General features: G+C 32.8%; 2 protein-coding genes across 11 annotated transcripts in view; both read left to right on the forward strand.

Annotated features, from left to right (window-relative positions):
- Positions 1-4715: 4715 nt before the first annotated feature.
- LOC142323170 (G patch domain-containing protein 4) lies at positions 4716-62885 on the forward strand. Of its 6 annotated transcripts, XM_075362455.1 has the most exons (7): positions 4716-4949; positions 12736-12909; positions 39915-40075; positions 44592-44657; positions 49290-49384; positions 58434-58480; positions 62642-62885. In XM_075362455.1, the coding sequence occupies exons 1-7, from the start codon at positions 4820-4822 to the stop codon at positions 62647-62649; spliced, it is 681 nt and encodes a 226-aa protein (XP_075218570.1). In that variant the 5' UTR covers positions 4716-4819; the 3' UTR covers positions 62650-62885. The 6 variants fall into 6 exon arrangements, with proteins under 6 accessions (XP_075218570.1, XP_075218571.1, XP_075218575.1 ...); XM_075362457.1 differs by lacking the exon at positions 58434-58480 and having other exon boundaries at positions 4720-4949; XM_075362461.1 differs by lacking the exons at positions 4716-4949; positions 12736-12909 and adding an exon at positions 36799-36973.
- A 27459-nt stretch (positions 62886-90344) lies between these two features.
- Positions 90345-144179, forward strand: part of LOC142323171 (protein SSUH2 homolog) — a 66957-nt gene continuing 13122 nt past the window's right edge. The window contains exons 1-7 of one of the 5 annotated variants that reach the window (XM_075362462.1): positions 90345-90515; positions 94421-94498; positions 99894-99983; positions 128052-128153; positions 129004-129218; positions 134186-134437; positions 141557-141744. In XM_075362462.1, coding sequence (XP_075218577.1) covers positions 94471-94498; positions 99894-99983; positions 128052-128153; positions 129004-129218; positions 134186-134437; positions 141557-141744 — 875 coding nt within the window. In that variant the 5' untranslated portion in view covers positions 90345-90515; positions 94421-94470. Of the gene's footprint in view, positions 90516-94420; positions 94499-95594; positions 95631-96368; positions 96459-99893; positions 99984-128051; positions 128154-129003; positions 129219-134185; positions 134438-141556; positions 141745-144179 lie in introns of those variants that run through there. The other 4 variants (XM_075362464.1, XM_075362463.1, XM_075362465.1 and 1 more) reach the window with 4 other exon arrangements.

Consider the following 144179-nt stretch of genomic DNA (forward strand, 5'->3'; position numbering starts at 1 on the left):
GCTCCGTATACTCGACAAGACTGTACAAAATTTCATCAAAATCGATTTATCCGGTTAAAAGTTATTAAACTTCAAACACGCCTACACACTTTCATACTGTCGTATGTACGAACATTACCTATCCACTATTTCTGTTTTTTAAAGCCCATTGGTCATCGAAACGTTGAGAAATACGAAAAACCATATACTATTTTTTTACTGATTAACTCTCCTTTTTTATTCATAGCTTTAGAAAAATATACCAGGAAAGTAAAAGAATCTGAATCGTGTGTTTAGTAAAAAAAACAGACGTATAATAATAAATAACAGTTATTATTACGTCATGTACGAAGTAATGTATACACAAAATGATAAGATTAAATATTTCACACTAGTATGGTCGATTTAGTTTCACGAGATAATGATTAGCCGGCACCTTATTTTATAAGGTGAAAAGGTTTACATAAGAGCTATCCAACCTTTTTTCCTCTTTTTTCCATACTGCGAACAGATTCGTGTTCGCGGAGGACGTTGTCGCCCGTATAGCTTTCGGTCTCGGAATCGGAGACAACCAAAGCCACCGACGACGACGGACATGGATCGGCGCCGGTTTCAGGCGCCGATTGAGAGGCGGCAACCTGGCCGACCCTCGACACGGGGATCGCACCATTCACCGCTCCTGGAAGGGAGGACACTTGGCCCCGCCCCTGTGTGGTTTTTTGTGGCCTCTGCGGTTTAGAAGCCACTTCGGTTGCAGGAGGCTTCGGAGCCTCTATAACAGACTCTGTAGCAATCACTTTCTTTTTATCGTGAATGATCTCGCTAAGACGGACTTGACATTCTGGTTTGGCGTCCGTTTTCTTCTCTGCAGTAGCAGCTATCATTTTTACAGATTTATCTTCAGGGGGCTGTACTACTATCTTTGGCTTAACAGCTTCTTTACTACTGAAAGGCTTCATCTTGTTTTCAATGATCCTTTCAATTAAGCTAGCCAAAGTGGGCGCAAGTTTGTTGATAATTTGAGTCTCATCAACAGCAACTGGAGGAGGAGCAGGAACAGCAGCCGCAGCCTGAGCATAGGTTGTTGTTGCTCTAGGTTTGCGGGCGTTAACAATCTTCTTTGCTTCGAGGTAGCTGACTTTTTGCAGGGTTTTTACTTCCTGCACAGCCACCTTGTCTTTGTAGACAGGGCAGTTCCTGGATCTACAAGAATGCGTTCCCTTGCAATTGATACATGTAGGAGGCTCTTTACACGGCTCTCCTTCATGCACCTCATGACCGCACACGCAAATTTGCGGTCTTTCACATCTACGAGCGGTGTGGCCAAAGCGTCAGCACTTAAAGTATCTCATTGGCTGCGGGACAAATGCACATCCAATCGATGAATTCCTGCTCTTACCTTCTCCGGCAAAGTAGGCGGGTTGAAAGTGAGGACACTTATTGTTTGTTGTTTGTTTTTTGCTGGTTGCTGTTGGTTGCTGGTTGCTGGTTGCTGCTAGTGCTGCTGCTGTTGCTGTTGTTGTTGTTGTTATATTTTTTCTCAGCCTCTGGCCTTAGTCACTAACCGTTGTTTTTCTGAATGTCTGTTTGGTTAGAGAAGCATTGATAGAAATAATAATATTGATAACATCTTTAGACTAGATAAATTTTTAGCTACGTTATTCACTTATTTTTTCAGTTTTAGCTATCTTCTTTTCTGTATTAGTCATTTCTGCTCTGCCAGGTCTTTACCACCCAAGGTCAGTGTGTCCTACCTCTTTGTTGAGTTGAGGATGGTCTGGTCTGCTGACTCAGTCTACCTGGGGCTAGGCAATGGGCTATGGTTTTGCCAGCAGGACTAATTCTCTGGTTTTTTCCACAGAAAAAAGGATCTTCCTAAAAGAAAGTAAAAGGCTAAAAGAAGTTCATGGTTTGACCTTGATCAGCCATTTTTAATAAATATCTCCATTTGTTTTTTTGTTGGTCCAGCTATTAGCATCTGTGGCCACAGGTTGAGTTGTTTTCTTACGGATACTAGTGAAACTATATGCCACACAAAGTTTTTAAGTTCAGTTTGTTTCTAAGTATTAATCTAGGGTTAAGTTTTAAATTACTTTAGTGTTTAGTTATAGGTCTGTGTATTATTACTTTGATGAGATGGCTTCATCTAAGACGCTTTGTGGTAGTGTTAATTGTGGCAAACCATTTTATGGCAAGCAGAAGAGATTACCCTGTCAGAGCCCATGTGGTAAAATCTTTCATCCTAAGCATGTCCATGCGACATCTGATAAATTTGATATAATTATGCTAAATGGGCTTAGCTAATGGATGTGTTAAAATCCCTAGAAAGAACAACATACCTGTTGGTAGGTGGTCGATTTGTGATGAAACATCTTCTGGCATTGATGGAATTTTATTGGCTTCAGATTCTGTCTCTTCCATTCCTTGTTCTTCTCTTGCCTCTTCTTTGTGATTTGGAGAGATGTGGTTATGACTGCCAAAAATAGGGAAGTGTGTCAGTGATTGTTATTGTGGATCCTACTTTGATAGATTGCTTGACACAATTAACATTTTGAGTGGCAAAGTTAATGTATCAGTGGACTGTTTCACTATTATAAATTTCAAGATCATTGAGTTGTGAAATGAAAGTAAAGTGTTTGATGATAGATTGAGTGTGGCTCTGATTAGTGAAAATCTTATTTCTCCTGACTCACTTGTTCACCTTGTTCAAAACTGTAGAATACAGTGGAGTAGCCATTCGAAGCCTTCGAAAGTTAGGGTAGTATTTTCTAATTTGATGAACCCTTCTGACCAATGCTCTGAAATTAAGCTTCCCCTGTTAATATTGAACTTGCTCACCTAATTAATAGTAATTCGGTTCCATCTATTTCTATTGAGAGTGACTGGACTATGGTTAAGGGAAGTAGAAAATGGAGGAGGAATTCATAGTACAGCTAAGGTGATCAATAAAAAAAACTGTTTTTGTAACTACTAGTGACAATATCAATCTAATAAGACCCAAAAATTGAGTAGTTTTTGTTATTAGTCTTCTACTTCATCTAATCTCATTAGAAATTTGGTGTGGGAATATATATATATATATATAGGTGTTGTTTGTTGTTTATACTAATTTGAAAACCAAGAAAGAAGGATACAGTTCCTTTCATCTTGTTGTTCAATTCTGTACAGAAGAGTTGAGAGGAAAGTGGAAGAAGTATTAGGAGAAGACCAATTTGGTTTCAGGAAACATGTAGGGACAAGGGAAGCAATTTTAGCGCTCAGATTAATAGTAGAAGGAGGACTAAAGAAAAACAAACCAGCATACTTGGCATTAATAGACCTGGAATAGGTGTTAGATGATGTAGACCGGAATAAAATGTTCAGCATTTTAAAAAAATTAGGGTTCAAATACAGAGATAGAAGAACAATTGTTAACATTTACAGGAACCAAATAGCAACAGTAATAATTGAAGAACATAAGAAAGAAACCATAATAAAAAGGGAGTCTGACAAGGATGTTCCCTATCCCCGTTACTTTTTAGTCTTTACATAGAACTAGCAGCTAATGATGTTAAAGAACAATTTAGATCTGGAGTAACAGTACAAGGTGAAAAGATAAAGTTGTTACAATTTACTGATGATATAGTAATTCTAGCTGAGAGTAAAAAGGATTTAGAAGAAACAATGAATGGCATGGATGAAGTCCTACGCAAGAACTACCACATGAAAATTAAAAAAAAATAAAACGAAAGTAATGAAATCTAGTAGAAATAACGAAGATGGACCACTGAATATAAAAATAGGAGGAGAAAAGATTATGGAGGTAGAAGAATTTTGTTATTTGGAAAGTAGGATTTCTAAAGATGAACGAAGCAGGAGCGATATAAAATGCTGAATAGCACAGGCAAAATGAGCCTTCAATCAGAAATATAATTTGTATACATCAAAAATTAATTTAAACATCAGGAAAAGATTTTTGAAAGTATATGTTTGGAGAGCAGCTTTATATGGAAGTGAAATTTGAACGATCGAAGTACCTGAGAAGAAAAGATTAGAAGCATTTGAAATGCGGTGCTATAGGAGAATGTTAAAAATCAGATGGGTGGATAAAGGGACTAATGAAGAGGTGTTGCATCAAATAAATGAAGAAAGAAGCATTTGGAAAAATATAGTTAAAAGAAGAGACAAACTTATAGGCTACATATTAAGGCATCCTGGAATAATCGCTTTAATACTGGAGGGACAGGCAGAAAGAAAAAATTGTTCATGCAGGCAACGTTTGGAATATATAAAACAAATTGTTAGGGATGTACGATGTAGGGATATACCGAAATGAAACGACTAACACTAGATAGGGAATCTTGGAGAGCTGCATAAAATCCGTGAAATGACTGAAGACAAAAAAAATGTTCACAAAAAACATATAAATTTACAATTACTGTCAAACAGTAATGCCCCATGAATATATTTCCCTTTGGACGTAAATGGAAAATAGGAAATAGGTACATGAGGATGGCGCCAATACCACACGTGTGGCCCTGCATTTGAAAACTTTTCAGCCGGCTCTTCCTGTAAAGCTGCTACAGATAATGATGTTTCATCATATTATAATAAAAATACCAGTATTGGAATAATAAAATGCATATAATAAAATAAGAATATATGAAGTGTGTTACGATTTTTTTTTAAATTATGAATTCTCCTTTTAAGAGCTTTATAAAAACAAATTTCATTTTACTCGATTAGGTTGGTAAAAGTGGATATATCAGACGGTTTACATTGTTATCCATCGGTGTTTATTTTACTGTTGACTTAAGAGGATTAAGTTAGTTGATTTGTTTAAATAACAAGTCTATGAAAAATGGAACGGCTGTATGCGGTCATCCAAATGATTTCCTTGTTTGAAGTGTTTCTATTCAACGTATTTTTAACCATCGCCTTCATGGTCTGGTTCCCCAATGTGGAAGCAGGCGTGTGGACATTTCTTTCCGGTAAGTTAATGCAGATAAGTTTCACTGTAGCAATAGTGTGAATTCTGTTTGTCACAAAATGATTGTTTGACCCTAGATTAATTTGTTTTATTTATTTTGACAAAGCTAAATGCAAGTTCAGCGGAAAAGTACATGCTCCTTGTTATTGTTACAAATCTGAAAATAAATATATAAAATGTGTAAACTAATTTTTTGTGATCGATAGAAATTGTGTGTTAACTTATTTGTATTATTCATGTAAACATAAAGATTAAGAAGTAAAAATCGGAAAGATGTTTTTAGAGAAATTTATGCCTTTATATTTATTTCATTCGTTGTTACAACTTTTCTCGGTTGTATCAAGAGTTAAATGAAAGTTGAAGAAATGTGTACGGTGTATTTTTTCTATTAAATTTCTTATGGTGTCTAAATTTTATTTAGTGGATATTGATAGAGCCACATCAAAATCTTCAATATTTTAGCTGATAATTGATGAAAAGTCGCTTTTGATTATGTAGATGTTTCCATTATTTGATACAGAATTTGAACAGCTAAAACAGTGTCAACTTAAGAGTCAGTAGCCACTTACTAGTATTTTATTTGTAGAATCCATCTTTTGTACTACTATAATTTTTTTTTAACGAGAATATGGGTTCAACTGCTACGGTCATTAGCCCTAATGGAAATTTGTTGTAGTGACTGTTATAATTGAGACTTTGTGTATGATTGGAATTGTATATTTTCCTTTTGTGTTTAAGTTTAACCATTTTGGTTTTGTCTTGGAATTTCTTGCTTGATTTTGTTCAATGCAGACCTGCATATTACACCACAGGTTAGATTTTTAATTCTACTTCTGAAAAATAAAACTATCAATATTTTTTTAAAGTAAAAATTGTTCTTGTCCTCAGTTGCATCAGTCAAAACATTTAAAACGATAAATATCTCTTTGTTTAATTGATAATAACTATCTTTGAAAGGTTCCTTGGAATTCTGTTATATACTTACGTACTTTTATATGTACTTGTTATTTTACTTATTGAAAACATAATCAGTAGATACTTTTAACTTTCTATGGGCAATGTATTTAATAAGGATAGACAATAATGTGGCACCTGCCATCTTGTGTATGCAAGTGAATGAATTTACACTACTGTTAGCCCTAAATGTACAAAAAATTTGAAAATTAGTATAATTTTATAACCCTTCAGGTACAAAAGGTTTATATTATTCATTTGAATACTTATATTGCCATATAATTTTTGGAGGACAAGGTTTTTTTTAAGAAACCCAATCATTGCTTGGAGGAGCTCAAACTACTTCTTCGGGTGGGTTATTTCTCATATCAGATCTCTGTGTTAGTATATCAACCCCATTATCACCATCTGTTTCTTTGTATTCTCTATCATTTCCTCTCACCTTTTTATAGGTTCCTGCTAGACCCTATTGAATCCATATTAAGGATGTATGAATGTTGTTGACATGTTGCGTCCAGGTATTTGTGTCATTTGATGAAGGTTTTCTGCTTATAGACTTGTCCAAGGATATTTTTCTATTTGGTAGCAGTGCAAAACCCAGCCTAGAGCTTAGATTCTTATCATGTAAAGACAGGCTTCCTAATCTTTCTCGAATGAATATAAATATTTTTATAGCTGCAGTAAAAATAAATTTTAATGTGGTTATTACTGTTGCTTAATTGATGTGAAGGTAATTTACATCTTTTGTTACCCTTCAGTGAATAAACCTGCATTTGAAATTTGACCTGTTTGGAAGACTATACTCTGTTAGGAAAATGGCGGTATGGTATTTATAATTTTTTAAATGATTAATGAAATTGAATAAACATATATTTTTTAAAATTTACCTCATTGTCTTTTCAGTCGTTCTTAAAGTTGTCTTCACTGTTTTCTTGTGTGTTATAACAATCCTTTTTTGTCTTCATAAAAAATGCATTAATACTGTTATGTGTAGAGACATAAAAACTATTTTTAAAATAATATTAGTTCCTTTATTCTACTCTGTTTAACTTTGAAAGTTAAACATAAAACCTTCTGTGAGTTACAATCAGCCGAATTAACCCCTTCATAGGCTAATGTAAACCTTTTAAATAAATCATCTGAAAAAAATTGTTACCTGAAATCAAGCTAAAATTTCTTGTAATCTTAATAAAAATCTGACAAAAATTTCTGAGATATTATTCCTTAAACCGGATCGTACATAATTTTTAAGTTAAATAGAATAGGTCTGTGTCAAATCAGCTTAACGATTAAATTTCTTCATAAATTATACATATATTTACTTTCTTTAGTAAAAAAAATTGTTGGCTCTTTTTAACATTATTTTTTCAGCTTTTATTAATAACTTCATTACTTTTTTTTTAATATCCGACTTGATATTGAGAGATTAACAAGTTAACGAGGTTTGAATTTTTGCTAGTAAAAGAGTAAATTGTTTTTGTGAAATATGTAGGATTTAGAGTTACGTCTTAAGTTTAGGGTTTACTGCACGTTTTGTTTGTATCTTTTATGTACATCGTATGTCTCAAGTTGATTCTTTAAATTGTGTTACAGAATTTTTTTTTCCATATGTTTTATAAAATAAAATATTAGGCTACTGAGTGATTAATAAACTTAAGTAATTGTTAATTCATCTGTATGATTCACAGTATTTATTAAAGTACGGAAAATATGCTAAATTAATTACAATGGTTTTTAATTACAATAAGCATTATAATACATTTACGTTTAATTTTTACACAATTAAAAAAACAAAAGTATTCTATTTAAAACATTTGTTTGTATTTTTAGGGTATATAACATTGTTTTTAAGTTTTAATTGTAAAAAAAATAATTTGAGAAACATCAAAACTATTTGTATTTATTGAATTATTCTCCAACTACCTCAGCAATTCAAGTGTTATCGATTTTTTTTTGGGAATGCAATTCTTTACAATTAAAAGAAAAGGTTGCTACCTAATTTGAAACAAATTAAATTTTTTTAAGTTCAACCGAACGTCTTAAGTTTAATTTTTGTTTCTCGACAGCTTTTGTTAAAAAATGCTTCCCTACCAACTAAATTAGAAACTGTTTTATAATATTTATCGTTCTAGTTGCATGATTTTATTGTTTTAATAAGGCGAAATAAATATTGAATTCTTACGTATAACGGGTAACACAACCTTACAGAGACCTGGCTCGGGGTAAATGTCAGCCGTTCCCAAGAATAACAATTGTGAACTTTTGTTGGGCAAAAAATTAAAGCCCATAAATTATAGAACAACATTTATAGGTAACAATTTTATAAATCTTGAATAGTCGATGTACCACTTCTTATAATTTAACTGTTAATGATACTTTCCAAGAATGAATTTTAAGGGACAACTTTCATACATTCTTTCTTTTTTTTGGTACGAGGTTATTCCTCTTTCAGGTAATAAATAAAAGCTGATGAATGGAGTTATGTTGGATTATTTACTAGATCTTTAAACGTTTCTGTTAGTGATTACAGAAAATCAGCTATGATTTACCTAAAATGAGCTAGATTAAATTCGGTGTGTAAAATATATGGAGTCCTTTACCCGATAGGCACTTCAGCTCTGCTAGTTTGGATTTTACCCCCTACCGGTAAAGAAGCATTTCTGAATGTGTGAAAACGTCAATTTTCTTCAGTAAATAATAAGAACATGTCTACAGATGTATTATCTAGAATTCGGTTACGAGCGGTAGGTGGTGTCTGTCATTTTAAAGAACGGTGGAGTATTCCATAAGTTTCTAATATTGTAGAAAAAAATTAAAAATGCTAAAAATTGCGAGGGAATTTCAATTACATCTACGGTCATGATAAATTGCAGCGTCGGCGAGGAAAAACAGAAAAAAAAAGATTTTATCAACTGAAGAATGGGGCTTTGCTCGATATTTAAAAAAGCATTGAAAAATTTACGAGCTCTAATTTTATTTTTATGGAGATTTTGGTAGAATACTAAATTAAGCCAGAAAATTAAGTAAAAAATGTTTCACCGGTAAAGTATATAACGGATTAGGTAGACGTTTTATTTCGAGATTTAATTTTTGTTTATAACTTTTGATGACTGAAATAAGCGAGTGAAGGACAGAGCATCATTTTTCACCGGATGAAAGCAGTACAGTACTTCTGCTTGAGATTTCGTAAAAGTAATTTAGGCATAAGTCGTTTTTAATTATACGAGCATTAACTGATATTACTGTTAAGTTTTTGATAAGAGTGCGAAGTAAGCCAAAAAACGGTCAGATTCTTTCCTAAATTAAAAAACGTATAGGATAAAATGTTGTTGAAAATTGTATTTGCCTTTGACGTAATTAAAATGAGTTGAACAAAAATTCTAACGGTAGGCTGGAGTTCCTCCCGGAGAATTCAACAGTATTTTTGGCTATAAATAATAATATGCATAATAAAATTTTTCGTGTATGTACTTTATGTATATTTTGTAATTTTCTTGGTGGAAAGTAAAATATACAGGGAAGAAATGGATTTGTAGTACTTTATAACTGGCGTACAGAAATTCTGATGACAGAAGTATCTCTTTGAGATAGGATTTTAAAATATAATAAGTTACCTTAAGATCTCTCGCCGTTATACCGTTTCAGTTTTATTAATGTAGTTATATGAACCGTAGGTCTAAAATTAGTTATTAATTTTGTTTTCTACCGTAAATTAAAATCAGTTTAATCGAGTCTCGACAATGTATCGACAGTTGACTTTAAATGTTGTAAGCGCAGAAAAAATGACTGATGTTTGTTTACATTAGAATTACTTAATGATCGCTTAGCGATTTTTTATTGTGTGATAGCTATTTCCGCCGAAATTAAATACCCGTATTGTATATTAGAAGGCTTTTCATATGAATGTATATTTAAAATTGTTATTGTTCATCGAACCCGTACATGCGTACAATGTTTTTTTTTGTCGGTTGATAAAGGATGAAGTAATATTAACGTTTAAATTTAATCTTTCTAATGACTAATCAGTTTCGTATAGAATTATGAGTAATCGACTTTTTTTCTTTTTCCTGTTTAGTCTCCAGTACCTCAAATAATACTTCAGAGGATATGTATGAGTTTAAATGAAATGTAGCCTTTTACAGTCTCAGTTCCGCAATTCCTGTGATGTGTGATTAATTGAAACCCAACTACCAAAGAACACCGGTATCCACGATCTAGTATTCATATCCGTGTTAAAATAACTCACTTTAGTAGGACTTGAACGCTGGAACTCTCGACTTCCAAATCAGCTGATTTGGGAAGATGCGTTCACCATTAGACCAACCCGATGGGTTATGAGTAATCGACTGATATACGAGTAATAATATAACGTCCTTCAGTGGCAGGGTTTACAAAAAAAAGTACCCGAATATCTTTACGTAAAATTTTAAATTTGTCGATCGGAAAACAATTTAACCAAACCTTCCTGACGGAACTGTTCTAGATTAAAGCGAATGAGATTTTATGGAAATTTTTCGATACGTATACTTCCCTGTTAAAGTACATTTTTTATCTGCTCCTTAAGGAAGTGCTTAAATTAAAAATTTTAAAGTAGTAAATTTACATTTCTATTCTGATAATTTTTAGAATTACGTATTAATGCTGTAGCCGAATTAGATGAAGCGGTTTTCGTCACGTAATGGCCGTTTGTTCGGTTACAACACCATGCCGGCCTCCGTGACGCGAATGGTAGCGTCTCCGCCTTTCACCCGGAGGTCTCGGGTTCGAATCCCGGTCAGTCATGGCATTTTCACACACGCTACAAATCATTCATCTCGTCCTCTGAAGCAACATTTACTGTGGACTCGGAGGTTAAAAAAAAAATTAACAACATACGGCTCGGCGATCCACAAACTTTACGATTAAGTTACTTATACATACGACGGATGTAGCCGTTCGTATACTCTGATTCAACAACGTGTTGCATTAGATATCCGGATGGATATCTCTGACATCGTACAAATCCATTTGAAAATTCATCCGTTATTCGTCGGTTGATCGCGGCGCCTGCATCCATTCATCGGTATTTATCTTTAAACTAGTCAGGAAGTTTATCTAACTCACCGGGTTGGTCTAGTGGTGAACGCGTCTTCGCAAATCAGCTGTTTTCGAAGTCGAGACTTCCAAGTTCAAATCCTAGTAAAGGCAGTTACTTTTATACGGATGTGAATACTAGATCTTGGGTACCTGCGTTCTTTGGTGGTTAGGATTCAATTAACCACACATCTCAGAAATTGTCGACCTGAGACTGTACAAGACTACACTTCGCTTACATGCATACATATCATCCTCTGAAGTAATACCTGACGGTGATTCGTGGATGCTAAACAGCTAAAAAAAGGTAGTTTAGTCATAGGTAGTTATCTTTTCCTCGGTTCTATCGTTTTGGATATTTTTTCTTTGTTTCATTTGGATATCTGCAATATTATGATATACATCCAAATGTACATCTAAATGTCATCCATGATATACATCTAAATGTACTGTTTTCCGGTATTTATCGCAAATTTATTGTTAAGTTGTCAGACGAAATAGATTCATTTCAAAGATTGTTTATTTCTTATAAAATTTAAATAAAAAAAGATCCCGATATATTTGTATTTAGTGATTATTATTAATGCTATTCACTTAATTTTAAAAAAAATGTTTATTTAAATCCAAATGAGAACTTAAAATTACTGCGGTTAATTAATGCGTTTGCCTTATGATGACAATAATAATTGAATGCAAACGGTTTTGATATCCGTGATTTACAGTGTTTAAAAATTGAAAAACTTTGAACTCTACTACAGTTCACTTTTTTATTGGAGAAAGTTATAAAATAATTTTACCTTTGAGGTATATTCTGCTCTGTGTTAAACTTCTTCGGTTTTGAACTCATCGGTTAGTATCTCAGAGAAACATTTTGTTCTTGAAGGTGCAACATACGAGCATCGCGTGTCGGATCTTGTGCAAACTTTGCAGTATTCATTACGAAAACTGTATTAGTTAACTACTTCTGTAATGCATCATATAAAAAAACTTGCCTTTGAGAGTTATTTTACAAACCACTTCATATAACAAATTGTACACACACACAAAATAAATAGTCTATAAACATATTTAAAAAAAAGGATTTCTACTGGTTTATTTTCAATATTGTGATTATTTCCCACCCCTTTTAACTACACTGTTACTGTATGTTTATAATTTCAGTTTAATGAAATTCCAAAAAGGTTATGAAGAAATAAAGAATTTCCATTAAAACTGACGTTTATTTTAATTGTATGTTAAAAAGAGTGTATATTACATATTAAAATAGATATTGACAGAATTAAACTTTTGTATTAAAAGAGAAAGGGAAGTTTTGCCTTACGCTAAGGTAGAATATACTGTTACACCGAAGCTACTGATTATTTTATAGATAGCAGTTGAGATTACCAGCAGTTTTGATAGAAGTCCTTTTTTCCTTCACAACCCTTTTCTTTGAAAAGAAAAAAACTTGTTATATTGAAACTGATTTTCAGTAAAAATTTTAAAGTGTTTAATGATCGGTAGAAAAATATGTTTTATATATTTATCGATGTGACAGACAAACAATGAGGACTGTTGTAGATATGCCAAATTACAGCAAGCAATGGATTTAGCCTCTTTAATCTCAATGTGATGTGATTTTAGTTTTATTGTAATCGAATGACTAGTTATTATACAATTTTTAAGTTGCTATTCTTAGTGTAATGAAAATAAAATACTGTGTACCTCGTATACTGTTATCAATCTCATTTTAAATTTGCTTATTTAAAAACTTTTTTTAGCACCATTGAATCTTGGTGTCATTCACTTGCATCATTTGTATTTGAGTGATAAAATTAGCGACTGGCATGATGATCTTACTCTGGGATCTATTATGAAGCTTGGATTCATTTCCTTTGTCATCTCTTGTGGATGTGCATTCTGGCACGTATTCGCATACTGTTATTATGATTCAAGTAAGTGTTAACGATTGTTATCATTAATTTTTGTGTTTTGTAAGTTTTGAAGTATATAGATTTATAAAATATGGTAATATTCTTTTTTTTAAGGTAGTACAATCAGTACAACATATATACTGGCACATTTATTGCATCACAGTTTCCTTAACATCTTGTAATCGATTGTGTTGAAGGTTTTGGTAACGTCAAATTTTAATTTTTAGGGAGTCTAAAGCTTTCAAAACCTCATCTTCAGTGAAATAAGGGAATGAGTTAATTGATTTTTTAGTGAATTTCAAATTCATCATAAATGTTAAGATAGTTTTTCGAATTATTAATAAAGGAGGTGTAAAGCTTGCAAATTTTTATTAAACACCTCTTTAATTTCAGTGAAAGATTGAAGCAGAGTACATTTGAGTCAGGTAAGTACTGCCGATTGTTCAGTTGTTTTTATCTCTCTTTGTATCACACATCTTATTGTTTTAGTTTTATTGTCTGAAGATTAAATATTTTTTTCTGATTTAAATATATGAAATTACTGTATAAGCTTTATTTTATGAGAAATATCATTAATTTTACATTGAATGCAATTGAATTGAATGATAAATCATGTTATGAAAATCCCTTCTAAGATTACATGATTTTTTTAATTCTGGTGATAACAATCTATTTTCTCCATTATTAAACTTCAGATTAACTTTTCGTATTGGGAATGGTAAACTAAAAAAAAGAAATGGGAAAGAAATTTATAAAACACTGAAAGTTATTATTTAATAGAAGCAGAATGTTGGGAATTCTTGTGTACTGGTTAATCGAATGTTGCGGTCCATGAATGCATGATAGATAAAAGCTTATCTTTCAAAATAAAACTTTGTTGTCATCTATATTAAAATGTTTTACTATTAAAATACATGCAGACAAGAGTGGCTATCAGAAGGGCATACAAGATAGAAAAATCATGTAAAGAATCTGTTATTAGAGTTGTCACCTCATCTCTTTTTTAGATCGGATTAAATTAATTCAGTACTTTGGACTGATATGCTAAATTACAGTTTTAAAAGCAACTCCTCCACCTATCATGGATGGTCTTGGGAAGGCCAGGTATATTAACCTTTTCTTCACCCTTCATTATGGCTCAGAAAAACAAAAAAACCTAACTCAGGCAAGTCTCAATTAGTGTTGAGCTAAACCATCAAATTTTCTTGTTAATTTTGGTCTTTGAAGCACAGTGAAATATTTCACTGTGCATTTCAAGTGCAACTAAAAAAAAAACAAAGCGTTTGTGGTCATTTTTCCCAAATCAGCTCCTGAAGTATTTGTATGTGATTATGAATCATTCTGTATATTTTAATTACAAACCAAGCATTAATTACCATAACGTAGTAATTAAATTAAACTTAGTATCTTTATTTAATTATCTTCTAAATAATCCTAAAATTTATTTTCATATATAAGTTTTAATTATTTACTTATGTACTCTACACCTTACTGTCACCTTATAAATAACATTACTAGTAATAAATAATATGGATTAAAAATAGTTATAATACAAAAGTAATTTACGATATCAGTTACATAATTACCGTCTTAAAATGAATAGATTAAGTTACCAAACTTTGTATCAATATAAGTATGTATATGGAGTGGCTGAAAGTAAATTACAATCTTCTAATTTTTCTCCTCTTCACTTTTTTATAATTGAGATAACTGGATGTGGTTTGCAGCGTTCTACCTTTTACCAAGAGGCTACTTCAATGAACATGTATTTCACTTTTTTTTATTTTTGGGGGATGGGGGACAACTAAAAATTTTAAATAGGACCTCTGGTCATTTGATATATCATTTTAAAGAGCTCAATGAGACAAGAAAAATGATGCAATTAAAATTAAATTTCATCACCCGATCTGAAATTGCAGCCTATATTGTTTTTGTTTCAGATAGATTTATGGTTGTATGTCTCCTATAATTTTTTTTGTTATTTGAAGTATCCTGGTTCTTTCTGTGGCAATCTTCTCCAATTACATTCTAATTTAGAATGTACAGCCTTCAATGTTTTGGCTGTCGGAAGGGGTGGGGTGGGGGGCAGGTGCAGCTCAAAAATTTTAAATGAGACACATGATCATGTGATAACTTATTTTAAAATTCTTTGGGATATAAGAAAAACAGTATCAAAAAAATTAAATTCTAACTGTTTAAATCAAAATGGCGACCACAAATGTCATTATGTTAATTAAAAATTGAAAAAAATACATTTTTTCAAATACTTCAAAGAAGTATTTAAAAAGTACTTCATTGGTATCTACTGATTGTTGGTAATATCAGCAATGTATATAATATATAAAAAACTAAGCAATATTATTTGTAGAGAAAGTAAAGATCAGGATCCTTTTACTCACACAGATGAAATAGAAACATTTTTCCATTTATATGGATTTACATGGTATTTGATTGACAGATGAAAGGAAACATTTTTCCATTTCATCTGTGGATCCTGATCTTTTTACTTTCTCTATAAATATTGCTAATTCTTTTCTTATTGCTTGTTATTTAACAAAGTTTTTTTTATTTGAAACTAAAAATGCCAGGGTACTTGCGTATTAACGCCACCGCAAGGTTAATTAGGTTAGGTTAAAACTTATCTCACTTTTCTTTTGAATTTTCTAATCAATAGAAATATAAGAAAAACTTTAAAGAATATTTGTTAAACTACAAGTCATGAAAATATTAATTAAAGTAATTTCACGATAACTTCGGAAAATAATAAAAATAAATAGAAAAATAATAAAAATTTACATAGTGATACAAATAACAGATGAACACAATGAAAATCAGAAAAAATTCTTACATCATAGTGAAACATATTTAAAGATATACACATGAAAATATAATCCTAACCAAACTTAACCTACGCTCGCTTCACTTGCTAACCTTGACCAATCAACAGTAATGTTTTGATTATTTAAGTAATAAATAATTAATTAGGTTAGGTTCAGCTCTTGATGATTGCGGTGGCGTTAATATGTAAGTACCAATGCCAGTTTTAAACTTCTGTTTGTTGAGCTGTATTTTTAAAACAAGATAATACCTGAAAAAGTTTCCAGTTTTTAAATAAAAGCAAAATTTCTCCTAAAATCATTAATTTTGTCCCATTAATCTGCATCAACAGAATGCAACATTATATTTTTAACACTTAAAACCTAAATCTAATAAAAATCTCTGTAACCATAAGTTTAAGATGGAGCGTTTCTTAACTTGTATTACAGATCACAATATGGTCATTTCCTTGTGGAACACATCTTCATGCAAGTTAAATGCTGTGCTATAATATCATTTTGCAAAAGACTGTAAACATTTTGACAAGTTTTGTATTTTTATTGAATCGTTTGTCAAAAGGAAATATTTTGATTTAATGTCAGAATGAATAGGCACAATTATTCTAATGCAAATTTTGTTTGGAACCATAACCCTGTTACATTTTAAGTGTTCATGTTATATTAAGAAAATAATTGACAAAGTAACATAATTCAAAAACCAAGGATATTAGTGTAGTTTATGGGATTTCATTAGTCAATTAATGTAAATTAATTTTTTTTTTAAATGGTTACCTCGGTTTAACAAATGATACAGTTATAGATAATTTGTGTGGTTCTATAAGCCTGCAGTAAACTGGGGTCCTTGTAGGAAAAATTTCCTACAGGCAGTTATATATTTGCCCACTCAACCTGCTTTTCATATTGCCTGATAATTATTGATGTGTGTCAAGAGTTCCAAACTAAGAGTTAGATCTCTACTTTGTATGTAACATCATAGTTTTCATAGTGTTAATAATTTGTTATGAGATTTTGTTTTGATATTTACACATTATGTTTTGAATCGATTGTTTGTATACTTTAGATTTGTGTTTTTTGGACTCGTCGAACGCCATATGTGCTTCATTTGTTACATTGCATGGTTTGTGGAGTATCATATTATATCTGACTGCCGAACATTATGTTAATTATGTTCCCATGTTTCACCCTCATCCTTCCCTTTCTGATATTCTTGAAAATCAACCGATTCCACGCCATGTAGAAGGTTCTGAAGATCTGGATGCGTCTTGTAGTAATACTGATGTTGGTGGCGGTAATCTAATCAATATTGATTTAACCAGTGCAGATGAAACACATGCATCTACAGTTAATGCAAGTACTGAAATTCAAAATGGTCAGCATTGTGAGGGAGAGCCGTCTTACGCTGTACCTGAAGGTAGAGTCTGGAGTGAGCCTATCAATATTGATAAGAGCTCAAATGAATAAGAATGGATAATTAAGTGTTTAAAATAAAGTATTGTCGATAATGTAATAATATTTTTACCGTCGGTTTATATATTTTCAGTTCCTTTGCATTTTATGGAATTATTTGTTGCCATTCCATTGTTTACTTAATTGATTTTTCCTCTTAGTATTTGTTTATTAAGCTAATGGAGTTACTTAAGTTTAGCAATTTTTGTGAGATTCTTGTGTTAAATTAATTTATGAAACCGATTTAAGTGGACTCTAATGACATATGTTCTATTAATTGAATTTTTGTGCTGATAATTGTTTGAGTTTTTCGTTGTACTGAAAAAAAAATTATGTTTATGCACTTATGTATTATTAGTTGAGGCCTGTTAGTTAATCTTGTGTTCATCTTTACTAGTATAAATAATTAATTGTTTGTTTTTATTATTATTATTAAATTCCATGACTTAATTATTCACAGTAATTTTTGTCATAAATGATTTGTTATGAAATCTTACTAGTCAGTCTGTTCTATAGACTTGCTAGTAAATGTTTAAGAAATTAAAATTTAATATTTTTTAGATTCTGACCAAAAGATATGAATAATTTTTTGTAACAATTTTGTTACAGTATATAGTATTATTGTATCTAATAGTGTTATAACATTTTACTACTGTTTGTGATGTGTAGTATTATATTGTTAAATTTTTATAAAAGTTTAATAATTGTTTTTGTGTTTCTTTAACATTTTGATTGTTACAAGTGCCATAGTTACTAGATTTGTTATTGTAATTCAGGGCTGTATCTAAGTCAGAACAGTCTAGCGTTTTGGATCTTATTAGGGTCTTTCATCCTTATAAGATAAGAAATTAGAGAGAAAAGTTTCTATTTAGCTCCTCTGAATCTCAGTATAGCCCTGTAAATTCTTGATTTTGTATTTTCAAGCATTTTGATATGTAATTTTTTTTTTATGTTCAATTATTGGACACCTATTGATTTGACTAAACTTTATTTGTTGTGAATGTAAAATTAGTGCTTCTACTTGTGCTATATTATCACATATATTTTATTCTAATACTCTGGGAGTCATTTGGATAACTATTATCTGTGGATAAATTTTGTAAATGAATTCTGATTTTTTTAAAAAATTTTACTATTTGTAATCAGGCTTATTGAAATTTCAACATTTGGCTGTTGCAAACATAAAAAGAAATGTTAGTCAAGGTGTTAAAAATATTTTTATCTACAGGTTGGACACATGGCTGCATTTGTTTGTAAAAATAAAGCGAATAGTCCTGTTCGTATTAACAATATTCAAACTAATTTAGATAAACCTTGAACATATATATAAACCTTGTTTTTTGATCTGTGACTGTTTCTTCATGTAATTTTTTGCTTATAATTATTTGAATTTGCTGAAAATCTAGGTGAAGCCTATTGCTAATAGTAAAAACTACTTCTCAAAGAAAAATTTCCTGAATTGATTAAAGAAATTAATTTTTCTGAAAGTAAAAGTCTGAAAAAAGTCATATTTTTCTTCTAAATTTTTACATCTAATCCTTTTTGGTAGAAGTGCTAACAAATTTAACTAATATGTATGTATATGTTAATGTTTTAACAAAATTTATTTAAATATTGTATTTATTTTCTAGTCTTTCTAGTAATTTCAGTGGTGCTGCCCTTATGAATAATAATTTTTTAATGTTGTGTAATATATGAAATTATAGATTTATCTATTGAATAGTGTATGTATGAGTGAAGTGTATTCAGATTGTGCTGACGATATGAAAGTAGTTATGACGTTTATCAACCATTTGCTTCGTATGCAGCTATCCTAGAAACGTTAAATAGCTTCCATGAAATTCAGTTAAATAATGTGGATATTACTTTTTAGGGTGTATGTTTAAGTAATGAATCAGGCGGATATTGTTTGATAAGGTAAGGTAAATAAATTTTAAAAATATTTGTAAGTGATTCTAACACTGCCGTAAGTGCATTTTTAATCTTAAGCAGATAAATTAATTTGCTCAGTTTGTGGTGTGCACATGAATTTTTATCTAAAATAATTTTTGCCTTTTTTGGTTACTTTCTTAAATAACAGGATTAAATTTTAAAAATTAAAAATTTTGTAAGTACTCTGTGCAGAGAAGGATGCATTACTGAGCAAATATTGTTTTACTGGCTGTGACATATAAGATCTGGTGCAAAAATGTTACTATGAACAGCTACTGATCACCCTAAAATAAATTACATTATTAATTTGGTATTTTGAATTTGGCAGTACTGTTATTTCTAAATTTTAAATAAATCACAAAGTAACCTCTCTCTGTGATTGTACTTAGTATCTAAACTTATGAATGGAGATAAATTAAAACATTTTAAATTTATCTTGTTAAAAGGAAAATTTAAAATAAAGTAGATAGGTTTGGAAAATCAAAAAAAGATTCTGTATTGTGACGGGATGTTTGATTAATAAAAAGAATATTAAATAAATAAGATGAAAATTATTTTGAAATTTTAGCAATGAATCAAAATAATAATAAATGATTGTTTAAAAAAATAATATGCCAAGGTTTGAAAATACTTATAATAAACCCTCATTTTTTAATGATGACTTATCAACTCTAAAAAATGTATCTGATAAATATTTTTAGCAGTTTGTTCTGCGTTTGGCCAAATTGTTATATGGAGTTGTAACTGTTTTATGTGGTTTTTAGCAAGACCAGCGTGGATTAATAAAAACTTGGGCTGAACATTAATAACATGTTTGTAATCATTAAAATAATAATTCCTTCCATTTCAGTCATATTGTAGTAACAAATAACTTACTAAAAATAAAGTATAGAATCTGCAATTTTTTGCTGTGGAACAGACTACAGTTTATTTTTTTTGTCTTCCTTTCCTTTTTTGCTTGCGACATATCCTCGTTCTGCTGTAAACTTCAAAATCTTTTTCCCATAATTTTCACTTCTTACTTTAGACTTAATATGGTATTTTACAAAGTAATTTTTGTGTTATATAACTTTACATAAATATCATTTATTTTTATGAACTGATTTCTTATTTCTTTGCGATTTCAGATTATATAGAAAACAGGATTTCTGGGGCTTGAATTATTAAAATTTTATCGTGTTATAATAATTGCAGTTGAATAATGTAAATCTGTTTCCAACAGTCTTTTATACGCATCAAACTACTGCTTAAAGATAAATTTAGTGTGCTTATTTTGAAAACCTCATATTTTTCAGTCTTGAGTTTTCTATATGCTGTTAAATTGACAGCAGTCGATTAAAAATTGGTTGAATGAAGTGATGTATGTAATGCAGTTTTTGTTTTTTCCAGTAATTTTTATCCTTTTTTAAAATTCTATGTTTAGCAATTTAAAACGGTGGCAGTTCAATTAGTCCATTTTTTGTACTGTTCTGATTATGTTTGTTTAAGAATGAGTGATTATTTACGTACTTTTTTAAGTTAATGTAGTTATTCAGTGTAAAGGGAATATTTGTATTCTGCTGTAAAAAAATAATTTTGGTTTTGATTAAAGTTTTATATTGTTACACTGTTTTGACACTTAATGACAGTTTGTACTTTTTTAATGTTAACTGTTAGTGAATAAAATTGCCAATACAAATTGTGACATTTATTTTATTGTTTCTACAGGAGATTAAATGGATTTGCATTTTTGACCTTCAGATTAAGTCTTTTTTCATTTGTAATTGTTAAACCGTTTTTACTTCTGAATTCTAATCTTCTAAAATTACAAAAGCTGATGTGGTGACATTACGTGCTTTAATTACAAAAACTAAAAGTGCCATCATTAATATTCTGCCTTTAAGCATTTCAATGCAATAAACTATTTTCACTCTTTTATATCCATTGTGGATGTCTTTCTTTTCAGTCATTATCAGTTTGACTGAATGCATTGTCTTCCTGTCCCTGCCTCTTATTAACTGCAAGTGTCTGTGATATATTTTTTCCCCTACTTATTTTCTGTTTCATATATTTACCATATAAGGATTCTCCTAAACCCTTCATTCTTGGTTTTTTACTTACCAGTTCTTTCTTAATTTTTCTGTTTTTCTCTTTACCTTCATTTTGAGTTCTTTTAAAAATTTTCATATGATATTGAAATTCATAATTTAATACAAAATATTTCATGGATTATTTCTTTAATTTTTTATTCTCTAGACTGCTGTACACCCTTTCATTTATTGTATATTGTTGTTGTTATTTTCTTCTTGTTTCCATGTTCTCATTTGTTTAATATTTCAAATATATATTGTACATACTTCATTATTATTTTTATATTTTTTTTTAGCATCTTTTTCCTGTAAGTTCAATAAGTTCAGTCTTTTTACTATTCATATTATCATCATAAAAAAAGGCCATCTTTGGTTTAGGCTGAATATTATCAGTTGTTCCTGCTGATCTCCCTAGAACCACAGTATGTTGCTGTAAATCTTACGTGCTTCATAAATATTCCTTCAATGGAGATCTTATTGAATTTATTTTCATTATTTTATCTGAATATGTATAATAGTAGTGTAAAGAAAGGTCAACCATCTTCCATTACCCATTTTCCTACAAAAAAATTATTAAATTTCCATCTGTTTCAGGTTTACATGTATTCTTTATTTTCTGATCCATTTAATCCATATTCATACATTGTTGTGTAATTTCATTATTTTTAATGGAAATAATTATAATAGAATTACAATTTTTTTTACAATCTTGGATGATTTTTTAATATTATTTTAATGTATTGATGTGTATATAAAACAAAAATATTCTTCATATTTGATGGAGCGTTTAGCTATAAAGTTTAAAATTATATAAAGTTAATTAATTAAAAACTTTTATACAAACAAGATAATCTACATTACATAAAAAATGTGTACACATATACGTATTTTTAAATTCTTTTTTTTTAGTGTAAGTTTTGTTAAAAATAATCAGACACAAATGGTGCTGAGTGGAAAATAAACTGTTCAGAAATATATTTTATGCAGTGTTCCTACTTTATAAATTATGATCTCCTCAAAGAATTATTTGATAAGGCCTATTAAAAGTGTTACACAGTAGTACATTCACAAACTACGTTTAATACATGGTATTTTAGCAGTAATCATGTTAATTATTAAGATATGATTTGATGGATATTACAGTTAATTGTTATAAGAAAAATGTATTTTTGAAGTCATCAAATTTTTTTAAGACAATTGTATTATCCATTAAAGATTTATTTGACTGCTTCATTTAGCAATGTGAAAATGTACAGTCAAAAGTAAGTGTATATTTTGTTCTACCAGAATAATAACATCAAAATCTTTTATTTGACATATCTTTTTGGTTACATTTTATTTTTTATTATTGACCGTGTATTTTCATCATAAATTCTGTAATGACTGTGTAGTGAAAGTATACAATGTACTTTTTTCAGTTGTCTAGTGCTATAAGAAATGTTTATTTTATTTTCACATGATTGGATTTGTAGCTTGAGGATTGTAAATAGAATGTGCTATTTATAAGTGATTAATTCCTTTTGTTTTTCGTAATGTTTTTTATCAGTTTAATGTCAGTATTCTCTTTAATGAATGTATTAAAAATTATCAGTTAAACATTAATTTTATTTCTTAACATAACGTAGTAAAGTATAATTTCACTGTTGCAATCAGTCAAATTTAATATAAACCTATTTTACCAGGCATAAAAGAAATATGTTCAAGTTTATTGCAGGGATTTTACTTTTGGTAATTTATGCCATTTAACTGGAATTTATATGGTTAAATACATTTGGTATTTATTTAAATGATTTGTATTTTGAAGGAAGGATGAACTGGTGTTAAATGCAAATTAATACTGCGAAAATTATAAATAATTATTATTTTTACTAAAAATACATCATATTTGTTATTTATTTGTTCAACATTTAAAAAAATTAAGTAATATTTATGATAAAGTAAAAATAATTATATAAATAAATACACATCTACATTATAACTATTTATTATTATATTCAAAAAAGATATTAAAAGTACAATCTTTTGCCTTCTTGTTTTTGTGTCTGTGTCTTAAGCAGTATTCTTCAATAGTGTTTATTCAGTAAGTAGCTTTATTTACATTTTTTTATTTAATTTAAATTTGGTTGTTATGCTTTTATTTATTCTGGTGACAAAGTATCATTTCAAACAAGCAATTCAGAGCTTTAATTTACCAAATGTTTACCAAATATTGTTATATAGAAGTATATTAGACTTATTAGATAAGGTGTAAAAAAAAGTATCGTTTAGTGCCTTTAATGAATTGTTTTATTTTATTGTTTTTTAAATATATAATTAAACAAATTTAGTGTTTTTTGTATGTACTTAATTGTTTTTTTTATTTTTTCATTTCAATTCAGTACTCCCGTCTTAACTACTGCAGTTACATTTGATGTGGAGCATTAATGAAACAGAACTGTCTGTTATACATTGTGTTCTTGTAAATTGTATTATTTTTCTTATTTTTTCCTTTCAGTAATCTATGACAAGGTAGAAGTTTAAATATCTCTAACCAATTTAAACATAAAAAGTGATGTTCTTGTTTTGTGTTCATCAATTTATTTTTATGTAATAATTTATTGGAATAAAATTTTTTTATGAGTTTTCTGAAAAGTGAATTTAGTCAGTAATGCTTTCACAGAAAGTTGAATAAATACATCAAGTACAAGATGCTGGTCCACATGGCAATTGTTTAACACAAAGAACTGGTTAGAAGGGATTGTGCTGAATATGTTTTATTTTTAGTTAACGTGTAATTGGATTGTTAAATATCTGAATGGATTTATTTTATATAAACTATTGTGCATTTTATTTTTGTATAAAATAAGTTTTTCACTTCATTATTGTTTTGTTCCATTTTGATTCATTCTCCACTGTTGATTAAAAAAAAGAAAGAGAAAATACTTAAAAGGCATTTATTTAGACACTAAAAATATGTTATTCATGAATTAAGTAATTTTAAAAATTGAATTATTTTATACTGTACAAACCTTTTGTATTGATGATAAAAGGCCTAATAAATTTCTTATGTTTATAGTAAACGTTTTTATTATTTACATTTACATTTTTTCCAGTTGACTGCCTCCAAGTCCTAAGGTTGTCACAGGATTTTCTGATTCAGCATACACTGTTTTCTCTGAAAAGTATACTGGTTATATATGCACCTCTAAGTTCCTTTAAAATGCCTTTATTAAGTCTCTCCAAGTTTCTTTTTGTGTATATAACATGTTTTTGACAACTAGTTCTCATCATCATGTGTGATTATATTAGTCCATTATTATGACAAATTTGATGATGAAAAAAAAAAATACATATTTATATGAAACAGTCGAAATACACTTAATGCATATGGTTGTACTAGTCGATAGCAGCAGACTTGCAAAAGCACTTTTTAGTGGTGAAGCATAGACAAACTGAGCATAGACCAAATCTTGTTATTCTTATATTTAATCAGACCTAGTAATGTAAAACGTGTTAGATATAAAGAAAGAGGTTGAAAGATATTTTTAAATTTATCTGGAGATACTACTTTTGCATTAAACAGTTAAACAAAGCTGAATTATTCGGGACATAAAATGAATTGCAGTTATTGTCGTACAAACCAGTTTATATGCCCTCTCTTTCATTGGGTTTAGTTTTATCTTCAGCATTTTGAAAAGGCCAATTTCCTTCATGTAATCAATGGTAAGTAATGACTTTTTAAAAATTTTTTCATCTTGCTCTGATATGAAAAGCCATGTGCAGTTTTTATCCATGCTTTGCCTGATTCTTATTTTCTGTAGTCATTTTGCTATCTGTAAACGTATTGTTGATTCTCTTTTACTTACTGTCACTGAATTGTCTAATAAAACTGTGGAGCTGAAGTGTTTGTTTAGTAAAGTTAATTTTTCTACGACAAGCTTTCAGACCAAATGGCACTTAGCTTGATCTGATAAACATCACAATAAAGGTTATTATCTTATACAATGAAAAGTGCTGGTGGGATAATTTTTTGTCACAATTATCATTATTCTTTATTAATCTTTATCAAAATTGATTTTATTAATTTTACAAACCAATTTTAAATCCAAAAATGGTAATATCAGATTACTTTCAATTTCACATTCTTGTTTATTTAAAATTTTTACAACAAAGTTTTCATTGCAGTGTAAAATATCAAAAACATCATTCATCATGCAAGTATTGACTGAATGTGCAAGAAATACTAGAATTCACTCATGGTTTTATTTGTGGGTAACTCTAAAAAAATTACATGTGAATCCTGAGAGAGGGTTAATCATTGTTGTTTCATACTTAACCTGCCAACTTATGTCCTCTTTTTGAATTGAATTAGATTGAGTAATATCTCAAATTCCTATTAATAATTGTAATTAATCACAATACTGGGATACAGTGTAATCATCAAAATAGTGATACAAATTTTGCCGATTTATAACCCTAATTTTTTAAATTAATGATTACTTTTAACGGAAAGAGATGTTGGTTTCTGTAATTTACATTATTGTTTAATAATTGTAAAATCATAACCTTATTGCATGCCATAACAACAAAACTACTTGACATTTGAGAAATACTAAACTTAACTAAGACTACCGATAGGCTAGCCTATTCTTAGATTCCTGGCTAAAATAAGTTAACAACATCAAAAAAACAAATGCTAAGATAGTGATGTGCATGTTTTTCACCCTCTTGAACAATTTATATTCCAGTTTATGGCCCATTGCAGGATGCAAATACTGAAAATCACTTTGATTCCTACTAGACCTACTCATGTAAAACCAGACAACAAAACACACTTTCTAAATATAAGATAATGTACCAACGCCAACATATTTATCGGTAATTCATCACCACCAGCACAAACATGCAGCTTCAACACATAATTTACATCAGCTATACCTATTCACACCGTATTAGCTAGTGACTATAGTGAAGAAATTGACAATTTGTGTTTATTTATGTTTATGTACCCACAAGTTGGAAATACTTAATGCTGATATAAACCAGTAGTCATACAAAACTGCCAACATTTTTGTAAAAGAAAATGACTTTACAGTTTTCAAAATACACACGAACATATGAGACTAACAGCAAACATTTAAAATTAAGAGCATACACGATAATCTTAAGTGGCTGCTCTAAATAAATTCAACTGGATACACATTTAACCACAATTTAAAGAAGACTTACAACTGAATCAATTTTTGAGACACTACATAAACAGGATATACAAAAATATTGCTTTGATATGCAAATCTCCTTTAATGCATAAAAGCCAATGTAAAATTTAAAAACAACATATAAATCTAAATCCTCAGCATTTCAAATTCGGATCGTAAAGACCATTGCTATAGAGGAGCTACATAACCCCACAAAGATGTAGATTAAGAAAGTGAGTAATTTTAATTTTAATTAAAATAACTGGGTGTTTTTTCATAATATTTCTGTATTATTTTAAATAAAAATTTGTTTATCTTCATAAATTTCTTTAATTATTTTTTTTTCTTAAAATGAAATTAAGAATATTTAGTTTATTTCACCTCCTCTATGAATCATGAGACCTTGCCGTTGGTGAGGGGGCTGGAGTGCTCAGTGATATAGATTAGCTGGACCGAAGGTGCAACCATATCGGAGAGGTATCTGTTGAAAGCCAGACTAAGGAATGATTCTTGAAAGAGGACAGCAGCTCTTTCAGTAGTTGTTAAGGGCATAGGTCAGGATGACTTAAACGGCCATATCAACATCACCCAGTCCTCTGAGTACTGCGCAGCTGAAAGCAATGGAAAACTACAGCTGCTTTTTTCCAAGAAAATGTGGCTCTGCATTTTCATATAGCAATGATGGAGGAGGCGCCTTCCTTGGTAAAATATTCCGGAGGTAAACTAGTCCCCCGTTCGGATCTCCGGGTGGGGACTACTAAGGAAGGGGTCACCAGAAAATTAAAAAATAACATTCTACAAGTCGGAGCGTGGAATGTTAGAAGTTTAAAAAAAGGTTGGTAGGCTAGAAAATTTAAAAAGGGAAATGGATAGGATAAATGTGGATGTAGTAGGAATTAGTGAGGTTCGGTGGGAAGAGGAAGGCGACTTTTGGTCAGGTGATTTTAGAATAATTAACTCAGCTTCAAATAATGGGCAGGCAGGAGTAGGTTTCATAATGAACAAGAAGATAGGGAAGAGAGTAGAGTATTTCAAAATGCATAGCGATAGAGTCATTGTAATAAGGATAAAATCAAAACCTAAACTGACAACGATTGTTAACGTCTATATGCCTACAAGCGCCCGTGATGATGATGAGGTAGAGTGTGTATACGAAGAGATTGATGAAGCAATTAAACACATAAAAGGAGATGAAAATTTAATAATAGTGTGAGATTGAAATGCAAGCGTTGGAAAAGGCAAGGAAGGAAATATAGTGGGTGAATACGGGCTGGGCAAAAGGAATGAAAGAGGGGACCGACTTATAGAGTTTTGCACAAAGTATAATTTAGTAATCGCCAACACCCAATTTAAAAATTATAATAGAAGAATATACACTTGGAAAAAGCCAAGCGATACTGCAAGGTATCAGATAGATTATATCATGGTTAAGCAAAGATTTAGCTGGAGCAGACATTGATAGCAACCATAATTTGATGATAATGAAATGTAGATTGAGGTTTAAAAACCTGAAGAAAAGATGTCAGATGAATCGGTAGAATTTAGAGATGCTTGAGGAAGAGGAGGTAAAGAAGATTTTTGAGGAGGACATCGCAAGAGGTCTGAGTAAAAAAGATAAGGTAGCAAATGTAGAAGAAGAATTGCAGCTGATGTATGAACATAGAAAATATAAGAATGCTAGTGATGAAGAAAGTAAAAGGAACTATCAACAATTAAGAAATGCTATAAACAGGAAGTGCAAACTAGCGAAAGAAGAGTGGATTAAAGAAAAGTGTTCAGAAGTGGAAAGAGAAATCAACATTGGTAAAATAGACGGAGCATACAGGAAAGTTAAGGAAAATTTTGGGGTACATAAATTAAAATCTAATAATGTGTTAAACAAAGATGGTACACCAATATATAATACGAAAAGGAAAGTCGATAGATGGGTGGAATATATTGATGAATTATACGGAGGAAATGAATTAGAAAATGATGTTATAGAGGAAGTTGAGGAGGATGAAATGGGAGAAACAATACTGAGATCTGATGTTAAGAGAGCATTAAAAGATTTGAATGGCAGAAAGGCTCCTGGAATAGACGGAATACCTGTAGAATTACTGCGCAGTGCAGGTGAGGAAGCGATTGATAGATTATACAAACTGGTGAGTAATATTTATGAAAAAGGGGAAGTTCCGTCAGACTTCAAAAAGAGTGTTATAGTCATGATACCAAAGAATGCAAGGGCAAATATATGTGAAGAATACAGAACAATTAGTTTAACTAGTCATGCATCAAAAATCTTAACTAGAATTCTATACAGAAGAATTGAGAGGAGAGTGGAAGAAGTGTTAGGAGAAGACCAATTTGGTTTCAGGAAAAGTATAGGGACAAGGGAAGCAATTTTAGGCCTCAGATTAATAGTAGAAGGAAGATTAAAGAAAAACAAACCAACATACTTGGGATTTATAGACCTAGAAAAGGCATTCGATAACGTAGACTGGAATAAAATGTTCAGCATTTAAAAAAAATTAGGGTTCAAATACAGAGATGAAGAACAATTGTTAACATGTACAGGAACCAAATAGCAACAGTAATAATTGAAGAACATAAGAAAGAAGCCGTAATAAGAAAGGGAGACCGACAAGGATGTTCCCTATCTCCGTTACTTTTTAATCTTTACATGGAACTAGCAGTTAATGATGTTAAAGAACAATTTAGATTCGGAGGAACAGTACAAGGTGAAAAGATAAAGATGCTATGATTTGCTTATGATATAGTAATTCTAGCCGAGAGTAAAAAAGATTTAGAAGAAACAATGAATGGCATGGATGAAGTCCTACGCAAACACTATCGCATGAAAATAAACAAGAACAAAACAAAAGTAATGAAATGTAGTAGAAATAACAAAGATGGACCACTGAATGTGAAAATAGGAGGAGAAAAGTTTATGGAGGTAGAAGAATTTTGTTATTTTGGAAGTAGAATTACTGACAATGGACGAAGCAGGAGCGATATAAAATGCTGAATAGCACAAGCAAAACGAGCCTTCAGTCAGAAATATAATTTATTTACATCAAAAATTAATTTAAATGTCAGGAAAAAATTTTTGAAAGTATATGTTTGGAGTGTCGCTTTATATGGAAGTGAAAATTGGACAATCGGAGTATCTGAGAAGAAAAGATTAGAAGCTATTGAAATGTGGTTCTATAGGAAAATGTTAAAAATCAGATGGGTGGATAAAGTGACAAATGAAGAGGTATTGCGGCAAATAGATTAAGAAAGAAGCATTTGGAAAAATATAGTTAAAAGAAGAGACAGACTTATAGGCCAGATATTAAGGCATCCTGGAATAGTCTCTTTAATATTAATAGTCAGGTAGAAGGAAAAAATTGTGCAGGCAGGCCATGTTTGGAATATGTAAAACAAATTGTTAGGGATGTAGGATGTAGAGGATATACTGAAATTAAACGACTAGCACTAGATAGGGAATCTTGGAGAGTTGCATCAAACCAGTCAAATGGCTGAAGACAAGAAAAACAAAAAAGAAGTTTATTTTAAAGACAAAAAAAATTTTTTATTGAAATTTCCAGCACTGCATTCATTGTTTAATGTTTGTGATCATAGAGAGGGACATTTGTTTGAAACTGACTAAAATGGAGTGTTTTTTTATTCATATATGAAGTTTTATTACAAAAATGAAAAGTGCACACATAGTATCTCTAAGTGTGACAAGAATATCCTGAAACTGACTTTTTTTTACAAAAAATGACAAATATTGAGGATTTATCCAGTTACCCATCAAGAAGTTAATTTCTTTATAATATTGTCGCATGTTCGCGGCTCCATCAGGATATTGAGAGATTGACAATTGAAAATGTTTATATAATTACAATTTATTGGTTTAAAAACATACGTAAAACAAGACAAATCAATAATAATGACAATAGTAATAATAAACGACAGTAATAAAACAAATAGTAAAAATAGTAATCACAGTCAGAATAATAATGACAACAGCAAACAATAATAATAATAAACGACATTAATAATCATAGTAATCACAACCACGATAATAATGAATTCAATAATAAACAGTGATTACATACAAAACATAGTTTAAAGTAATCATCAGGAGTTATTCACAGGTAGTTAAATATTGAAAAGCAGAATTCAGTACCATTGACAAAAGACAGCATGACCGCTAGTCTTAACACTTTTAACCACTAGTCTTGTACTTGTATTAACAATAATGCAATAGATAAGACAAGTATAAAGTTCTTATACTGCAAATACCTTTGCTGTTTGCAAATAAAACTGCCCTAACAATTTAAGAATGGAATTTAGTACATTATCTCTTTCACTTATAGTCTAACAGAAACTTACTGAACCACTTCTTGTTTTCAAGTACTGGAATTACTTGTGATGTCACCTTAATCGCGTCAAAAGTAATTCACACTAGAAATTCGCGCCTCCACTGTCCTCCCAGAATACTTTCGCATAATAACTCCTCTGTCGCAGATTAACATCATAGCGTCTTGCTTAAATTGATTTCACAGTACTGATTTCAACTGATCTTCCCAAGAGTATTTTTACTCCTATCCTCTTTACTTGCCAGACCGAACACAACTCGAAGCATGAGAATGATCCTTCGCCCTTATACATTACCATGAAATTCCTACCTTGGTTGGGTAACTCTTCTCATGGAACATCTGTTTAGGTGTGTCAGCGGGCAGTATTACCAGACGATTTTTAAACAGACCAGTTACCATTACTAAATGGATTTCTTTTAGCCCCTTTCTGGATTCCTCCCATTATTATATTTCCACTACTTTCTTAATTGGCAGGAATTGCCCTTATACATTATCATGAAATTCCTACCTTGGTTGGGTAACTCTTCTCATGGAACATCTGTTTAGGTGTGTCAGCGGGCAGTATTACCAGACGATTTTTAAATAGACCTGTTACCATTACTAAATGGATTTCTTTTAGCCCCTTTCTGGATTCCTCCCATTATTATATTTCCACTACTTTCTTAATTGGCAGGAATTTGTTACCCAGGTCCGTTATACCGGTCTTGTTACAATGTTTTTTAATATCTTTTACAATATCTATGTTTTTATTGTCTTTGTGTTATGATTATAATATTGGTAATTAAGTAATGTAAAGAAATATTCAAAGCTATAAACTATACATATTTTTATGTATGTATGTTTATTGTTAATTAGTTATTCATCCTCTCGTTTCACTGCATTGGTATCTTGGTACAATTTGATTAATTATGCTAGTCAACAAAAAATTGGTATCTAACATGTTACACAACTTTTCATGCTGCATTTTGGGTGCTGATTTCTAATAAGCTATCGAAATTGTGTTAGCATGTAAAGGTTTTACGTAAATTTGTAAATCTTTTAATAATAAATTCATTTTGATCAACTACTGGTTTTATAACTAAGAATAGTTTCTGTACTTTTACTTTTAAACGATCAGCATACGTGCTATTAGTATAAAAACCTTGGGTTCAAACACACCTTCACCATGATCCACTGTGCTTGAACCCGATGTTTTTTTTCATGAGAGCGACCCCCTCTTTTTAGTTAAATTTTCACCATGAAAGAGTGTATTTACTACAAAAAGCACAGCAAAACACTACTCTGTCTCCTTCAATAAATCAAACAACAATTAAAGATTATGCTTGAACCTTAGGTTTTTTTCATGAGACCGACCTCCTCTTTTTAGTTAAATTTTCAACATGAAAGAGTGTAGTAAGCACAATTCTGTTTCCTTCATAAAACAATACTCATTACTTATAGAAGATTTAAAAATAACTGACGTCAATGGGGAATCCCCAATCTTTTACATGTCTATAGCATATGATTAGCAAATAACGTCAATTGAGACTCGACTGTGTCATCAGCTGTCGATCATTAATTATAAAAAAAATTAAAATAGATAGATCAAAAATAAACAAATGACCATTAAAGACTTGTAAACATTTTAAAAATTTATAAAATAATCTCTCCTCTTCACTAGAATAAAATAACTTATTTGGTTTATAGTTGTAAGGGAAAGATAACGTTATATTATCACCACAAATAATTGAAGGTTGCAAATATTTAGGGTAACCTTTTTTCGACATTATTTGTTTCTGGGTATCAGAAAATTTAACCTTTTTATGTCGCTTTGAAATTATATTTAGATATTTGTAAGAATTAATGAAAGTTTTACACTTTACAAATTAAAAAAAAAAGTCCCATTATATAGTCCTTTTGATTTTATATAGTAGTATGATATTTGAATTGGAAATAAAAATTATGAAAATAAATATCTAAATAAGATATACGTTTTACTGAAATGACATCATAATTTATTTGTAATTCTTTTTGTTGGTGTTTATAATATTCTAATCTATCGGACCATGATAAATTTTCAAGATTTATTTATTTCAATGCAATCATATCGAATACTATATTGATTTTATCATGTTGATCTTTAAATGTGATCAATATTTCAGTGTGATTTTGTTTAATTGAATAATTTAGTGGGTGTGTAGAAGAATACAAATCAATTATATCTATGTTTGTGGCAGTTGATGAAAAACATGATATATCATTAGGTTTTAAATTGTCATCAGTTTGTATTATTGTTAATTTGGGTGTATATTTTTTATATTTAATACAACAGTAAATGCGTAATATTTCACTCATTAACGATTCATAATCTTTGTCTTTAAGTAAATTTGTAAGTGATAAGCTAACGTTTTGTCTAAATGTATCTGAAAAGGCAAATTTTGAAACTATTTTACATACACCGTCTAATAAATGTCTAACAATAATAGGCTCTACCTTTAATCATTTCATTTTTTTTTTAAATTAATAAATTTTCTAAATCTACATTTAATAAAATATTCAAGTAAAACGCAATCATTATTCTTAATTGTTTTTTTTTTTTTAATTTGTATATTGTTTGTTTTATCTAAAAACCAAGATTTTAAATATTCTTCTTTAATGGATATCAAATCTTGTGAATTACTGTCAACATAATCAATTGATGAAGAATATAAATTTATTAATGCATTTATTTTAACATAAAGTGAATATTTCTTATAAAAAAATATATTAAGATTCTTATACAACGCCAATACCATTTAAATTGAATAATCTCTAGATTTATTTCACGTTAAAAAAGAGTCTTGTTTTAACAATGGGTTTAAATCATTAAAAGGGTTTGTTTTATTGTATACCATTTCTGTTGCAATAGTATGTATTATATTTAAGCCTGCATTTTTATATTGAGAATTTCTTATAGTTTTTTTTTGATAAATTCTCCATACATTCTATGTTGTTTTTTGTTTTATTCTTTTTTAATTTGTAATCAATGACTAACAGTTTCATGTAATTTGTTGTATAATAATTTTAAATATGGGGATAATTCGTAGACAGAATCATCATAATTTTTTAAAATTTCATTTATATTTTTATTCATATTTTATATTCTTTATTAACTGTTAAAAAATAACACTTTTAAGATATTTGTTATATTTTAAAAAGTTTAAAAACTTGTATTTTTTAATTTTGTTATTAATATGGAACATCAATACCACATGTACTCTACATGATGATAATTATTACAATTATTTTAAAATTGTAGTAATGCTTTACAATTTATCTATGTCTGAATAAATGAAAATTTAGTTGATTTAAACGAATTTTAAATGAATACAAATGAATAATATTTTTTTTTTTTTAAATATTGATTTGCCGGGCGATGGTAACGCCAAAGCGTTTTCGCCCACAAAAAAAAATATTGATTTCACAGTGATTATGCATTTGTCGATAAACAAATCGTATTATCTAAAAAGCGTGATGTATTACACAAATTCTGATAACAGTTTTGAATTCAACGCCCCAAAATTAGTTAAAATCACTTTGTACGATTCTGATATGCGAATTGTTTTTTTTTTTTTTGTTGACTAGTGTTATCAGTGTAAGCACTTGTATTTTATTCAACTAGCTGAACGAGTGAAAGATGAAATTACACTACCGAATTCTTGCATCAGATTGTTATTTTACATAAACATAGGAGATGTGTGCTTCCGGCCATTATATAATTTTACGGACTGCATTGCGTTGTCGATGGAAGTATACGAAAAATAAATATACTAAATGTTAGAGCTTACGGCAGGATATCTTCCTCAATGGACTTTCCGAAAAAATTGTGTTAATTTTTTTACTGTCGATCGAAAGTCCTATTTACTGTTAATTTTACGAAATTGAGCTTGAAATTAATAAAAATGCAAGGACGAATTCGAATTATATGCGAGAAGTGTGTACGGCACTATGACAACACAGTGTTCGGCCGCCCCGTATTAATTTAGAAATAGATGAGTTTTCTCACGCTGGAAAAACAACGTTGGGCGACGAGTGCTGTCTCTCAACATTCTGATCTGTCCATGATTGTTTTTTATTAATCGAGGATTTAAAAATCCTCGATTTTAAATCCTGAAAGCATATGGAGATATTTTAAACAACACATTAAAATGAAATTCGGTGTAAGGAGAGGAACTCGTAGACTAGTATCTGATTGAGTTTATGTAGCGGTGCCTAGATCGCGATGATGATCTATTTGAAAAAAAAAATAGCAGACAGAAAAATTTTGGTTTTGGCCCCCCACAGTAAAGGTAGGTAGGTGATAATTTGAATATATATGATAAATTATACGTTATGGAACAAATTAAAAAAAATAATAAGATCTAAGACGTAAAAGTGTGAACAAATTAAAATTACTCATTTCTTAACCGATAAACTGATAAACCCGATATGAATGGTTTTATCGGGAGTTGCATTGCTACATGCATCATTAGTTAAATGATTTCATTTAATTTTTGTAGCGGTGTGATGTAGAATGATTTTCCAATCTGAATTTATGGAGTTACTCTTATAGCTATAGAGTAAACAATGCTATCAGTATTATTAAATGTTATTACATAATTAAATTTTGTCAGTTTTTAAATTTCTACAGAAATTTTATCTCATCCCGTTTTATTTTACTTAAAAGACGATACGAAGACTATTCACATGTTATGAAAAGCTTTTACCAGTGGCAGCTCGCGTATAGACACTGTGGAACTGTAGCATCCCCCATTTCCACTTGGTATTATCGATAACATTTAATATAATGAGTCCTTTTTTCTTTATACTTGTACAATATATAATCCTTAAGCTTAATGTCAGTAGCCATTCCCCAGTTTATAAAAAAAATTCAAAAATCTTTGTATGAAACTGTGTGCTTCACAGTTCCAGCGGCTAAGTGTCTGGCTGTTGTGTACATACGAAGCTGCACTCGAGGCTGCGATGGAGAGGGAGCACTATCGCTCCCGCAGTGTCGACCCTGCCGTGCTGGCGGAAGGTAGTGTTTTTTCACTCTACGTGTGTATGAAATGTTCCTTGTTCGTTCGCTTTTCTAGTTTAGTCGGTGGAAGGAATATGAAAGTGGTTTAGTCGTTTTTTAGTATTGATCAGAAGATGGCGGATAGTAAGGGTTCTTCGATTGCCAAATCTGTCCAAAAACACGCCGGAAGGACGAAAGAGAAGGTAATTAGTAAAAAAAAATTTGTATTTGTTTCATAGAAATTTAAATTAAGCACCGTTGGACTATACTGTTTTTAGCGGACATTTTATTAATTTATCTAAAAATACTAAAAAATATTGTCTGTCTGACATTTTATTATTTATTCAGTTAAACCGAATTAGGTTTTTTAACATCATGTGTTTAAAAAACCGTGTACCGTGTTCTTGAATGTGATAAAACGTAGAATTAGATTATTATCCTGCTTCCAGCTATTCTATTTGATTCATTTTTTGGTTTTTTTAATTTTACTGAAAACTTTAACCGTGGCCTTGAAAAGCACCAGAAAAAAACATTCTGGAATAGCAACCCCACTAAATGTTCCAGGTTTTTTCGGATTTCAAAAGTCTGAATAATTTATTTCTGTGTTTACGTTATCAATTTGTAAAATATTATATAAACTTATCTCTCTGCGGAACAGCTAAGAATAACTTATTATATTCTCTTGAGGTTAAGGATTTTTAAACTTAATTCTGCCTTAAAGATACTTGAATTCTAAACTTCTACCCGGGATACTCAACACATATTTTTTGATTAAAAAGAATTATTACTGCTTTTTATGATGTGCTATGGTAACATTTTTTAAAGCCTCTTCCGAAAATTAGCCAGGCAGGTTAAAGAAGTTCAAGCCGGCCTCCGTGGCGCGTGTGGTAGCATCTTGGCCTTTCATCCGGAGGTCCCGGGTTCGAAACCCGGTCAGGCATGGCATTTTCACACGCTACAAAAATTATCATTCACCTCATCCTCTGAAGCAATATCTAACGGTAGTCCTGGAGGTAAGAAAAAGGTTAAAGTAGTTCAAGTTACTTAATCGTGGTATTCAGTAGTTCTTCTCTACTGATTTTTTGTGAGTTGTTGCATCAACTTAGCTAAACTGGGCTGATGGCAGTTAGTGATTGAGGTTATAATTTGGTTTATTTTTGGCTGTATTAATTTTATCGTGCATCATTCACCATCTCTGTAATGTTGAAGATGGATAAGGCCAAACTTATGATGGAAAAAATGGGCTGGAATTCGGGTAATTGTTTAATCATTTCAGTAATTTATTATAAATTTGCAGCTATGTTGAATGGTTGGAAAATTTACCGGGATCTGGTAATATGTTTTGCAAGCGTGATTATTCGTAATCTGTTAATTAGGAAACAAATCTGCAACTAATTTGTAACATTTGAGTGGGATTCTCAAGCAATGGAAAATGAGTAATATATATGGAAAGGATTTGTTTATGGAGAGATTAATAGTTCGGCATGCGAGAATATAGGGTTTGTTTCGATAACGTTAATCAAGGATAATGAAAGGTTGTACGTTTCATCTCTTCATCTTTGTAACTGATTGTTATGTCTATCTATTTTCTGGTGTTTTCTCATTTAAAAAATTGTGTTTATGCTGTATAAAGAAGAACATTGTATGATACATTCTGCATTTCTCACACCAAATTTAAGCTGCTGCAATAGCAGCTTTATATTAGTGAAGAAGGCAATCGAAGAAACAACTTCCATCCTTGCCTAGTTAGCATGGTATGGGATGATGGTTATTCTTAAACGTGGCATTACTGGTGTCAAGAATGACTTCTGTTTCATATTGGGTTGTGTACAACTTTTGTCTTTTTGTTCCTTGCATATTTGACCTGTAAAACATAGTGATTATTCATTATACGAGTGAATGTAGAATCTTTTTTACTTTAAAGCAGAAGTAGACCTATCAGAAAAAAGTATACATTTAAACAGTTCTGCAAGTTTGATAGTATGTAATTTAAATGTATTTTTTTCAGTTGATAGTTATACCAGTAAACATATAAATAAAAACTGGTCCTTTGTGTCACTATTAGATAAGGGTAATTCTGAGCAGTTACTTGATCAACTTCAATTATATTCATACTTTAATATACCATAGTAGATGTGCTTAGGATCAGGAAAATACAAGATCTAAATGTCGAACTGCAGGTTTGGATAACAAGTGACCCATGCAAGGGCGAAGTCCATGCCACATTATCAGTGCTCTAGTCAATTTGCTATCAGTTTTGTGGGTTACTGAGACCTGTTCAGATCCTAATCCATTCTGTGGCGAGAGGATAGGGTTAAGATTAGACCTTTGTAGAGAGAAGTTAGGGATAAATTATCAAGGTATGGCAATGCTTGACACCATCTTATAGAACAGTTGGGTGAATTTATGTTTAAACAGAAATATATTTTCTACAGAGAGACTACACTACATATTCTGTGCTATTAGTTGTGATAATTACTTTACGAAGAACGTTATCACTAATCTTCAACAACTGACTCTGAGCCTGATTCTGATGATTATTAAGGTTAGTTTATGGTTTATTCATCTCTCCACAAAGTGTCTTAAACATTACTTCATTTTTACAAATGAAGGTATTTAGGTTTTGCATTTTGGTTAATTTTCACTTTTAATACACCTTTGTATTCTGTAATTTTTTTTTAGTTATTTATTACTTTAGATTTTTTATGGATTATAGGGTGTAACAACATGTTTGAAAAAAAGCAGGAAATATAACAGTGCCTGTATTGGCATACAGCTGCTTGTCGTTGAAGTAAGTTTATTTTCGGGTAATTATTATAATGAAGTTATTTACCTTATTATTGTTATTTCTTCTTTTTATATTATACTGGAACGCAAGGGTAGCGGGAGTTTTTAATTATTTTCCTACTAACTGCAGAACCTGGATATATGGCTGCTGTGTCTTTTGCTTATCAGGCGAGTTATTATTTATTTAGTGGCAGTTATAGATATTTTTGTGTTTTATTTATGGATGGAGTTGGTCTTTGCGTTCCGGTCCTTTAGACCAATAAGAAATAATTGACTGGGGCTGATTGTGAGAGACTACGTGCATATGAGCTTCGTACTCCTTGCATGATTCCCTTTCAGTCTGTACCCTGAAGTCCTTTTGGTGCTAGTGCTTATTGACCTAACAGGAATATATCTTTTGGGGGCCATAGTGTTTGGAGGAAACAATGCATTCCCCTTTCCACAGGGAGATGCACGTGCTGACTGTGGCCATTTATATTAGCCTACAGAATGTTAAAAACATTTTTTTTGTATTAAGTCCATTTGATATTTTGTCCATGATGAGTTAGTAATGAGAATAATTTAAAACTGCAAACTTTCTATTATACCATAAACATCAAACTGAATCAACTTTACGAAATGTAATGTTTTTAAAACTTGCATTATAATATTTTCATTGCATTCTTTTTTTTTAAATGTGACTTATTGTGATGTTTGTAAACTGTTAAAAGGTTTTAGTTTTAAATGGTCAAATAATATGTGTTCTAACCATATGGAGAATCATTTGTAAGCTATGAAAGCGTTTCTGTGAACCATCTTCGAACTAATAAAGAAAGTTTTAGGGTTACTCAGTTTGTTATGAATATTGGAATGAAGTGTGCCACCTGTGGAATGAAATATGACGCTCAAAAATATATTCATTTAGAATTTGTCTTCCCATAAATAAATTCATCTCTGGTAGATCGCAAAGCGGTTTAACAGTTTATGGTTGGAGGATTCTGTAGGTGTTGAGTTTGTATCTTGAAATCAATCTGGGAAGCATACTGTGTTAGTAATTAGGCAAATTTACAATTCTTCATGCCTTTTTGTAATACAGTTCTCTGGTCACTAGATACTGAGTGCATGGCGAGTCAGAAGTAGCGAGTGACTTAAAACTAATCGTCAACGTACAAATACCTGACTACATATTGTTGGGAAGAAAAAGGAAAATATTTTTATAATTTTGTAATTATTTTATATTTCTCAATTTAAAACTCATTTAGCCTTTTTATGTAAAATGTTTGTATTATTGCATATTCATGTAATATTGTGGTTTCTTGCAGTGGAATATGAAATAATGTAGTTCTCTGGACTTTTTCATTTTGTTGTCATAATTATGAGTCTAAATTTCATGTAAACTCTGTATGTGTAAATTCAGTTATTTGTTATAGATAAAGGTCTTGGAAAAGATGAGAATGGTATTAAAAAGCCAGTCTGTTTGCCTTATCAAACTACAAAATTAGGTTTTGGTTATAATAAAAAAGAAGATGATTTGTGGTGGGAAAAAATGTTTGATGATGCTGCAAAGAATATTAATATATCAGTGGAAAAGGTGAGATATGGTTTACCTATTATATAATCTTTTTTTTAAGGTTATTAAATACACATTAAAAATGGAAGTGGATAGAAAGTGTAGATGTGGTTTTTCTAGATGTTTAAAAAAAAATATACGTTTGTTTTAACGGGCTGTATTTTTCATGTATTTGAAAAGTACTTATTATTAACTAAAAGTAAAATATTTACTGTAAAAGTAGTTAGTAATTATTATTTTAAAAATTTTTGACTTATAATTTCACAGAATAAAGTAATTTGTGAGAATATACAACTCTTACTGATATAAATTATTTGACTTTGTAATTATTTCCGCATAAAACAGATGAGACTTGTGTATATAATCTGTAATTTAATTATTAGTAGTATGGAAAGAGCTGTATCTGTTTTATTTAGCTGGTCTTATTTTAAGAAATATATTTTAATATATAGAAAACAATTAACAGATGGATATGAAAGTTTTAATTTTTTTTTTTATTTATGCGTTTATCAAGATTTCTTTATAAGATGCCAAAATTTCAACTTTATTGTGTGTTTTAAATCATCTAGCACATTGTTCTCAAAGTGGGCGATAATGCCCCTTGTGGGCGCTGGTGGCCTTCAGGGGAGGGCCAGTAGAAGGCCTACCAAAAATTGGGGGCGTTCAGGCAGTCTAGGAAGGCGATGGCGGATTAAAACAAAAAGGCAAAAATGATGTTTTCCTGATATTTCAAACTAAAATTAAATACCTACTACACTAGTACAATGTAAATCTACTCAGAAAAAGGATATGCCACATTTAAAAACAATAATTGCAATTGCTATTTTTAAGAGCACATCTTAAAAACAGCAATTGCAATTATTATTTTTAACAGATGGTAAGTTTAAAAATTTTTGGGGATGCTAGAAAATCTTTGATTCTCAATGTGAGCAGTGACCGTAAAAGTTTGAGAATCAGTGATCTAGCATCTTTTTTATGTAAGATTTATTTATCTGTTTATTAAAGAATTGTATATTATAACCAGTTAGACTTAAGTGTAGATTATAATATTAAGTATTAATATTACAATAATAAAAGTAATTACGCTGTATATTACAAATTTATACAATAATATATTCACATAATATAACATTTTACCATTCAACTTTCAGTCATTAGTAATATTCAAACAACTGCTAATGTGGCTGAAATATGCTATGAAGAAAATGCAAAATATGTTTCTATGGAATTTAGGTACCTCAAAGGAAAACCAGAGTTGAGGTTACCATTACTTTCATAAGTGTTTCCTCACTCCATACAGGGGGGGTATAAGTAGATTAACAACTTGTTTGTTCTAGAGTAAAGGTCTGTTACTATCACAAGATACTAACTAGTAGCTACACTCAGACAGGAAACTTCATTTAATCCTACTCTAGCACAGCTTTCAGTAAGTAAATTGCCACTCTATATTCTATCAAAAAAAATTTCAACATCAAAAAATTTTAAATCCAGTCCTTAAGACTACGCATGAAATAACCTTCTATTTTCCTTTATATATACCAATAGTTTGCCACATAACTTTGGTGCAAAGTAAGAATAAGTTCTTTTAAACATTTCACTTTTAGGATTAGGTAAAAGACAAAATGATATGCAGATTGTAAATTATAACTGGTTACCCTATTATTACCTTGAATATTTTTTCCGATCCTGATATAAAACTTCTTTTTTTAAACCTTCATACAATCAGTTGTCATAATGGTAAATTTTTGGTGTCCATTTAAATAGTGGTAAAGTGTGTACTAACTTGTGCTTTTTACAGATTAAACGTATAGTCTTTTTCTGGACAGTTTTAATTTTTGTTTAATGTGTTTCACCACCAGCATAAAATTCCACACTGCATTTGCTATCCTATGAATGCATGCATGATACACAGATTTTAAAACTGATTCTGTTAGTAAAAATGTAAAAAATACAAAATTCTTAGATTTTTATTCATTTGAATTTTCAGTTTGTTAGTACGATTGAACCATGATAACCTTTGATCAATTATTAACCCTAAATACTTTATATTTTCAATCTCCTCTGTCACAATACATTTAACACAATTATTTACAACCTTTTCAATTTAATTTGGACATCTATAATATAATGGTTATCAAACTTGGTATCTTTACTTATATTGAAAATCATAAATTTTGTTCTGTCACTAAGCACCATACAGTTAGTGTTAAACCAATATCTTACTTTGTCTAGGTCTCTCAGCATCTTAATTCTAAGCTCTCTTACAGTGTCCGCCTCATAAATAAGAGCAATATCATCTGCAAAGGCTATCAGGGAACCCTCAAAATATGCGATACATAAATTATTTACATATGCCAGAAAGAAGACTGCGTCCAACACAGACTCTTGCAGAATACCACAAATCACGAATTCTGATCTACTGACAGGTGTTTTGTTACATTCAGTCTCATTAGAGTGGCATTGATTTTTTAGAAGACTTGAATTTTTATTATGGTATTTTAATAATTGTTAAAATGCTTTAAGCTTGAGAAGAAGTTATGAAGGAAGCAAAAATTTCATTTTATAAAGGTAAGTAATATGTTTACTGAAATGTAATCTCTGCTAGAATATAGGGTTTGGCTCTAGAATGCAGCTCTGCTGTGGCTTTATTCTCGTAGATTATTGTATCACCCCAAATGTAGCTTTGTATTGAAGTCACCGATTGTTTACTCACATATGTGGACTTTTTTTTTAGAATAAATATAGAACTATAAGATTTCATTTCTGGTGTAACCGAAAATTGAAAAGTAACAATAAATAAATTCAAATAATAAATAACGGTAATAACTGGGTAATTTTGACAATTGCTTGATCAACTTCAATTGTGTTCAAACCTTAATAAGCCATAGTAGATTTTTAAGGTTTTTACTGTCATTTTTTAATGGAGAGGTTAGGGTTAAGGTTAGAATTTTGTGAAGAGAAGTTAGGATAAATTTCCAAGGTATGACAGTAATTTCCAAGTATAACACCATAGAACACTTGACCAAATTTATGTTTAAATAGAAATATAGTTACTACAGAGAGAGACTATACCACATGTTCTGTGCTATTAGTCGTGGGTACAATGGATAATCACCTTACGAAGAGTGCCATCAGTCATCTTCAGTGGCTGATCTCCAAGTCCATCTCTGATGACTATTAAGGTTAGTTTATGATATATTTATCTGCCCACAAAACTCTACCGTTAATCTGAACTCTAATCTTTCACTACAAAATGGATTAGCATCTGAACAGGTTGCCATAACTCACAAAACTGATTGCTAATTGACTAGAGTACTTATAACTTGGTGCAGACTTAGACCTTGCATGGCTGTCCAGACCTGCTTTCTGAGATTTAGAGATTGTGTTTTTCTGATCCTAAGCTTATCTATTATAGCATTAAACAAATTTTATTTGATGAAGTTATTACTCAGAATTACCAATAACTGAATACAAACAGATAAAAATCATCACAGCTTATTTCTTAACTTCAGCAGATGGAGTAAATAACATTGTTTAAAAAAATATTCAAATAATCTGAAAAAAGAAATTTAAAAGAATTTCTTGATCTTACTATGATAAAGAAAACCATTATAGGTCATTGTTATAAATGACTACAAATTTTTTCTTAAAGTTGAGAATTATTTTTTTAAGAATGTACTATGTCCTAAGAATGAGGGCCAAAAGAAGGATGCCCAGCAAACTGAGCCTAAAATAAATTAAGGATGTTTAATAATTATTTATATTCAGTATTGTTTTAGATCTAATCGGACAGAAAACTTCTAAACATATACTTTTAAAGAGTTATTCAAATTTAATTTTCTATTAATTCTAGACTAATCTACAGGTAGAAACAGCGTTTCAATGTAGTTTGGATATTTTTGCATTACATAAAATGACCTTGACCTTTTATATAAAAATCTACGTTAAATATTTTTGTTTGGGTGGGTTGGTTGGTTATATCTTCTGCGCAATTCCATTCAGTTTTATATTTTAAAAAATTTCTTCATGGTCATATTAATAAAATTAAATTTTAAGCTAGAAGAAAGAAAATTATTTCATCAATTATTGAAAAACAGATGTAAAGTGGTTTAAAATAATTAAATTTAGTGAAAAAAGTAGAGACGTAACTGTCAACATTCAAATCCAATAATGCAGTGTATTCTAAAATCTTACTAAAACAGTTTTACAGTTCAAATACAACTGTTTTTAGTGATGCATATGATAATTACTGATATAAAGGTAGTTAAATGTATATTTTGTACTACTTTTCTTGAATAGTGTAGAAACGTAGATTAAGAGGATTGTGAAAAAAAATTGACAGGAAAATTTGTTTAGTTATTTGTTTATTTTAAAAGTTATACTGACTGAAGTGATCCTTCTGCTGATTTTCATCAAGGATAGTTAATCCAGTTTTATCCATATTGCCATCTTTCTTATATATTAAAACACTGACTAGGATTCACAATATTTTATATTTGATTTTATTGATTTATTAGTTCTAAAATATTTGTTTCAGACTTATGTAGAAACTGAAAAAAGTGAAGACAATATGTCTAAAAATCTGAAGAAATGCAGTATTCATGTGAGTTAAGATAATTGTAAAGTATTTTTATTATTAATTGTGTGATGGATGTATATTACTATAGTTAGTTATACTTATTTTTCATCTGGTCTATATCATTGTACATTTGGTTAATACCTGTACTACCAAATTTTTATAGAAAACTTTGTGATCATTTAATCGATGAACTTGCAAATTAAATAGTCTATACGAAAATTTAAGAGACTTCAGGGCTTTGTAATGTCATTTGTGTAATTTATTTTGATAATTAGTTTCATGTGTATGTTGTAAAGTAAATGTAGAAACCTTAATGTTATAATTTTTTTTTTGAAGTCGCCTAACTGAACAATTTTTTATCATTCCATTATTGTCTTCAAAATGTTTTCTTGTTAGTGATTTCAACCATTCATAAATTCATTTTTTATTTCTTCATCGCTTTCAAACCTCTTACAACAGCCATCACTAACAAGCACAGCAACTGAAAGGTAGACAGATTAAAACGCCAGTGATTATATTGAATAATAGACTAGACAGACCAAACCCACCGAGTTGGTCTAGTGGTGAACGCGTATTCCCAAATCAGCTGATTTAGAAGTCGAGAGTTCCACTGTTCAAGTCCTAGTAAAGCCAGTTATTTTTACACGGATTTGAATATAGATCGTAGATACCAGTGTTCTTTGGTGGTTGGGTTTCAATTAACCACACATCTCAGGAATGGTCGAACTGAGAATGTACAAGACTACACTTCATTTACACTCATACATATCATCCTCATTCATCTTCTGAAGTATTATCTGATCGGTAATTACCGGAGGCTAAACAGGAAAAAGAAAGGAAAGACTAGACAGACCAGGTTCACATTTACCTATAGATACAGGAACAGCACACAGCAGAACCAAATTTTGGCTATCATTCTATAGAAACAGAACCCACATAAAAAGACAGTAACTGCAACATGCAAACTTTACATGTAGCACATAAAAATCAAGTTGTCAACACTTGAATGATTCAAAATTTGATGAAAACATTATATTAAGTTAACAAACTCAACATGGTAGATTATATTATTCAGTTAAATACTTAAAGGGTTTCCTAATTAATAACAATGCTTTAAGTAACACTATTGAAGAAGGTGCTACTAATTAGATCTGAAGATTTAATGGAAGAAAAAGTTCCAGTATTTTGTAAGTCATTTGATATTTAATTGTCTTTTATACTTTATAACAAACACATATATTCTTCGTTACATTCTCATTTACTTATTTAATTCTCATTTACTTCAGTAGTGTTAAATTCTAACAACACCAAATATTACTTGCATTTGTAGTTGATAGTTGAGTAGTTGCAGGAGCTACTAACAATTAACAATATACAATTGTAGCCGGTTAAGGACCTGCTCTTCAATTTCAACATGGTCTCCATATCAAAATGTGCAGAAAATGAGTTATACAAATGTAATCTATTTTTCTTCATTTCATCATAGAGTAAGTTCTAGAGCTTACATAGAGCTCAATAACTTTGAGCAATGTTGATCACTGATGCAGTTACCACACTCTATACAATGAAGGAATGAATCTAATAATCTGGAACATTCTGGGATATCTGAAGTTGGTTTATTAAATCAAGACCTATATGTAGCTGTGTCCCTTGTTCTTAAAGTAACTGTACATTTAGCTGTGTTATATCTTAGGTTTTCCAGATCATGATGGATAATTTGTTAGCACTTGTTTACAAATGGTGGTCTGACACAGAATCAAGATTCTGATAGTTGTGATATTTAATATGTATAATTAGACAGTAATTTGCTACACAGAAAGACCAAGTGTGTAACTGTTTTGCCATCTCAGCATACTGCTGCTTGTTTAATATTCACAAATTATGGGTATTATTCCAAAAACTGTCTCAACTTTACATTTGTGGCCTAGGGCCCTTCCTATTCTGTAGTAATTATTCATATTTGCTGATGTTTGCTATGTATACAGTATTAAAACTTGTTACCAACTGTATTAAACTATTACCCAATTTGTGAATGAAAGATAACTGGATTGAATTCATTTTAAAGGAACATTTTTGTTAATGATGTCTGAAACATGTTTACATATTTTCTAAATTTTTATTGATTTCTTCCCCGTGTATTCTTTGATTGATTGTTATTATAGTAGCTTCCCTTGTCACATCTTTGCCCATGCTATATACATATAGAACTTAAAAATTGAAAATAGTTTTTTAGTAATTATGTATGGGCTATTCTCAACTTACCGGGTAAAGTAAAATGTTTTTATAAAGGCTGTGTTCCCAAAATCAAATTTTCAATAAAATTAGGAGGATATTAAAGTTGTTCAAAAACTACTTTGCCTCCAGCACAGCAAAGTCCAGGATTTTCATTATTTCAATTTTTGGCATTGCTATGGTTACATATGATAATTGTGTTTCTATTTGAATATCTGTCTAATTCAGATTTGAAAAATATATTCACAAGCTGATTTGAGAAGTAACATAATTCTCGAAGGTTGAAGTCAATTTTAAGCTGAGTGTACATGTTGCTTTTCAAGTCTTTGGGAATGTTCTAGTGTATATCCATGTTGTCTATGATCATAAATAATAGTAGCCCTAGAAGTTCTTTCTCCTATCTGTGACCTTGTTGATCTAGGCTTTATGAAAATATTAATATCCTATTGAAAGTTGAATCTATGCCAGTTATGTATATGGCTTACCCTGATGGAACTTCTTAGTTCAGGATATAAAACTCTGCAGAATGCTACTTTGCTCAAGTGAAAAATGAGTTCTTGCCGGTTACTGCTAGGTTAGACAATGACATTAAATTTTGTAAAATACATAATAACTGAAGAAGTTGATATCAGTATCAGAATTCAATATTCCTCAAACCATCAAAATTTTGTGTTAAATGTTGTAAATAATCATCATTCCCTTTATCAGATTAATTTGTTTTTACTTATATTACAATAATAATACAAATTGATATTTTGTAGACAATGATAATAAATTTAGTAATTGCATAATAACTTTCTGAAGAAGTCGATATTGACATAGATAACGTCAATATTGACGACATTAAATTTAATGTAAGAAGTTTTTAATTATTTATTTATTTATACATTTTTTTTTATTATTTATGATTTATGTAGTAGTGAGTAATGAGGTTTGAACTGTGGTAAACATTTCGAGGGTCATCAAAGCTTTAGTTAAACATTTGTAATGATTGGTCCAGTATTTTTTGTGGTTATCAGAAATAAAAGAAAAAGATATTCTTTCTTTATTTTGTAATAAGATTTAATAAGTCTCAAGATATACTTAATCGTTGTTGATTGCTTGCTTATAAGCACTGCGGCATCTCCCTTGTTGATGTAGTTGTGCATAAATACGCGTAGTAGATTTGGGTGTATCTGTACCTACATTTTTGATTTCCAAGTCATGCATTATTAATTAGAACCTGTTAACAGAATGGTCCTCAAACGGTTTATCTCACATTTGGGAAGCCAAAAGCACCAACCTTTTATTTCATTCTGATACACAATTTTTATATGTGATTATATCATTCTTTTTTGAGGCTTGAGATATTATTGAAGGAATTGGAATTATGAGACTAATCTTTCTTAACAAAACAATTTGGTTAAAAATATACAGTGCAGAAACCATATATATTTTGCTTATTTAACAGTTTCATTTATAAAATGTATAAAAACAAAAAAAAATTGTTCGTTTATGTTTGTGTGTGTGTGCGCACACACGCGTGTGCGTGCACATACATACAGCTGGATGACCCAGTTTGTTTTGCACTTAGTGTTGATCTTAGGGTAATTTTATGTGTTTTAAAATAAATCAATATTTAATAAATCAAGATGTAGCTCAGTAAATTGTAATGTTAAGGGGCACTCGATATTTCAACTCATGTCTAATATGACAAATTAAGACCATGATAAGCTACAGTCTTATCATTTGGTCTAGTATAATTTCTTCATTTAGTTTAAAGACAAAGGATGATGTTTGATTAGATTTATGTATTATTGCATAAAATTCTGTGTTGTAGCAAATAATACTGGGATAGCTATAAAATAGTGTTAGTTCAAAATAATAAAATTATTGATTGTTTTGAACAAAATTGTAAAATTATGCAGAAGATAAAAATCTCAACTGGATCAGAACTACTGTAAATAAAACTTGAATCTGTTAGAAAATGTACAAATCATTATAACAACATTATTAATATCTTTCTGTTAGCATTTACAGAATAAGTAAAATCTTTTTATTAAGAAATTTATTAACATACTTTTGAAATTAGATTTTTTGGATTGATGAAATATTTTTTGGTAAATGTTAAATAATTTCATATCCATATTACATAGATTTTGTTAAAATTTTTGAAGTTCATACTTTATATTTTCCTTAACAAACATAGCTCTTAGTTTTTCAATTGTGATGTCTATTTTATGAGACACTTAGATGAAAGATATTTAATAATTGCATATAATTTTATTATCAACCCTTAATGACCAACAATTTTTTATTTTGAAATATTTGTATAGTAGATTATTTGAAATATTTAAGTAGAAAATAAGAGCGTACTGTGTTAAGATTATGTTGAAGTAATATAATTTTAGCAAATTACAATTTATTGTTTTGTTTGGATTATAGGGTAAAAATAAAAAAAATTGTGATTGCAGTTGTGAAATATCAACTGAGACTAATAAGAAAGATCTCCGAAGGTCTCTAAAGAAAGATCACCAAAGGTCAGTGACAAGGTTCATTTACAGTAGATAGTTTTATTTGTTGTAGCTTTATCTATGAATATCAAGATGAACACTTCACAATTGTAGGGTATTTCTGAGTAACCGAGTTTCGATTTGGTGTTTGGTTTTCGTAGCTAATATTTCAGCAGATGTAATTTAAACCATTTAGAATGCTATTTTTATTTAGTTTTTGATGAAGAATTTTAAAATAACTGTTTAAAAGTTGAATATTTTTAAGTATTTTTCTTTTTCAAAATTTTTAAACATCGAAAGTCATTCGCTATAGTATGTTCAAAGATAGATTTTTATTGCAATTTTTGAGATTTTGATGTTAATAATCTCATATTCCAACAAATTAATAGAATTTTTGTTGAAAAAAGTTAAAGATATAAAAATAATGCTTTAAAATATATGTTCTTCCATGCTGTACTTAAACTAAAATGATAAAACATATTGGCCAGATTTGCATTAACTCTTGTGATCACATTGGTAGTTTTTCATTGCATCATTTACAGATCATAGAGCTACACGACTTGTGATATACTTTATGTGTTACCGGCTCAGAAGACTTTGGGAGATAGGGCTTCATGTGGTCCTCATAGACACTGCAGCTGCTTCAATTTACCTAATAAACTAAACATTGCCGAACCTTGTTTTGTTGAGTCTCATATTAATAGCACATTTTCTTAAAATGTATGTGCAAAGACAATATTTATTGATAATAAATAATAAAAAATTCAATAAGAAATTGTAGTAATAATGTAAATTGACTATTTGGTTAAATAAATTATATTAAGTAATTCATTATAGCGCTAACATGCTATTACAAAATAAAAGCAGCATGAGCCATTATCGAGTTAATATTATGTTAGTCTAAATAACTTATTTCTTATAGATATAGTAAAATATTATTAAATTTCCTTAAATTCTTTAACCAAACAGAATTACTCATTGATTAAAAGAATAATTAAAGATTTTTTTTTTTTTTAACTCATTTAAAGGTGACTTAGATTTAATTGATGGAGAAATTTATTGTGTAGCCTAATTGCTTCAAAAAATTTTTTGTGAACCAAATATAATTATGTTGACCTATTTCTTTTGAAGTATGTTTAATTTGGTTGTAATGATTAGAATGTATGGAGATTTAACTTCATGAAAAGTAATGTTTTGATATACAGTAAGTATCATTTATAGTGACATTGGATATAGTGACCAAAAACTTGTCTCTTGGTTGGTTTGGTGTGCTGCTAATACATAAATACAGCATGCATATTGTTTATAATTACATCGGTTGTAGTGACATATCAGTTATTATGACATTTTTTCTACTGCAATGCAACATTTTATCACTTATAATGACGGACGGAAGTGACTCGTCAGTAACATAGTATATCATTGTAGCTACAGAAATATTTTGACAGTTAAAATAAGTCACCTTTTCCTTTTTACCTGCATATGTACTGTAGTACTTGTTTTTCTTATCTTCTTCTTGTACCAGATTATTGTAAATTGAAGCAGCCACATTCAGTTATTAATCTTTTGCTGTGAGCGTATCATATCATGCGGATACAGTGTTTTATTTTGCGTACCCTGTGTAATTCATTTAGTAGTGATTTAGTTATGACTTTGTGACAAACATTCATGATAGAGGAAAAGGGGCACATTATCTGGCAGTTAGAGACTGGTGAAACTAATAAGAACATTGCCCAAGAATTAGGTGTAGGTCATTCGACAATGTTGGTGATATGGAAGAACCGTTAAAAAGTAAGAAAAATCTTGAAACAAATTCTATAAAATCAAAAAAATTACAGCCTAATCAATGTAATGATGTAAACCATGCGCTGTTAAAATGTTTTAAATACCAGAGGGCTAGTGATATCCCTATTAGCGGTAAACTAAGGTGAATGATTTTTCTGAAAAATTTGGTAAACCACGTGAAATAATTTCAGCTTGGATACAATGGTTCCTTCAGCGTCACGATATTGTATAGGGGAGAATAAGTGTTGAGGTCATAACAGCAGCTCCAACTGGTGTGTCAGAAAAATGACTAGAAACCATTTGGCAAAAATTTAAGAAGGCTATTTGGATGAAAAAATCTATAATGCTGATGAATCTGGTCGTTTTTTAAACTGACGCTAGAATGAACCCTTCGGTTTAAAGGCAAAACCTGTTTGGCAGGAAAATTATCAAAAGAAAGACTAACAGTACTAATTGCTACAAATATGACTCGAACTGATAAAAAAAAGCTTCTAGTTATAGGGAAAAGTGCTAAACATCGATGTTTTAAAAATTTGAAATCGCTTTCTGTTAGTAACAAGAATGCTTGGATGACAAGTGATATCTTTACATCTTGGTTACAAAAATGGAACTGTGAATTAAAGATTGAAAATGACAAAATACTGCAGCTCAGTGAAAACTGTTCGGCTCATTCACATGTTGAAAATAGTTGTGTATAAAGTTAGTGTTCTTACAACGAAAAAAACAGCAGTCATACATTAAGTCAGTAAAAGTTCACTACAAAAAACACCTAATTTTACAAATTATACAGGATTTGATCAAAAAAAGGAAACACAAATAACTATTCCGGATGCTATAATTATCATAGAATGAGGTTTCTCTGCTGACTGTAAAAAATTGCTTTCGACATGCAGGATTTTTACCACAGGCTGGCAAAGTTACTGATGTTGCATGTGAAGAAGAATCTTTAACGGAGTGGGACAATAGTCTGCAAAATCAATCGTTTTCAAATGTTTTGTTTGAAGATTATCAAGAGCTTGACAAAAATTTAGAAATGCATGAAAATGTAACAGATGATGATGTAGTGGCTTCAGTACTAGCAGAAATTAACGGGGACGTAGTTAATGACAACAAAGGTAACGATAGTGACAACAATGAAGACGTCAACCTGCCAAACTTCCGGAAGTTTTAGCGGCAATGAAAACCATTTGCCGGTTTCTCAGTTTTAGTGATTGGCACAAAATTATGGCCATAATTTTGTGCCAACTTCCACTTTCTTGTGGACACGATAACTGTCATAATTTTGTGCTAATCACTTTCAAATTGATACATAAAATATAATGACCCAAAATCTTAGTCGAGTTTGTAAATAGGCAAAATAGGATCATGTGAGTGGAAATGGGGGTGGGCTTTTTTTAAAAAAGAAAATATCGCTATAACTTTCATATTAAGTAAAACTGTATTACAACACGAAATGTTCCAAATAAAGCAAAATAACAAGACTTTGCAGAAAAAGTAATTTTTACAATTTTTTTATATCTTCTTTTACTGTACTGTATTTGAATTTATTATTGCATATTTTTGTTTTTGTAATTTTATTTTATTACAGAAATAAATTATTATTATTATTATTTTTAGTGATTATTATTTTACTGTATTAAAATACCCATGTAGATGGCATATTAAATTAGTACCACTAAGGTACCTAAACATCGGTTATTGTGACTGTCGTTATAGTGACCTAAAATTGTCGGTTCCTTGGAGGTTACTATAAATGATTATATATGTAAATGCATATTTAAAAAAAAATATTTTCTTTTGGGCTAATAAAATTTAATATTAAACGACATATAAACCACCAAAACACTGTAAATTGATAAGTTAAACTTACAATATTAATACAAAAATTGATTTTCACAGGATCTCGCATCTTCAGTTGTTATTAAATTCTATAATTATATTAAAACTAATTATATTAAATATTTAGATTTGTTAATTTGTTGAAATTGTTTTTTGAAAATTTTGAAATTTATTTTTTGCAATTATTTATTTATATATAGTTACATATATGCCTAATTTAATATTGGTGGGCAAACATGGTAGCAATGATGTGATCTGGCGCACAGTATATGCACGCGCTAATACAAGCATCACTCCCACCGCGCAGTTCTCCCACCATAGTGGCGCTGCAGCCCCACCACTCTCAGGCTCCAATAAAAGTGCGTGCACGAGAGTGAATTTTCAATTCATTGTCAACTACTATCTGGAGAAGACCAAGAAGAAGAAGATGATGATGGAAGAAGACAGAAGAAGTTCCCTAGCCATCTCAATGTGGGACCTCCCAGCAGATGTCAACATCTCTGCTGGAGCAGTAGGCCTGGCCGGCCGAGGGAGCCGCTGGACGCAAACGCTACCTTCCTGCTTCAGCTCGCTGGGCTTCAATCGCTCTGGCCGGCGGACTTAGCAGCAGTAGCCGGCCCAGCGTGGGATCGCTCAGGCAGAATAGCCTTGGCCACACCGGTGAAGGATGATCGACACCGACCTGACACTTTGGGACTCTGGGGGCCACCACTGCCATACTGTAGTGGAGACCCAACTGCTGTTGAGAGAAAGCCTGGTCTGACTTCAATGAACAAGGTGCAACTTCCTAACTTCACCAGAGACCAGCTTGTGAACCCAACAGCTCTTCTCAGAGCTAATGCAAGTCTATGAACCACAATATTATGAATTATGAGCCGTCGAAGCCATTTAACGAGAACAACCCTTCCCAGGATTACCATAAGGTTAGTAATTACAATGAACTGTTGAAGCGAATCGACGACAAAAACAGCCCTTCTCAGGACTACCATAAGGTTAGTAAGTGCCACGTGCCATCAAAGCTATTCGGCGACAATATATATAAACAAGGGGAGGCTAAATTTTATCAATTTTAGATTTAGGTTATTGGAATCAAGTAGGGCTATACAAAGCATGTAATTTTTTTTCAGTTAACAAAATATGGGTTTGATAAAAAAAAAAATATATGGAATTTTAGTTTTTCTCATAAAACTTTTATTTTATATCAATATTGTTTTTGTCATCTTCAAAGTACTCCCCTTCTGATATAATACATTTGTGCCAGTGCTTTTTCGAATCTTCGAAGCATCTCTGGAATGCAATTTTCGGTTTGACATGTAGCTCCTTCAGTGATTCTGACTTTATCTCCTCAAAGTTGACAAAACATCATCCTTTCATGGTTCTTTTCAGCTTGGGGAATAGGAAGAAGTCACAGGAGGCCATGTCTGGCAAATACGGAGGCTAAGGTAGCATAACAGTGTTGTTTTTGGCAGAAAATTCACAAACAAGCAGTGAAATGTGAGTAGGTACAATTGCCATTAATTTTTTCGCCACATATCCAAGCTTTTTTTTCAGACTGCTTCACGCAAAAGGTGTAGAACTTCTAGGTAGTACTCCTTATTGACCGTACAACCTGGTGGCAACAAGTCTTGCTACACTAAGCCATTGAAGAACACAGGGATTAGAACCTTCACATTTGATCAAACATGATGAGCTTTTAGGTAGATTTCATAAGAAAGCAAGCTACCTATTGTAATGGGGTACCATGATTCGACTTCTGGAAAATTTTGATATATCTTTGCGTTTCACATAACCCAGAACCCAAAACCCGTCAGCTCAAAAGTTTATATATATATATATATATATATATTCACTTTCTTGTGGTCATGATAACTGCCATAATTTTGTGCCTATCACTTTCAAATTGATACATAAAATATAATGACCCAAAATCTTAGTCGAGTTTGTAAATGGGCAAAATAGGATCATGTGAGTGGAAATGGGGGTGGGCTTTTTTTAAAAAAGAAAATATCGCAATAACTTTCATATTAAGTAAAATATCAAATTTGTTTAAAGTTCCTACTAGTCTTTTAATAAAGGCGTAAAACGTATCTAAGTAAAGTTTTTTGATGTCGCCAACCATTGACCCAGGGGGTGGAAAAAATGGGGTTTCGAAGACAAAAAATCATACCTCCCTTAAGAGGCACAGTATCGAATCGGTTTAAAGTGCTCGTTAGTCCTCTAAACATTACCTAAAACTTTTGTCTGAAACAATTTTTGGTATGACCAACCCTTACGGCAAGGGATGACCAAAATGTTGCTGGAATTGTTGTAAGAAATTGTAAGAAGATGCTAAACATGTGAAACTTTTTTTCACATGCAACCATTGTCGTATTGAGTAAATTTTTTTCTTAACTTTAAGGTGGAAATAGTTTTTATCCCCTACTTAGCACTGGTGAAATTTACTTTTGCCTTCCAGCATGCTGAAAGGAATTTTTTTCAGTCTTGGCCAGGAAGCTTCCATTGGGATGATTCAGCCTTAGTTTCAATATCATACCCATACATCCATGTTTCATCACCAGTTATGACCCATTTGAGTAATTCTGGGTTGTCATTCACTTCATTCAGGAACTCCTGACCAATGTTCATTCGGCACTGCATTTCATTGAAATTAAACTATTTTGGAACAAATTTTGCTTTCACGTGTTTCATGTTTAAATCATTTGAAAAAATTGCTTGGCATGAGCCAAACGATATGCCAACATTAGTGATTACCTAATCACCTATTAGTGATTACCTGTATTAGTGATATACCTCTCTGATAGTGATTCGGTGATTGTCCATAATTATTTTCTTCACTTTCTCAAGGTTGTCATTGGTTGTTGATTTGCTGGGATGTCCAGGGCACTCATCATCTTCGTCTTCACGGCCCTCTTGGAAATGTTTGTACCACTTTTAAGCGTTTGTTTTATTCATAGAAGAATCACCAAAAGCAACATTCAACATTTTCAATGCACTGCTGCACTTTATTCCATTCTTAAAGCAAAATTTAATGCAATTTCTTTGTTCCATTTTTTCTACAAGTTAAAAATTGCCGACCAAACAAAAACACATGTAGCCTTTTCAAAAGTGAACAATAAACTAAGTATCCAATGCAGCTACCAATATAAATATATGTTAAAGACAGGTGCACCAATACAAAAAAATGTGACAATTGAACTTATACATCATGGTGAATTTAAAAATTCTGTGTATTTTTTTTATCATACCTCATATACTGACATCAATAAACATGACTTTAAGACGACTACACTTACAGAGGATTATTTAGAAATGTCAAATAAGTATTGTCCTAAAAAAAACAGACTTGTGGTATTGCTTTATTTGGCAATCAATAACTGTTTACTGCTTGAATAACAGTAACTTCAATAACAGTTTTTTCTGCGTGATGGCAGTTTGTTGAATAAGAATATAACATTTCATATGCTGATCTTGTTATTCTGTAGTACTCATTCTTCTAAATTAGGGGTTTGATCATTGCAGTCAAACTCTTTCATGAGATTAAAAAAAAATACTGGAAACAGTCCAACCTCTTAACAGTAGAAGTTGTATCAGAGTTGTAAAATAGTATGAACTGCATTTATATGTACATTATATTGGGATTATAAATGAAATGTCTGTATAATTTAAGGTAAATATCAATTAAGGCTATTTTAATTAATCCAAATGTTCACTACAGAATTGGCATTTTCAAAAATAATGTTGTATGATCAATCATTCAGTTTCACATTTATTAGTTGGAGAGACCATTCCGCTTTCTGTCAACAACTGCATTGGGCAATAGATGTGACAGCAATATGATCCATTTATTTATCCTTCATCATTTAGTGTTTATATATTTCTGTACGATTGAAATTCCTTGAAAAATTTGAATGCAGATTTTGATTTTGTATCACGTGGCTTAGTAGATAGCAAGGAGGGATTTTGGAGATATAAACGATGGATTTAGTTCGCTCATTAATTTTGTGTAACTTGAATTCAAAATTTTTATAAAAACTTCTTGGGTCAAATCTAAAGGTTTTTTTTATAGTTATATAACATTATATGCACCACTTGGTAAGTTAACACCATCCTGCTGTCATTTTTTTTATTAAATTTTGCTAGTTTTTAAGTTTATACTTTAAGGATTTATGTTACATGAATTGTGGATTGTTAATTATTATTTGAACCTATTCTTTAAGGGAAAATTAACTCGACTTTCCATGTTTATTCTATATATTGTTACTATTACTGTTGCTTAGGTTTTACGCATAGTTATGTATTATTTTATAGTTCATTAAAATTGAAAATTATGTAGTTAATTTACTAATGGCTTGTCCTTATGGATGGTAATCAGTCATATGACTAATACTTTACCAAATCTGTCAAAATGTATGGGATCAAGGACACAAACACCACACAATCTTACATATTTATATATGCTCAGTCTAATGAGTAATCTCAATTTAATCTGACATTTATCAATCGTGAAAACTATCAGTCACACTAATGACTACCTGTTGTCATAAGTGAGTAGCACATCAGTAGGCTGAAGATTTCCTGTAATTATCGTATGATAACTTTTTATTAAAGTGTAAGTATGCTTCAAATGGTAGACAAGTTACTTGCATTTAGTAATAGGGATTGTTTGAAGAGAATGCTTCTTTAGTAAATGAATGTGAACAGAAAGTCAGCTAACTTGTTATGGCTGTAAAGTGAATAAAGATTCCTTAGTTTAATAAAAAGGAAAGTTGAATGTCGGGTTATCAACGATATGCATGCACATGGTGCATGTATGACCGTACTATTTTGTTATCAAATAAATTGGTGTCCTCACTCCTCATGACCTGTGTTTGTCATTTCTCCTCCTTAAAAGGTTGTCAGATTATCTAAATAGCTACAGTGTAAGTTGGGGAAGACATTGAATGTCAGGCTATAGGTTGTAGTGCAGTCCATCAGACCATTTACAGTAACAGGTGATATTTGTTTTTATTTTCTTTGGCTTATATTCCATTTAAGAATTTTCTTTTTTTTGTTAGTCTTTATATGCTGTTAATATAATAAACAACTGTAATTTTTTTATATTAGTTAGATTTTATTACAAATGTGACAGACTCCTTGTTTTTCAGAGTTTAATATTGTATTTTTGGATTTAAATACATTTAAAATATTTGGTGAAAACATTATGTGGAAAAAATTATATTGACTTTTGATAGGAAATATTAAAAATAATCAAAAATTTCCTTCTGAGATCGTCTAGACATTGGAACTGATTGGATTATCACTTGATAATTGTATTTTACAATATCCTCTCAAAAGAGCAAAGTACTACTACCTCGTATATTAACATGTAATACGTATAATTAAAATATAAGTATATTTTATTTCCTCTTTTTCTTGTACTTAATGGTTACTATAATAATGCGATTTTGCCTAGGGAAAATGCTGTTATCGATGTATTCTCTATTTGCATTATTCACTCAGGTAATTACATTATGCACTCAGAGTGCAGATTTTATCTGTATGCAAATATTAATTGTAGTTATTCTTTTATTACTTAACCTATTTAAGTTTGTGGCTGTGGTAATTTATTTATTTTATCCGTCATGTAAATGCCAGTAATAATGTCTTTAGTTTCTCAAGATTGAACCTGCTTTTCTTGTAATTTCTTTCTATCAGCATTTCTGATCCTTGCAATCTCATATTTACTTTATCCATGTTAAAAGTGAGATTGGTAATCTACCATGATCAGTAGATCAGGGTAGTTTGCAGTCTTGTCTAGGACCATTGTGATGGTTATTGAAAGGCTTCTGATCGTAACACATGCCTTCTCACAAATGTAAACTACATTATTTACGAGGGCTATTTTTTAAGTAAGATCTGTTTTTTAATACAATCAAAACTAGTAAAGATGTTGTCAAAAACCTTTTTTTTATTTCACTCTTTACACTTTATGTTACTTTTCTACATAGTTACCTTGTTTGATTAAACATTTATTATAGAGTTTTACTGAATTGTTAATGCCCACATCAGAGAAAGAAGCCACTTGTGAAGACAACCAGTCTTCAACCGTTGTTTTCACTTCTTCATTGGTGTCAAACTACTGACTGCTGAGAAACTCCTTTAGGTAGTGGAACAGGTGGTAATCGCACGGTATGGGCTGTTTGGTGGGTGGTCCATTTGCTCCCATCCAAAAGATCTGATTAACGAGAGTTTGAGCAGCAGAATGAGGTCGTGCATTGTCATGCAGCAACAAAACTCCAGATGACAGTACAAGTTGCTTATTCTGTGTGGTACGCCAAAGCACAAAATGGTAATTGTGAATCGCTGGTCTTCACGATTTTTTGTGTCAACTTTGCACATCAAATCGTTTTTGTAATTACAGAAGGTTAGCCTGATTGTAGTTCATCATGGACGCTGTCCTGCTCGCCCTTGAACAGTCTTACCCATTTACACACTTTACTGTCACACATTGAATTAAGCCTGTAAACCTCACATAACTGGTGATGAATGTCTGCTGCTGACACGTTCCTTGCGATCAAAAATTGAATCGTAGACTGTATTTCAGAATCGGTGGGCTCTTTAATTTTTTTAAACATTTCAACTCTACAATATAAACCATACACAGTCATGCTACAACTGAAAATGGTGTCTGCATTTGTGCAAGGCATGCTGGGAGCTGGGGTGTGTGCATGTTTAAACGCCTGAACAAAATTTACATAGCCACAGCCAATCGGGCCTTAATTAAAAAATAAGTAGTATATTCTTGACATTGAGCTTAACAAATTTTTTTTTACTTTGGCCAAATATTCTCAGTTAGGATTCAGTTTGAATGATTCAGTGGTGATCTTTGTATATTGAATGTTATAAAAAATTTACTGTTTTTGATTTTCTTCATATAATATTGATTTAAGTAATCATGGAGAATAACAAAATACTGTTGACATGCACAAAGTTACTCAGATTGGTTAAAGTATAAATTAAAAACTTTATTAAAACAATGTAGCTTGAGAGAACATTTATTGTTGCCCTTTGTTGCTGACAATTTTAATGATTTTCAAATTTCACTTAAATTAGATTCGTGAATTTGGAGATTGTTTTTTAACTCAAATTATTGCAGAAACTGTTTTTTATTTATATTATTTCCTTAAACAAAACAGTTGCAAGTGGCAACATCACAGAAACAAATTAGAGTAGGATTAATAAAACTTATACTGTATAAAACAAAAAAGTTACCTCCATTTTCAATATATATAAATTTGTCAGTAGTCTGCCTGGAATGGACTAATTTATTTTCTTATTCTTCTTTAATTTGTCACTTTTTTTGTAACTATGCAGATTTGAGCATTTAGTTTATGTCTTGTGACCCATACTATGAGGACAAGTCAAAAATTATATACACTTTCCGCCATATCACACCTTCAAGGTTATCATACTGCCTTCTATGCATGCGTGCTTACAGTTGGTTCAACTGCTGTTATGTGTGCGAAATTTGATCCTAATTCATTCTTTTCTCTTCCAACTATTACAGTGTCTTCTGTAAACAAGTCTGCTTTGCTAGCAGTTAGCACCAATGACAAACAACAAGCAGTGATCTTATTTCTCTGGTCAGAGGGTGTGAAAGGTGCTGAAATTCATCATAGACTTTTATCACAATATAGGGACAATGCTTTATTCTGTAAAATAGTTTTTTGTGGGTCAAGAAATTAAAAGTAGCTGGACAATTGTGATGCATGAAGTGGGAGCAGAATGATGCATGCCCTTCAATCTTCATCACAGATGACAAGATTCAGGAAGTTCAAGGATTGGTTCTGGTGAATAGGCAAGTTACCATTGATGAGATAGTGTCTTTGAACATTGTTCATGGTTCTGCCCATAAAATCATCTACAATGAGCTTTGCTTCCATAAAGTCTGTGTGTGATGGGTACCAAGACAGCTTACTGCAGAACACAAGTTCAATTGTGTTGACATCTGTCAATGCTTACTTGATCGCTTTAACAAGGAAGATGACACATTTTTGAGCACAATAGTCACTGGTGATGTAATATGAATTAACCACCAACAGCCAGAATTGAAATACCAGAGTATGGAAGGGAAGAAACACCTGGATCTCCAACAAATAAAAAATTGATAACAGCTGTCGGCCAGAAAAGTTATGCTAACTATTTTTTGGGATGTGAAGGAGCTTATACTGAAAGATTTCATGGAAAAGGGGACTATGAGCAACAGATACAGTGAAATGTTAGAAAAAAGCTGAAGCCAACTTGGCCTTGGAACAAATGCCAAGGCCTATTGTTGAAGAAAGTGTTGTTGCATGGCAACGCCCACCATTTTATTATCATCAATAAAGGGTCAGTCCATTTCAAGTTTTACAATAAAAATAATTGTGGTTGGTGAATATTTTTTATTATTGTAATATGAAGGTGATCCAGAAAGTAACTTATGTTTGTGTCTAGCGTGGAGATGGGTGGGGATAGAGCTGCCATCTTGGCATCAAAACATTTCTATACTCAGTACGCATCAAGCTGTCATTGTATGTGGGCTGTGATTTTTCTATTTTGTTAGCTGTGAGTTATTGAAATATGCGCTTCAATAGAAAAAACCCACGAGTTGTGAGGTGTGTTCAGTGATTAGGTTTTTACTGGCAAAAAAGCTCAAACCAATTGAAATTCATCAGCAACTTTGTGAGGAATACAGAGATGGAATAATGAGTGAAGGTGGAGTGAGGCAATGGTGCATTTAGTTTAAAAATGGCTGCACCAGTGTTCATGATGAGGACCATAGTGGTCGACCTAGCCTTGTGACTGATAAACTGACAATGAAAATCAATGTTAAAATTAGTGAAAATCGCCGCATTAGAGTTACAGAACTCTCGCTTCATTTCCCCCAAATTTCATGAAGTTTGCTGCATGAAATTGTGTCAGGGAAGCTTGGTTATTACAAGTTTTTGTGCATGATGGGTGCAAAAAATCTAAGGTGGCAGATTTCTACAGAGAACGAATTGAAAAGCTTGTGCATCTTTATGGTAAGTGCCTCAATTTAAATGGCAACTATGTAGAAAAATAGTTTAAGATTTTCCCTTTCGTATAAATATATAATAAAATTTTTTTTTTTATTTGGTTGGTTTTTTATTTCAAAGCATATGTTACTTTCTGGACAGCCCTCATATTTTTACCAGGGGTTTATGAATGCAAGACTATAATTGACATTTTTTTAGAGATTCTTTTTATTTCGGCAGCCACCTCAGGAATGATCTACCTGAGACTGTACAAGATTACACTTCATTTACATTCAATACATAATCAATAAATATTATCCTCATTCATCCTCTGAAGTAATACCTTACATGGATCCGGAGGATAAACATAAAAAGAAAAAGAAAGTTTATTTAAACAAATATATTTGTTTAAAATTATTAAGGAAAACAAGAGTAGCAGTTTGCAAAGTATAAAGGAGTGATCCTTAACACCATTTAGGGATATTCTTTTACTATGTTATATGATAAAAGTTTTGTGCAAGATGGGTGCAAAAAATCTAAGGTGGCAGATTTTGTCTGATAAAAGTTCCATTGTAATTTTTCAGTTTTTTGTTTACTTAGTTTAAAAATCCAAAAGAAAACATCTTTTTTTTAATTTTGATTTCAGGAAAGTAAACCATTGAAGGAAGTACTCAGTGAAAGTAACTCAGCGGAAAAAAGTGTTAAATGCCAAGGAAAAAAAGAAAAATGCGCTAAAGTAATGAAAGTATTACCTTTGTAAAAATATGCAAAACATGAATGTGATAAATTTTATGTATTAGGAATATGTAGGGGTTAAACAATTTTTGTTAACAAATTTTCAAAACTGTATTTAGCTCCATGAAAATATAATAGATGTTTTTCCTTTTGAACTTCTTTTTTTTTTATTCTGGATTCACTTGTGATAGAATTTTATTCCTATCTGCCTGTTTACTTTGATATCCAACAGTCATATCAAATGTTCTTGTGTCAACAGTTAAATATTCTACTGGGGAGAGCTCTGACAACCGATCACGTGATCACCCTGTATTAAAATGAGGAAGAATATGAAAATTATTTTTTAATCATGATTATCATTAAAACAAATTTCATGTTTATCTTAGGATCATTAAAATCAAGTATTTTATTCTGCAAAAGGCTTTCAGATGGCTTGACCATCTAACATCTTGCTCATCTGATAGAAAATACTTTTTTTTGTCTTCCGTCATTTGACTGGTTATTTGCAGCTCTTCAAGATTACCTATTTAATGCCAGTCATTTCATTTCAGTATACCCGCTACATCCTATATCCGTAACAGTTTGTTTTACATATTTCAAATATTGCCTGCCTGCTCAATTTTTCCCAGCTATCTGTCCTGCCAATATCAAAGCAATTATTCCAGGATGCCTTAATATGTGGCCTATAAGTCTGTCTCTTCTTTTAACTATTTTTCCAAATGCTTCTTTTCATCGATTTACTACAATACCTCTTCGTCACTTTATCCACCCATATGATTTTTAACATTCTCCTATAGCATCGCATTTCAAAAGCTTCTAATCTTTTCTTCTCAGGTACTTTGATTGTCCAAGTTTCATTTCCATATAACGCTGCACTCCAAACTTTTACTTTCAAAAATGTTTTCCTGATGTTTAAATTAATTTTTGAGAAGAAAGAACGATATTTAAAATAAAGTAAAATTATAATGTATAAATAATTTTCCTATACATTTTCTACGGCATGGATAAAGAATTTTTCTTTTTTTTTGGAATGGTATGGATGAAGTCCTACAAAAAAACTACCGCATGAAAATAAACAAGAACAAAATGCAAGTAATGAAATGCAGTAGAAATAAAAGTCAATGGACCATTGAATATAAAAATAGTAAGAGAAAAGATTATGGAGGTAGAAGAATTCTGTTATTTGGGAGGTAGAATTACTAAAGATGAACAAAGCAAGAGCAATATAAAATTCCAAACAGCACAAGCAAAATGAGCTTTCAGTCAGAAATATAATTTTCCAAAACAATACACATAGAAGCCACAAGTAGTTACTAAAGAATAATTTTTAATGTTGAATGAATCCATCCTGATTTTCAATAATATAATTGGCAATCATTTTCAGACAGAGCTCTGTCATTTTCAGATACAGCCCTGTGAAACAATTTGTGAACCTTGGTGACTGCTTATGAATACATTTGTGGAGAATGCTACGTGCTTGATTGTACTGGATGATTTTTTCTACTCTGTTTCATTATATTGTAACCTAAAAAGGGTACATCAATATGGGTGTGATATAAGAAAAATTTTCTGTATACACACACACACACACACGTGTGTGCACACACAGGGTGTATTAAAAATTCTTTTCAACTTTGATCGATTATAATCTATTATACTACTATAATTATGATTCTTTCACTGTAAGTTTAAAAAGTTTTTTTATGTATTCCAATGTTAGCACATACAATGTCTAGACTGCAATCTAGTTCTTGCCAAGGATGATGCAGCATATTAGCATCAGTGTTAGTAAATGTTTTGATGGTTCTCAATATCAAATCTTCCATGTCAGCAGTTCAATAGTTATAGACGCAATCCTTGATTAAACACTATATACAGATATTGCAAAGCCTTCCAGTGGCCAGGCAGTTAGACCATCATGATCAATTAAGAAATCCATTGTTCAGAAATTCTCAGATGGAATAGCCCAGTGTAGCAGGGTGTCATCTTGCCAGAAGATTATGTTAGATTGTAAAAATGTAGTTGAAGATAGGCAGAATTTTGCCACATATCTAGGTAAATATTGCCAGTGCCAGTTTATTTATAAAATAAAAATGGGCCGATCACTCTCTTTTCTCATATAATGCTATACATTAACCTTCAGACGTTCTGTAATACGCTCAGCATTTCAATGGGGCTTTTTTGAGTCCCAGATTCTGACTTTTGTTTATTTATCATCCCTGATAAATGAAAAGTAGCGTAATTTAAAAAAGCAATTTTATTATGTAATTTTCCAAATAATCAAGCATGGTAACAGCAAAATTCTTAGGAGCAATTCTGTCTTCTGTGTGATAACCTGTAGTAATTGTGGTATGTAGATGCATTTTTAAAAATATTTCCTTAACACATAAATATTTGAATGAGCAAGAACAGTTTAATTCATATGTTGCTTGCTGTGTTGACCTGTGTAGATTGAAAATAAAGGCCTGTTATGTTCATTCAACATTTTCATCAGATACACTTGACTATCCATAATTTTTCTTTTGTTTAACTCCTCCCGTGCAGGCTTGGACGTTTTTCATATGATGAAGTAATACTAGGCCATGGCAATGTTGATCTGTTGCATCGCATTCTAAACTTATTTTGAATCACGGTATCTGATTTTGTTTTATGAACAACTCAGCACCTTTGCTTTCTGTTGAACATTCATGGCTATTAATGAGTGAAATAAGTTTGACTTCTGTTTTGGCTACAACACGATGCTACATGCTACTTCCACCATGATCAAGAATGTCATCTGTGTAATTTATGCAATATGGCTTTTATTAAATAAAAAAATTTGTAACAGCCACAATCTATATTATAACACACGCACACCTCTTTATATAACCTGATTGTTATTTCCTGTGTATTGGAACCTTTACAATGCACATATTTTTCTAAAAAATTACTTAAAAATTAATTAACATTAAATTTAGTTTCTAAAACACTAAATTTAGTTTCTTAAAACTAAATTTACAATGTAAATATGATTTTTTTAAATTAAATTAACATATGTGTTGCTTAATCTGGCTATGTTATTATACAATGACAACATCGTAAATGTGAAAGCAGAAAAAATAATAAAAAATATCGTTATAAATGCATCAAAAACAAAAAAAATCATACAGCATAATAGCGATAAAATCACAATACTTATGGTGATAAAAGTTATAAAACAGTTATTATGGACAATAAAGATTATTCAACAAAAGTGGAAAGTATGTTAAATAACAAAACCACATTTAGAGAAATAAAAAGGGATCCAACCAATAAATTACAGCTAGAAAATAATAAAATAGCCAAAAAGTTTTCTTTACATGGGTATATAACAAAAGAAGAAACAAAACTAATCAGTATCAAAGATTCATAGGAATTCTACACATTAATAATAAGTCAAATAATACCCTTACACCGCAAATTAGTTTCGTTGGATGTTATTTCATTATATAACAGCATTCTGAAGAATTTAGTAATTGAAGCGATATAAAGCAAATTGAGTGAAATTGAAAAAATATCTAAAGTAAAAAAAAAAAACAGAAATTTTAGAATGTGTAAATATTTGCATAGATAATATGTATTTTAATTTAAAAAATATATTATATGAATAATGCCATGGTTTAGCGATGTGGTCACCAATCTCAGCCTGTTTAGCAAATCTAACTATGGAATATTTAGAAAATAAAGTGTTAGAGAGATTAAATAGTAAGGTCTCATTCTTTAAAAGATATGATGACATTCTAGTATGTGCACATGAACAGGATATTGATTTAATATTAAAAGAATTTAACCTATTTAATAAACATATACAATTTACAAAGGAAGTTGAAGTTAACAATAATATAAACTTTTTAGATTTAACAATAACTCATTTCGAAAAGAAAATATCAACAAAGTAGTATATAAAAACAACATCTTCAGGCAGATACCTAAATTTCCTATCTACACAACCAATATCGCATAAAAAATCAGTATTCAAGAGTCTTGCAGAGTAATAAGATTTACAAACCCCGAAGATAGACCAGAATATATAAAAAAAAAGCAAAAGATTTGTTAATAAATAATAATTATTCAGAAAAAATCATAAATAAAATATTTAAAAATACAATTAATAAACACTATAATAATATATCAGCCAACCAACCTAATAAAAATAATAAAAGTGAGAATTATTTTGCATTACTATATATCGCAGATCTGTCAGAAAAGATTAAAAAATTGCCACAAAAGAATTTTGCAATAGCCCATCAAAATTACAACAATCTGAATAGTATGTTTTCTAAATTAAAATCGCTGATAAAAAAAAATCAACAAGCCCACGTAGTATATAGCATTCCATGTAAAGATTGTAATGCGTTGTACATTGGACAAATATCTGTGTCTTAAAAAAGAATAGAAGCCCATAAATATAGAAAAAATGAAGTGACAGCACTCGCAAATCACACAATAGAACATGAGCATTTATTCAACTTCAACAGCATCAAAATATTAGACAAAGAACAAAATACATATAAAAGGACCACTCTAGAAATGATATACATCAAGAAAAATATGATCGCTGCCAACAATAGAATGGACATAGCTGGATTAAGCAACATATATGTTAATTTAATTTAAAAAATCATATTTATATTGTAAATTTAGTTTTAAGGAAAATGATGTTTAATGTTTGTAATTTTTGAGAAAAATTTTGCATTGTAAAGGTTTCAATACACAGGAAATATAGCAATTAGGTTATATAAAGAGATTATTATCTAAATATAAGATGAGTCAGGTATGAATAGGGGGATCTATTACAAGGGTGGGATAAAATATTGTTATCTAGGATGGGTAGACCAGTTAATTTCTTAGTATGTAAGAGAATTTTGTATGATATGTGCATGAATGAGTACTGTCATCTGAGAAAGCGTAGAGAATTCTAAGTGAAACGTTGTGTATTTAATTTATAAGTTTGTATAGTTGATTGGTTAACCCAGGAAATTAATAAAGGTAATATTTTAAAGTAAAATATGTTTTCTTATTATATTTAATTATATCCAATCAAGAAGAAAATAAACTTGAATAAATTAGATTTAAGTTAATATTTATATATATATATAAATATATTACTGAAATGAATCTGTTTAAGATTCATGTTATGCCTCTGTACTGTTAAATTGCATTTAAATTCTATTCTGTACTACCTAGTATAGAATATTGAGATAAAACATATCTTACCTTGAAAGTAAGCATATGTATGACACATTCAGGAATTTTAATATGAATTTTATTTCAGCTTCTAGTTGATGCATGAAAGTATTTGATGGTTTTGGAAAACCTTTCATAGATTCATTAGATTTAGTGTGTTGGAAGTGCATTCATTAAAAATAAAGATTGTTCCAAAAATTACCAAAATTAAATTTTTTAAATGCACCACTATTTTTGTAATTTGAAATTGTCCTCATTACAATGGTCTTCTTGATTATAATAGTTATTTTTTTATTTTAAGTAAAAACTGACTTATAGGGACTTATTCAGAGGGTAGGATCTGTAATATAGTTCAGAGAGAACAAAAAAATGTTAAAACCCTCTTTTTCACAATTTTCTTGGATACACTATTCTGGTTCTTAGCCCTCAAAGAAACTTTGAAGTCAAGAATTGTTAGTACCTAAAATTTGAGGGGAAAATGAGTATATTATAGGCTGCTTGTTGAATCTCTTTAAACATTAAGGACTAAGTTTTACAAGAGAAATAAAAAAAAAGTATAATAATGGGTAAATAGAAAAATGAACAAATTATTAATTTAACGACCTATTTCTAAAAAAGCTATTTATTTAAAAAAAACAAAAGTTAGTTTTAATACAAAAAGATATCACTTTTTATAGTTTGTTGAACATTCTGTACATGAAGAGTTCCTATTAAAAGCTTAAATAAATTATTTTTTAAATTCTAATAAAGTGAATTAACATGAAACAAAATGGTGCAATAGCCCCATGAATTCAAAAAATTTATCTACCTATAAATCAGTTTTCAATTAAAATAAAAAATACTTATAATCGAAAAGACTGTTGTAATAAATATTTGAAATTTCAAAATTAGTGGTATGCTTTACATTTAAAAAATTCTAATATTCGACATTTTGTTAATTTTTTTGAACATTTTACATTTTCTACACATCAAGTACAACACTAACGAAAGGACACAAACAACAAACCAAAAATAAAAGCTTACTAAATAAAGCTTACATACAAGGTTATACAATACTACGAGGGCTTTTCAAAAAGTAATGGTAGTCGTGACCCTGAGGGAAAATGTCTTGCGAAGGGCGGTAATACTGCATACCATCATGTATCCCATTCTTTTAGCCATCTATAACGATCAGTTTCAAGTCGATTGTGAGTGGACTTATGTGACGATTCACGTAACATGTGTTAGATATTCGCCTGTCATGTCCAGCATGGATAAAAAGTTAGAGCAATGTTGTAATGTGAAAGTTTTGGTGAAACTCGGGAAGAACCGAAAAGATGCGTATGAATTATTAACTACGGCGGTGGTGAAGATGTTATGAACCAGGTGACCTACAAGTGGTATAAAGCGTTCGAGGAGAGGGTAGAGAGAGCAAGAGCATCGCTGACAAGCCGCGCTAGCGGCAGCCTTCAACGTCTCACACCGAGGTTGTAAAAAATTCAGCTGCCACTCTCGTCCGCGTTGAACGACGATTTACCGTTAGGGAGCTCGCCGCATGTCTAGACATTTCAGTCGGCAGCGCATTTTCGATGAGTAATTGGTCGAGGTAGGTACTAGTTTTGCAGGCTAGGGGATATAAATACTGCCAGGGGCCGACGGAGAGTCAGTAGTTCTGCGAGGCCATGTTACTAAAGCCTAGTCGTGATTACAAGAGATTACAGAGTTGTTTTGCAAGCCCGAGTTCAGTGCGGTTGCGGTGATGGCAATATCAGTAAGCATGCGGTAACAACAAGCGAGGAGTATATCTCAAGTATTCCAGCACGGACAACGGGTGAATGAAGGAAGTTTGTCGGTGAGTTATTGCTGAACAGTATTGAAAGCGACAGTATTCTATTCGTTCATAAAGGTTATATTGTAAACAATAAAAGTAATAATATTTGCAGAAAATTGAGTTGTGGGAACTGTAGACGTTTTTAGAATTATGTTGTTAATGCAATATCAGGCTCTACCAGTTATTATGATGTTTTTAGTAAATTAGACTATTCTGGTTTTTATAATTTAACTGTCTTTAAACAAATCTTGTCCTTACTCGAATAACTATTTTGTATGTTATGTATATGTATTGGTATTATTATTTTTATTGTTGTTGTTATTATTCTTTTTATTATTTATTTTTTCTATGTATCTTTAAAGTAATAAGTTGTATTTATAAGAAATTTTTAGTTCGTTAGTCTCTTGATATCCTGGTCGAACCACGAACATGAGATAATTTTATATATATAATTGAACCACAATCAAACCACCAACATGCTACAGTCGTATATATATATATATATATGAAAGTATTTTTATTTTCAATGTTAAGCCATTACATTAGTCATTTCAATTGATGTGTTTGTTCATAATATGGATTTTCATCAGATTTAGTGTATTTATAAATTTCATATTGTTTAAGTGTGTTGGGATCTTTTTTTTCTTTTATAGACGAGTCTGAGAAATGTCATTTACGCACCCTCCATAAATGGGGGCGTGTCGGACTCGCACGGGTTCGGCTAGATATTATTAAGAGCCTTTGTGTATCCGCATCCTACGGACTAAAACTTCTATCTCACTGTTTCCCCTCCTCCGGGGTCGGTTCTACAGTTTAAGCATTGCGCGGGCCCAGGAGGTGCCTTTAGGGTCCAGGGGCCTGTCTCCGTGCTTTATCACCGTCGCCAATCCGCACAAGTGCAGACGTACGACGGCTCCACAGGGGACTGTCCTTCGTCCCTTCACCTTCAAGTAACTTTCTTCGCCTGAGTCTCAGGTCTTTTGTATGGAACTCTGATTCCTTGCTTGGTGATCTTCAGTCCTCTTACTGATGCGGGTCCTAAATCAGGCGCTATCCCGTTCTCTAGCTTCTCTCGTTTTAGTTTTCAGGATACTTGTTGCTAGGTGTACTACCTTGTCTCATTCCGCTCTTCCTATCAACATGTATGGAACTGTTTCTTCCGGAGAAAGCCGGCTTAACCCGACATCTTGTCTGACCACATCCCACCGCTGGCGTTGGTAGATGATGTGCTCAACGGTATCTTCAAGATCGCAGTATCTGCATAGAGGAGCGCTCTCCTGCCAAATCGATGGAGGTAGGTTTCAATCTCGCCATGTCCAGAAAGGAGCTGCGTTATATAGAAACCTACCTCACCCAGTCTTCTCTGCACCCATACATCTATTTTCGGAATTAATTTACGCGTCCATACACCAGTAGGCGAGGTGTTCCAGGCCTCCTGCTACTCGGCCAGAAGTAAATCCTTAGCCTCGGTTTTAGTCATATCAAGATAAACCCGCCGGAGCATCAATGCACGCAGCCGTACCGGGGGAATCCCGGAGATGACCTCAATAGCGTTTCGCGAAACCGTGCGGTATGCGGCCGCAATGTTCAACGCAGCACGTCTTTGAAGCGATGATATTTTATCTACATTCCTTTCCTTTTCAAGGGCCTCTACCCACGCAGGGACGGCATAAAATATGATAGAAGAAGCCACCGTCAGTATTATACGTCATCTAGAAGCACGAGGACCTCTGTGTTTACGCATGAGCTTACCGAGATTGTGTTGGGATCTTGGTTTTTCTGTACTATATCTCAAAATTATAACTATGTCCTGTTTATATGAAGTGATTTACAAAAGTTAATTCTATTATATGAAGTGCTTGTACGGTATTGTGTTTTTTGTAACCTGTTCATACACGTAATACATTTATTTAATCTGTTTGAACCGTTCATATTACCTGGTCGCTTAAATGGTGAGGTCTACTGGCACTCTAAAAAGAATTGCTGCTGTAGCTGTTTGAAGATGTTCCTCTAGCGCTGAGACGCAAAATATACTTGCAGCACGATGGCTCGCCTCCTCACTTCTCTTGTAAGGGAAGTGAGGAGGCGCTTAAATATTTTTTCCACTCGCTTAAATCATTGTTTTCCTGAGAAATACATCGGTCGTGGAGGTCCACACTTCTGGCCACCGATATCGTCTGATCTAACACCTTTAGGTTTTTGTGTCGGGATGGATGAAAAAAAAATGTATAAAAAACAAAAATACATTCTCGTGTTGATTATCCGTTGTCCGCATTATGGATGCGGCTGAGGTACTTAAGTACAGCCCTGAAGAACTAAAAGGAGCAACAAAAGCAGTACAGAAGCGTGCCAAGAAATGTGTTAAAGATGGCCGGCGCATGTTTGAATATATTTATTATAAACTTGTATGTATAATGCTTTTTGGTTTAGTATACTGTTTCTAAATAAAATACGAATTTTTCTAACTTTTCATTATTTTATTCAACGTATCTATCTCCATTTTGTCCAGACTTAAATTATCTTTAAGTAATTTTTAATGTTTTATATATTTGTTACCCATTTAACAAAGTTATTGTACTCGTACATAAAAACAAAGTTTTTTACCTCAATTTATTGGTTTTCACTAGATTTCTCAATAACTACTGCAGATACGGTTTTGGGATCTATTTTATTCGATTTTTCAGATCAATAATCGTAGAGAAACACTAATTCTGCCCTTTGATTAACGTCTTATAAATTTCAGTACGACCTCATTTCACTAAGGTAGCTGAAATCCGAGCGAAATCTTTCACCAGCTGTAACTCGCAAACGAAGCATTTTGGAACATATGTTTACGGGAACTTTGTCCATTATTTTCACGAGTAGAATAGGTTATGAAAATCCAGGGAGAACTTCGTGATATACCTGTGTATCACGTGTATATATACTCACACACATTTCTTGCACTCAATTTTTATTTTTATTTTTTTTTGCCCAAAAGAAGTTCCGGATCACCCAAAAATGTTTTTTATTTTTTGTAATCAACTACTTTTAAGAACTTTCATTTTTTACGATCACAATATTTTGAGATAATATTTGTAGTTTTGCCAAAAAGTGGCCAGAAATCCAGATTAGAAATTTTTCTTCGATGGAATTAGTTTCTTTGTTATGTGATCTCCAGTTTAGCGACGCTTAAGTCGCAGATGACTAAGCGACTGTTGTAATATTAAGATCGAGTGGTTTTTTTATTAACTCGTGTCTCTGTATTGTGTCAAAATGTCATTGTTCTTCTAGAATTAGAATAATGCTTTTAAGTATTGTTTGTTATTTACGTTGGATTTGACTACGGGTCGACTTAATGCTACGAAACAAATGTCGACCATCGAGTGCTGAAATATTCTCTAATAACTTGCCGTTCGTGTAATAATTCAATTTTAAATCTTATTAAAAATAAACTTTCGCGATCGAGTATTTGTTAATTATATTTATAACAGCTGTGTCTGTCTGAATGATTTTTCTCTTAACTCTTTGTCTTAACTGTCTCATACGTAACCTCTACTCGCGCGCGCGTGTGTGTGTGTGTGTGAATTAATGAAAATTTAGGTACTTATTTAGTTACGTATTTTTTAATCTTGAAATAAATAAGATCACATGCATCACCTAGGTCGTATATTTAATCTATATTACGTTAAGATTACGGTACAGCAAGTCATATGTGTTCTTTTAGAGGTAACACCTATCCTTGTTAATATTACGCCTGTCGAAGTCTTGCGCTGCAGTCTATCTGTCAGCAGTTTGTTTTACTTTTTTTTATTTTCTTCATAGACTACAGGTTATAAATTATTCTTAGCGAGTTATATTTATACAAACATATGCTGTATAGGAATTACGTTTTCTAACTTGCGACCGCACACACTCACTCGAACAGTTCACATGTGTGTTTAAACGTTTAGATATTTTATTAAATGAAATAATTTATTAAAACAGAACCGACCGACTTTATTGGTTGTTTACTATTGTTGATAAGGGCTAATTAAGAGAAAATTAGTTTTTACAAAATGTCGAAACGTTTCTATGACCGTCTTCAAATCTCATTTTTTTATCCATATGTTGGTATGACCTTTGATAATATTTAAGCGGCCGAAACTATTTGGATAAAGATGTACAGGATCGGGCCTCAAATCTAGGAAGAAAGTTGGTCATGGAAAAAAATCAGTCTACCTACTGTCTGAAAATAGACCGATTCGTACCACTTTACTCGCAATCAAATTCTCTAAAAGTTTTCTTTAAAACCTTTATATTTATTATCAATTTTACAAAATTATTGTTCGCCAAACATAAAATAATATGTTTTTCGACCCGATGTTTTGCCTTTTACCCAAAATTTCTCGAAAACTACTAAAAAACAATTCTGCGAACTATTTTATTAATTTTTTCAGATCAGATGTCATATAAAACCACTAAATTTACCCCTAAATTTGGGCCCCCCAGAATTACAGTCCGGCTTAGTTTTACTGAAGTCGAAGAAATCGGGGAGAAATCTTTCGCCAGCCGACACTCGCTAACGGACGGTTTCCAAATCTGTTTATATGAACTTTCTTCTTTATTTTCATCAGTAGAACATGTTCTGAATGAAAGTTTATTACATTAGTCGTAAAGCACTCTATGTATATATATATATATATATATATATATATATATATATATATATATACACACACACAAAGTTGGTCCGAGGTAATATCTAGAAATACTGAACCGAAATGAAAAATTCCTATATTGTCTTAAAACTACTACTTCTCGAGTGTATAGACTATATTGTAATTGCATTACATCGTATATCCCCTAGGAAAAAAAAATTCAAATAAAATACATCTTTTAGTAAAAATTAAGAAGTGCAATAGTTCCGAGAGGTTCACAACCTTTTATTTCCAAGGGGGTTCTCCCATTTAGTCCTCCTAAATCAATAAGAATTGAAATATTATGATATTAAAACAGTTCTTATCCAACATTTCTCAGTTTTTAAGAAAATTAGGAAACATAAAGGTTTCTAAGAGGTTGAGACTGCTTTGACTTCCAAGAGCCTCTACAACCTATCTTCAGTTACAAAAAATTTAAGATATTTTAACGGCTTTTAAATGTTGTAACTTCAGAAAAAAAAAATACAGAATGAATAGTGTGTAATATGTTCAGATCCCCTTAATTCCAAGGGTCTCTATCCTCTACCCGTTCGATTAACGACGATTTAAATATTGTGAATATTTAAATAGTGTGAAATTCTACATAATCTGATCGTTGAAAATCCAATATTTCAACAGGGTTTGAAGGTCGCCGTCTTACGCCTAATGATGAAAAGCATTTTTCCGTAGCCTTCCTTTTTCTTGTTTAGCACCGTCAAGTATTACATCAGAGGATGATATGTACGAGTGGAAGTAAAATGTACCCTTGTACAGTCTCAGGTCGACCAGATGTGTGGTTAATTGAAACCCAACCACCAAAGAACACCGACCAAAGTACACCACAATTTAGATTTCGACTTCGAAATCAGCTGATTTGCGAAGACGCGTTCACCACTAGACCAACCCGGTGGGTTATTTTGCCGTAGCCGGTCTCAGATCTCGGCACGTAGCCAGCCTTGAAGCCAATCGTAATGCCGTATGATATATTTACGGGAAGCTGTACGGCTCATCTAATAATTTTCAAAATGATTCCTTCTCGGCGTAAGAAAGGTTAATAAAAATCGTATCTTTTTTACTTCCTTGCACGATGTAAAAGAAGTATTTAATCGCGAAAAATTTCGGTTTTCAGATTTTCAATGGAAATATCCATTTTGACCATCCCAGAATCCATTTTGACTACTTTCGGCGCGACGTCTGTACGTACGTACGTATGTATCTCGCATAATTCAAAAACTATTAGCCGTGGAATGTTGAAATTTTGTATTTAGGACTGTTTTAACATCTAGTTCTGCACCTCTCCTTTTGATTGCAATCGACTGGGAAAAAATTTGTATGCAGGAGTTTTCAATTTTGAAAATTTTGGATTTTTTACTTTTTCTCAACTGCAGTAATAAGCCCTCGTTGAGAAATTTTCAACGATATATCAAAAGCGGTACTTATTTTCATCGGTTCCAGAGTTACAGCCGAATAAAATTTTAATTAACGAAATATTTGGATTTTACAAGGGGAAGGCACATCGGTTCGCATCCGACTTCATATACATATATTTTTTTAAACTTTTTCTTTAATTGAAATATATTGATTTATTAATAATTATTAATCTCCGATTGTAAAAAAAAAACTTTTAATTATAAATAATAATTCAATAATAACTTTACGAAAAAAATCAGTAATTATTAGTGAAATAAAATTTGATGTACTTTACAGCCATTATCTCAGGAAAAACTTCCCACAGCGGCGCTATAGGAATCAGTATAACCCAGATTAATTAAAAAACTCTAGCGATGACGGTTCAACTTCGCAACCTCATCGAGGAACTCCCACACGGTCCGACAATGCGGCTCTCGCCACACTGACTCGCCGTTTATGAGCGGCCAGTTATCCCCCTGACCTCTAAGTTCCAGGGTGGCCCGGTCTCTGGCCCCCCCAAGAGCAGGGCAGTCGAACATCATATGCTCGTTCGACTGGACCACCCCGCAGACACACAACTCATCAGCCGCTAGGCAAAACCGAAACACATATTACTTCAAATCCACATGGTTGGTGAGCACTTGGGCATCCGCTGCCCTTAAAAATTAATTCGAGGCGTACCATCCCCCCAGATCCTGTATAAACCTATACTAGGATCTTCCCTTAGTCGTGTTGTGCCATTCAAGCTGCCGTGCCTCCATCGCGAGGCTCCATAGCCTCTTCCGCTGGCGGAAAATGGGCGACTGAACGAAATTTAAATCCGGTGCATTGTGATCGCCGTTCCGCTCCGGTTCTAACCCGGCTCGAAACCGCATCCCAAATGCCTCGGCTTCCCGACCTCTTCGCAACTTCCACGTGCCTGCCCGAACTTTCACCACTAAATCGATTGGGAGAGCCTTTCCCAATACGGTGGTAGCCTCGTAGGAGGTTGTTTTAAAAACACCAGTGCATACTATCAAGGCTCTGCGCTGGGCACTCCTTAAATTTTGAAGCAGTGCTCTATTTCTATCCAACCTATGCGCCCAAATTGGCGCCGCGTATGCGATCATACTCTCGATGACACCTCGGTACACCAAGTACATATGACTGCCTAACAGCCCATAATCCTTCCGAGCAATCCTTCTAAGTTTGTGCATCACAGAGACGGCGTCCGCCGCAACTTGCTTAATGTGGTTACTAAAAAGCAACTTGTCATCTAACAAAACACCTAAGTACTTATGAACCCTTATTCGGCTGATTACACAGCCTTTATACTTAATGTGGGGGTTACGACTGCTTGATAATTTGTCTGTACCCTTCAGAAGCATAAACTTCATCTTGGGCACAGAAATCTTTAAATTTTGCATGTCCATACAGCCCTCGGCGGTTGACAAAGCCGCCCTATTCTCTAGCTGCGGTCGTGAATTACCACGAACTAAAAAGAGACAGTCATCGGCGAAAGCCTGGCCCGTGACCCCTTCTGGGAATGTCAAGCCCAGAAATCCATCAAACACCAGGTTCCACAGCAGGGGACCGAGAACGGAACCCTGCGGGCTTCCCCTGGTGACGGATTTTTCACAACTAGGTGCGCATCCTTAAACAGAGCCGTGCGGTTAGACAAATAGTCTCTTACCACGGCCTGCAGGGCTTCGGAACATTGCGGCGTTCTAATTCATACAGGACAGAACTCCAACACAAAGAAGGAAATGCTGCCTCTATGTCAATAAAAATTGCCAAAACGTATTTGCAGTCGACGCTTTCCACCTCGGCAAGAGCATTTAAGATGTAATCCTTGGTGCCAACCCCCTTTATGAAGCCATATTGGCCTCGATTTAGAAAACAGTTCATATCGATGTTTTCCCAGAGCCGTTCCACAACCAGCCTTTCCAGCAACTTGCCGAGGACCGGCAAGAGGCTGATGGGCCGATAACTGCTGACCTCACCAGGATCCTTTCCAGGTTTTAAGAGCACCCTCACCAAAGCCACCTTCCAGCAAGCCGGAAAGCAGCCCCAGCTTAGGCACCCCGACAACAGTCTGCCAAGCGGCTCTCTTATGACAGGCAGCAGATGGTAAAAAATATCCGGGTCAAGTTGGTCAATCCCCGGTGCTTTCTTCAATGCCATTCGAGAAACCACTCGGTCTATATATTGGGGTTCCACGGTCCGAACGCCAGGGAATGGTGTTTCACCCTCCCTAACGCCGATTTCCGCTTCACCCTTCGGAACATCTGGAAACAGAGTATCCAGGAACGCCTGGTAAGTCGCCACAGATGTTAATGTGTGGTCACAACCACCAAACCCCCACCGAACACTGGACAACACGTGCAATACCTTCGGCTTGTAACAAGTCTTTGCGAGCTGCCAGGGATCGCGTTGCCACTCGCGCATGGAGTCCTTCTAAAACTTGAGTTTGGCTTCCTTGATGGCGTGAACGTATTCACGCCATCAAGGAGTGATCTACGGGGCACGCCGATAGCCCCGAAGACGCTCAGCGTGCACGTGGTTAACGATGGTCCCCGTTAGGGGGCAGCGGGGGTACCTTATCCTCTCGGACCTCACTCTTGCGCGCAGCACGCTAAGGTCAGAGGACCACCATTATTAGGACAGTTAGCTGCCCAGCAAGGGCGCAATGACCACACATCTCCGACTCCGACTGTGCTCTACAGCGGAGAGATGTGTGACCAAAGCCCTGACATTTGAAGTACTGAGGTACTTCTATATGGTTGACAATTTTGCAAGAAGTCCACCCAAGAAACAGCCGACCACCGGTCACTAAGACCTGCCGGATCTTTGGTAAGGTCTCAATTATCCAGTGACTCTTTGCGGCTACTTTCCGTCCCAACTGCCAGACCACCCTGGTCTCCTTGAGAAAGTCCTCGACAACCATATCCAACACAGGATTTTGGCTTTGTATGGCCCTGAGGATATCAGGCTCCTCTACCCTCGTTGTCCTCTGCAAATCATAAACCAATATTTGCGATCTCTGCTCGGCCAGCAACTGAGCCTTCAGCCCGTTCTTCTTAAAAACGTCGGCCTGCAGCAGCCCTTTCGCCTGCTGTTCATTTACAATCTCCATCACAACTTCATTGTCCCTTGTTTTCGTGGCCCGGGATATTTGGAACTTTTCTTTTCTCGGGTCCAGGACTTTTTTCAGGGTTAGCTTCGTTATTGATGACAAATCCCCCGAACCGAGTGTGATCGGGACCACCTTGACAGTGGCCCTCTTAATTTTTGCAGCTTGAGCCTGGACTGGCAGCGGTGGACTAAGCCGCTTAGGCCCAGCGGCGGCAGTTACCGCGGCAAAGAAGATAGGCTTCTTAACCTCCTCCACCCATTTAATAGTTTTGTGAAGTTCGCTAAGAGCTTCACCCGTCACCGGCTTGAAACTCCTGACTCCCTCTACCACCTGGTCAACCTTGCCCGAGAGCCTTGACGCAACTGTATCAAGGGCCCGGTTGGCGCTCTGGAGGCTTTCAAAATTTAAAGCCAGCTCAGCAACCATCAAACTACACTCGGACAGATAAGAGTCAACTAATTGTCGAGCTTCCACCGAAATCCGAGACTCCTTCTTTGAGGACAATTTTGTCCATGCGGAAGGTATCTTTTCGATACTCCCCAAACCATCAGTCCCAGAGCCAGGCCTTTTTATAGAAGGCTCCGCCCCGGAAACCTCCGGCTTAGGGCCGACTATTACATCACCGTCCTTCACTACCTTCGACTTCGTGAGGAGGCGTTCTTCGGACTGGTTTTGTCCTCTACAGCCTCGCTCTCCCTGCTCGGTTCCAACTACCGTGAACTGTTTTAGAATGCTTTTGCTAAACACAGTAAACCGTAAAGCTTGTGGTCTTTCTTTCGGAATCTGATCACGTTTTGGAAGAAATCATTATACTCGTAGTAGTTTCAGTTCCTGACAAATAAAGCAGCCCGTTGTTGAAACGCACCACTCCGTCTATGTCTGCGGGTATTCCAGGAAACAAATTGGAAACAAGGTCTATCCTGACCACGGTGAAAAAACATTCGTCTATCTCCGCTACAATATCTTCGTTGTAGATGAGATACATTTTTCCGGTACACATATTTACGATCTTACAATGATGAGCGATGTTAAAGTGCGAACATACATCACTAGGATCGCCTCTGATTAGCTGTTGGGTGTGAAGGTTAAACACGTACAACTTTTGGTTTTCACTATCTCTCCGTTCGGTCTCTGATACATTGCGTTTACTTCCTTGAACTTGCTGGGCGAGAGAAACTTCAGCCGGTTGGTGATCTCCAGCGGTCTCTAGTAGTTCTTGGTGTCGTATTTTCTGCTGTCTGCTGTTTTTCTTGAATACCACGTAGAGTATTCCGTTGACCAGCAGGTAGTGGATTTCATTGTCACCCTCTTCTTTTATCGCACACACGTCAGTAACGACCACTGGCGCGGCTGATGTGTAGACTTCGTCGGCAAGACGGGTCTGACAGTAGTCGAAAACAAGGTCGTTTTGACCTTGGGAAAATGGCATGCCACAAGGCTCCCCGTTGAGAGGAACCTTGCTATTATAAACTAATATTAGCCATTCCAACAGAAATCAGCAAACGTGTTTACGTCAACTTTCTGGCAATTGTATATATCACCAACAATACAGTTATGGTGAAGTATAAACTGCGACGAGCGATAAATGCCCTTATCGAAGTTACAAAGAATAATGGTTTCAAATTTTCACCAGAGAAGAGGTGCTGTGTACACATCTGTAGGAAGAGAATTCCTCATTGTAGTCCTGTTTTGACCATCGATGACTATCCGATTCTTAATAAAATAATGTACACATGTACGGTTTAAAAATGATGTACGCTTTTTCGATCTATTATTAGATAAGTCCCTTACTTGGGAACTACATATGCAGGATTTGTGTGTTAGATGGAAGAAAGCCCTAAACATTATTAAATGTTTATCAAACATTATTAAATGTTTATCAAACATCAACTGGGGCTCAGATAAAGAGATACTGCGGCTATGTAAAGCACTGGTCCAATCGAAGTTCGATTACGGGTGTTTTGTATATTCATCCGGTAGAAATTCGCATCTACGAAAGTTAGACGTAATACATAACAACTGAATCAGATATTCCACAGGTGCTTTCCGTATAAGCCTGGTGACCAGTTTAATGTCAAAAGCCGGCACAATGTCACTTCATTATAAAAGAAAGATCTTGTTATAAGATATGCGCCTTTCCTACCCATAAAAACCATAAAACCTTTAATAAAAATCCTTCGGTTGTGTTCCTTTCCACGTCGAGCCGTCCGGTGCTGCGATCTAGTGGGTGCTACCGCTAACCGGAGAGTTAAGATCGTACTAACATTCTACGTTAGAATCCCGTGCAGTACGGTCGCATTTTTCATTTCGTCCGGATGGAAATCACTGTAACTCATAGTTACTAGCATTTGGCGCTCGAATCTGACCCAAGGCGGTCACGTCATACTCTTAGTCCGAATGGACTCCATTCTTTTTTCGGATGAACGTTAGCTTTAATTTTTATATGTCAAGTTATACGTTATGTTACAATTCATTCATTAACTGACAAGACGATAATTCATTAAACCATTATTCAACAAGCAACAAGGCGTTGTCTTCATTCTTCACCTATGAATATACAGTCCAATCTCGCTCTAAAATCTACCAGATTGCATTATATAAAGCGTCGTGCTACATATCCAGACCAGCCGGAATAAGATATCGTGAATTAACATCAAAATACAAAATCGCTTTATCGAATACATTAACAATTTCTATAAGAGAAATATCTCCATGGCTTTTACCAGGTGTAAGCCCAAGATTGGATATCTCTTATGGATAAATAAAAGAGAAACCAGCAGCGATCATCCAACAGGAATTTTCGTCAATCATCAGTAGCTGTGAGCGATATATAAAGATTTATATTGATGGCCCTAAAACTGAACACGGTTTGGATGTTCTAAATCATTGATTCTCAAACTTTTTCGCCCACCGGCCACATTGAGAATCAAAAATTTTCTAGCGCCCCGAAAATTTTTAAACTTACCATCTGTCAGATATAATAATTGCAATTGTTGTTTTTAAGATGCGCTCTTAAATACGCATATTTAATCATATTTGGAAGTATTTTTATTATAATTGCTTTCAAAAAAATTAAAATTGTATCTATAGCTTATAACAACAATAGTGATAGAATATGCTATCACTATTCCCTTTAACTTTTTGTACGTGTAGTAGGTATTTAATTTTAGTTTGAATATTAGGAAAACATAATTTTTACCTTTTTTTTAATCTGCCATCGCCTTCCTAGACCGCCTGAACGCCCCCAATTTTCTGTGGGTCTGCTACCGCCCCCCCGCCCCCCGAAGGTCTCCAGTGCCCACAATGCAGCGTTACCGCCCACTTTGAGAAAGAATGCTGTAAATATATAAACAGAGGAGCTTATTAGTGGAAACTTGGAGATAGGGCTAGTGTTTATACGGCAGAGCTCATCGCTATATAGACACCAAGCTCTTCGCTACACAGAACATTTTGCGAAGAGAGTGCTTTATGTTCCGACTCGTTGAGCGCACTAACTTCTATTCGGAACAAGAATACTGAGGCTGTTCTTATTGGAAACATCCTGACCATTCGATACGTATTGAACCGAATGCGACATCGATGTGCATTTTTTTGGACGCCAGGGCGTGCTGGTATCTCAAGATACGAAAGTGTAGACGAAGCTGTCAGAACGACAACAATTTTTGAGAATATGGCTATAATCCCTATTTGTGTAGTATATGTTAAAAATCGTCTAACTAATATTATCAGAAACACGTGGAGTAATGAATAGAGAAAACTAAATACGAAATCACACGCAATTAAAACCTCTTCATATAAATGGAAGAGCAACACGAAACCGACTCGTGGAGAACAAGTGGCGGTGACCAGACTCAGAATCGGTTACAAATTAATAACAAATTCATATATGTTAACCGTCGAAGAAAGACCGATGTGCAGTGAATGCGTTAAACCGATTAGTTTCAAGCATCTACTCGCAGAGCGTACAATATATGAGGACCTCAGAAAGAGGTATGAACTAAGAAAAAATATTGCTGCTGTTTTAGAAAACGGCAAAGAAGAAAAGATAATTGCCTCCTGCATGCCAGCGGATTACTACGAGTTTATAAAATCAGTATGAATTATGTTCGACAGAATTCTCTCTATGGAGGCGCTTTCACCCTAACATAGATTTCTCAAATTCACATGGTAAAGAAAAGACGTTTTGTGTATTTTATTTTTTCTGTGTTGTTAATTTAATTTGTTTGCGATTTTATGTAATTGTCAGGTCTCTTTACATCCTGTAAATGTTATATGTTTGCTTTTGTTGTTTTTAAATGTTTCATGATACGTTTTGTTTTGTTTTTTTAATGAAAATGTAAGGGCCCTTTACTCCCCTAGCAAATTACCGAACACGATCTGAAAGACATCCGGCAGATTTATTTAAATTTAAATTAAAACATTTTCTTTTACACAATAATAAACAATATCATTCTACCGTTTAGTCTCATTACAATATCGATAAAGGCATTTTTTTAGCGGATGATTTAATTCTCTTTTAAACAATGTGACGAGGGCTAATGACCTTAGAAGTCGAACCCGACATAAGCACAAAAAATATTAATAATAATATGTAGAAATAATCTTAAATTACGTGAAGGTAAGAAATAAATGTTATCTATACAGAATAAAACAAGATTTCGGAAATGTTCATTTGAAAGTTAATACTTATTTAGGTACAAGTTAAAGGAATAGACAATAAATTTACATTTTCGAGTATTATGTGAAAACTAGCCCGCACTATATACGTACAGAACTTCAAAAGTTGGAAATAGTTAATTACGTGTGGGATTTTGCTCTCAAAGGGCGGATAAATTAAAATGTAAGATAAAGCATGTGTCCTAAAATCAAATTATTAATGCGATTAAGAGGATATTGAATAGCAAACTTCATTAATTTCACCGTTCGATTTTTTTTGCATCGCAACAGTTACATATTTTAATCGTGTTACCTATTTGAACATCTTTCAAATTCAGTGGGATAATCAAAAGCTTATTTGAAACCTAACATATTTGTCAAAGGCGGAATTTCATTTTGTGCTTAGCGTATACGTTGCTCTTCAAGTCTTTGAGAACGTCTTGGCATAGATTCACGTCGTATACGAACATCGATTCTAGTAGCCCTAGAAGTTCTTTTTCCTACTTGCGACCTCGCCGCCCTGAGCGTTTGGAAGATACTAATACCGAATTAAAAGCCGATTATGTGTACAGCTTATCCTGATGTAACTTCTTAGTTCAGGATATAACAATTTAGAGTGCTACTTTACTCGCCTGAGGATGAGTTCTCGCGGGTCACCGCCAGATTAAACGATGACATTAGATTTAGTAAAACATAATGATTTTCTGAATAAGTCGATATAGAATTCATTATTCCTAAACCCATGAAAACTTTGTAAAATACGTAAATAGTCGTTATTCCGTTTAATTTTATTATCAAATTAATTTGTTTTGACGTATATTACGACAGTAATACAAAATGCTGTCTGAAGAAGTCGATGATATTATAATTATTATCGATATACACAATTATAATCGATATTGACGACATTCAATTTTATTAAAAGAACTTCTAGACTATTTGTTTATAGTACTTTTTTATGATTTTTATAGTAGTGATATCGGTGAGGTTTGAATTACGTTAAACATTTCGGGATCATAAGAAAGCGTTAACATTTCGTAACGAACGGTTCATATGTTTTCGCGGTTATCGGGACCAAACAAAAATGTCTTTATCTATATTGTAATGAGACTAAACGGTAGAATGATATTATTTATTATTGTGTAAAAGAAAATGCTTTAATTTAAATTTAAATAAATCGGCTGGATGTCTTTCAGATCGTGTTCGGTAATTTGTTAAAAATGGCAACGGAAGCATAATAAGGCTCTTATTTATTCGTTATTTATTTAAAAAAAATAAGTAAAACATGCTATTTTATATATATATATGTATGAAAATAAACAAGAACAAAACAAAAGTAATGAAATTTAGTAGAAATAACAAAGATGGACCACTGAATGTGAAAATAGGAGGAGAAAAGATTATGGAGGTAGAAGAATTTTGTTATTTGGGAAGTAGAAATACTAAAGATGGACAAAGCAGGAGCGATATAAAATGCCAAATAGCACAGGCGAAACGAGCCTTCAGTAAGAAATATAATTTGTTTACATCAAAAATTAATTTAAATGTCAGGAAAAGATTTTTGAAAGTATATGTTTAGAGTGTCGCTTTATATGGAAGTGAAACTTGGACGATCGGAGTACCTGAGAGAAAAAGATTAGAAGCTTTTGAAATGTGGTGCTATAGGAGAATGTTAAAAATCAGTTGGGTGGATAAAGTGACAAATGAAGAGGTGTTGCATCAAATAGATGAAGAAAGAAGCATTTGGAAAAATATAGTTAAAAGAAGAGACAGACTTATAGGCCACATACTAAGGCATCCTGGAATAGTCGCTTTAGTATTGGAAGGACAGGTGGTAGGAAAAAATTGTGTAGGCAGGCCACGTTTGGAATATGTAAAACAAATTGTTAGGGATGTTGGATGTAGGGGGTATACCGAAATGAAACGACTAGCACTAGATAGGGAATCTTGGAGAGCTGCATCAAACCAGTCAAATGACTGAAGACAAAAAAAATATATATATAAACGCACTGCCCTTAACATTCCATAGAAACTAACATTGATTTTTAACAAACGTGTGGAACTCATTCCGTTATTTGTAAAATGCGGTGGCTTTTTTATCTCTAATTATTGAGAATAATGGTGATACCTGTCATGCAAAAGTAGTAGTTTTCCTTACGGCTTGAGCTAATTTTATGACCGTGAACCGAACTTAAATTCGAATTCGTGATGTTAACGATTTAAAGTTTTGTAACTTATCGTCTGGGATAAGTAAACAATTATACTCGGACCGTTACAGTTATGAAAGATTTTATTTTCTAAGTTAAAAAATGAATCTGTTCTTAATTTTATATTTCGACACGAATGTATCTACTGAAAATTATTTATTTATAGTAATCATTATAATATAATGAAAAATTCAATATTGAGATGGCCAGATCTATTATCATCTAATCGTTATAATGATTTTTATTTTAACTTAACGTCTGTCTGTATGTAAATCCACGGTGTGATTTTTTAAAATGGATAAATTCTGAACTAAGCGATACCGCTTACTTTAAATTTTGTTTTATTTTTTATTTATATAAATTTAGTTCTATTTCGGTTACGATAGACAAACTACTTTTACAGATATCAGCAAATTTCTATGTTTTTATGTTTTGTAAATTTTTTATGAATTTTATACTAAATTAAATATTTATATATAAAATAGAATGAGGGAACATGATCAATTAAAAACCAAACTTGAAAGGATAAAATATATTACCGGCCGATTCGATTTAATTTCCTATGAATTAAGATTTTTTTTTGTGCCCTTCGCTTAACCTGATGTGCCGAATACGTGATGGAGAATTTACTCGTATGAGGCTACCGTCATAATGAAAAGCGGTGGTAGTTTTCCTAGCGATTGCTCCTTTTGACGTAAAACATTTATAACCGGGTAACAGGTTTGAATATAGACTATGAATAACGTCTAAAGTATAATTTTATTCCGTAAACGGGGTTTGTATTTATTATTATTGTTGCACTTAGACTGCATCTCTAGACGAAGAGGGAACGACACTAAAATACGGCTGGCACTACATAATAATGTCAATTTTCTATGACACTATTACGACACAATTGGCCGATTTTTATTTTAAAATAATTTTACATAATCTAAAAAATATAATAAAATTCTTATCTTAAACGGTGACGAATATTTATTACAGTTAAAAAGTCAAAAATTCACGATCCAAATTTCATTCGAAGTCGTTTTAAACCTTCCCTGCAGTTTTATGAATATACTGTTAGACTATAATTCGAATCATTCAAGTTCAACGTAATATAACATACGTAAATTACAATACTTGCAATAACTTCTAATACACCGATCTTGTGTGAGTAAAAACTACATCGTTATAATTTAAACAACGACTGTAAATAATTAGTCGTAATCTGTTTCCCTCTATTTAAACAAAACCTTTTACTTCACCTTGGCAGTATATGTTGTTATAACGTTTTTTTTATTTTGTATAAAAAAAACTTGTGTTAGTAAAACTCTATCGGTCACTTTATGTTTTTAATTTTTTCGGCTAGAAATTACATCACCTTATAACCCGTAATAATTTAAATAAAACGTTTTTTTAACTTAAATTTTACTTATCGATTATTCAGATTTGTTTTTAATTAAGCTAACGATGAAAATAGAAAGCTATTTCTCTTTCGTTTGAAAATACAATCGATTGATGTAATCGAAAGAAAAGACTTTTCTGTAAATCTAGAAAGCAGTTCCTATATTGTGTATTTCTTAATTTAATTGAAATAATATCTGTTTAGAATTTACCGAGTGAAAATGAAAAGCAGTACTTCAGTGGCGACGCTGAGGATTACGGACCAGAGTACTCTTCTTTATCGTTTTCCTATAAGCGGTAACTCCCCCTCCCTCTACCCAAAGTAAATTTATGTAAAATGGGAAATAGAATAACTGCGTTTAAAAAAAAATTTTAATGAACACCAAAAGGAAACAAAACTGCAAATGAAATATTCACATATTTCTTTATAATGTTTGTGCATGATTTCTTGTGAATCTCTTCGTGGGATTCGCCATCGACTTAGTTACGCTCAGGTAGGTTTGTCGCTAGTCGTTTCGGATGTATCTAGTAATGTTTGTTTCGCAATACTACTGTATCGCTGGATCGTAGACGCGGTTTTTCCCTGCGATTCCGTCAAGCGTAACATGAAATTTTGTTCTACTGGAGTTCAACTACTCTGTACGTAACTGCAGAACGAACTAAAAGTTACGCGACCCTGAATTCATTAATTCACTGAAGCGGGAAACTCCTTTCAGGTTGTCGCTAAGGAGCGGGTCGGTAACGCTTCACCTTGTAGCGATAACTTATAGACAACGATCGAGTAATTTCTTCCTATTTTGTTTTCGGTGAAGTGCGCTATAAAAGACTATCGTGCGTTTTACAGAAAAAAATAATCCGTGAGAGGTAGATCTGGTGACCTAGGTGGTTGTACAACACAGGAAATGACTTTCTCACCGAAGAACTCTCGTAGCAGCAACATCGTGTTATTCGTCGAGCGGACAGTTAAACCGTCTCGCTGCGACCGGCGACGAGTTCATTCTTCTAGCAGCGCTATGAAGTAGGTTATAATCTGCCGGTAGCGTTCAGATACCCGACGTGTATTTGTTCGTGAGGGTTGTTTTAGATCGTGATAGTTTTTAAAGTGCTAGGAATATTTTACTGTTCTTTTTTTTGCTGTCAGACATTTCCGATAAAAAAACAAATTCACGCGTAGTCGCTCATTTTAGAGAAATCGTTAGCATGGACGAACGAAAACGGTCCGGCTGGCTGACAGTTTTAAATGACGAATCTTTAGAACACGTCCGAGCATCCTTAGAACGATCACCTCGAAAGTCAATAAGAAAAAGATCAGCAGATCGGAATGTCCGCAAAGCGGCAAAGAAATTAAATTTACGTTCGTACCGTATTCATGTCGTGCAGGAGTTACGAGAACCCGATCGCGGAAAAATCTTAATTATCGAAAACGGTTTATGCATTCTTTCACAGCAATATTCGGTTCTTGCACCCTTGGGGAAAATCTTCTTTAGTGATGAGGCGATTTCATCTAAGCGGTTATGTAAATAGCCAGATCAACCGATATTAGAATGCCGAGAACCCTCGCGTTTTCCACGAGACTACATTACATTCAGAAAACATGGGAGTTTAGTGTGATTTCTCGGAAGAGAATAGCGGGTCCAATATTTTCCACGGAAACAGTAACATCTGAACGCTACCGGTAGCTTATAACCGACTTCATAGCGCTACTGGAAGAAAATGAACTCGACCGCTGGTCGCAGCGAGACAGTACAACCGCCTAGAGTCTAGGCGGTTGAACTGTCTCGCTAGACAGGTTGTACTGTCTAGACCCTAGACAGCGAGTAACACAACTTGATACTTGAGTTCTTCGGTGAGAAAGTCATTTCCCTTGGTCTACCGCTGCCTAGGTCGCCAGATTTATCTCTCGACGATTTTTTGGGATTATTTTTTTTAAATGTTCAGAAATAATCCTCACAAAATTTTATCGACTCAAACGGAACATCGAAGTCCGAATATCTCGCATCAAAGCTGTAACCGTAAAAACGTAGCCGCTAACATGACGAAACGTGTTGATGACCGTATAAATTCTAAAGGAGGACATTTTAAATTTGGCATTTGCTTAAAAAAAGTTACTTTAAGTTATGAAATTATTTAATATTTATTTATTAAAATGTAATAATTTTTTTTCATATATCGCTTTCCCTGTGTTTTCCCATGTGGGTAGCGTTATTTCCGCTTACGCCGTTTACAAATAAATAATACAGCGGGAATTCAATCGAAGAATTCAAAAACGAAATATTTCAGTTCTTACATCGCTAGAATGACATTTTTAAATATATTTAAGAATAATTCGCACGGAATGGAATATTTTTCATTGTATAGGTCGAAGTCCCTCGAAAGTCGACGGCTACGGGCGAAAGCCTTCAGCAGGTCGGAAGGATTATTTCCTTGTCGTTTCCATCAGCGCCCTTCTTTCATCGATCGACGAAAGTGTAAGCCTTTATGTATTACATTTTATAATAAATTTTTGTATTAACTTTCTTTTTATAACGAACGAAGATTCCATCTGTGATTTCACGGAAATATTTAAAACCCAGTCGCCAGTCGCATCTCAAATTCATGTGAAAATCGTCAAAGCGGTCGTGATATCGACCGCTGATATAGGCCGGCGACTGCCTTGACACTGTCACTACTTTAAGTTTTGTCATTGCATTATAAAGCGATTTACTAATTTGTACGGTTTGTTACTGTATTTTTCCCTAAAAATACAACGCCTGGAACGTAAATTAGTATCGTTGTCATACATTAGCTACAATAATATTTGACAAAACTGGTAAATTTTTCGAACAAAATTGAAAGTATTCCTTTTGCGCTTACACGACGCCTGTCTATATATGAACTACATAACTGCATACTGATACTACATACGAGCCGTAACTGTTCGAATGTTGCCAACTAAACTTACCGTTTCGTGTTAAGAATTTTTAGTATGTAAAAAAAAATTAAATCGAATTCTTACGCACGATTACAATCGCAATTAGTTTAGTATATTCAGCTTTTATGAGAAACCAATAATGAATTGAAGAGAAAAATTAGTGAAAAAAACGTCGAATAGGGATTTTTTTTTTATAGCCGGGAATATTTACGGTCGGATAAGAAGAACATCACTGAACGACTGAGGTGGCGGGTGGTTAAATTTCAGTCCCGCTGGACGGCGAGGTGATTAAGGTGGAAGTTCGCGTTGAAGAAAAAGATGGTTGGACGTTTTTTATACACACGCGTCATATTTTGCTTGTGTTTTTTTTATGTTACTTTTTCGTAGTAATCTGTGCATATAACTATAATTACTTTTTGACAAGGAGGTACATAACCCGACTTTTTTTCTTTTTATTGATGCCCTGTTCCTCGTAAAACGTTTAATATATATACCGTTAACCTATATATTTTTTTCGTAGTTACACTGTATTAGTTTATAGACTTATGTTAAGCCTTTAATTATTTTTTCATTGTAAGGTAGCGCTTTAAATGTAACGTAATCGAACGAAATTGTTTAAGTCGGTCGCCACGAAACGTTTGCATATTTAAATATTAAATCGTTTTAATATATAAATACGATCTTTGTATAATTAATATAAATACGATTTAATATATAATTACGATTATATAGATAAAATCTTTGATCTCGATTAAGTACATCGTCGCTAAAAGTCTCATCGTTAACTGTAAATGATATATATTGTCTGTCGATACCTGTTAGTCAATAAATTCAAAATTTACAAAAATATTGATCGAGGTATATTTACTTATTTGTAGGCTTATTTAAATAAATCGATCGGCTCTTGGCATTTCGTTACAGTTCTATGCGAATCGGTGAACCGAGTAAATATTTGCACGTAATATAGTGGCCAGTATATTGAAAATTTTTCCGCTACAAATCAGGGAAAGTGGATTTTTTATTTCCACGAACGAATAACTTAGTAATTTATATATTTTACGATCAGCATGTTATTTTAATATGTATAATTAATATATAAATATATATTTATTTATTTATTTGTCGGTGCAAAAGAAATAGAAAATGCAAGATTTATGGCGGTACAATTGATTTTTACTAAAATATTTCCTTGTCTATTTCATTTATAGGGTTTCACTTAACGGTCTAAGATTGCTGCTAGTCGCGGTCAGTATGTTATGTATAAAGGACTGGCTTCTTACATGCAAATGTACACGCTATGCTATTTACTTGTCCCCCTCACTTACCTCTTTCTCACAAGCGCGTTCTCACACACACGCGCGCGTATACATACATTCTTTTTTATTAGTATTGTTTTTTTTATTATTAATATTACTATATTTTTATTTTTACCTACGCTAAGTCCTACATATGAATATTCTTTGTTCTATTCCTTCCCTTTTTCCAATTTTGTTCTCATTTGTCTTCAGTGAATAATAATTACGCGACATTATTTGAACAAAATTCAGTTATCAGGAATAAATTATTACAGCCGGCGGTCGTAATAAACAGATACTCTATTTTCAAGATATCGAACGCTATTTTTATCCCGAGTGGTATTAATATTTATTCCGCAATCTACTTTTGTCTCGGTGCTTCATATAAGTGATAATTTATAAGTACAATCGAATTTTAAAAGTTCCTTATCAAGGGAATAAACTGTACAAATTAGAGCAATCGGTAAAAATTGCAATACTTGGCGTTTGCAGTTTTTTTTTTAATATGTGTTATATTATGAGAACTTTATGTTTTAGCAGTTCCGTAAGTGTATATTATTAAATGATAACTTTAAAGGAAATTCAAATACTTACGTTAACAAAAAATATGTAAATGAAAAACATTCAGAAGTATTTGATAAATAAAAATTATAAAATCGATTAAATAATAAATTAATTACGACTCAAGATTACATAACCGATCGCAATCGGTTCTTTAAATATCTTTCCGCAAATCACCTCGTAAATATTACTAATTCATGATTTATTAACCCCTACGATGGATCTGAAATAATTTTTTCTTCCCTAGAATTTGGTGAAAAACTCGACGTTTCTGAAACGTATTAAAAAACCAAGAAAATGCTAATCCCCAGCGTTAAGGCGTTTACGGCTAAACGATACGGTTCGATATAATCGTGTATCGTTAATTTTAACAAAGTAATATAATTAAACGATACCTACGAATACGGAAAAAATCGAAGTGCGAGTCGACTTTAAAAATGTTGGTCTCTTAATGTATTACACTTTATTTTAAACTTTAAAATATTTCGATGTATTTTCATGATTTTCTTGAACTGATTTTTTTTATTAAATATGTTTTTTGTTACGAAATGCTTTGTAATTTTTATTTTTTTGGTTATCGCGGTTGAAAATATAAACAGATTTGAAAATAAACAACCGATAGGGAATTTTTTTAATTACCACTGAGGGCGGGTAAAAACGGTTAATTTTTGTAGAAATAAATAGTTTTTAACAAAAGAATTTACAGTGTCTCCTTAAATTATAACATTGCTATTTTTGTTTCTACTGAATCGGTGCCAGGCTGCAGAAATTTGTTGTTGTAATAGCATTAGACTTTTCATAGGTCTTAAGTAGCATGCAGATCAAGATTATAATTTGTATTTTAATTTCTATTATAATTTGACCGGAAATAAGTAAAAAAAAAATTAAAGTTTGTAAAAATTTTGCGGTCCGACTGTACGTTCCTTATGTGTAAACCGTGAATGTGTTCTTTTGTTCGTGTGTAAAAATAAAGAATGGCTTAATTTATTATTATAATATAGTTAAAAGAAGAAAACACCTGAATCTGAGACGTTATAATTTTATAACTGACCGTTGAAAGAATATTATAAAACGAATTAAAATCTGTTCTTTTTGTATACTATTCGATTTAGAACTAATTTTACATCGAGAAGTTTTCTGGTAAATTAGGTTTACTAGAATAAAAAAATACTTTTTTACGATATTTATTGGTTTTTGCAGTTTACGGTTAGCGTAAATTAATCGATAAAATTGTAAACCTAGTTACTTTGCATATGTTCATCAAATTTAAAGTCGTTTTGGCCTTTATTATTACTTTTTAAATCGTCATAATGATGAAAACAGATACGATAAAATTAAATTTCCATCGATTGGTATTTAATAAATTTGAAAAATCAAGTAAAACAGAAACTCCTATTAGCATTAAGACGATCTGTTTATGAAATAATAATAAAAAATAAATTTGTTAAATACTAGAAAAATAAATTTTTACTAAAAATATAATTTATTTTTAAAACAAAGAACGATGTACGATTAACGGCTATTGAAATTAAATAATTAGGAGAGTGTTAAAAAACTATTTATATAAAATAAAAGACTACAACTTAACTCCAATTTCTCTGGTTAACGATTTTTTAAAATGAGTATTTTAAAGAAATAATAAAATAGTCAGTCGGTGGTAGTTGAACTGGCATTTCTTCCACCGCCTCTCCTCTTGGTCACCTAACGGAATCGACCGGTAGTCTATTCCTAGGAATTTTTAATAATTTAATATCTGTTAGTGACCATTTTGTAATTAAAATGATATTTATTACTTATATTAACTTAAAGTAGGTTAGAGAATGGATACGGCCTACCAGACCCTAGCTGAGTGTGTACACCATCCTCGCGCCAAAATAGACCTTATATTTATAAAATTAAATTAAAAATGTTAGAATTAAAATAATTCCGGTATAAACTATCCCGGTTAAGCGGCTACAGGTTGTTTCGATTAAAAAAGCCTTTCTTTAACCTCGCGGTCGGTTATGCTAATTAATGTATGTGTACCGTTACACAGTCGTCAGCATAAACGCCTTCATCCGCCTTAGAAGAAGAACCGAGGCTTCCCGATTTTAGCGATGATAGTTGAACGAAACTATTTCATCGAGTAAATATTACCCAGTCCAGCTGGACTTAAAAAAAACCTTACCGTTAATCAGAGGCCGGTTTTCCGTCCGGCCGTAAAGTTGAGAGCGAAACAGTCTTTAGCACTCGCTCGCAACAGCAGGACAGTGAAATGTCAGATTTTTTTTCGGTAGGCTCGTCCCTCCGCACAAAAGTCTTCGGTTCCTTGGCCAGTTATCTATTAATACCGGGCGAAATTTCAACTGTCGGGCGGAATAAGACAGCTCTTATGTAAACTTCTCTAAAGGTCCTCTAGATCCCCTCGATTCAGGTATGAATTCGTAGACAGACTTTCCTTAAGTGAAGCGTTTCACTCGTTTTGTCGCGTTTCTAGGGCTGGAACTTCTTTAGAGCAATATAGGGCAACGAAACAAATCTGGAACGATGAAGATATCAACTACATCTTTCTCAGGTTATATTTCATCTTTTTCTGGTAACTTATTAAAAATAAATATAATATGAAAAAACGTTAAAAAAAAGTTATATATATATATATATAATAAAATTATAATGCCATACTTTGATATGTTTTGATTTTAATAAACTTCGAAATTCTTAAGTTTGTATTTCGTTTCTGTGAACTTTTTTCATACTGTTTCATTCAGAATCAAATTCTCTACAAGTTTTGTTAAAACATTTTTGTGTTTATTACCCGTTTAAGAAAGTTATTTTACGCCAAACATAAAATAATGTGTTTTTCGATCTCAGACTTTTGTCTTTTACCCCAAATTTCTAGATAACTACTAAAAATACAGTTCTAGGATTTATTTTTTCAATCTTTTCAGGTCAGATTTCATATAAAAACGACAATATTTTAAACCTTAATTCGGATTCTGTGAGTTACTGTTCGGCTTAATTCTACTGATGGCGCAGAAATCTTTCGCCAGCCGATATTCGCTAACGAAGCGTTTTCGAACCTATGTTTATATGTATTTTCTTTTTTATTTTCACCATAGAAATGTCCTGAAAGTTTGTTATTCGTGAAACTATCTAATTTTTTAATGTATTTATATGTAATGTTATCCCTAAAACCGGCCTTTTTTTCCTCAAAGGGTACCTAATTTTGCAGATATTCTTGATTTGTTTTGTTACTATTATTCTTTAAATCGTAAGTCGTTTCGTGGTAATTATACCTTTATTATATAAATTTGTATTGCTGTGTTTAATTATATGATAATTAATAAAAAATATGTCATTTAAAGAGGTAACCCTGTAAGATATACATTTACTTGATTTTTTGAAAATAACTGTAAATCTATAATGCAATCGAAATAATTTTAGAAAATTTTTCTTTAAATTTATTCCCCATCTCTAAAAAAAATATATTTACCGTATTTACTCGCCTAATTCACGCACCTGAATTTTTAAACTAATTTTTTTTTTTTAATATTCGAAAATAAAATGTTCAGTCAAATAATTATAATTTTCTCATCGATTATCACATTTTAATTTCGTTAAAAGATGTGTAAAAGCTATTTCCTCACATAAATCACGCATCTACTTTTAAATAAAGTACGTGATCAAAAAAGTGCATGGATACTCGAGTAAGTACGGATTCTGTTCTTTTTGTTCTTGTAATTTTTATTATTAAAAATAATTTATTCTTACATGATCGCCCAAAAATGAGTGTAATGTTTTTAAGGTGTATATATGTATGTTTATTCCACCGTAGCGGCTCAACTACCGAACCGATTTAGATGTATTGTCCCGCGTTGGAATCCTTATGTTACCGGGAGTGTCATAGACTTTATAAATATGTGTATACATGGATGTTTAATCGTAACTAAAAGGCCACAGATATCATATTTACGATTCTAAATCGATATCGATAGTATTTTCAGTATCGATTTATTTGTGTCGAAAATAGTTGTGTTTTAAGATCTGCTAGTATATTGAATGAATGAATTACGGTAGTAATATCTATTAATTTATTTTATAATTTTTATTACTGTTGATATTTATTGTTTATAAACATTAAAAAAACCTTACTATTTATTGACGGGCAATCGACCATGTAAGCATGTTCTTTCTTCTTGCTCTTATTCGTTGGTGTTGCTTCTTCTTACTTATGTTTATAATCACCTAAGAAAAAAAAATCATATAATTTTTTGACGGGCAGTATATTCCATCATGCAAGCATGCTCTTTTTATTGCTAAATATTAACTAATAATCCCGTTCTTTTATTAATAAAATGAATAAATAAATAAAAATACAAATATAAAATATAAGTAAAAATATCTACTCTTAGAAATTAAATAATGTGTAAATTAATTGACAACAGACTGCTTCTAGCGGGAGAGAGTCGTGGAGGAAGCCGTGTGCAGCCTCTCGGTCCACCACCATCGGTCCGCTTTGCGCCACAATTTTATTGGTAAAAATTAACTAATAACCCCTTTCTTTTATTTAATTTTTATGTAAGTGTTTTTATTATTTACACGACTGCCCAAAAAGGAGTGCAATATTTTTAGGATGTATGTATGTATGTTTGTTCTATTGTAACAACTCAACGACTGAACCGATTTAGATCAATGATCCCGCGTAGGAATCCTTACGTTTCCAAAATTTTATGAATTGAATTAATGAACTGTGGACTGTGATCCTCTATCAGTGTGTTAAACTGATCGATTCAAATCAATCGAATGAATAATATTACAAAAATAACAGTATTAAATTTACGTTAAATAAATTAAAATAATTTCTGTTTAATAATAATGGGCTTCTCATGGGGACTGCATGTGAGCGTAGAGCGGCGAGGTGATGCGAGCACCTCGTGCGAAGGTAAGCGATTATTACCTCAACCGGTAACAAACGCGATGCTTCTGGGGCGCTGTTTTGGGAGGTACAACTGGATGTTCTTGTAATATTTCTGCAAACAATCGTCTGGTTTTCAAAATTCAAACCGGGTATTTGTTAGTAGGTTGAAGGCTAACTTTTGCTCGCATCAGGTACACTCTCGACCTAACAGATCACGGTTATTCGGAAATGTTATATCTTCACAACCGATCTTCCGATTTTCAAAATTGAAATTGGGCATTTGCTAGTATAATACGAAATCACGATGGAACCTAACCGGAACAAAATATTCCTCAGCGATTTTTATTTCGGCAGCCGGGTTTTTAATTTGTAATAGTTATCTCTTGTTTATTTTCTGTTTACTTACCGGTCGCAAATTTAAATAGGCAACAAAGTTTCGACCTCTAGACTTTATAATAAGTATAAATTTTTAAAAGTTAGCAATAAGCGTAAAAAGTGTAAAGTATTTTATTTTAAGACTTATTTCATACTACAATAGACCAAAGATTTTTTTAAAAGTAACATCTGTAAAGTAATAAAAAGTTACTTATGTGTTTGTGTTTTTTTTTATTTTTGTTGTAAATTGTATAAAATTATATTTAATATTATGTCTTATTAAGAATATTAAAACGTTTTCTAATCGTGTTAGTACATCTTTGTTATTATTTTGTAAAAAGATGAAATTATTTTATTATAAGTCAGACACTGAATGTCTGAATTTTAATCGATTTGATTTTGCAGTGAAAAAGTAGTGCAAGGTTTACTTGGCAAGCGTAGCCGGAAATATCATGTGATACTTTACCGGCTATTTCCAAGTCAAGAGGATATGTATTTAAGATGTATTAAAAAATTAGGTAAAGTTTAAATGTATGTATTCACTTTTTTAAATCGGTGTTATGTGTTTTTGTACATTTCATAATATTCAAACCGGTCCTTTCAACTTTTAACTGCTCTAAAAATCTTACGTAAACAAGGTTTAAGATGTCATTCATGAGCCTTTCTGTAGCTTTTCTTGATATTTATCCATTAATTGTGGAAGAATGAGAATTATGATGCTAGTCTAATTTAATGGTATAAATTTTGTGTACTCAGGCATATATTCTGCCCCAAAACTCCGATATTTAAAGAACGCTACAACGGATAGAAATACAGGTACAAAGTAAAATAGCCCTGTAGATTTTTGAATTAGGTAGATTTCGTAAGAAAGCTACCATGATTCGACTACCAGAAAATTTCGACAATCTTCGCGTTTCACATCCCTCAGACACCAAAACCACCGTCAGTTCAAAAGTTTATATATACAGTTTTATATACTCGTATATATAAAACTAAGTTTATTTATATATAAAACATATCTAAGTAAATTTTTTTGATATCACCAATAATTGGCCTTGGGAGTGGAAAAAATGGGGTTTTGAAGAAAAAAAATCATATCTCCCTTAATGGGCACAGTATCGTATAGGTTTAAAGCGGTCGTTACTTCTCTAAACATTAACTAAAACTTTTGTCTGAAACAATTTTTGATATGACCAACCCTTACAGCAAGGGATGACCAAAATGTTTGCTGGAATTGTAAGAAGATGGGGCTTGTCGCATACTAAACATGTGAAACTTTTTTCACATGCAACCATTGTCGTATTGAGTAAATTTGAAGTTTCTCTTAACTTTAAGGTGGAAATCTTTTTTATCCCTACTTAGGACGGTGAAATCTAGCTCCGCCTTCCGGCGTGCCGAAAGGGATCTGTTTTTATGGCTATTTGTGTGAATAGGAATTATTAAGATAGTAACTCTTTTCATTTAATCTATTTGAATAATATTTTATTTGGGAAATACTGACAAGAATATATATATTCTTATGTTAAAAAATTAAGAGTTAATTTCTTAGTACGCAAGAGAATTCTGTATGATTTGTGTATGAATGTGTATTGTCACCTGAGGAAGCTTCGAGTATTCTAAGTGAAACGTAGTGAATTTAATTTATAAGTTTGTAAAGTTGATCGGTTAACCCAAGAGTTTAATAAAAATAATATTTTGAAATAAAATGTCTTATTATATTTGATTCAATCCAGTTAAGAGGAAAATAAACTTAAATAAATTACATTTAAGTTAATATATATATAAATTTATTTATACATAGGCAAATTAGATAAAGTTAAATAATATACATAAATAAATGTTCAGTGATAAGATTTAAAATTTGAAGAAATAGTTAGTTTAGAAATTCACTGACGTTATTTTAGATACGATTACATCGACTAATTCTTTAACCGTCATTATAGAAGAAAATTTTATATAAATATGATCGAGGAGACCACCGGGTTGGTTTAGTGGTGAACGCGTGTTTCACAATTAAAATACATCTGTAATCCGATTTCATGTATGTCTGGAATCGGTGTAAACAAACGGTTGTGGTGCAGTCGAGTTAGTAAAATCATTTCTATCTTAGCCGATACACGTAGTAATGTATCGCTGTCTGTACAATCGAGCACACAAACAATGGATTACACTTGATATAATATATTTAGATTTAAAATAGATTCGTAAAATAGAAGACGGTTTAATTTGAATGAACACATACTCTTTTCTGTGTATGGAAACGGCCTAATAAACGTAAATTCTTTCATTTTCATGTTAAATATACATCAGGTACGGTAACGGAAAGCAAAAGGAACTACTCCGGCATTTGTTTGTGTTCTCATTCTAGTATTAGTGTTAAACCGGTATGATTTATACGCGTTTAGTTTTTGGTTTGTGTGTTTATGCACTTCTCATTAACTATTTGTTTGTATTAAGTGGGTAGTTCGGAGTAATAAATTGATTTATTATGGTTTCTCGTTAGTATTAGTTATATTTATATTATATTTATATTATCTATATTTATATTATTAAACTTTGGACACTGTATTTATCTTCGATACTAAAACAGTACGTTAACGATTCTTTGTTATTATTATTATTATTACTATTTTTAATAAAAAGAGAGACTGATGTGTTAAAATTATTTTGTTTACAGAATACTGTAGTATAAAATGCAGAATGCCACCACCGAGGAAATCCAGCTTGCATTCGATGTCGATTTCAAGAAGAGGAAGTTCCGTCAAAGGTGAAAATTAGAATAGATTAACGAGTTTAAAAACAAAAATTGTTGATTCCGGTATAGTTTTGTTCATGTTATTATTACATTGGCGGTTTCATTTTAATGAAGCCGCTTCAAACATCGAACGGTCTAACGGCAGCGGTTGTTTATAAACAAACCCTTAAATTTAGCGAGAATTCTCATTTAACCGAGGAAAAAAGGAATCAACAACTAAGAATTGTGACTGCTATATTTATACATTTATAAACACCCGCAGAAACTTACTGACACTTGCATACTCTCATTTGTATTCCAACATAAAAAATACAGAGATATACACTGCGGCTTAAACTTTTTTTCTTTTATTATAACCTTCTTCAGATATACGTTTTTTTATTTACTAGTATAACATTACTTACTGCATTTACCATCATATTATTCTTAAACATTGAACCCACCGAAGAAGTGAAAGAAAGGATAATTTAAAAAATCATGAACTCAAGTAACCTTTTAATAGGAAGAATTATTTAAGTTTGTACGCCGTTTCATCGAATAGAAAGTCGGAGTTAACGCATTAGAATGAGTCCGGTGTCGAAGTACGTTTCGGGTATTACGTCTATACCTGGAAGACGAAGTTTTGTTTTGGGAAAATATAATTTTATGAAAACTATTTTCGTCCTACAAATCTTATTATGTTCAGCGGTATTTGAAAATATTTGTTATCTTTAAAGTGAAAATATTATAATTTGTACGTACACCAGCGTGAATGTTTTGTGGGCTCTTGTTCGTGAACTAAACTTATTTATTTATCGATAAACTGAAATTAAATAGTAGTGCTCTCTACAGTAAAACCTTTCGCTTATTTAATACTAAATTTATTAAAATTAATAAGGCGAAAATTAAAATAAAATAAAGAAAAAGACTTATCGGTCGTAATTGATTGTAGAAGTTTTAGCCAGTGCCAAAAATAATCGTATTCTATTACAAACATCGTACACTTGAATTTTAGGAGCATCGGACATCGTTAAATGATAAGTGTGATTTTCACCATATTTATTCCGATTCACCATTTTATTTTATTTACTTTCACCAAACATATTCCAGTGTATTTTTTTTATATTTAGGTGTATATATGTTTTTTTTTAAAAATAATATTACCGTGGGATAAAAAATAATAAAGATTAAATTATCAAGCACTAATTTAAAATTGAGTATTTATTAGTAATCAGAGAAAGGCACAATAGTATACCATCTAACCCTTTAACAACCTTATAAATGGAGTAAAATGTGGAAAAGTGAAGTATCTAAAGCATAGTCGCCATAGGATAACACAGTGGGGCAGGGTGGAGCGCTTGCTCCTCTCTGGTTCATTTAGTCAAATAAAAAATTATAGATCAATATCAATAGGTTTCAGTAGTATTGCACGGCAAGAAAGCACGTTTGAATCGTGGCCGGAGCGCTCTCCGGCGAACGAGTGGGAAACTGGCGGTTCAAGGTCTGGATGGTCTGTGGTAAAATTCGAAGATTATAGAATGTTCTAGGTTGGATTTAGCGGGAAAGTTCTAGTACCTCCTGTTCCTTATTTCAGCGCCGCAGTCAGTGCGAATGAGTTGACGCATATGAGCTAGTTCAGACCGCAATCCCGTAACAATAGCGATCTAAAATGGATATTAGAATCTTTTTTAGCACGAAAGGTATGTATATTATTTTCATCTGAGTCGATGAATTCATCGACTCAGATGAAGATAATTAGATGGTTTTGCAATTGCAAAACCATCTAATTAAAGCAACTAACACGTTCAGGAAATGCGAAAACTATGTTTTTATTTGTAATAATAGTGATTTTTATATCTTTATTGCTGAAATTTTAAGAAAAGTCATGCAATACTAAATAAGGAAATAATAACATGTATACCGCACTCCAATAATTTTAAATTACGATTGAAAATTGTAATTAGCTACTTTTGCAGCAGTTTTGCTTAATTAGATGGTTTTGATTTTTGAAATGGTGGATTTTGCAACTAGCTACTTCTGCTAGTTGCAAATAATAAAACAAATTTGTACAGAATATTAAAGGTTTATTAAAATGTACCATCATTCAATAATAAAAAGCATTAATAATTCGGTAGCTTATAAATGGTGAACAGTCCAAAATTCATAATAATCCTATTTTTGTTGTGATCAAGTACAATCACTACAAAAGTTGTTATGTTAAACACAACACAATCGTGACACAAAAATTTCTAGCCTCAAATTAGAATTAGTTCACATTAATTTCATTCTGTACACAGCCACTGCCTGTTAGATTTGACCATTCCACCAGTTTCTTCGTGTTTTTTTTCTACTTATTCCACTAGTACTCTTTCGTAAAAATGAAAACAGTTGACTTCTGTAAATTTAAAAAAAATAACAATTAGATAGTTTTGAAACTCATCAACTCATATTTAGATTAAGAACATTTTTCACGAACAAAAAAAGGTTTTACTGATTTTCAAAACGCTGTAATTTCGTGAAAAATTATTGTACGGAGACGATAAAAAAAAATTTTAAGCTTGAAGTTTCTAGTAGAGAGTCCGTTCAGAAGCTTAAATCCTTAGTTGCTTTAATTTTTTTGGCAAGTGTAGTAGAAGTTATTTATTTTCTTTTGTGGAGACAGAAGAGGAAGCAACCGGTCAAAAGTAATAGCGAAAATGATAGCGGCGAAGAAGAGAAATCGAAGCAGAATGTTGGTGAAAAATCTAGTGGATCTTCGCTACCACCTGGTTCTAGTGTACAGAAACAAACTTATTTTGATAATGATGTGGGTCACCGGCTTGGACGTTCGTTTAGTATGATCTCATCTCAAAAAATGGAAGTCTTAAAAAACTGTTGGTCACCAACTCCAAGTTATGACTTTACTAACAATGCCGTGTAATTAAAAAGAAAATTCAAATACAGCTGGTTAGCGAATTATGCTCCTTAGCTGGTATATTCCAAGAAATTAAAGGGCGCGTTGTACATTTACTGTGTGTTGTTTTCACCGATTAATGTGCATGGTATTTTGGGTTCTTTCATAGTGAGGCCCTTTGCTTGTTATAAAGACATGCACGAATTCGCGAAATCTCACACTTCATCTCAGTGGCACAAATCGGCGGCCACAGCAGAAAAATGTTTTGTTGAAAATACACCCGCTGATGTACAGCTGATTTCTGTTCACCGACAGGAAATAGAAGCCAACAAGAAAATTGTTGCATCAATAATTTTGACTGTGATTTTTTGTGGTACACATGACCTACCTTTGAGGGGCAAAGAAAACCATGAAGGTGTTTTTGAAGACTTGATAAAACTCAAAACTGACGCTGGTGACCGCATTTTAAAAGAGCACATAGAAAATAGCGCAAAAAATGCCACTTACTTGTCACCACGGATTCAAAATGAAATAATTAGCCTATGTGGCGATGTCATTAAAGATGACATCACTACTGACGTAAAGAAAGTATATGCTGACAGTATCTTGGCAGACGAGAGCAGTGACATATCAGCGAAAGAGCAAGAAAAGAAGATGGTTCGTGAGGAATTTCTAGGTTTTGTAGAATTAACTGACATGGATGCAAAATCTGTAATATCTGCAATTAACAACTTTGTAGTAAAGGTAGGCCTTGATCCAGAAAAGGGCGTCGGACAGGGATACGATCAGTGTACCAGTATGGCAGGAAACGGTAGTGGTGTCCAGAAAATTTTTCAAAAAAGTACACGAGCGTAATACTTTCACTGTGCTAGTCACAAATTTAATTTAGTTGTAAACAACTTAAACTAAATAGCAGTGATACGAAATACGATCTCCACAATAAAAGAAATAATAAATTTTTCAATCAGCCCTAAGTCGAAAATGCATAACGAATGAATATACCAATGCTCTGTAAAAACCACTGGTCTCAAAAATATAAACGTATCGCCGCATTCAAGAAACATTATGTGCAAATCGTTATGGTGCTTGAAAAACTATCAACAGACGGTAACAATGCGATGAGAAAAACTTCTTTTCAAATGCATTGCGCTGCTACAGAATTCATTGTTAGTGTTGGTCTCATAGAAAAATATTTGGCACTCTTGCAACGGGTGGTAAATGCTCTTCAGTCAACAAGTGTGGACTTACTTCAATGTGCAAATCACAAAAAAAATCACAGACATCTTGAGAAAACACCCTGGAAGTGCGGTTGTTGAAAGTGAAAGTGTTATAGCAGAGGCTGAAACAATTGCCGAACATCTTGGAACAGATTTCAATATGCCGCGAATCTTAAATCAATAGAAACATCATTCGAATCCACCAGCACAGACTCCTAGCGAGTTTTGGAAAAGATCACTAATTATTCCGTACATTGATCCATTAATAATGTCTCTGGAACAGCGTTTTTATAAGGAGAATTTGCCCGCATTCTCATTGCTTACGTTGCACCCTCACGTAAGGCTTGATATGACGTATGAGGATTTTTTTAAAAACTACAAGTTTTTGTAGTTACTACAATTTGAACGATTTTCTCGGTGAAGCTGAACTTTGATACAACCAATGGATAGGAAAAAATGTGCCAAATGCCGATCTGAAGGAGCTACAACTAGCTGTACTAGTTACAGAAACCCAATTGTTCTACCCATCAATAAAACGGGCGCTACTTATCTTAGTTGCACAGCCCTGCACAATGTGTACTATCGAAAGATCCTTCAGCACTTTACGCAAGGTAAAAACTTGGTTACGGTCAACAATGACAGAAAATCGTCTTGTCGGTCTTTGTATGATGAGTGTGCATAAAAAGAGGGTTTTGGAAGCTGAAAATAAATTTGAGAGAAATTTTGTCAAGATTTATCCAGAACTCTCGTAGGTTAGTGCTGAAATAAGATTTAAGTAGGTTCGAATAGCATTGCAGCTAATTATGTTTAGCGTTTTCAAATTGTCAAATAAAACTATTTTTTAGCAAAAAACTTTATCTTATTTTTGCGCTCCCTAGAGAAAATCCTGGCTACGGCTATGCTAGTCTCTGAGACACGGACTAGAAATTACGAGTGAGGTCAGGAGTAGGTCGTAGTAGGAGTAAAGGAAAGACCAAGTATTGGTGGTGCTAGGCAAAGAAAATTTATTTTCAATTGTATCTCTCCTTCTCCATCAAAGAAAAATAACAGCCATCATTCTGAAATAGAAAGTTTTACGAAAAATCATTGCAGATACTTCGTTTCACAGAATAGCAAGGGCTCTTACTACAAGATTACCTACCGTACTCGTTCACAAACATACAATCGATGAAATGCAAAAGTTGAGCTAAACCAGGACCAAGATACTGATACAAAACAAGTACAGCGTAGATATACCTTCAGATTATGCAGAATGCTTGTGCGTCTGCGCGGAGGTCCAGTCGAACGAACACATGATGTTCGACTGCCCAGCTCTTGGGGGAGCCAGAACTCAGGCCACCCTGGAACTTAGAGGTCAAGGGGAAAATTGGCTATTCATAAGCGGAGCCGCATTGTCGGACCGTGTGGAAGTTCCTTGATGCCGTTGCTTTGTTCAACCGGCATCAGTAATTTAAAGGATATAAGACTCCTACCGCTTGCTGTAGGAAACTACCCTCCAGAAATGGCTGGCCATCAGTCAAATATTGGTCCAAGCGCTTTAATTTGGTGGACAGGTACTTACTGGCATTCGGCGATCTAGGCGTGGCAGCAAATTGCTGTCTTTGACGGAATAAATTTTAATTTATGGATGTCATATATATTTTTAGTAGTTCACGGGGTGCGTCTACCCATTTTAGTAATATATGACAAGTGAGCGGTGGGACACGCAAGCGAGTGGTGTAGGGCACCACGCTTATTCCGCTCACGCAGTTAGGTAAGCTCTAGGAGCTAATTAGGATTGGTCGCTAAACCGTTTTGAGGCACAGTAGCGGTTTGTAGCACGGACATTCGGTCTTATGCATCTGGACGACCAAATGGGGTGATGGTGGTGGGAGAAAAGCTAGACAAACCAATAATGATTGAGGACGATCATCGTTTACCTTTATAAGTTGACCTTTGAAAAAAAAGATAAATAAATAAACTAATAATTAACCTACGCAAATAATTTTCTTAACTACTATTCTTATAGCTTCAGGTGTTTTTCTCCTTAACATTTTCTGAGTAATGAACAAGTCGATTGTTCAGGGTTCTATCCTTAAAGATTCTTCGAGATGTTTTATTCTACCGACTGGTGTTATAGAGTATCTTTAAATCTTTAATCATTTTATCGGTTTATTCTATCTTTAATTTTCTTTTAATTCATTTATTCCATCTCATAATCGACATCATTTCGTTTGCTATAATTTCAGATCTACAGTAATTATTCACTTACCTATGCTGAAAATTCCTCAGTTTCAATGTTTATTGTACAAGTATTTTTTTTAATTTGTGGATTTAACTTAAGTATAAAAGTTTTATCCTTCTTGTTATATAGTAACGTGGTTTTGATGTGCGGTGTTTGAACGAATTGGTTTTTTAGTATTAAAATTATTTTACTTTTAGATGGAAATACTGTATTGCTTACGACTATATAATGTACTTTTCTTTACATATCATAGATTATTATTAATTTTTGGTAATTCTCTATGTAGCTTAATTTTTTTTTTTTTTAGTCTGTATTAAGGAGGTGAGTTTTGGGATTAATCCTGTAATAAAATAAATAAATAAACCGAAACAAAATGGACAATTTTTCTTTTAACAAAAAAGTCTTTGGAAGCATCTGCTGTTGAAGAGGCGGAAATTGAGTAATTAATACTTACGGATATTTTTTTGTAAAAACCACAAAAATTCCTTAGATTTTGGTTAGTGTTATTATTATAATTCATTAATGAATCAGAAAATTCACCGAGATCGATTCAAGTATGTTACTACTTTATTAAATTTATAAGTTTACGCTACTGGTGTTTATAACTGTGAAATGTAATTGGCAGAATGAATTGGTATTCTGTGCATGTGAGAAATAATCTATTTTCTTTTGATTAGTTGTATTTTTTGTTATTACTGTTAAGTTATTTTCTTCCTTCTTTAAATTTTAATTTGATTGTATGAAATACTATACTGTACTGTCTTTTACTACTCATGGGACTTATATATATATATATATATATATATGGGATTTATATTTCCTGTGAATACTATGCATTCTTTTTAAATTATTATTTTATTTTTTTTTTAAATTTCTTTGATATAATGAATCATTTATTTATGTATGTTTGTATATTTTATGTAAAATAAAATCAATTTTATATATCAAATAAATCAATAGATTTGCTAAATAGCAAGAATAAACAAATGAAAAATTTAATTTTATATATGTTTACATGATTATTATCGCAAGAAAGTTTTAAAAAAATAACAGATTCCCAGTATGTATACCTACTGTTTGTAATCAAAGACGCATAGTTAAGAAGTGGATAAGTAAATTCTGATTAAATAGTGACTAAAGAAAAAATAAGTCCAAGATTTATATGAACAATGTGTATATACACATATCTATATATATATATATACACGTATGTACTCGCCTACACCATTTAATCAGAATTTTTTTATCCACTTCATACTTACGCTTACAAACAGTAGGTACACATATTGGGAATCTACTACTTTTTTAAAATTGTCTTGTAATAATAATCAAGTAAAAATATATATATATATAACCATGTATAATAAAATATATATATATGTTTTTTTTCAGCTAAAAGCAAACATTAGATTCATGTTTTCAGAGATTAAACACCCTTGAGCTGGAAAAAAAGAACCTTAAAAAACAGAAAAGTTAATTGTTCATATTACAGCATTAAATAATAGTTTTTATACAATTTAAAAAATCAAAATAAAGCAACAAATCTCTAATTGTATAAAAACTGCACCGGATAAAACCCTACGTCCGTTCTATAACACCTATGCACACATCCGGGGCGGCCAACAACATGGTACTTCGGTACCTTCACTTATGTCGGCCAACGGAGCAATAGATTTGCTCAGAAGCTCCCTGTGGAGTACAGGATTGGCGGCCCCGAGTTGTCCGATCTGGTTGCGGTTGTACTTCTCGTTTTCTCTGTTTGCAGCGAGGACGGAAGGCACATGAACAAGATCTGTTTTGCTAAAGCTGCGTGGAGTGCGGACGGAGAGTGTCCATTCCACTTACCGGTTATGGAGCCGGGTTGAGGGTAGGCTGATGTGAGCCTGGCCCTGCTGAAATCTTTCGTCGCTCCGGTGTCAGTCACGTCAGCCCTTGGCAGGTATTTTGTCCCATGGTAAAGGTATCGGAGCCCTTACTGCTAGGTGCGAGCCTTGGAATATCGGTGTAATAGGTCAGGCAGTACGCGACTCCCCGGACCGGGTTAAATCTGTAAGAGGCGACTGACTGGGAGAATCCAGGTAGGATCAATTATCCGAGGCACACCCAACCGTCTTTCCGCTCGCACCTTGTGACATATTGACTGACGAAACTATAGGTTATGGATAATTCTACAGCCACATCTTCTGCGGCAGAAGAAGATGTGGATGTTGATAACATCCTCGTCCAGGAGAAACTATGTCTTCCGAAGCGAAGAGAAGAGCGTCGAGTTCAGAGAGACAGAGAAGAAGATTCGAAGTAAGTTTCGACCTAAGAGTTTTGGACTGATTCCAAAGTATCTCGTGGTAAAGAAGAAAGAACAGGATTTTTCTAAAATTAGTCCTTTTGTGATTGTCGTGGGATCACGGAAAGCTGCAGGAGGATATATAAAAGAGACTAGGAAGACTGCTATGGGTTTTTTGTGGAGGCCGTCAATGAAACAATCATCACGGCTAGTGAAAGCTACGAAGATAGGACTCATCGACATTGAGGTTGTACCGCATGGTACACTTAATACCTCCAAGGGAGTTGTGTGCAGGGCCCTTCTAAACTACACAGAAGAGATCATCGCGGAGCTTCAGGAACAAGGTGTTCTTGCATGTCGACGATTGAACACCCGATGTAACGGAGAAGTTGTACCCTTCGCGTCGCATGTTTTAACATTTAACAAATCCAAGTATCCTGAGAAAATTAAGACTGGCTTTCATAGACTGGATGCCCGTCATTTCATCCCGACTCCACTGCGGTGTTTTGGATGTCAGAAATTTGGACATACAGCGACGAGATGTGCTAGGAAACAGATCTGTCCTTGTGTTGATCTACTACATCCGCATGGACCATGCAAGAATCCGCTGGTTTGTGTTAACTGCCATGGGCATCATTTTGCTAGATTATGAAACTGTTCAATCTATAAGGAGGAAGTAGCAATGCAGGAAGTAAAGACCATTCAAAAGGTCAGCTACTTCAAAGCCAAAAAAATTGTGCTCAGTAGATCACCAAATCGTATGCCTTATGATCAGGTTGCTTCGTTTCCTGCAGCTTCTTTTAAACCAAATGTAGTAATTTCTGAACTCATACCAGCATTAGCAAGCACAGTCAAATGTATCTTGAACTACAAATTGAAGAGTCAGCTGATTAGAGAAACTAATTCAAAGCTGATACAACCTAACCCTCTAGGGGAAGACACCCTCCATGTGGCAGTTTTGGTCGCCATGCCATCCCCTGCGTACCTAGCCCTTATGGGCTATCTCAGCCTTGTTCTTGCCTCAATCAGAATGCCACTGATGTGAATACCACATGTGATATTCCCATCAGTGTACTTGTTGGGTAAAATTAACAAAAATAATAGGACACACAGCTCGTATTTGCCAAAAGAAATTGGACTTTAATTAGAAAAAAAACAACTTAATCTTTTCTATAAAATCATAACCTTAAAAAAATTAAATGAAATTACGAAATAAACATAACTTAATTCTATATCGAATTTATACAAGGAAAATCAGCTGAATCAGCATATCAGTTATAATAATACATGTAAAATACATAAAAATACATATTTCAAATAATCATTTTGAAAATATTGCATTAAAATACGTGGCTAAAAACAGTTTAAATAACTAAATACATTATTATTCAAACCACAGGATGGAATACAAAAACAATAAATATTACTAGAACAAATTACAATATTAATTACAGAGAAGTCCACAATCACGACTTCACTTCAGGAGTTATAATTTTTAGATTAATATAAAAAGAGTAATGAGAATTCAGTTCATGAATAAATAAGAATTAATCTCTGCACTTAAAGTCAAATTAGATGATAGAGACAGTATTTAAAAAACATTTCAAGCAAAAAGTAAATTTACCTTCAGCAACTGACTTTTAAACAAAGACATTTAATGAATAACCAGAATATTATGAATAGACTGCCTAGTAGACAGTAGGGAGAGTGGTGGAGTAGCGATTTTCATGAAGAATGGGGTGTCAGCTACAAGAATTCAGCTAACCACTATCATTCCTGCTATTGCAGTAAAGGTCTCTATTCCCTTCAAATTGCATATCTGCAATCTGTATCTCTCACCGAACACTGAGTTCAGTGCTTTAGATGTCTCAAATCTCCTCACGCAAATACCATCTCCATCGTTAATAGTAGGAGACTTCAATGCCCATCATATTTTCTGGGGCTCAACCTTCTGCCCCACTCGAGGAAATATGATAAACAGATTGAGACAAGACTTTGACCTTTGCCTACTGAATAATGGATCACCCACATTCATGTCCTTATCAACTGGTACTGTATCTAACCTTGATCTCTCCATATGCTCACCGAATGTGCTCCCTCATTTTAATTGGTCTGTTTGTGATGACTTTCACGGCAGTGATCATACACCAATTATTATTGGTTTCGGTGTAGACTGCGAGATTAAGAGAAGGCCACGGAGATGGATTGTTGAAAAGGCAGATTGGAACGGATACCATAAAGCATTCTAATCTCAGTATGACGATGAAGCGAACATCCTCGACCAATATTCTTCTTTTACGTCCATGATACTTGAGAATGCCAACAGATATATCCCACAAACATCGGGTAATCCTAGACGTCCTTTCGTTCCATGGTTGAACGATGATTGCAAATATGCTATTAGGAATCGACGGCAGGCACTACGAAAATTTAATCGTAGGCCTACAACAGAACATCTAAATTTATACCGCAGGGCAAGAGCGCTGTGCCGTCGAGTATTCTTGGACGCTAAGAGGAATTCATGGACAAAATACGTGAGCACTATCTCACGCACTACTCCCACGTCTACTGTATGGAAGAAAATTCGTGCAATTTTCGGATCACCGAAACAATCTATTCTCGGTCTTATTGATGAAGGAGAACTCCTTTCATCAGCCTCGGAAGTGGCAAATAGTCTAGCAAAATCTTTCCGCTCGGTGTCTCTCATCTCATCGTATAATAACGATTTTCAACGTTACAAGATACAAATAGAAGTATTATCGTTAAACATTGGTGTTTCGGTTGGTGAATTAAACACTCCATTCGTATTTAAAGAATTGTTACATGCACTTAAAAACTCACGGGACACTTCCCCAGGACCGGACAACATTCGCCTTTCCATGCTTTCACACCTTCCTAATTCGGCACTACAACAACTTTTGAATATTTTCAACGGTTTATTCTCCGAACAAGTCTTCCCACCCGGCTGGTCAGAAGCATTTATTATACCAGTACTAAAACCTGGTAAAGACCAAACGAACCCCCTAAGCTACCGTCCTATTTCATTAACAAGCGTTTTGTGTAAAATAATGGAGAGAATGGTAAACCGCAGACTTACATGGTACTTGGAGAAACATGGCTTTCTATCCCCAGAACAGTGTGGTTTTCGACAAAGACGATCTTCTATTGACCATTTAGTGTCACTGGAAACAGCCATACAAAACGCTTTCCTAAATCGGCAGCACCTCGTCGCTATCTTCTTCGATATAAAAAAGGCGTATGACACAGCCTGGCGACGTGGTATTCTTAACACTCTCAAAGAATGGGGAATCAAGGGCAATATGCTTGCTTTTATCCGGGGATTCTTAAATCACCAAACGGCTCGTGTTCGTGTAGATGATTCGCTCTCAGATAGTGTCATCTTGGAGAATGGAGTGCCCCAAGGTAGTGTATTAAGTGCCACCTTATTTTCTGTAGCCATAAACGATATTACCAAATGTGTGCAGGCTCCTGTCTCATGTTCTCTATTTGTTGACGACTTTGCTATCTATATTGCAAGCCGTTCAACACCTACAGCAGAGAGACTACTGCAGAACACTATATCTCACCTTGAAGCTTGGTCCAGGATTACTGGTTTCACATTTTCATCCGAAAAAACAAAATGTGTAGTTTTTTCTCGGCTACGAAACCCTTCTATTCCGCAAATATTTCTGAACGGTGAGACTATTACTATATCTACTTACGTCAAGTTTTTAGGTTTATTTTTTGATAGCCGTCTTACTTGGGTCAAACATTTAAAAGAATTGAAAACAAAATGTTCCAAAATTCTAGATATGATGCAAGTCCTTACTAACACCAACTGGGGAGCCGATAGGTCATGTATGATACGTTTTTATTATTCCTTTGTTCGCTCCCGTTTAGATTATGGGTGTGTCGCCTACTCTTCAGCTCGTCAATTCGTGCTTAAAATGCTGGATAGTGTACATCATGCTTTCCTTCGGCTTGCCACAGGCGCGTTTAGATCAAGTCCTGTCGCAAGCTTACTTGTAGACTGTGGTGAACCATCACTTTGGGATAGACGAGACCAGCTTTTATTATCTTATTTTGCTCGTCTCAGAGGACAGCCAAATCACCCGGCTCTTGACTCGGTCTTTAAAAATCCTAATCTAGGAAAGTATGAGGATCATCCACGTCGTACTGCACCTGTAGGTGTCCGTACCTGGCGTCTGCTGCAGCATATAAATGTTGACACACCGTCATTCTTTCCTATGTATCCTTGCTCATATCCTCCATGGAGAATAAACCTTATAAATTTTAATTTTGACCTGACTACATACAATAAACAATCAACACCATCTATTGTCTTTCAGCAAATGTTTCAGTATGTTCTCTCCGAGATGAAACCAGACGCGGTTGTATACACTGATGGATCGAAACAAAACTTTACAGTTGGATGTGCATTTGTTGTCAATGAAAGAACTTATATGTTTGGTCTACCCGGTATTACGAGTGTGTTTACCGCTGAACTATATGCTATAAATAAGGCTCTAAACATCATTAACCCTAAATATAGAAAAATTCTTATTTGCAGTGACTCGTGTAGTGCCCTCCAAGCCTTAAAAAACTTTTATTCCAAACATCCTATCGTCATTGAAATTTACAACGCAATCGCCGAGTTGAATAATCGCAACACAGAATTAAGTTTTTGCTGGGTCCCTAGCCACGTAGGGATTCCAGGTAATGAACATGCAGATTCCGCTGCCAAAGAAGAATGTAATCAGCCTCCTTTCACCACCCGAGTTGCTACTTCTGATTTCATTAACTATGTAAAACAATTATTAAGAGCAAGGTGGCAAGGTGATTGGACGACTACCGTTGATAATAAACTCCGTCAGATTAAAGATTCTGTGTTACCATGGGACTCCTCATACAGTAAACCCCGGCGTGAGGAAGTAGTTCTCTGTCGATTGCGGATAGGACACACGAGGGTCACACACGAATATCTGTTTACAAGAGGAAAACCACCTCTATGCGCACGATGCTACTGCCGCGTGACTGTGCGCCACATACTCGTGGACTGCATATGTTATGCGGCATTGCGTCGTAAATTTAAACTATCCAGAAACATTCTTGTGTAATGATAAAGTGGTTTTAAACCGGATGTTTCTGTTTTTGCGTAGTATAGGGTTAGTACAAAAAATTTAATTACTCTAGTCCTATGTATTGTTTTTGTTATCCGAGTAGCGAGCCTTTTACACTCCCTATCGGAATTTTGTTTTATATATATATATATATATATATATTCATATTTTGTTGTTTTTTTTTTATGTTTTTTAAATTCGTCTGTGATATTAGTTGTAAGATTTTTGTGATATTAGTTGTAAGTTTTATCTCTTTTTTTAGTTTTAAGTTACATGTTAGTGTTTTTGTTATCCGAGAATGGGCCTTTTACACCCATTCCGGATTTTGCTTCCTGTGATAGTAGTTTTAAGTTTTAATTACTTTTACTTTTATTTATTTTCCGGGCGATGATAACGACCAATCGTTTTTCGCCCTAAAAAAAAAAAAGAGTTAATAACAATATAATCAAAAATGTAATAAGTAATAATATAACTAGAGTTCATTTAATAAGAAAACTTTCTTGAAAATATTTAAGTTTCCTAGTAATTCTAATGTTAATAACTTCCTTTTCCTAATTTGTGAAAAATAATATAATACTTGATAGAGCAAAACAATATTTAACAATGACCAAAATTAATAATAACAGCAATATCTAACACATTAGAATCATGTAAAATAAAGGAAAAATAAACTGTCTCAATAAAACTGTTATTTTCCAAACGAAAACCAGAGATTGTGTAGTTACAAGAATCAATGAAGTACAATAGAAAACATTTCTGGAAGTCACTAGAATGCATATAAGATATTTACCAACACATTCATGTCCATGAATGTTTGTGTCACGCATATATTTTATAAATTCTGAAGTAGTATTTAATTACAAGTCGATTTGATAATAACGATAGTTGGCATTAATAGCACATAAAATATGTTACACGTGAAAAATGATAACATAACCATTAACTGAGCCACCTTGCGTGATTATACTTGAATGAAGAAATGATTGTATAAGTCAATCTTGAATTTCAAATACAAAATGTACAATTAATTAAGTATTTCACAGATTTTACTAATAACAAAACTGTTAAAATATAATAAATGATGAATAATTTTAGATTGCCTTAATCACACATAAATTTGTAAAAGATGAACTCGTGAATGAAAGTACACATGAATACGTACAGTGTATCCTTGGCGTAGTCTACAATGGCGTATCAAAAAATACAGAGGTAAAACTTTGTTTAGAAATTGAGTAATAAGGAGCGTCTCAGATTTGTAGTAAAGAGATTGGAAAGATTCTGCATCGATAAACTTGGCTGGATTGTAGCAACTGAACCACTATCAACAGAGATGTAATCTACTGAATATGAAGATTAACTTAACAAAGAAACGAGGCAAAACAAAACATAGCGATCGGTGAAATCACGAAACACTGACGAGTAGAACTAGAGAATATTTCGACAGAGAAATACCACAACGTTTATGAGAGTATGAAGACGACGAAAGTATTAACATTATACGAGAGAGAGAGAATTGCAAGCTGGTTTGTAGCAACCGAACCACTTTCAACACTAGAGGATATCTACTGAAATTGAAGAGTAACTTATTAGAGAAACGAGGAAAAACGAACATAGAAAACAGTGAAATCACGAAAACACTGACGAGTAGAACTAGATGATATAACGAACTAGTATTAACACACAAAGCGAGAGAGAGAGAATCGCACGCTAGTCCCCAGGCTGGAGGACCAGCCGTTGTGCATCCGAACAACTTGAAAATCAGAACTAGAATGCCAAAAGGGTGTCGTGGTGAGAAGTAGGGGGAAACAGACCTAGGTAGTGGACAGGAGAGAGTGTGTATAAATTACAAGAGATGTGTGCATGTTTAGTATGGGAACGATAGAAAAAGGGTGTGTGAAAAAGGCGATAAATAATGCGAGATATGAGTACACGGAGACTATTAAGATGACAAAACCGTCCGTTAACTGGCGCCAGGAGTATCGATAAAGAAAAACAACCGAAACAAACCTAGTCGAGTTGTGGACGGCACCGAGTGCAGACGTGTTTCCTAGCTCCGCGATATTTTACTTTTCGATTGGGTTTTTTGGATTTTTTACTGGATACGGACATCGGAAATTATAGTGGTATGGTTAATGGACACAAGTGCAAAGTTTTTTGAGTTTCGGTTTGGTGTTTTTTTGAAAAAACAAAATTTTGAGGAAAGTGTAGAGAACTTTTAGTGCTACAGCCCTTTTGGACAACGGTTAAGAACCGAAGGGGTGTGGGATTGTAAGTAAATACAACTACACGGACAGAGTAAGTTAAAACTTACTTCGAATAAGGTTTTTTTTTTAAGTGTTTAAGTATATACATTTAACTTATATAGAGACAAATTTTGCAAGTCAAGCGACAAGCTCTGGCTTGTTCGTGACGTCATTGAAATACATGTAAACAAGGACTTGTAAAATTTTCAGAAGTTTTACTCTGTACTAGTAGAAATTTCTCTAAGTGTTTGCGATACTTTACACGGGCAAACTCCTATCCTCCATATCTCCTATAGTTTTTACCATAGAACCAAAATTCCCAAATATCTATCCGAAACCAAAAATTTCTGACCTTCTGACCCCCTCATATTTTGACTCCCCCAAATTTTTGACCTCGGATTTGGACACATACATTTTACTTACCCCCCAAACCCCCCCCCAATTTTTTGGGGGGCACCCGCCCGTGTGGGGTATCATAGGCCTCGGAATCAACCCCTGATTTCGAATCCGAGTCATGAGAAGACGAAGCTCGCTTTCAATAGAAGATAAGGCCTCTCCAGAGGCTGGGCCCTCGAGGAGAACTGCCGGAAGGAGGGATAGTGTTTCTGAAGTCTCAGAAGACATTGACATTACAGGATTAAATCAAGGAAACGCAAAGTGGAAGACAGTAGAGGGGAGAACCGCCAAGCGGCCGAGAGCAGGCTCATCAGAGGAAGAGGAGGCCCCCCCTTAATTTGAAGGAGGTTACGTACAGGCTGGGTAATGCACTATTACAGTTTAGGCAACTAACTGGCAAGGCCAGTGTAACGGCAATCAAGGCTCATGAGAGGGAGCTGACAGAAATTTATAAAGATTTACAACGAATAAATGATGAGACTCCAGACACAGTTGACCAAAGTACGCAAACCGAAATCATGGCAAGAACGAGATGTCAGATATTCTAGATGTAGAGCTGACAGATGAACAACTGATAGACAGATTACCCACACGATGGTCAACCTGGGTAATGAACAGGCTGACCCAGGAGAAAGATCTAAGACCAGGAGATGACAGCTGTTTTTTCATCGATTTGAATGGATTAAAGCCGTCCAGCCGGTATGCTGGGACGGCACCTGGGGCAATGATCTTACAAGACTCCACCATCCTCGAAGATGGAAAGATCACAAATACCGGAACTAGGTACACGGTAATCTATGACTCTAGAGAAGGAGATAAGATAATGGCCTCTCATATTATAAAGGCCTTACGAAGAGCTGTAGGTAAGCCGGAGTCAGCTGTCTTTGTGGTTCCCAGTGGTCCAACGGGCATCATAGTGAGAAAAATAGTAATATACATGATGAGGAAGGGAATATACCTTGCCGAGGATGTTACTCCCCAGCCTGAGCGAACAAGGGAGGGCAAGGTCGAGGTCGGTATCAACAAGAAGGGGAACCCCCCCGGTCGTTGAAAGTAAAACGGTCGTAGTAAGGGCCCCCGGTAAATCTTATGCCGATCTGTTGAAAACCATGAAAGAAAAGGTTAAGGTTGAGGAGGCCGGCGAAATACTGTCAATTAAACAGGGAAGGGATCAACAACTAGAGGTCCGAATTAGTGCGGCGCAGAAGGCGGGGGAGTTTTCCTCCCTGCTGAAGAACAGAGCAGAGGATCTCCAGGTGGATATAAGAACAAGAGGGGACCGCAGAACAGTCGTTCATGTAAAAGACATGCTGGGCGACACTACTGAGCGAGAGGTCAGGGAAGCGGTAGAGAAGGTACTAGGACAAGGAGAAAACTTTCAGGTCACATCACTAAGGGAGGCATTCGGAAACACAAAAAATGCCACGGTGGTTACAAGTCAAAGGAATGCAACGAAATTAATTGCAGCAAGGCTGAGAGTAGGGTGGGTGAGTTGCAGGGCCTACATCCGTCCGGATGTAGAGAAATGTTATCGATGTTGGGATGTCGGTCACAGCAGAAGAGAGTGCAGAGGCCAGGACCGTTCAAACCTCTGCTTCAACTGTGGTAAACCCGGCCATGTAATTAAAGATTGCAAGGAGGCGACCATATGCCTGGACTGTGGAGCAACTTCACATAGGACCGGGAACCCGTGCTGTAACAAAGGTCATGACTAAAGTAATACTAGTTAATAATAACAGGAGCCTACTCTCTAGTGATTTGAGCATAGAAATAGCAGCTAGATACGAAGCGGACTTCCTGGTGGCCACCGAACCTAATGTGTATTTGGCGGCCAGAGAACAGTGGCTGACCGATGGGAACGGTGATGTGGCAATTAGAAAGATCGTTGGAAATGTGGGTTATGATCTGTATGGTAGAGGTGACGGACTCATTGTTGTTGAGGTAAGCGATAAGATTATAATAGGTGTATATATCAGCCCTAACTGCAGCAGGGAATCTCTTAAGAACAGACTCCTTGACCTCCAACAAGTCATTATACGAGCTCGGAAGAGAATAGTAGTCCTTGGAGACTTTAACTGCAGGACTGTTCTGGCTGGAGCGGTCTCCTCGAACGCTAGAGGAAAACTCCTGGAGGAATTGCTGGCAGCGACAGGAATGACATGTATTAATGACGGGACAGCCACCTACCAAGCAAGAGGGCATCAATCGGTCCTGGATTTAGTTATAATTGATGGAAGGATGCGCACTGATGCAGCTGATTTCATGGTTCTTAATGACGAAACAGCCAGCGATCACAGAGCCATCTTTGTTAACTTCAGAGAGCAACGGCCAGAAATAAGACAGATAAATAACAATATCAGACTGTCTGATCAACAGATGTATAGAGTGGCTAATAATGCGGCAAATAGAATTAGAAATAGTACTCGGATAACACCTGAAATATTCCAAAATATAGTTAAAGAAGAGATGGCGAACATACCGAGGAGAAATAATATTAAACATAGTATGGTCTACTGGTGGTCCAGGGAGATAGAGGAACAGCGTAGAATTATGCAAAGACACAAGAGGACGGCCCAGAGGTTGCGAGCTAGAGTTGGCTCGGAAATAGGATGTAACATTGCGACAGAGCAATATAGGCAAGCGAGAAAGACGCTTAACTTCCTCATAAAGCAGGCCAAAAGAAGGAAATGGTTAGAACTATGCGAGGAGTTGAATGCTGATCCGTGGGGAAAGGCTTTCAAAATAGTAACCAAGCGGCTTGGGAGACAAGCTCCGACACTGAATGAAGAAACGGCTGCGTTGCAGATCAGAAAGTTATTCCCCAGAACGGAGGAGCAATATAATAGAGAGGTGATAGAATGCCAGGGAGGAAGATTTACACAAAAAGAGGTCATGGAAGCTATAAATAAATTAAAAAATAAGAAAAGCCCCGGCCCAGATGGCATCCCAGCGGCCATCATTAAGATAATAGCTAGGATCGTACCTTGGGAAATAGTCGATGTAGCCAGCTACGGCCTACAAAATAGAAGCTTCCCTGAATGCTGGAAGGAAGCAAGAACAGTCTTCCTCCCAAAGGCAGGACAAATTCAAGAGAACACAGCATATAGGCCGATTACGCTCATAAATAATATGGGAAAAGTAGTTGAAAGGTTGTTAGAAAATAGACTTAGAGAGGAAATAGAGGAAAAACAATGTCTACATCCGGAACAATACGGATTTAGAAAGGGACGGTCCACGGTGACCGCAGTCGAGAAAGTAAAAAACTGGGCATTAAATTGCAGAAGCGGTACATGGAGGACTAGAAAAATCCCCATGATCATAATGCTTGATGTTAGAAACGCATTTGGTACGGTCCCCTGGACAGCCATCATTGAGGCGCTTCAAGCCATGCAAATAAGTAAATACTTAGTAAATCAGATAGATCAATATCTGCAAAATAGGTTCATAGAGGTCAAAACCCTTGAAAGGAAAGCGATATTTCAGGTATTTGGAGGGGTGCCGCAGGGATCTGTCCTTGGCCCAACCTTATGGAATGTTTTCTATGATAAAATTTTCAGGCTGAACTACCCCGAAGGGGTATCGATAGTAGGATACGCGGATGATATCGCAATATTAGTAGAAGACAGAGATATTAATGAACTGGAGAACAAGACAAACCAAGCGCTTAGAACAATAGATGAATGGATGGAGGATAACAAATTAGAAATAGCTCCTAATAAATCCTGTTGCCTGGTCCTCTCGGGTAGAAGACCATTAAGAAGTGTGAATCTAAATATCAGAGGACAGGGAATTGATGAAGTAAAAGAAACAAAATACTTGGGGGTACTTCTGGACAAAAGTTTAAGGTTCAGCAAGCATATTGATATGATTTGTGGGAGAGTTACTCCTGCTATAAATGGATTAAGAGGATTATTTCAAAACCACGGCACACCTAAAATGCTTATTTGAAGATTGATAACCGCGGCTATCACTTCGGCGGTACTGTATGCGGCTCCCGTATGGGGGGCGGCAATGAACATACAGCGAAATAAAAAGAAGTTGAGAAGTGTCCATAGACTGGCATTGCTGCGTGTAGCTGCTAGTTACTGTACGGTATCGTATTACGCGCTGTGCGTACTGACCGGGGTCCTACCCATAGACCTTCAGATAAAAGCCAGAACCCTCAGACACAGCGGTATGTCGAAAGAAGAGATGGAAGGGATTATAGAACAAGAATGGCAAGAAGAGTGGGCAGGGTCCAGAGTGGGAGAATGGACCAGACGCCTAATCCCTAATATTAAAACCTGGAATAACTATAGACTCGGAGATGTCAATTTTTACATGACACAGTTACTGTCGGGGCACGGCTCTTTCGGTCAGTATCTGTATAGGATCGGGAAGAGAGCCACCCCGCAGTGCATCTATTGTCCAGAGAACGACGATGCCGAACATACGTTGTTCATATGTCCAAGATGGGCCGTTAACAGAGGTCAAATAGTAATTAATGGTCTTACACCAGAAAATCTCATAAACTGGTTGGGGTACAACAATGAGAACTGGGAATGGTTCCGCAGGTTCGCCGGGGAGGTCCTGCGGGCCAAAGAGGATGAAGACAGAAGAATGGGAGTATAAACAGTAGGGTAGGGTGGACAGTCACTCCATGGAGGGCCCGTACGCCTTGGTGTGCGGGTACCTGAGAAGGGGGTGAACTCCAGGGGAGTTTGAGTTTGGGTTAAAATAAAAGACCAAGTCCCGGTCGGCGGGGTCGTCCCTGCGGGAGCGTAGGCTCTTTGTGGGGTCGGCGCTGTCGATTAGAGGCCAAAGGCGTAAAGACCGAGTCCCGGTTCCCTGCTGAGGCGCTGGGGGACGGCATAGCCGGACCTTGGCTCTAAAGCGGGGGATTAGAGGCAGGCAATGTAAAACAAAAGATCCGAGACCGGGGAAGCCAACCTGCCGTGCCGGACGTATAGCCGGCGGGTGGGGGACGCTTCCTTTGAGAGTAAAAGGACACTCTCCCCGACTGAGTATACTTAATTGGATATCCGGTCGGGGAGAGTAGGGGAAAAAAAAAAAACCCGAAACAAACCTATTATAAAAGTATACAAATGACAAGCCCATACGAAAGAGAGTAATAAATTTACCAAGCCTGTAACAACAGCAAGACCCAACCCTAACTTTGAATTCGTTGGAATAAACGCAACTTTACGCAATGGCGTAAACAGTACTACTAGGAAATGAATTCTTTAAAACAAAACAGAAAGAAGCAGATTGTCTACACAAAAAATTCTTTCACAACCAAGGAATGAGCCTTCAACCAGTCAGAAGGCAAAGGAAAGTAAAAAGAAAATGAAGAAAACTGAAGCTAAAGTACAGATCGAAAAAGTCCCCACTCAGGGACCTGTGAAACCAGAAGTAATGTTTAGGAAAAGGAAGATTTCGAACGACTGTCAATTGAGCCCGAAAGTGTGGAAGCCTTTAGATGAGAGAGCAAGCACTAAAGCCGCCCCACACATTTTAGAGAGAAGTATATTGAGCCCCGATTCTGATGTGCTGCTAAACGCATCATTGGAGCCAGTATCATGATGCAGGTAGCAAGATGTAATCTATTGTAAATTATTATTATTTCTGTAATTTATTGTGAAGGATCAGAAGACTATCTCAAAGGCCTCAGATACCTTGGAATTTGACATCAAGGCCTTCAGGAAGATGGAAAACTGAAGAAAGAAAGGATGGCCTAAGGGAAAATCTAGACAATAGAATGTAAGAAGAAGCAAGTTTTTGTGTGTTTCTTGACAAATTCTAATGAAAGGATAAGAAATTAAAGTTATTTTGACTGCTTTTATCAGAAGTGTTTTTATTTGTAGTGTTTATTAAATGTCAAGGACCCTTTTCACCCTTGTTACCTTGAGTTTAAGAGTTTTTAATGGGTGTGTTTTTTAATTTTTTATTAGACAGTGAAGTTGTTTTGAGAGTTTTTACAACACTTCATTAGAAAAGGTTTGTGTTTTTAAGTGACAAGGGTCCTTACCCCCTTGACATCTCGTGTTTTTTTGGGGTTTAAATATTCTTGAAACTTTACTTTTAGATGATCTGTTTTGACAAGACTAGGCTTCTGACTACATCACTAGTGTCTTTATAAGCAAAGGAAAGAAACTTTTTTATTTTATTTTTTTTGATGTGGGGAAAGCGGCAATGACCACAGTAGTTGATGCCCCTAAAACTTCAAAAAAACAATAAATAAATAAAAACTCGGTAAAAATGAAGTACAACTTTATTTAAAATCTATATTTACTAAATATACATATTTATTTATATATATATATTATATATATATTATATATTATATATATATTTACTAAATATATCTATATTTACTTTCAGTTTTAAAAATACTGTTTAAAATTATAAGAATTAAAAAATAAGAAAAATACATTGTAAAGTTTAAAAAATATAATAATGTAAAAAAAAAACAGATAATGTATGTGTTTAATACATCCTTCGAAAAAGTACAAATCCATATAATAATTAAGGAATTTATTGCACAAACTGTAACAATTGCAATTACATACAAGCAGGTCAAGGTATTAACTTTATAAAAGGATACTGACAACACAGGAAAGCTTGAGAAAATAATATTCCAAATTTATCAAACCTGAGATTTAATTAATAAAAATCGTGTTATAAATAATGAAATCAAAAACTTTATGACTAAATTAATACGTAAAGGAAACTACATCTTTTATTAAAAAATAAAAATTAAAAAAAAAAAAAGTCGTGAAATATTCCAATTTGACAATCATTGATTTTTCAATTTCATATTTAAGCAGTAATAAAATAAATTTTAACAAGTTAATAATAAGAATATTCTGTGTAATTTTTTTTGTATATTAGTTATTTTTTATCATTTTATTAATAAATATGTAGTCATTAATTTATCTTACATTTTTTTTTTAAATTGTTATATTTTTTAAATTTGATTTGAACATAATTTTCCACCTTTCCTAGCATTGTCACTAACATTAGTATTTGACATGTTTCAGAATACCTCCATTCTCAAAACTACCTTTACACTCTAAAAGCTACTTTAGCACTCTAGAGTGCTAAACGTAATTTTGAGAATGGAGGTGCTCCGCATCAACTACAAACATTACAGTGGTAGTGGTAGGAAAGGCAGAAAATAACACTCGGATCAGTTACAATAATCCTAGCAAAGTATAATATTTTGTGGAAATTAAAAATTTTTTTTATTTTAACTGACAATGACATACATATATCAAAACTTATTTTTAATCATACATTAAAAAAATATTTTTTAATTGTATGATTGAAAAATTGGAAATTCTGTTATAGATATTGCAATAAAAAGGCAAATTAGCATATAAAACAAATATTAATATATATATATATATATATATATATATATATAAAACCTAACATGTATACAGTAGAATCTGTATTGACCACTAAGGGGACAAATGTAATCACTTAGGCAGATTAGAAGAAGCTTAAATGTTAAGGCACTTAAAGCAATTAAAACTTAAAGCTCTTAAAACAGGCTATTTAGAAAATATACAATATACACTATTATTAAAAGCCATAGATATCTTTTAGGTAGATTTCATAAGAAAGCTACCTATTGTAATGGGTACCATGATTCCACTTCCAGAAAATTTTGACATATCTTTGCGTTTCACATCCCCCAGTCACCAAAACCACTGTCAATTCAAAGGTTTATATATACATTTATAAATATATATATATAAATTCCACTTTCTTGTGGACATGATAACTGTCATAATTTTGTGCTAATCACTTTCAAATTGATCCATAAAGTATGACAACCAAAACTCTTGGTCGAGTTCGTTAATAGGCAAAAATGACCATGGGGGTGGAAATGTAGGGGCTTTTCGAAAAAACAAACTATCGCTATAACTTTCTTATTAAGTAAAATATTGAATTCGTTTAAAGTTCCTACTATTCTTTGAATACGGGCCTAAAACATATCTAAGTAAAGTTTTTTGATATCACCAATCATTAGCCCAGGGGGTAGAAAAATGGAATTTTGAAGACAAAAAAATTCTATCACCCTTAATAGGTACAGTATGAAATCAGTTTAAAGTGGTAATTAGTCCTCTAAACATTACCTAAAACTTTTGTCTGAAAAATTGTTGATATGTCCAACTCTTACGGCAAGGGATGACCAAAATGTTGCTGGAATTGTAAGAAGATGGGGCTTGTCATATGCTAAACACGTGAAACTTTTTTCACATGCAACTATTATTTAATTGAGTAAATTTGAAGTTTTTCTTAACTTTAAGGTGGAAACTTTTTTGTCCCCTACTTAGCACCATTTTTTATCCTACTTAGGTAAAAATTTATCTCCACCTTCTGTTGTGCCGAAAGGGATTTTTTTTAATCTATCCCTTGCTTTGTTTTTATATTTTCATCATTTATAGTCAAATTATAATTCATTAATTCTATAAATATTCAGTATGTATGTTTATATACGAGTATATATATATAACTGCACAAAAAAAAACATCCAAAATTCTTATTATAGTAATAATTGCTAATTTTTTTAAAATAAAAATTTGTCTTAAAAAATTTTATTGTATTTTATATTCTTCAAGATTTTTTTTTATAATTCAGTATAAATAATTTCAACAAATCCTATATATATATATATATATATATATATATATATATATATATATATATACAGTATTTTTACTGTTGTGTTTGCTTTACAATGGATAAGGTAATAATACCACTCTTCAGTTATTAAATAAACAATTCAGTTTATTAAAAATATATGGCATTTATTTATAGAATATAGAATAGCAGCTACAATAAAAATATAAAATGTAAAGATTACAGTAATTTTTCTGTGATAATAACATCATAATAGTCAAATACTACACTAAAAAGGAAATACTGCTATAAGTAAACAAAAAAATGTATTATTATATTCACAAAACTTTCATAATAAGATTGAATACAAAAACAAAAAGTAACGAATCTAAAAAATAAATCTTATAAAAGCAAAAAAATTTTGATTAGAATAAAACAATGATATTCTATTCCTTTTAGTAAAAAATCATTACTGTATAGCACATTAATTTTAAAAATGTACTTTATTGAAGGAACATAAAAAAAAATCAGTAGGACAAAAACATACTATCAGTAGAATAAATATAAATAAATATAATATTTAAAATTCTAGACCGTATGCATTAAAACTGTCAATAATAATAATAATAATAATAATTTTTTTTTTTTTTTTGCGGGATGAGGTGGAAATGCATTTACGCACGTAGTGTCGGGTTCCCGCTGATGGTATTATCCAATCACTATCAGCAGACTATCGACTAAAATCACCCCCCTTTCTGCCAGGACTCGACACGGAACCGTTTAACACATTACTTCCGGTCGAGTCCTCTTATACTAGCCTCAATAGGTGCTACCTAATTTTCATGACTGTCCAGGTCAACCTTTCTGGCCCTGAGAATGTTGTCGACGAATCGGGCTACACTTTCCCAGCTGCTCAGGCCACGGAGCATCATCGCAACCACGTTGTGGGGACTCAGTGCTCCGAGATCCGCCTCTAGTGTCCCTCGACCTGCCGCCCACCGAGCACATTTGAAAAAGTTGTGCTCAACGTCGTCCCGTACACCGGGACAATACAGGCAGTCGGGGGATGGCGCTTTCCCTATGACATGGAGGTAAGCGCAGAAGTACCCGTGACCCGTTAAAAATTGGGTCATGTAGTACTCTCTCTCCATGCCACCTCTCCATGCCGTCGCTCCGTCCACGGTCTGACCAGAGGGATAAGCCTTGTGGTCCATCGTCCTCTGGTCTCGTGGTCCCAGGTCTCTTGCCATGCGAGGAACGTGCGAATGCGTTCCTCGTTGGCAATGGTCACCCGGTCTTCGCCTGCCCGTCGCCTCCTGTAGATCGCCTGGCGCTCCCTTGCTAAAGTAGCAATGGGTATGACGCCGGCGACCACAAGTACTGCAGGCTTGGAGACCGTCCGATACGCGGAAGCGACTCGCAAGGCTGCGGTACGTTGCACCTGCGCGAGCCGCTTCCGGTTTCTCACAACTCTTAATGCCTGGGCCCACACTTCCGACCCGTATAACAGGATGGAATGCACCGTGGACATCAGCAATCGCCGTCTGCTGGCCTTCGGTACGCCGACATTCACCATAAGCCGGCTGAGAGCAGTTACGGCTCTCGCAGCTTTGTCGGCGGCTGTACGAAGCTGCTCAGCAAAGCTGAGATTCCGGTAAATCATCATACCGAAGTACTTTGCGGCCGGCTTGGTCTCGACAACCTCTATCCCGACCTGCAGGGAGAGAAGGGTGTCGATACGCTTCTTCGTGAGAACTACGATCTCCGTTTTTCTGAGGGCTAGAGACAATCCATGGTCGTCCAGCCAGGCACTGACTCTGTGCATGGCTCAACTGAGCCTCAGTTGGGCGCGCTCCAGGTCGCGGTCTGCGACAAGTATCGCAACGTCGTCAGCGTACCCAACCAAGGCAGATTCTTCAGGCATCTCCAGCCTCAGCAAGCCATGCGATTAGAGATCGCATGTCGCGATCTCGTAAATGAGACCGCGGTTCCTCAGGTATGCGTCCACTATTCTGAGGAGGTATTGAGGCACATGGAACGAATGCTCCAGGGCCCGAATCATATCGCTCCACCGTGCGGAATTGAAAGCGTTTTTTACGTCCAACGTAACGAGAAGGACCACACGTCGCGAAAAATTATTGTGGTCCTCTGCTCGCCGCACTGCCTCAACAACCTCCTGAATTGCGTCTAGGGTCGACCGACCCTGCCGGAAACCGTACTGGTTAGGTGACAGGTCACCTGCCTGACAAAATGTCATGAAAATACAGCAGATGGTTCTTATAAACTTTTGAAATGACAATTTAATAACCTTACAAGCTTTGTTTGATTTAAGAGAAAAATAAATAAAAAAAGGAAAATTTTCAGTACAAACTTATCTAAACTGACTTTTTTTGCTGTGAATTGCTTTTAAAAAGGACAAACTGTATAGGCCTATATCTTTAGACATTTACTGAATTTAAAGTGTATATATTTCATATAATTATAATAAAAAAAATCTCTTGAAATTTACAGTTGCACATGGTAGAGTAATAGCAATCAAGGATAGTTTTGTTCTGATATAATCACTAGAGGATAACTGGTTTTCAAACAGTACACTGACAAGATAAATTCTAAGAGATACGTAGATTACACTTGGTTACTGACAACACTGTACTGGAATATTTTTATTCGGTTCTTTTCATTATATACATGTAGGCATACAGACAGATTTATAGATAATTTTTTTTTTGTAATTTATTCATTTTTTGTAATTATTTATATTTACTCATAATTCACGCACGTTTTGACTAATACTTTTTATCCAAAAGTAGGTGCTTGATTTATGGAAGAAAAAACAATTTTACATAGGTTTATATTGAAACTAAAATGTGATAATCAGTGAGAAAATGATATTTATTTGACTGAATATTTAAAAAAAATATTGTTTAAGAATTTAGATGCGAGATTTACATGAGTAAATCTATTTATATTATATTTTTTTTATAAATGTCTGTTGTGAAAAATTTTATTCGCTGAATCTGGGGGATATATTTCTTGCATAATATTTAAAAAATTTAATTTTGTTTTTATATTTGTTTAAGTAAGACTAAAAATACTATTAACCTGTTCTGATTTCAGCACACCTTCTTGAGTTTGATGAAAATGTATCAGTTCCAGCTGTTCCACCACTGGAACTCATGGACACTGTTCCAGGGTATGAAAATATTACTTTTGAAGCAGGTAAATATCACATACAACAGAAAATAAATAAGATTATTGCGAAACATTAGTATATATAAAATATTACAATGATTATCATTCCTTCATAGTGAAGCGGATCTGAATGTGTCTTATTAAGTGTGTAACTTATCAATTTTATACCTTTGGGTAGAATGAGTAGCTAGTTCATTGTCTATAGATTTGTATTCTATTGTTCTCCTTTTAAAATTTCAAATCTGATTTTAGTATGCTTTGAGTGTATTGGAATCAAAAGTAGAACAATATTATTATATTTTGATATCGACATTATTTCAGTAATGAGTCAAACTTATAAAACTATGGCAAATCTGGAATGAAAACAAAGTCTTATTGAAACTTATTTCAAGCCTCAGCCCAATTTGTGAACAAGAAATTTACTAAAATCAAAATACATAAAGTACTTATAATATAGATAGACATTTTATGGAGTTGTATTTTATTTTTGCCTCCTCAATGCGGGGATTTCAGTGCTGATGTGACCCTATAATGAATACATAGCTTATAATAAATTCAAGGTTTTGTGCTGAAATGTGAACTAGATGCCTAATATCCATCCACATGATAATTTAACAGGAAGTTTTGGATTTGGGAAGCCTTCTGTTCTCAATAAATTTAAAGTACTGAACACATATTTTAATAAAGCAATTCAAAAAATTTGAAAATATATAAAGCAATTTGGTTGTATTTTCTAAGCATATGTTACTGAATTGATATTCATTATGTTTTTTTTTTTCATATGTGATGCCCTTTCTAATTGAATTTGGTTCCATACATTGTGAGCTATTTTATGATTACTTTTAATTGAATGATAAATGCTTTATTTTATTTACAGTTGTGGTTCACCCGACTCCTCCTCCAGTAGAAACAAAAAAACCATCTGATCACCTGGTTACTTATAAGCACTTATTCCCTATACCGATTACAGAAATTACAGAAGATCAAGTAAGAGAGGCGTTACTTAGACATGTTTCTAAACGCTGCTGTTATGGTACAAAACCAGCTAAAGGTCTCTCTTTTAACTTTGTGCAAGCTACATATGCCTTCCTTGTAAGTGTAAAATTATATTTTTTTTACTGGACTCACATTATTTATAATTTTTTAGATGATAGAGATATTATTAGATATGTTTTTGATTGCAAATAACAAGGTTTACTTTGCAAAACACGCTTTTTTGTTTATTAGAAAAAATATGTTGTAGAACTGTTGTATAAGTCATGAATAGTCTTGAATTTAATTTGGTGATTTTGGAATAATTAACTCAGCTTCAAATAATGGGCAGGCAGGAGTAGGTTTCGTAATGAACAAGAAGATAGGGAAGAGAGTAGAGTATTTCAAAATGCATAGCGATAGAATCATTGTAATAAGGATAAAATCAAAACCTAAACCGACAACAATTGTTAATATCTATATGCCTACAAGTGCCCATGATGATGATGAGGTAGAGTGTGTATACGAAGAAATTGACGAAGCAATTAAACACATAAAAGGAGATGAAAATTTAATAATAGTTGGAGATTGGAATGAAAGCATTGGAAAAGGCAAGGAAGGAAATATAGTGGGTGAATACGAGCTGGGCAAAAGGAATGAAAGAGGGGACCGACTTATAGAGTTTTGCACGAAGTATAATTTAGTAATTGCCAACACCCAATTTAAAAATCATAATAGAAGAATATACACATGGAAAAATCCAGGCGATACTGCAAGGTATCAGATAGATTATATCATGGTTAAGCAAAGATTTAGAAATCGACTGCAAAACCCATGGAGCAGATATTGATAGTGACCATAATTTAGTGATAATGAAATGTAGACTGGGGTTTAAAAACCTGAAGAAAAGGTGTCAGAAGAATCGGTGGAATTTAGAGAAGCTTGATGAAGAGGAGGTAAAGAAGATTTTTGAGGAGGACATCGCAAGAGGTCTGAGTAAAAAAGATCAGATAGAAAATGTAGAAGAAGAATGGGAGAATGTTAAAAAGGAAATTCTTAAATCAGCAGAAGCGAACTTAGGTGGAAGAAAGAGAACTGGTAGAAAACCTTGGATTTCAGACGATATATTGCAGCTGATGGATGAACGCAGAAATTATAAGAATGCTAGCAATGAAGACAGTAAAAGGTACTAAAAACAATTAAGAAATACTATAAACAGGAAGTGTAAACTAGCGAAAGAAGAGTGGATTAAAGAAAAGTGTTCAGAAGTGGAAAGAGAAATGAACATTGGTAAAACAGATGGAGCATACAGGAAAGTTAAGAAAAATTTTGGGGTACGTAAATTAAAATCTAATATGTTAAACAAAGATGGTACACCGATTTATAATGCAAAAGGCAAAGTCGATAGGTGGGTAGAATATATTGAAGAGTTATAAGGAAGAAATGAATTAGAAAATGGTGTTATAGAGGAAGAAGAGGAAGTCAAAGAGGATGAAAGTGGAGAAACAATACTGAGATCTGAATTTAAGAGAGCATTAAACGATTTGAATGGCAAAAAGGCTCCTGGAATAAACGGAATACCTGTAGAATTACTGCGCAGTGTAGGTGAGGAAGCGATTGATAGATTATACTAACGGGTGTATAATATTTATGAAAAAGAGGAAGTTCCATCAGACTTCAAAAAGAGTATTATAGTCATGATACCAAAGAAAGCAGGAGCAGATAAATGTGAAGAATACAGAACAATTAGCTTAACTAGTCATGCACCAAAAATCTTAACTAGAATTCTGTACAGAAAAATTGAGTGGAGAGTGGAAGTGTTAGGAGAAGACCAATTTGGTTTCAGAAAAAGTATAGGGGCAAAGGAACCAATTTTAGGCCTCAGATTAACAGTAGAAGGAAGATTAAAGAAAAACAAACCAACATACTTGGCATTTATAAACCTAGAAAAGGCATTTGATAATGTAGACTGGAATAAAATGTTCAGCACCTTAAACAAATTAGGGTTCAAGTACAGAGATAGAAGAACAATTGCTAACATTTACAGGAACCAAACAGTAACAGTAATAATTGAAGAACATAAGAAAGAAGCCATAATGAATTAATGAATTAGAGAGGGAATCCAACAAGGATGTTCCCTATCTCCGTTACTTTTTAATATTTACTTAGAACTAGCAGTTGATGATGTTAAAGTACAATTTAGATCTGGGTAACAGTACAAGGGGAAAAGATAAAGATGCTATGATTTGCTGATGATGTAGTAATTCTAGCTAAGAGTAAAAAAGAATTAGAAGAAACAATGAACGGCATGGATGAAGTCCTACGCAAGAACTACCGCATGAAAATAAACAATAACAAAATGTAGTGAAACAAAGTAATGATAATAACAAAGTAATGAAATGTAGTAGAAATAATGAAGATGGACCACTGAATGTGAAAATAGGAAGAGAAAAGATTATGGAGGTAGAAGAATTTTGTTATTTGGGAAGTAGAATTACTAAAGATGGATGAAGTAGGAGCGATATAAAATGCCGAATAGCACAGGCAAAACGAGCTTTCAGTCAGAAATATAATTTGTTTACATCAAAAATTAATTTAAACATCAGGAAAACATTTTTGAAAGTATATGTTTGGAGTGTCGCTTTATATGGAAGTGAAACTTGGACAATCTGAGAAGAAAAGATTAGAAGCTTTTGAAATGTGGTGTTAGAAGAGAATGTTAAAAATCAGACGGGTGGATAAAGTGACAAATGATGAGGTGTTGCGGCAAATCAATGAAGAAAGAAGCATTTGGAAAAAAATAGTTAAAAGAAGAGACAGACTTATAGGCCAGATATTAAGGCATCCTGGAATAGTCTCTTTAATATTAATAGTCAGGTAGAAGGAAAAAATTGTGCAGGCAGGCAACGTTTGGAATATGTATAACAAATTGTTAGGGATGTATGATGTAGGGGGTATACCGAAATGAAATGACTAGCACTTGATAGGGAATCTTGGAGAGCTGCATCAAACCAGTCAAATGACTGAAGACAAAAAAAAAGATGTTAATAATTTCTTAATTATGTTTTTACTTATTTTCGTTTATTAAGAGAATTGATAAAGATGTTTTGTTTGAGAGTGGTTTTTTAAACCAGCAAAAAAGTTGAGAAAGTAAATTCAACCCAAACGTTTATTCAAATAATAAAAAAAATAAAAAATTCAGTTTTTTCTAAAACTTCCAATGATATTATTTTGGGCTATTTAAATAACAAGATATTTTGTTATGTCCAGTTTATTCTCATACTTCAGCAATAATGATTAAAAGCTATGGCAAGTAGAAAATGCCTTTATAAATAAGTGGTTAAAAAAAATAAAAATTTTTAAAAAAGTGATAGGACTTCTTTTTATGAGTGGAGTTTTATTATTTCTTATCTCTTTGTTAAGAGTTGAAATCTGTTCCCTCCCTAATACATTACATTAAAAAAAGCAATTTAAGAAAAACTTAAAGTTGATTAGTTCAAACTAAAAAAGTAGAAAAATTTAAGTTTTATTTTTAGAGTGTGTATTACTCCTTAAAAAATGTCCATTTTGTTAACAATAAAAACATTTTCAATTGTGTTTCATTTGGAGAAAATAAAAAAAACTGAGGTCACAAGTTGAAATAGTAAAAAGTTTAAATATTTTATGAAATTCAAACTTTTAGGGACTGAAAGCATTTGTAAAAGTTAAAAAAAAAATTCTCAACATTTCTATTTCTAATGATAGTTTAATTTTTATTGATAAAAAATGTGAGATTAAGGTTTTTATATGTTCAATTCCTTTTCGAGATATATTACTCCTTTTTATTCAGAAATTTAATAATATGAATCCATCTTATACATGAAGATACTGTACCAAATTACTTGTTTTAGATTAAATCATTCCTGAAATAAAATAAAAAAATAGATGCTGATGCACATACAAATATATACCCTTATGGACTAAACTCAAAAATCTAAATTTTAGTGGTTTTACTCAGGGAAACTAAATAAATTAAGAGAAACAAAATACAAAAATCTTCTGGGTGTTTGCAAAATTTTCATCATTTGTTTTACATCTTACATGTGATATGCAGAATGAAACTCAGCCATCTGTTTTGAAAATCTATTTTAGATTAGATTTACGACTTTTGTTTGGTTGCATACAATAATTTTTCAAATATTGTCTTATTACTTATTTTTAATATTATTTAATGTATAAAATGATTCAGTAGAGCATCTGACTTCCATAATTGGAGAATGTTTTTGTGTGGCTAGACACACAAAAATACTTTTCAGCTATATAAAACAGAGTCTGTTGATTTTTAATGGTTTTGTGCCTAATAACTTCACCCATATTTTTAAAATATATTGGTGTTTTTTACATATATACATATACAGGATTTATTATCTAATATGCAGTGAAATTGTATCAAGATGGTGCAGAGTTTTAGTGCTTGCCTTTCCATGTTAGGAGTTTAATAGTTCAAGACCTAGCCATATGTTACTTTTTAATTCTAGGGAGAGTGGGAAGTTCATATTTATTCAGTGGCATAAAAGTATTAGTCTGGTTTTCTGTCCAACCCTCTGGACAGTCCCATTAGTCAAGTCACCTTTCTAATGAAAATAAGTAAGTAGAAATTTTATGTTGATTTGGAGATCCTGTGAAGAAGTGGCTAATCTATTAGTTACTATAGATGATAGTTTATTTTTATAGCCAGGACTGATTACATTTTAATGCTATTTATTTTTTAGTTCTATCCCCTGGCCTCCATTTATAGTTTGTTAGAATAGAAAATGTTCTGTCCAGGAAAATGAGGATGTAATATATAACTATATGTCACTATAAATGAAGGACATATCTATCTAGTGGTCACAAATAAATAACTAGAGAATTCGAAATTATTTTATGATTCAGTCATCAATATATTGAGAATTTATTTGTAATCACTTGACATGAAATAAAAAAGTATAAAAGTATATTTTATAAAAATTTTTGGATGTGAAATATGTACATGGAATTTGAAAATGTATTGTTACTTAACCCTTAAATTATTATTAACAGTGTCAATAATTTACAATATTTTCCAGTATCGGTTGGAAACATTTACAGAAAGAAGAGAAAGTGCCTGGTCATTTGTACCTTTCAATGGAAATTGTGAAGTTGATGGATCTGAAAACGGTGAAGCTCCCCTTCCATGGGATATTGAAGTCTTACCAAAAGCACTGTTTGAGTCTGAAGTTAAATCACTACGTGTACCTCATACATCATCAGTTAAAGCTTGTCATCGTTGTGCTGGAACGGGTCACATACAGTGTCCTGAATGTAGAGCAAAAGGATGGGTAATTAATAATGAGATATGATTATTATTTACATCATATCCACAATTAATGTGATTTTTAGATAGTACCATGAAGAGTGCCCATAATCTTGGGATCAATAAAGACAGAACTTTCTTGAAAATAGTAAACTGAAAAAATGTAGTTCAGTAATCTGTGTCCCAGTGATAATCTACAGAAAATGGTGTTTATGTGTATGACTATGAATCCACTCATATAGAATGTATTCATTCTGATAAATTTTTTTTTATTAGTTTGTAGTTAGAATTCTTACTGCAAACCAATATACTTCTCACTATATATCAGATTTGATAATACATCAATATGAAATCTCTGACCAATATTTTACAATGGCAGCTGATAATTTTGAAGTATTTTAAACCAAAAACAGTGATTTTTTTTCAGTAATTTTTTTGAATATTATTGGAAGTTGCAAGCCGTATTGCAGTATTCAGCATAACAAAAGCTTTTTTGTTTTTTTTATTTTATCAAAATTGTACAGAAACTTTGAAGTTTTTCAAAATAGTGATGTCTATATGCAAAAGTAGTTGAATTTTTAATCAGTTTAGGCTTTTTTTAAGTTTTGATTACATTGTAGAACATTCTTGGACACCGAAATTTGTTCGCCTTACTTGAATTTTACTGTATGTGACATTTTCTTTTTGTACAGAATATTTGTACACATTACTGGTAAATTCCAATAATGGTATGGAGATTTTCTAAACAGAATTAGAGGTACTGACCTTTTTCAGGTCTTCTTTTGCTGTCTATCAAGTGGTGTGAAGTATGTTTCTTAATTTAAGTAAAAACCCTAATTTTTTATTAGAGAATGTGTTATGCTTTTCCATGAATTATGAACACTCTAGTCTTAAGTGGCTGAAACTTTTACTCTCTCATTCTTAGAGCCTATTCAATTTAATAATAGTTTTTATGCATTAATTTTTCTAAAATATATGAAATGCTTATAGAAATTTATTTATGTTCTTTAAAAATTTGATTTTTTGAGTCTGTAAAAATAACACTGATAAACAGAATTTTTGTTTCCTAACATGCAATACATGATTTCTTATAATCTATTTTTTTATGATGAAAATGAATATGAACTCAGAATCTTTCTATCACCCACCATTTTTGAAAAAAATTTTATTTTTAATTAAAGGATTTTTTTAATTTTTCAATGTATAGTTAGCATTTGAAGCTCCTATATTGTATTTTGTTAGCTCATTTTTTATTGTTTAACTTTGTTAACATAATTTGTAAGCAATAAATAAACAATACTGGGCAAAGAATTAAATCATATCATTTCACATATTATGACATCATTACTAATACTGAAGAGTGAGCCTTCATGGACAGGATTAATCATGTCTGTGCAAGTCAAAACATGTAGCTGAAAACGTAGCTATGTTGTATGTCTAAAGCACTGGATTTAGGAATGAATTAATTTTGTTCAGTCTTATTACCGTCTTAAGTTTGTTAACAGTGCAGTGACATAATGCCTTGAAATTTTGTAAATGATGTGAATGCCTTTTGTTATGTATGTGGTGAGTTTACCATAAAATCAAATAGAAAAAAAAATACACCTTTAATTAAAAAAGCATATCATTAGTACTTTCAGTGTAAAATCAGTGATCAAGATAAGATGTGGGCTCCTGATATAGTATGCACTAATTGTTCTGTTATTTAAAAGGATGGCTGAAAGACACATTGAAGGCTTTGCCATTTGATGTACCTATGGTTTGGTGTGGACTAGAGGATTAAGTAACCGATTGTTACTTTTGTTTAGAATTTCTAAAAATACTGTAAAATATCCTTCATTACAATCTACAATCAGGCCTGTACTTCACAGTGAAATTATTCCAGTTTCTAAGCAACCTGTGAATGTATGTTTTGAAAGCAGCTATGAAGAATCAGGCAGTAGTGAAGAAAACAACAATGATTTTGATTTTGAATTATCTTCCAATAAGCCACATCTTATATCATAAGGTGAATTAAATGACTCGGTTAGGGATTTAAATTTATCAAAAAATCAAGCTGAATTGTTAGGATCAAGACTACAAGGTTAGAATTTAATTCAAAATAATACAAAAATTTTGGGCTTTCGAAGCCGACAAAAAGAACTTTCTCAGTACTTTATTGATGAAAATAATTTGGTTTATTGCACAAATATTGATGAGCTTATGTTGCGTTTAGGACAAATTCATAAACCTGAGGACAGGCGTCCTCAGGTTTATCCTCAATTTTATAGATTCGTCCAAGTATAGTTTAAAAGTGGTTCTACTACGCAACGGTAACAAATATCCTTCGATACCAATCGCTTATGGTATTAATTTGAAAGAGACATATGATGTGATGAAAGACGTTCTTGAAAAAATAAATTATAAAAAACATAGCTGAAACATATGTGGTGATTTCAAAGTTATAACTATCTTGTTAGGCATGCGCAGTTAGGCTGTACATGTGTTTTCTTTGCGAATGGGACAGCCGAGCTAGGGATAAACATTATGTTATCAAAGAGTGGAAGACACGAGACAGATTAACTCTAAATGAGAAAAGTATCATTCATTAGCCTGTAGTTGAACCCAAAAAAATATTTTTACCCCCTTTGCACATCAAGCTAGGACTAATGAGTAATTTGTAAAAGCAATGAACAAGGATAGTCCCGGATTTTTGTACATCAGGCAGAAATTTCCGAATGTAAATGAAGGAAAAATTAAAGAAGGAATATTTGTTGGGCCTCAAATAAGAGAGTTAGTCAAAGATGATGTATTTAACTCGATGTTAAATAATGTAGAAAGTGCAGGTTGGGCTTCATTTAAAGACGTTTGCAACATTTTTTTTCGGCAAACAAAAATCCGACAATTACCCCGGTATAACAATATCGGGGTAATTGTCGGATTTTTCTATTAAAGTCAGAAATAGATTACTGCTATTAATCTATCTAAGGTTGCAAACTTCATCCAGATGATACTCTGAACATTAGGTACATTGCTAGCAGACAAAAAAGAAGAAAACTAGCTTCTAAGTTAAATACAAACTACTTTTCCATATAGGGCATAAGTAATATGTTTCAAAATCAACTTCTTACTTCACACAGAGCTATGGTGTGTAATATATCTTTGAAAATACATTTCCTCCACTCACATCTGGATTTTTCCCGGACAACCTCAGAGACGTAAGTGACGAACACGGTGAGCGTTTTCACCAAGACATTTCGGTGATGGAAAGCCGCTATAAAGGGAAATAGAATACTAACATTCTCGCCGATTACTGTTGGACATTAATTCGGGATGTGCGTGAAGCTATTTATAAAAGAAAAGCATCAATGAAATCATTCTAACACAGGTATGGGCATGTAAAATTATAAATTTTACAGATTTTAACTATATTTTCCCTTAATTTTTTTGAAGCGTAATTTATTTAAAACTAAGGGTGATAGAAAAATAGTATTTACAGATCTGAATGTACACAAAAAAGCAATTCAAGAAATGATATCACTTAGAGAAACATTAATTTTTTTGTATATCAGTGTAATCATTAGCTTAGTTACATTTAGTTGTCTATTTTCTTGATTTTATTTTTGTACATAATTTCTGAAAAGTAATTACTGTTTATTATATTAAGACAAAATAAATTTCTTTCTGCTTTCAGGATGATCAATAATCTAACATAATCTTGCAATTTATATATATATATAGAGCATTATATGAAATATAAACCACCAAAACGCAGTAATTAGATAAGTTAAACTTACCATCTTAATTTCCAAGAATCGATTTTCACGGCATCCCACAATACAGTGGTCATATATATATATATATATAAATAATTTTTTTATCATAACACTTATCTTGTAAATAATTTTGTATAAAAATCATATTTAGTAAGAAACAAAATTATTGAAGTGTTTCAGCTTTTAAAATTTCTTTTTTATTTTATCATATTATTAAATTTTTATTCTGTACTACTGTGTTTTTTATTTGTATTAAAATAAATTGTAGTTACATTTAAAATTGCTAGGTTAGATATTTTATATTGATATATCAGTTTAGTATGAAACTGAATGATTCAAAATCAGCTGAATTTTTATTCTGAAAAGAAAAATTAAAAATATCTACAAAATTCAATAAAATATTTATGCAATGTTACAAATAAATTATTTTTTTTTTAATCATTGTAAATTACTAACACATACGCATGCACATTGCACATACACACACACACACACACACACACACACACACACACACACACACACACACACACACACACAGACACACACACATATGTATATTTATATATATATATATATGTATAAATTTGTTGGAAGTGACAAAGTGATGTAAAAAACATTCTTGAAGATTGATGTATTTCTTATTTTGCAAATTTTGTTAAAATAAAATCACATCAATATTTTCATCACTTCCCCCGACTCCTTGGATTGTTTAAGGGAAAGTCTATTAAATTCAGAAATAGATTACTGCTATTAATCTATCTAAGGTTGCAAACTTCATCCAGATGATACTCTGAACATTAGGTACATTGCTAGCAGACAAAAAAAAAGAAGAAAACTAGCTTCTAAGTTAAATACAAACTACTTTTCCATATAGGGCATAAGTAATATGTTTCAAAATTTAAAGGTTAAATTTCATGAAAACGATTTATAAAATTTTTATAATTTACTAACAGGTTTGTGAACAGTAGATGTCATTAATTTTATTCTAAATTTAATAAATTGAAATCCATAACATAATTGAAATAATAAAATGGATTTAAAATAAATTAACAAATGGAACCATCAATCATAATTAATTGTGGAAGATTCTGCCAATACTAGAAATAATCTTACTGTATTAGGAGTATTGTAACCAGTGATTCCAGGCGCACTGGACATCATTGACTAATAACTGATGAGGAGGTATTTCCACTATGTTCACATTATTTTTTTAATATTATTTGTATTTTTAATTTTTTTCAGTAAATAAGGTATATGAGAAAAATATAACAAAATATAATTTTTTTGAAACCATTACAAGATTTGATATTTATTAGTGCATTGAGAAATGAGCAATATTGTTTAATAGTAGACAGACTGTTCAGTCTGTCAGCAGAAGTGACTTGGTGGCAGAAACTTCCTCCTACAGTATACCACTCTATTTTCTGCCTAAGAAAGATATCAACTACTGCTCTGAAATGGAAAATTTCATGAGAAATCATTAAAAACATATTGTTATTCCAGCTAGTAGCAAGGAACCATTCTGCTAAATTTTATTCAAATCAGTAAGCACATTTGGTTGTACCTTCCTTACTAACAGACAAACTCTTAAAGGTTTAGTTAAACAGGATCTCGCTTTGCTCGGTCAAATATGTCTATTCTTAAGTAGAAAAGTTTAGTTTTTAATACATTTTTAATGACTGTGATTAATGTTCACAAAATTGTTGAAAAATATGTTTTAAATACCTATGGTATGAGATTCATATTCACATTAAATACAACCATCATAAAATGACATGGAACTTCAAATGATTAAATTAATGTTTATCTTCCAAATTCCAAATTAAACTTTCCAATCATTCCTGGCCAGCTTTTACTTGATATCATTTTAATTCAGTAACTTAAAATGAGTAATCTTTAAACAAAAATATAATTTAGACAACTATTTATTACAATGTTTTTAGCAGTCTAGTGTTGATTAAATAGAAGTCAACATTTTATTTTTTAAGTTAACGTCTAACCAGTTTTGTAATGTGATGTCTGATGAGGAAAGGTTTTTGTAAAAAAAAAAAAAAATTGTAATGAAATTAGTAACTTTTATTTCTAATTTCCATTCATAATCAACACTTTACATTCCTGGTTGTTTTTTCTAGTTTGTTTATTAAAAATCTGTGTAGTAAATTAATGTAAAAAAAAAACTACAAAAAAGTAAACAAAAAATGTCAAAAAACTACAGTATTCTTATTTAAGATTACCTGATATAATCGGGTAATGTTAAATAGAATACTGAAATTTTTTTTGTACTGAGTATTCTTACAACCTAACTGAACTGAGCTTATTCTTGTAAATAAAATTGGAAGATATATCTGTTTAATACGAGTAGCAATATGATGATCGTTAAATTAAGCTGATAATAACATAAGAAAAAAAATACATTGACAAAACGTGTATGAAATTTTAGCTAATTGTTTACAAGTACCTTGAAGGTATTGTGAAAGTTTTATTGTGTTTTATCTGGGCAGAATTGTATAATAAATAAAAAAATAACTTTTGTTAAAAACAACTAATTCTTAAGTTAACGATTTTGAGAGACCTTTGAATCATTTTGAAAAATTGCAAGTTTTAGATTTTATTTACCCTTTAAAATTGTTATAATTTTTATGTAAATATGCTGATTTTATAAGTGTTTTAAAATAGTTGTAGAAAATTTGGAGCCAAAATTATTTTGTTTCTGGTCTATTTTTAAACCATCTTGTTCTTGATTTTTTTACTGATTAACAACAATCAGAATATGAAGGAGGTAGATGTTACCCGTTATCAAATGCACAAAGTCACATCACATAGTTTTATGGATGCATATTGATAAGCTTTCTTTATAAGTAAAGTTAACTAATCTAAAATACACTATAAAATTTGATAAATCAGGATGTAAGATTGAGTTTACAGTGACTTAAGTTTAATTTTTATAGGCACAATTTGATTTATTGGACAGTTTATGAACAGATATTTTGATTAGATAACTTACATTTAGATTTTTTATTGTTATTTTAATCTTCGTATAACACAGAATTTTTATCTAATGTAGTAGTGTTGTGTTTACTTTCCTAATTTTTCATATAAAGCAAACTGGGTATAAATATTTTCATTTTATTTATTCATTTTTTTTTTATCATTTGGAAGTTCAGGTTGCAGAAGTCTAACATCTCATATCAGTATATTGTGAAAAAAGTTTCTGGTATGATACAAGAAATTAATTTGCTATATGATTTATTGCTAGCAATTCACATGACCTCAAAACATAATTTAATTCCTACATTTTTTTTTAGTATAATTTAATAGTCATCACATTGAATCATATGAACATTTTTGAATATTTATGGTTAAAGAGAAATATTTTATGCTTTCAGATCAGATGCTTGACGTGCAATGGTGAAGGATTCAATTCAGAACAAGAGATTTGTGTGCACTGCAGAGTTTCAAGACATGGATTTGGGAGACAAGATTGCTTTAAATGTAAAGCTACTGGTAAACTTCCTTGTCCACCATGTGAGAGCTCTGGTCTGATACTATGTTTCATACAGCTTACTATTACATGGTATTTATTATTAAGATTAAGGTAATTATAAAATTTTAATTATATTATGAATGGTGTAGCATACAGGTAAAACTAAAAGAATGAAGTTAAAAAGATTTTTTGAATTCATGTCATTTTTAGTTGAAACATGTTTTTAAGGACTAAGAGATTGGTAAATGCTGATAACTGAAGTTCAATAACTTCCTTAGTTATTGAACTCTAGCTTAGCTTTTTATATTGACAGGTCAGCTTTTAATTACCAGATAATGTACAATCATTATTATTCACTCCTGACTAGAATGAATGTAATCACACATGTCCATAATTTAAAGGAGATTTACACTTATGTTTCAGTTAGTTTGGTTACTACCACTTGTATATTAGTTGATGAGTTTTGATTAACTATATTTACTATTATCATTACTATTAGATTTACATTTATTTATACTCTTTTACTAAATCTTTTAGTATATGGTTAATTGTATTTATGAGTAACCTCTGAATTGTTTGTCTTTTAATTTATGTTTATATATATCTGTGTTTGTTTGCATGTATATGTGTGTGTGTGTATGGTATATATATTTTTTGAAAATTCAAATAATTCATAAACATATTGACCACTGTGCTAATAAAATTTAATATAAATGAAATATAAGCAAAGTACAGTAAATAGGTAAGTTAAACCAACCATATTAATTCCAAGAATCGATTTTCACGGAATCCTGCATCTTTATTTGTTATTAAGTTCTATAATTATATTAAAACATATTTAAAATGAAATTTTTGAAATTTATTATGGATGAATACACAAATTCTGCTGTCCAGTACTGGGATGAAAATGTTCAAAAAACAATTCTGACAAATTAACAAATCATAAATAAATATGCTTTAATATATTTATAAAATTTAATAGCAAATGAAGATGCAGGGATCCTGCGAAAATCAATTCTTGGATTTAGTACGGTAAGTTTAACAAATCTATTTACGCTGCTTTGGTGGTTTATAATTCATTTAATATCTATATATATGAGGGATATCTCTAAAGTAAAAACTGCTGGGAAATTTCTCTCCTTGCTTGTACTGTATACAACCAAGCTGAAGCAGCATCAATTGTTTCTGGAGTGATGGATGATTTTGAAGACGTACTGGCTTTAGCTGTTATAATTCTAATTTAAAATGGAAGAAGAAAAACAAACAAAGCATTTGGTGCAAGACTGGTTGTTAAAAAAAAAAAAAACGCTATTCTCACATTAATTTACTGAGTGAATTGAAAAGACATTCCTGTGATTGGCATAATTATCTATGAATGGATGAATAAACATATTTGGATCTATTAGTGCTTACTACACCTTGGATTAAAAGACAGGACACAATCATGAGAGAGGCTATAACACCACATGAGAGATTGACAGCGACGTTATGATTTCTCGCAACAGGAAGGAGCTACGAAGATCTTAAATATTCAGCTATTATTTCACCATAAGCTTTAAGTTCCATAATTCCAGAAACATGTCATATGATATACAAAACCCTGAAACAACATTATTTGAAGGTATATATCTAAATAAAACACAAACAATAAGATTAGTTTTTATATTCGACCAAATAAACAATTCAAATTAAACAAAAATGAAATCAAAGACATTTGGTTTTAACTGGACAGGTATGAAGCAAGTGAACTTGCATTTTCATTCTCAGTATAATCATTGGATTTTAATGAATTTGATTGAGTACTAATGGTTGTAGATGCATTTGATCCTGGTTCTTGATAGTTGATAAGAGAGGCGGAAAGCAGTCTATTATTACTATTCGGATTGCTTGATTCAAAAGAGCTTGTACTAGCCAATAATGTGTGAGAAGTATGATTATTTCGTTTTGAGGCTGACTGAACGTAGAAAATGAATTGTTGTCATTACATATGGAATGTGATATGGCTAACAAATTCATTACAACCGTAAATAAACCCTCATTAATTATTTTTTCTATCAACAATCTTTGAGTACTATTTTTAATATCTCTCATTTTCATAGCTACATTTTTTCCAAAAACATCATATCTGTCATCTACTGGTCTGGGCTTTTTAAAATGATTTTCAATAGCACTTATAATATTATCACATTTATCTTTATATTATCTATTTATTATTAGATGTTCATGCAGGTAGTGCTCTTTCTTCACGGCGTACGATGACGTTTTCCTCAAATGATATGTTTACTTCTTGTCCTGTTGCTCTCTCATTAGAATGGTCTAATTCTTCTATTGAGTTTTCATTTGAACTGAGTTAGTACATATTATTCTCTGTAATTCGTACTGAGTCTTCGTTTTGATGAAGTTGATTTTCTTCCTGAAAATAATTAATTAAACTATTTATTGCACATAATAAACTGTAGAAATGAAGTAATAATAGTTTATAATACATTAAAATTACAATCATATGTACATTAGTACATAGCAAT

This window comes from Lycorma delicatula, chromosome 4 (assembly GCF_047948215.1).
Source record: "Lycorma delicatula isolate Av1 chromosome 4, ASM4794821v1, whole genome shotgun sequence".
NCBI lineage: Eukaryota > Metazoa > Arthropoda > Insecta > Hemiptera > Fulgoridae > Lycorma > Lycorma delicatula.

Bases quoted from the DNA above. Each gene is read 5' to 3' on its own strand.
- LOC142323170 (XM_075362454.1), top strand. From the start codon at position 4,820: ATGGAACGGCTGTATGCGGTCATCCAAATGATTTCCTTGTTTGAAGTG. The intron at 4,950-12,735 runs GTAAGTTAATGC...AACTTTTTTTAG, and splicing joins CGTGTGGACATTTCTTTCCG to CACCATTGAATCTTGGTGTC. The intron at 12,910-16,785 runs GTAAGTGTTAAC...TGTATACTTTAG, and splicing joins ATACTGTTATTATGATTCAA to ATTTGTGTTTTTTGGACTCG.